This window comes from Crassostrea angulata, chromosome 3 (assembly GCF_025612915.1).
Source record: "Crassostrea angulata isolate pt1a10 chromosome 3, ASM2561291v2, whole genome shotgun sequence".
NCBI lineage: Eukaryota > Metazoa > Mollusca > Bivalvia > Ostreida > Ostreidae > Magallana > Magallana angulata.
The window spans coordinates 42,649,475-42,762,634 of record NC_069113.1 but is presented as its reverse complement, the minus strand read 5'-3'; the positions used below and the strand labels follow the sequence as shown (position 1 = coordinate 42,762,634).

The window sequence follows — 113,160 nt, the reverse complement described above, 5'->3', positions numbered from 1 at the left end:
TATACTGGTGTACATTGCCCGGCTGTTACAGGCACGTAGCATCAGGGGGGGGGGCAGGCTCCCCCCCCCCCCCCCCCACTTTTTCTCGCAGCAACGGATTTTTTTAAAATTTACATATAAAAAATTGAATTATCATGGAGTTGGCCCCCCCCCCCCACTTTTTTCGAGGATGTAAAAAATTGATATGAAAATAAAGAAAATAGGATTGAAATTGAAGTTATATACTACGCCAGCCCGCCCCCCCCCCCCCCCCCCGGATTAGGATTTTGAAGATTTTGGAAAAGTTCTAATTTCCCTTTTTTTTTTTTTTTTTTCAAGATTTTTTGGATGAGTCTGGCCCCCCCCCCCCCCCACTTTCAAAAACGATGCTACGTGCCTGTGTTACAAGTTCATGTATGTGTATGGACCTTTTTATATGTAGAATCTCTTTTAGGCATTTCTATCTAATATCTGTAACCTTGTATGCCCTCTGGGCCCAATATTAGAAATAAACTATTATTATTATTAAGGTCTTCCGTTTTCCAACGGAAGACCTTATTGTTTTCGTTCGGTTTCTTTTTCCCTATTATTATTTTTTTTTTTCTTACAAAATTTGTGCAGGCGATTTCTCGAAAATGGCTCAGCCGATTTTCATGAAACTTTCAGATCTAATAGATATTATTACGAACTTAATATACATTTTTTTATTTTGATGACGTCATTTCCATTCTTGAGAAAATGACGTTTTAGCGATTTTCAGATGGTCGGCTTGTCCAGGGATCTCCTCCTAAACGGTAAAAGATATTGAGTTCAAACTTTCAGGGATTGTAGACAAGAGATTGTAGATGTGCTATTTGGCGTTCATATTTGTCATGCTCAAAAGGCGTTTAAGCTCGCCTGGTCCCGAAAATTGAGACTAAAAAAACGTCGTGATTTTTAATGGTTTTCTTAGTTTATCTCTTTTCTGAAAAATATTTTGTTAACACTGGTAATGCAAAAAAGATTTATATTTACAAGACCTTTCATTTGATATCAAGAAAAAGGGGCTGGCCCCTCAAATTAAAAGACCAAAGGGCTCTAAAGTCTTTCATCTGTAGCTCTTTACTGAGTGATATTTTGTGAACAGTTATAGAGACAAATGTGTTTATCTTACAGTTATGTATCCAATAAATGTAATGATTTTATCATGTGTTACGTAATTAGGGGTTTTTAGGGGCCAAAAGTCCAGAATTTTGATCACCCATATCTCAGTAAGGAAAAATATTTTGAAATAATGTATAGAAGTAAAGATGCTCAAAATGATGTACTAAATAATATGCAATTTTCAAAATTTCGTTAAATGGCCCCTATAAGGAGTTATGGGATCGGCCCCTAAAACGTTCTTTCCCATATATCTCAAGAACGGTAACGAATTTCTAAACACTTGTTGAACAAAATGTGCTGAGATTTAAATGACCTTTAATTTGATATCAAGAAAAAGGGGCTGGCCCCTCAAATTAAGGGACCAAAGGGCTCTAAATTCTTTCATATGTAGCCTTTTACTGAGGGATATTTTGTGAAAGGCTATAGAAGCAAATATGTTTATCTTACAGTTATGTATACAAGCAATGTAATGATTGTATCGTGTGTTACGTAATTAGGGGTTTTTAGGGGCCAAAAGTCCAAAATTTTGATCACCCATATCTCAGAAAGAAAATATATTTTGAAATGCAGTAAAGAAGTAAAGATAGTCAAAATGATGTACTAAATATGCAATTTTCAAAATTTCGTTAATGGCCCCTATAAGGAGTTAAGGGATCGGCCCCTAAAACGTTCTTTCCCATATATCTCAAGAACGGTAACAAATCTCTGAACACTTGTTTCACAAAATGTGTTGAAATTTAAATGACCTTTTATTTGATATCAAGAAAAAGGGGCTGGCCCCTCAAATTAGGAGACCAAAGGGCTCTAAAGTCTTTCATCTGTACCTCTTTACTGAGGGATATTTTGTGAAAGGCTATATAAGCAAATATGTTTATCTTACAATTATGTATCCAAGCAATGTAATGTAATGTGTTATGTAATGAAGGTTTTTAGGGGTCGAGAGACCAAAACTATGACAACCTATATCTCAAAAAGAAAAAATATTTTGAAATGCAGTTTAGAAGAAAAAATGCTAAAAATGATGTACTTAACAACATGCAATCTTCAAAATTTGGTTCAGCAGCTCCAATAAGGAGATAAGGGACCGGCCCTTAAAACTTTTTCTTCTAAGATATCTAAAGAACAGTGACGTTTAAACACTTGTTGAACAAAGCATTTACACCTGTAACAAAATAGTATCTGGTCCCCTAGAATGTAGACGCTGTTTTTTATTCTATATCATGTTTAGCTGTTAAATAGCAAAATCAAGATAGAACATATATCTCAAATTCTAAAATCAGACGGAAGACCTCCTCGTTGCTCGCAACGAGATCGTGTCTAGTTATATTATTATTATTGAATACACCGTTAGTTATCAAGGTATGGATATTCTGTTTACATCAATCTCCGTAAAATTTTAACTACGCCCAACATTGAGAAGTAACGCGTTATTCGCAGAAGTTTCGTGTTAAACCGTTACGTGTATATCGGAAAAGTTTTGCTTTTAATTGCGACAAATTAGAGTTCAGCAAAAATGCCTGTGCTTTTGCAATTGCACATCAGTTTTTTTTATATTATTTAATTTACATCATGCCATGACCCACAAGATTAATTATTCATATATAGAAACTATAAGGAGCTACTCACAATTTTTTTTTCGGGGGGGGGGGGGGTAATTTTCACATTGTAAAAAAAACTGTCAGAGAATCTCTTTGGGAAAATGAACCGTATATTTAGTTATGTAGATTAACACTGGGTTTCTTATGCCAAAAAAAAAAAAAATAAAATAAAATGTACGTACGTTATATTCATTTGATTATATATCCTCTTTCTTTTTCTTTTATTTCATCTGTCTGTTCTCATTTGAAAAATGGAATATTTCAGTGTATCTTTTTAAAATCAGGATAAGATTTTGGTATTCTGGACTTGGTCATCCTTTGGTATTATATGGCAATATGATTCAACCCTAACCTCTCAGTTTCTTTAAAGTCAAACGTTAACCCAAAATTAATCCACCAGAGATTCGGTACATATATATGTAGATGCCACAGTGAAGATGGCGGGTGAAAAGGGAGGCATGCAATATTAAACACGTAGAATGTGATATGGATAAAAAATAGAACGACCAGATGCTAGCGCTGTAACTTAAAATTTTATTTTTAACCAGTAGGATATATGGAGTATTTTTTGGGCTACCTTTTAGTCAATGGTACATGCGACTAATACATTTCATTTCTTCAACAACAACAAAATAAGTAATTTAACTAATTTGAGGATCTGTTAATTTGGCATTCCTATGATGTGACGATATTAAAATTACTCCCATTGAAACGGATCCGTGTATGTTGCTTCAAATACTTTAAAACAAGAACGCCCAGCCTTGGCCTAGCTTAATTATAATTATATAGATGCATGTGGCATTCTTCCTTTTCGTTATAAAAATGAACCTTTCAGTGAAAGGACGTGTGTTTTCGGTTCAAGCAAATTTTGTCGAAGATAAAAATCATGTCTTATATATTAGCCTGAAAATTTATGATAACGTAAGAAAAAATATTTCAATAAAAAATATAATGATCACCCCAAAAATAACGATATGGATTATTTGTTCAAATTTTTAAATCAAGATTACCAGATAAAATTAGCCAAATTTGTACATACATACAACCTTTAACAATAGAAAAAAATCTTCTGCATGTTTAAAGAAGATTGGTGGATAAGGCATGTAAAATGCCCAGACACGGTCGGACAAAGTTAAAATATCAATAAATCTGATATTTAAAATAAAAAATCATTTAAAACAATATATATTTATCATATCGTTGATTTTTAACCTATAAAGATGTTCAATGCTTGGAATATGTTGACCCAAACAGGCGTATACGTATCAATCCTGCAAATAGTGTCATTTTTAGAACTTAGTATTTTCTTCCATAGAGTGGGTCTGTGCTCCATATTTTTCTCATAGTTTAAATAAGGTCTTATGGAAAACAAAACAACTCGATTTCAATCAACAAAAACGTGAAGAGACGACCCACTGAACATTAAAAATATCATTTTATATCCCAACAATTGAACGTTTTGAAAAAATAATACGTCCGTAAATTCGTGGCCAAAGTCACACATCGTAATTTATCAACTTTATTTTACTTTGTTGTGACTGAAATGACTCGGTGGTTACAGCACCTGACGTTAACTAACCTTTACATATATATCTCGGGTTTTATGTTATGGGTTCGATACCACCAAAATTTAAGGCAATCTATTTTTCTTATCGTGAAAGTGACTGTTAGGTTAAATGGGTCGGGTGCAGTTTCGGTTAATGTTTATTTTGTTTACAGTATAATTTACAATGCTCATAATACACAATACCACTTATACTTACAGCAACTATTGTACGTTCTATTGGAGACGGTATAAAATGATCGTCAGACTTAGCAAAGTGGCAACGCTTTGTGAAAGAAATTACAGACTTGAAAATAAATGTTCAATCAGGACCATTTCAACGATCTTTGAATTTCTTCAAAGCGAGTTAAATTTGGGACCAATTTAACGAACTTTGAACAATTTTAAGAGTGCGTTTTATGAGTGTTTAATAACATTAATAACATTTACTTTGAAAATTAGGCATATCACAATTTCTGAGCTTCGTCAGTTTAATTAGTTGACAGTATGATTATTTTTAAATACTTATGAATATGATCTGCCGTAACTGGAAACGGGGAGGGTATGTAATATTTTATTTTCAACACCCCCTCCCCACCCCCAAAAAACATCGCTGAAGGGGATACTGCATGCTATCTAATCAACTAGTTTTTTCTTCTGGATAATATTTCCTGAATAGAAAATAACACGATTTTTAAAAAAAGGCTATTAATTTCTTAATAAAACTTAAAATAAGTCACATCTTATGGTATTTTATTGCTTTGAAGTGTGTATTATATTAGATAGGGTAGTAACAAAACCAGTAGTTATACATAACATTTATTTATAGATATATATATCAGTAAACAATCTACAGGTAAAAGTGATTATAACATAGCATTTGAGAAAATCATTTAAAATTCTGTATCAAATCTATATGGAAATAAATGAATTTTTATGGGACAGCTTTGAGATCTGTATAAATCTCACTCCAGTTGAACCACATGCTGGAAACATTACAACATTTATTCCACAAACAGCACAAATTCTCTGTATATAATAAATATGATAAGAAAAAAAGTCATCTGCTTTGCACTTTCATAGATTACAAAATTGAATTAATGGATGAAAAAAAAAATGAAATAGAATTTTCAAGATGGCACCATATTTCAACAAAACATACAACATACAATGTATATAAAACCTTAATAGATCATAGCAATGATTATCACAGGAGGTTCTCATTAAAGGAAAGATTGTGCTTTATATATTATGCTTTAATTCATCGAAATGTACATTGTCTGAGAAATCACGAATTAATCAATAAATGACACACAAAGGAAACACAAACATACATGAAGATAATTGATATATTTTCTATTTTATAGCATTTCATCCCTCTGTAACCTTTAATTAAGGTTATAAAATGTACTCTATACAATGCTAAACAATGTGAATATGCCTATTAAACTAGATGTTTTTATCATATTCATAAAGAGGTATAGAACACATATATTGTATAAAACTATTATCTACAAGGTTACAGGGGAAATAAAGACATCAATCTAAGTCTGCTGAATACTTTGAAAACAATATTGCTCCATATCAGAAACACTATAAAATGAAGAAAAAAGTGTAATTTTATTTTTAAAAACCTACAGGTTACGATATTTTTTTTCTAGGAGACATCTTGCTCTTCCTCTTGTGGTTTAAATGAAACATGTTCTATGCTTATATATGATAAAATTGACATTTACACTTGCATATTAAAATGCCTCTTGAATTAACTATATTCCCAAATGAACTGAATACATTGGAATTTAGCAATATATGAAGCGCTGTTACCAAACATAATCTGTAAAACATGTTGTATGGTAATGGAATAAAACTGTTTTAGGAATGTTTGGGATCCACTTGATCTTCTCAAAAATATTTTTACATTGAAAAACAATAAATTACAAAATCACAGTTGCCTTATATATTTGGGGAAGTCAATTTATACTAAATGAAAAGTATTTTCACACACACATACACATAAAACCCACTTTCCATCTGAATGACGTTTGCTAAATGTGTAAAAAATGAAGTGTTAAACTTCTCCATTGAAGGATCTATACTCAACTAATCACCTGCTAATGTTAAATTCCCTCAATATCAAGAAGAGACAATGCATCCAAAAATAAATATAATTTCTCATTATGATATTGTATATTATCATGAGTTAGCCATAGATCTAAAGATGTCCCTATACCTGCCCCTATTTTATGAAATTTGAAATATCATATCTTTAAGATAAATAAAACATTTCCTTCATAAAATCTAGCCATCATTCATCATTACTCAATACAGGTACTTGTGTTTCTATGATGTCTTTAAACTTGACAAAACATTACTTCATAACTCCTGGTAAAACTTATTATTTGCCCTAACAGTACTTAAATAGGAATGAGATAGGTTACCCTTCATCATATCTTTCCATAAATTATCAGACTTATTCATTGAAATCTACTGATCTTAATCTACTTGGACCAATAAACCTGCCGAGGAGATGTTGTCCCCACCCCCTCCAGTTTGAACCACCTTGGTGCACACCAGCCCTGGGGCCAAACAAATCTGATAGTCTCTCTCCTCCCAACAGGACACAGGGCGGTTCACCTCCAGGGGTATCCGCTGAGCCGACTGCATGGTGCTGGTGGAGAAAGAGTCATCCATGATGAGTCGTGCTTTTTGGGTGTCGATGTACTTAGAGTCACAGACATGTCTGAAGGCGGTCAGTGAGGCTTTGGCCGTGGCATGCATAGTGTTCTTCCATTGGCTGCCTTTCTTGGTCAGAATAGCTTGGTATGCCAGAGTATGGACATGGATCCTGGTCAATTTTCTCTTGCCATCGACTTCCTCGGTATTACTGAGCAGGTCGTAAACATGTCTCATTTGGTCCAGCACTGAGGCAATTCTGGGATATGCATCTGCTACCAGAGTTACCTTCCCCTTAGTAAGAATACTCACCAAGTTTGGTAACTCTTGTTCATTCATCCCTAAGGAGTCAGAATATAAAACCACATTGTCTTTGATTTCCTTAAGTAATTCTTCATCTGTGAATGATGCCATCTCAAAATGAATACTTGTTTTCTTTGGTGTTGATGCAAGTAGGTTCTTGAGTTTTAACAGCCTTTGCATTCTTTCTCCTAAAATAAGACAAGCAATATTTAAATAAAACAAGGTATGACAATGTGCATTTCCTTCCGAAAATATGTGAAAAGTTATCCATATTAAAAGGTGAATTAACAGAAATAGAAAATAATTTCCATACATTTAACAACATCTAAAAGAAAGCAAAAATATTTTTGAATCATTTCTTGATAAAATCAGTAAAAGTACAGTATCTGGTCATATGAAGTCACAATGATGACACCGTTCCTGAGAATATAATATGTTTATGGTTGACAAATAATCATCGTTACCTTCTTCAAAAGGGAAGTTATCCAACATCTGCAGTCCTCCAACAACTAGGGCTGCTGGTTTAAACTTTTTGATCTCAGCTTCAAAGCCCTCTAAAGTCTCTATGTATGGGTTACTCTCATCACTGTGCACAATCAACCTAATATGAAAATACTAAATATTGATTTACAGTAATGATTGGCCATAGAAAAGTCTCTGTAACCAGAACCCTATTCAGCAATGCTCTGTAAAAAGTTATTGCTATAGAGAGGGGGAGAGAATTCTTGAACATGCTTTTGTAGATTTACTTTGTAATATCTGAAATCTGTTATCCATTTCAAACTTTCACTTGGGCAGTCTTTGGGTTGTTTAATTCTAACAAAGACCATCTCATACCCTTCCATGAACTGACATCAAAAGACCTCACATAATTCCTTAAAATTCCTGTGTATCATAATAAATTTATCTGTATTTGAAATGACATCAGTTTTATTAGTTCTTGGTCTCATAGAAAGGCCTGAGTCTGAGTAAATCTTGCAAAGCAGCATTTTAATGTTGCAATACATTCCCCGCAAATCAGCAATTTGAGAGGTACCGGTATATATATTGCAACATCCAAATCAAATTGTTTGAATGCAAAAGATTATCTTTCTACATGGATACATGTATTCCATAGGGTTTTAACACATAATCATGCTTGCATCGATCCTTGAATGTCATATAAAACAAGCTTTACTGTAAATGGTAACTAGTTAACCCTCAACTCTGTCTGTATATGATAAATATACATGTAAATAGTTATTGGTATTTCAGAAAAATACTTTGCTTTACAACATGATCAAGAACATATATACATTATATAACAGAACAATACCTATTAGCCCTGGGAGAGGTAAATCTGCCCCATTTGTCTCCAGATTTATATTCCATAAGCAGATGAATATCATTCACATCCAAATCATCTCCAACAACTGCAAAATCAAAACACAACGTTAGAATTCAAATAAAATAATTTCTGCACAGCAATTGTTGGATGTCCAGTCAAGTCGTACACAGACCAACTCGTATACAGGTCAACTCGTATACAAAATTTCCGCATAAAAAAACGAAAGTCAACTCGTATACAAAAAAATTCCCGTATACCTAACCGATTTTTGTATACGAGTTGACTTTCGATTTTGTAACGGGATTTTTTTGTATACAAGTTGACTTTCGGTTTATCATACCTATTTTATATGCGGAATTTTTTGTATACGAGTTGACTTTTAGTTTTTTATGCGGAAAATTTTGTATACGAGTTGACCTGTATCCGAGTTGGTCTGTGTACGACTTGACTGTAAATCCAATTGTTGTCATTTCAAGTATCAGACAGTAAAAACAATCAACCTTTCACAGCCTCAGGCAGACTTTCTCGGAGTTCCTTGGTGAACCTTGCCCCCAGCAGCACCTCTGCTCCCTCATTAGCCATTCTCCTTGCCATCACTGGAGCATTGCCTCCCAAAATGGACTTGTGATCAGACATGGCAAATGCTGTGTCTGTCAGTTCCTTAAACAGTGTGTTATTACTGACAAATCTCCTGAAAACACAACAATCACATATTTTGCTATACTATTTTAATGTCAATGGTGCTTTACTTAATATGCTATTAAATAACTACAAACTATCAGGATCATGTCATGAAAAAGTTCAGGTAAAATGTATAAAATGAATATAACAGCAGGTTTGCACTAGTTTTGGATTGAATTACTTAGATCCCCACAAATTCCATGGGGATAATTAGTAACATTAAATTTTTCATACAATATACTACTGATGTTGTCACTTTACTTCCCTCTGACAGCTAACTGACCCCAGAAAAAGAAGCTAGTTAAATTCAGAGGCTCAAGTCACAATTTTGACATGTAAACAAACTAGTCTATGTAACTTCACTGGGCTGGTGTTGATGACTTAAATGAATATCTGAGGCAAGGAAAGTGCCCTTCTGAAGAAATATGTCTGACATAGGAATTTTTTGGAATCAAACAATTTTTGCAGAATGTAATAAAAATAAGACAAATCAGTCAAAAATAGAGTAAGTTTTTGTCAAATTGTGTGCTGTAAATTGAAATGTTATAAAACATTATCATAATGTACTGTAGCAGTTCCAAGGTTGTCCTTCCAAATTTTTGCAGCTATGAAATGGAGTGCATATTTTAGTTTTTCCCTCACTTTGTTTACTTTTAAGTAAAATTATTAGTAATTCGTTCAAGATTTTAATAACTTACTCTGCAGCAGCACCATGCTGAAAAAAGTATCCAAATAACTGAGACAGTTCGTCCCTATTCGCTACAAAGTCATGATGTTTTGGCTGTTCCGGGGCTTCTAAGTTAAACTTTTCAAAGAATGACATTCCATCTACGATCAAGTCTTCGCATCCTCCAAATCCCAAAGCTACACGAGTTCGTGGGAGACTGATTTTTTCCTCGGCCCTAAGAAGTCCTGACAGAATATGATTTATTCTATCTGAACTTCTTCCACTTTTATCAAAATATATTTTCGCAAGATAGGCAGTGATTAAAGCAACAAGAGAAAACAATGCAATTGTTTTCACAGACATTTTGTAGAGTGGACTTCAGTGACAGAAAATCCAAACCTGTTACCCAGGTTATTAACCAGCTACATAAATAAATAAAACTAACGAAACGTGAAAACCCTAACAAAACTTGCCAACGTTGACTTTAGACCGGATATGTACCCTCTGCACACTAAATTTAAATATAGTGAGTAACTGTTATTATTCCGGATCACTAAAAACGAGTGAACTTAAATCAATTGAGAAACATAACGAAATAATTAGCTACAGTAATCTTAATTTTTTTGGATATAGGTAGATAGTTCGGACCTGTTAGGGAACAAGTGTTTTTAAAGTATTGTTTCCACACAACTACAAAAGTCCATTTTGATAACGTACGTTAGACCTTATTTATATTTTTGAAGGCAAAATTTTCGGGAGGTACATTAATTTATTTTACTATTTTGAAATTCGATAAAATATAGCGGAAATAGAACAGAAAATTGAACAGAACTTCCTGGATGCTTGAAATTTAGAACAATATTATTAATTTTGCAAAGTTTTTTTTTTTTAAATGAGAGTGCGGGTTCGATAATTGGTGTGGCCTAGTTGATTTAGATTTTGGGATGTAAAAATTTCTACCTCTTTTGTATGTAAATTTGTGAATTACGGAATTTTAGCTATATTATTGAGTATCAAATATGCTAGTTTCATCCACGCATTGACATAGCGCTAGCACTCGGGCACGTACAATTGTGTTTAACAGTGGGGTGGCGGAGACTTGTTAACCTGACAAGGAAATTTAAAAAAAAACCTCAAAATCCTAATAGGGGCATATGAACGAAAGAAAGCACTGTTAAATTAAACTTTGAAAATTAAATTATAACATATTTATAAACAATAAAATGCATCTTTGGCGATTCATGCAGGCTATGAAGGTGGCGACATTGCCAAACCCGCTAACGCGGGTTATGTACTTTTACTGCAATTATCGCTACCTTCATAATCCGCATTAATCATCAAAGATACAGTTTATTATTTATATTTTCTTTCAACAAATTCATAAATTGATTGCAAAAAAGTAAGTAAATATAGAATATGCATGAACTGTAGTCAGTCCGTTGTACAGCCCGATTTTACAGGTATTTTTTACGCTATTTTTTATCCAATGTATATTATGGAGTGCCAACTTCAAACGAAAAATGAGGATATTAAATTAACAAGAAAAACCTAGTATACAATACGAGGGATCTGGTTTAACAATGAAGATTAAGAAAACAATGTTTTCACAGTTTTAACAAACGTCTATTTGCCGAGGCTTATTTTTCGTTGATGAGGTTCATTATATTTAAGAATGTTCGGCCTTAGAAGAAAAGAGGAAAGAACATCTAAACACGAAATATCGTAAAAAAAAAACCCATTTGTTTTAACATATTTAAAGTTCTCTGAACTCATATCAAACCATAATTCTTACTCTAGGAGAAAATTGTGTGTATTTATTTTAAATATTTTCGATGCTGTCTGTTGGCTCCAAGTCGTTATCCTGATCTGATCCTTCGTACCAGTCTTACATAAACATGGTTTCTGTCATACCTCCATTTTTTCTATCTTTTCATGTACTATTATATGCATGTATATACACTGGACAAAATTACTAACGCACCATTTGAAATAAAATGGTCATTTCTCTATTACATTTTACGCAAATTTTAAATGAATCAGACATTTTAAGACCGCAGGCTTAAGAAATTTTAATCGAAGAAAAACACGCGGCTTTTCTTCTCGAATGCCCGAACAAAACTGAAACGGAAGTATGCTTGTGCATTATGAGTAAACACTAGATGATACCACAGGGGTGGTCTCAAAAGTTCAGGCATGGTCGTAGGCAGCTCGGGGAAAATGCAAAAAGTTGATGCAGGTAAGTATAGATATTGATGTAAACTAATATTTACATCCTAGAATTTTTAAAAGATATTTTTAATGCTTAAATAAGTCACCTAAATTATAAGTAAGACATTTAAATGTCCAAACGGATAAATGGATGCAATGTTAACCGAAGCGTGACTCTTCTTTTAAAATGCTCAAATCGTGCTCACACTTCTTTTGGAAAGATAAATCTTTACTTTCTTTTTTGTGATCTTATTATTGATGCATGCATTACTAAAACCTCACAAAAAACCCGACGGGGTATGGCGCGTTTGATCGCAGAAGAGCGTGGCAGGACAGTTGGTATGGTCTCTGCAGAATGCTCCTTTAGTGAGGTTAGAAAAAATGTTAATAATTGTACGATTACCGGTGACATTTGCTAAAACATGACACAGCATGCTTATCAAATAAAAAAAAATGTCGTTTAAGGTAGCCAAAGTGTTTAAAAGGCACCACACGTCAATTGCAAGGTTGTACCGGAAATTTGCGCAAACCGGAAGTGTGAGGGACCGAGCAAGAATTCCAAAGCGTCGCGTAAATACTAGGCGAAAAGACAGACAGATCCCATTTATATGAGCAAAAGGAGCCCACACCTGATATTGATATGTGAATCACATAATGGGGGGTACCAATGTTTCATAAACAGTACTCAAAGCAACTGGTCAATAAGATTACAACAAATGATGTTTCATTTTCTGCATTATTATAAACTGTTAAAATAATATACTAATCAATCTTTGTTGTGTTCAGATCTAAAACAATCAAAGAAGTAGTAGGTGGTGCGTTAGCAATTTTGCCTAGTGTATATGTATGTACCTTTTATCGATGATTTGTATATTTGTTTATTCTGCTCCTCTTGTACCAAATTATTTGGTTTGAGTGAATAAACTGAATTAAAACTTGCTTGTTTTTCGGTTGTTTCACTTGATACAGTCTTTAAACAAAGTGATTAAGTCTGGTCAATTCAAATATATTTCAATAATTAAATTTAAAGTGTATAGGCAAAATAAATACATAAACTCTGGATAAACGCGCGACATTTTAAATTATAAGTGTCATATAATGACATATAATATAAAATTACGCTGTGTATTAGTATACCGAGTATTGATTTGTATATTATCTTGCATATTATATAATATACATAAGGTTTGAACAAAAGTTCCTATAACTAATGAGTTTCTTACCTATAAAATATGTAGGTATGGAACATCACGCAGTTCCATTACAACCGACCTGGTCGGTCGTCTATCCAATTTTTTTCAGATCGGGAGCTAGACTTTTCAGACCTGCAGCTAGACTTACATGCTTAATAGCAGCCGCCTTTCATTTTCATTTTGGGACCTCAAACTTTAAAACTGTTATGGATGAAAATGAAGAGAGCTGTACCTTTGAAATCTTGCCAGTTGTCTTATATGTGTATATTTTACCTTGTGTCTCCTTTCTTCAAAACAATATACCGGTACAATACACAGTCATTTGTAAATCTCATTCATGATTTAATTCTAAAATTGGGATGGCATTTATTCCACATTTACTTGTATGAGTATGTATTATATATAAAGTATATAATGCAATGTATAAAGGCTTGTTAAAAACATAATTTGAAGGAAAAATCCTACAAAAAATTCATATATATAATAGTAATGCTGCACGTACCAACGAGCTAGGATCAAATGATCTAAAAAAATAGTACAATATAACATCTCAATCTTCTACGCAATATGCGAAAAAAGTCCAGTATTGATGCATGTAAATGTGGTGTATAATTCATAAAAATATGGATCATAATTTGAAAAAACTATTAATCCTGTATGGCGTCTGGTGGTATAGTAGGCCATCCTCCAAAATTATCATCATCATCATCACTGTCATCATCTGACTGATAACCTGTCCATAATAGTAACCGAAGGTCAAGATCCTCTTTCTTATTCAGCCAATCAAATATTGGGCGGGGAAGCGACTCCCACTCACTGCCTAACCGTACACGGAATCTATATACACAGTCTCTGCTCAGTCTGAAATGGAAATTTACAAGTTGTCGTAAATAATGGCATTAATACCGAATATATACTCATATACCGGTACATGTACACATACATCAAAATAATGTTGACTTTTGGAAGAAATCATGTTGACAACTTTTGATAGAACTTGTTTTAATTGATCCAAATTTGTTTTACTTTATGATACCATTAATACACATACAGTTCATGTCCAGATTAAGCAGAATCTTTAATCTTTAATAGCAATCACTGATAAATCTAAAGTATAATAGTCCCATGCCAGAGCATGCAAAGACAAAAACAAGAACCCTTGGCCTCAGTGTACAGTGGTTCTGGTCACGAATTGAAGACATTCTCTAATCTCAATGTTGCTTTGATATGATTGATATAATGCTTCTAACTGGTGAAACATCAGAAAACAATCCATATCACATCTGATTATAGTTTTACTTTTCTAATTTAAAAATCTAACACTTACTTTTTTAATGAATATGGTTCAAACTGGAATTCTAAAATGTCACTTTTAATTTCCTACAAAACATGTAACGGACAAGAATTAAACTGTACATCTAATAAAAGAAAATCTTCTACAAGCATGCAAAAAACAATCAAAAAAATTATTTACCTATACTAATAAATGAATACTTTAATCAAGTGATTAATCGCAAGAATAGTTTCAAAATGGTACTAACACATATATTGTCATAGTCTAGTATGTTCTTTTCACACCCTCCATATATCAACACGTCCTGATCTTGGGTTACGCACGCCGTGTGCCACAGACGACTACGGTCAGCCGGGAAATGGGTCAGCTGGGTCCAATTGAGAGTGTTTGTGTCCAAAATCCAGGAATCACCTATTCAGAAGTAAATACAGTTACATGTTAAACAACTGCAATGTGGATTTATCTAATGCATTAGTCCTAACAAGAATGCCTCTTTGTCTGTAGAATGCAGAACTAACCTGCCCAGGTTTCTTTGTCAAAGAAAGATGTTGAATGATTTTGACTTAAATATCACATGCATTATATGCACAAGAAAGCCAACTGTAAGTGAACCAGCCAATACATACTTAAGGGCTGGCAACCAGTAGTGAATCCTCCATACACGAACATTCTGTTGTAGGGCAGGGCTGTGGCTGTGTGCCAGGATCTACCCTCAGGCTGCGGTCCGTGAGTACATATACTGTAAACAATGCAGTAGACTCAAAATGAGGTCAGTGAGTCATACAAAGAAATCTGATATGTATATACATGTACATACATTTGTGGAATTGGCTTATACACTATATGTACATTGAATTTGCATACTATGCAAATCCAAGGTAGATATAATGTATGCTGTCCAATCGCTTTTTTTGTTTGAGCTATAATGTAAAGTGTGTTATTATTTTTGTTTATTTTTTTATGAACGCCAAGAAAAATATTAAGCTAAATCAAACCTTCAAAGAATTATTGAAAACTTCACTGATAAATTCATAAATCCATGCAAGAATAACAATACCTGCCACTCCAGGCCAGAGAATTCAGATCCAGACAATGGACGTCATTTAACCGGATATTTGAATGCCTTCCTCCAAAGATGTACACCTTACTGCCAAACCTCACTGCTGTATGTGCAGCCCGAGCAGATGGAGTTGGACCCTACATTCAATATAGCTGATATATTTTTAAGTAATTTTGAGGTTGCAAAAAGACCATATCCCCTTTTTATTTATTATGGTATCTATCCCCCTTTTACTATGATCTATGGTCACTGTTCTGAATTCTACAAATAAAAGTGATTTTTTGCTGTTTTAACATGACAAACAAGTTTTAATGCCATATTCGTGGCAATGTGTGTTTACATGTGCCAGTACATCACTACAAAGTTATTTTTGCCCCATTGATTTTGGCATGTGACAGTTGTAAAAGATTTTGCCTCATTTTAAAATGCCATAACTCAGTTGTGGTAAGTGAAATAACTTGGACTTTCAATTTGTCTGATTTTAAATATAGCTGCAGCATCTCAGGGTGAACACAGCAAACATAAAATGGGGCAGAAATTTTCATGTACCAGTATTCTTGTTCTGTGTGTGAATTTTTAAGCAATACATGCAAATGTAAAACACAAAGAAATTTTTGCGTGGATAAATGCGTTAATATGTACTTCCAAATTCTTACCATAGTATCCGGTACACTCCACTGCATTGTGGTAAAGTCAAAAACACACAGCTGGTTGTTCCATCCTCTCTGTAAAAATATGAGCATGATGTTATCTAGTCTTTTCCAGGTCATAAATCATAACTTTATATTAAACATAAATGTATGATTACGTATTAAAGTATTACATTTTGCAAATATTTATACCAAATTAGTTCTGTCATTTTCCAAAAAAGGTAAAAGGGGGTTCTAGGAAAAATTTACACTTTTTAACAGATATTGTGTACAGTCAATCATTTTTTTTTTTCATTTATTTAGAATACATGTGTACAGGAACATTGTTATATTTAAATACTAGTTAGATAATAAGTAATTAGCATACACACATTCTCTGGAATTTCATCTTGAAAAAATGACTTGGTATCACCAATGTATCCTTTCAAATGCACTCCAAAACCTCCAAATGTATAAAATCTGAAACATAAATAATTTTTTTAAATTCATGAAATGGAATAAAATGCACTAAACTCATTTATTGACTATTTTAATTCAGGTATATGGTATGAAATCAAAATCAGAAAATGACATCAGTAATTTTTTAAATAAAAAGATTGTGTGATCAATTTATAACAACATTTACTGTTCTTGTTTGATTTAGAAATGACAAATTCGTACATGGGTAAGATTCCATACTAACTTTCTATGATGATACCATGATACTGCTTTGTCTCTCGGACTTGGCAGCTCATTTGCATTCTCACTCTGAGGTACAATTTTCTCCCATTCTAAGTTGTTCAGATCCAGTCGGTATAGGTTATTGACATTACCAAGCCGTGCATGGCCACCAAACAAGTACATGTAGCCATCCCCAACACACACCGTAGAACCAGAGGTTGCTACAGGATGAACATTATGTCTTTCAAAATACCTGTAAACAAAGTTTTTAGACCCAATGCCATATAACACTTTGGTACGGTAGAATATTGATCATTGGTTTTATACTGTTATTGACTAGGTATGAGGGCAACATTTGTTTTGTTGGATCCAGAGACAATGGGCAACATTTCTGTTTGAAAGTCCAACAAATCAACAGGAAACCAAGTATACCAACCAAACTTTAAATTCTGTGTCGTAAATCCAAATCTCATTTGCTGGAAGATACTTTTCAGTGTAAGGTGGATTAAAGTCATCCTGTAAAATAAATTCTTGACATTTCAGTTTTCACATATTTCTGACCAGATAATCAAAGAATAATTGTCAGAGGACAGAGCACATTTTATATATTATCAAGAAAACAACGTTAAAACTCGACGTGTGACTGACTGACTGTGTCGATATAAGTTATACTCACATTGTAACCTCCCCACACGATCATGTATTTATCATTACAAACTGCTACATGCCCAATACGTTCTGGAGGAATGGACATCAAGTGTTTTTTACCATCACTTTCGCTTGCGATGGCCATTGTTTGCGTTTGTAATTTTTTTCAGAATGTCGAGCCCGATAGTAAATAAATGCAAATTTTTAGAAGTCAATATTATTAACATATGATATGGTAAAATTTGATATGATTTTTGTATCATATGATTTTGTATTATATGATATAATATTGTATCATGTCGGGTGTATGGTATGAAATGATAATGTATAATATGATATTACAATATTGTTTTGATACATATTTAAAATATGATACAAAATTGTATAACATGATATTGTATCATTAAAATAAATGTTGCATTTCATATTATTAAATAATGATACAATAAAATATAATACAATGGCGCATCATATCATGATACAAAATCATATGATACAATATCATATGATAAAATACCATATCATATAATACAATATCATCTATACAAATATACACCATATAATACAATATTATATGATACAATATTGTATCACTATATTATCTTATCATGTTATACAATATCATATGATAAAATATCATATCATATGATTCAATATCATAGAAATTGGAACCGTGATATGTTTGTAGGTCAAGTGCCAAGGTCATATCAGATCATACAAACATCTTTTTTTGAAGAGCATTTATATACTCTCCACTTAGCCCTATTTGGCTAATACTTTACCTAAACAGAGCTTTTTGGTTAATGGCAAGCAGTGACCTACAAACAAGTCAATATGTGAAAGTCATAGCAGATCCCTTTACAATCAGTTGTAGGCCATAGATTATTTCTCAGTAGCCTAATTAATCTTGGTCAGATTGAACAAAAATGCCTGTACGTAAGGGGTAATGAGATATGAATTAGAAGTTCTATGCCAGCTGGAAAATTTAAAGGTCAGTGTCAACGCAAAATTCTCTGAAATTCTTTTTATCCTATTGTCCATTATCCAGGTGGGGCCCTTTGAAATGATCACCTGATCTCAATGTTGTCTAGTTTCATTAGTTGCTTATCTATAGACATCTTTGGATAGAATTTTACCTTTTCGTCTATCATAAACACATGAGAGGGAAAAAAGTCATGAGTGATTTTTGTATGATGTAGATATATTTACTTCAAGTGATTGTCCAGAGCAGAGATATTGCCGGAAAGATTGGACTAACAGACAGACTTGATTTGTTGACTTTTAATTTTTTTTTAAATTTTAGTGACATTTTTCATTTACAAATTCAAAAAATATCTTGCATGCATATACAAAAAAACCAACATTTATCAAATAATTACTTCAGAGGACTTCTCTCCATTCCATATGAACAAAATTGAAGCCTTTTTACATGTATATTAAATAATAAGTCGACAAACATATACAGAATTAGTGTGGAGGTTTATGCAACCTTAAGATGTACAAAACATTGATTTAAATTTTAATTCTGATTGGCTTTCCATATATATATTTCTAAACCCTTAACACAAAATGTAGGGGAGAAATTGTATGTTGTCCTTGAATCACCCTCAATCATGCTGGAGTCAATGTAAATCCTAGCACTTAATCTTGTTTAAAAACTAAGAGTTTAAAAATTACTTTGACCGCAACATGATTGAAATGTTGTCATGAAAATGGTATTACTAGTACAGTAAAACTCGGTTATAGTGAAGTCCTAGGGACCAATGGATTTACTTCGTTATATCCATAATTCGTTATATCCGTATAACGAATTAAAATATATCTATAACGAATTCACGATTAACATGATTTCTTTTACCAGACTATAATTTTTGCTAATTGAGGCTGAAATTAACATTACTTTGATACCTTTATTATCCTATTGTTAATCAAAAAATCTATATAAAAGTAAATTCATCCAAAATATTACGTTAAATGGTAGTGCAAACTTTTTTATTGTACAGAAATTCGTTATAAAAGTGTTAAATTCCGTTATTATTCATCTCTACGGGACTCAAAATCAGCTGCTATATCCGTAAATTTGTTACATCCAAATTCGTTATAACTGTAAAATTTTGCAAAGATTTGTTAAGAATTTGACTGGGACTCAAAAAAACTTCACTATATCAGAGAATTCGCTATTTCCGTGTTCGTATTAAAAGAGTTTTACTGTAATTGTAAACTTAAAATAGCTCACTATTTTTAGCATTCCAATTTTTCAAGAACATTTTTCAAAATATATTCAATATACAGAAGAATTGTTTTTTAATTCAATTGACAGCACCAGTTTATTAATGACTCTGGTAAATTACATAATACACACACATATAAAAATGCAGCACAAGTGAATACATTGCACTTGTACCTGCAGGCATATCATGAGAATGAGTAAAACTGTTTTCATAATTTTTAAGACAGTCATTCATTGTATAAACCATATCCATTTAAAAAAAAAACCAACAAAAATAATTCAAATTAGATTATCTTACCAAATATACAAAACACCTTACATTGAGACCTGTACTTGTAGAAATAATATACAACAGTATAAATAAAACCAACAGAAAGTCACAGGTGTGTGCTGTGTAAATTCCACAAGGTTGTACAAGGCTCTCCCCAAGCTCAATATCCTCTTTAATACCATACAATCGCACACTTCTTTCAATCTCCCACATTTACACCAGAACCACTCAGCACCACCAAGCACAGATCACGTGGCGCCTGCTGATTGGGCAGACCTAAAGTTCCTGATGCACAGTAAGCAGGCCAGGCCCGTGTGGTCGGGCTCCGTGTTGACACTCTTGATGACACTGTCCTCAATCACCAGAGCGTATCTATCAAATATCAGAACAAATCTGAGCTGTCTTAACAAAACTAACATCTCAAAGCCAAACATAATTTGGAGGAACTTCCAGTAATTATGTAACACCCTATAGGATCTATTGTCATGATACATAGAAAATGATTTTAAATCCAATTGTACAAGCATGCTCTTTAGTTAAATATTTACATGTTCCAGTGTCTTAATCTGTGATTAAACTGCAAATCAATTTTGTAACACATAACCCAATACATTTCATTAATGAATATTCTAATATTTCAATAATTTTAATAATCAATTGTGCAATTGATGAAAATAATATAAATACAAGTAATAAGGAATCATTCTTTGATATTATCAGATGATCAAATAAGGTTGAGGGTGAGCAAATCTATCATAATGCCCTTTGGGCTTCATTGGATTTGATCACCCCTGACCGTATTTGATCACATCATAACACTCAATGATTCCTTAATTATCACTGATTGAGTACACTGCCCCACCTTTTCGATCTAACATTTCCCAGTAGCTTTGTGCAGTCCAGATCCATTTTCATTGCTTTGGTGAATTTTCCTTGAGGATCCGCCAGCATCTTTATCTGTAGAGAACAACAACGAGATAAAACTTTTTTACTGAATCAATCACACTTGTTGTGCTAAAACACAAACATATAAAAGGTGGTGGTATCCTTTATTTTTATGTACCGGTATAAGTGATGTACAATGTTTTACAATGAATATGATGTTATGAACTTTTACTGCTATGCTGGTTCATTTCATTATGGAATTTATATGCCAGCAGGAAAATTGCACTTTATAATGCCATGTTTTAATATTATCAAACATTGTATAATACATGTTCTTGTGTTTGCATTTCAAATCATACACTTAAAAAAAAATACTTGTATGGATGGGGTGGGGGTAATCAAATTTTTATTATAAAATCAAATTTATTAAACAGTACCGATATTTTAAAAGAAAGTGCATAGATATTCAAACATGGATAATCGTAAAATGAATGTCAGATGCAATAATGTAAATGTACATAGCACAGGTAACACATGTTCTTTATCTTTCCTTAAAAATCTTTTTACATGTATTAGACTTTCAAATGTTATGTATTATTATAATCTAAATACAGAAAATATTCTTAACAAAGAATACGGTGTAAACAACAAAAGTCAACCTACCTTCCCTTTTGTCTTGAGTTTATCAGCCCAAGCAGACATAACAAATGGATCATTGACAGCCAAACAGCATATCATGTCATAACCTTCTTCCTGTAAAAATCACTTACTGGTACAAACAGGTGCTTGTCATATTTATTGATTTTTAAATCATAAATGATAGCATTACATATCTTAATAAATCTGAAAACAAAATGGATTGATTTATCAAATAGTGTAACAGGATAGAAATAAACATGATATAACAGACCTAGGTTTAACCTGGACCCCCTGAAATTTAATCAGGTGCTCTGCCAACTGAGCTATCTGGCACCTGCAATCAGACAGTTCTGGCTGTGTCACATGTAATACATGTACCAGTGTACCAATGTAACAGTGACTGTTAGACCGGCTCTATCGCTGTTGGCTGAGCACCTGACTAGAGATTCAGGGGGACTTCCTGTTATATCATTATATAATAATTTTTAGCTTATTTTTAGCTTATTACTTAAAGATACTTCATAGATATACATACCTTAAATTTTTCGTAGTTATTTAGATATTCAGGAATGTGGGCCTGAAAAATAATAAAATGTAGTTTACTTTGTAGATGTACAATTTATACAGATAACAATATATGAAAATAATGTCAAAATTCAATGGTTCAAAGAAAAATTTCTCTAGAATTTAAAGCTGAACACCTTTCTTAATAAGTACTGTATTACAGGTATATAAACCTTTCGATTTTGTTACACCCAATTGCACAACTGAAACTCGTGACTGAAGTGTAGTATTCCTTTCGTAGTCTTAGATTGTGTGCATTATTTCATGTTTTTGTTTTACGTGCATTTTCTGTTTGTAAATTATTATAATAATGCATTAACTTATATATAGTTGATGTTAGTTTTCTCCTGGCTTGGAAAAGTGTGTAAAAAATTCATAATTTCATCGTGACCATGCATAGACTTCTTCTGCAAAATACTTTGAACTGTTTAGAGGTCTGTGACTTAATTAGGGGTTGTAGGGATAGCGGTGATGAAAGAGAAATATGGCAGACTATGTCTAATACAAGTAGTGTTCAGCTTTAAAGAAGTGGCTAATAAACAGTATTGAAGACTGAGTGACTACACTTAGAATCATTTACACTCTTCACTTGAATATATCTTTAAATCAAATAATTGATTTAAATTTCTTGATTTAAAATACATTTAAATACGATTCAATAGTTGCAAAGTATATCGGTAACTCACAGGTGCTACATATATTCACCAGACTCACTAAACCAATTGCAATTTGTTATACATCAGAGGGAAGTGATAGGAGTTAAAGAGAAGAGCTTAAATTAGTCACCTACCTGTGAACATCCAGGAGTGAAGGCACCCACCACTGCAAACAGAACACCCTTCTTTCCTTTGAACAGCTCCTGTGCGTTCAGTGGTTTAGTTGGGGTGTCCTCTGGGTACAATTCCACTGGTGGGATTTTTTCTCCGATCTGAAAATTTATTACATATGTGCCATTACATGATCTTCCATTCTACTGATCTGGGATAGGTTATTCAACTGCAGATTATACTTAATATTGTTAAGTTTAGAACATGTAATGTACATTGTGAATACAACACCCCCCCCCCCCCCCCCAAAAAAAAAAAAGAAAAAAAGAAATAAAATTGGTAAAGGGGGATGATTGTTGTTCATTGTCCAACGTGACTTTGACTTGGTAATGTCCAATATGTGATATGATATCAACATGAGACTTTCAGAAACTGTCTCTGAGATCTTTAAATGCACATCTATAACATCTCTAAGTGAGCTCACGACTTCATATCAGGTACAGTATTGCACGTTCATACACAATTTTTATTCCATGCCCTTTTATATTATCACGACTTTTTCTCTTTGAACATTTTATCTGTACGTTTGTGTTATTATGTGAGAGAATAAAATTAAAGATATGTCTACAGTACTATTAAATCTCGTCTAAATACAGTTCAGGTTAATACCTTAGGGTAATCATACCTTAGATAACACATAAGATGTACCATATGGAGATCAAACGTCTTTAGTTTATACCAAAATTCTATTGCATCATGTGGAAATCACACTTACCCTGAATGTGCGACAGCTGTTTACGGCAGGGTTACACAACGACCGAAGAAGGACGCGATTTATTCCTAGGCCAAGTGATCTTACGGAGGTTGCCATTTTTGTTTACTTTCAATATGCAAAACACGTCAAGGTTATTTTTAGGTATATAGCTACTTTCGGTTTCATCTGTTAGAGGCCTATGGGCCTTTGTGGTAACCTGGAGGTGTCGTACCATTTCAGTAATGTTTACCTTTGTAACCTTTCTGTTAAATTATTAATGTCTAACGAAAATCAACATGATACTATTTTAAATATTTTCTTTCATATTCTTCATGTCATTTAAGTTTTGGCTAAGTCCTGGGGACCGCCGGATTTACTTAATAAAATAATGACACAATTCGTTTTATCTGTTTAACAAAATCATACCCTAATAATAAGTAAAGGAAATTCACTTTGTTATCTTCCACATGCTAACATTAGGTATGAGATGATTAAAAAATACCTTCTTTGAAAACCTACAATTGGATGGTAAATTGTATGACTTATGTGAAAATAAATTCATTCTGCCAATCGGTAAGCCAAGTTTTCACTTAACATAACTAAACAACCTAAAAGCTGTCAATGTGAAAGCAAACCATGTATCTGAAATCCTTCATCAATCAAAATTCAAAGTATGATGCTTAACCCTTTCGTTCACGTCTGTACAATTGAACTACAAATAACTTCCTAACTTGAAAATAGAAGCAGTTATCTGGACAAATGATGGCCCTTTGTGCAATATTATGGAAAAATACTAAGTTCAATAGCTGGCATTTCTATGGAATACTTGGTTACCAAAACATTGTTGTAAATAATGTAAATTTTCCTATTTTTCATCCCTACGGAACTCAGTCTGCTTTATCAGTAAATTCATTTAAACCAGTTTAATTAAAATCATGAAAGTTAGCAAGAATTTTGCAGGGGACTCCATAAAATTTCGCTACATCAGAGATTTCTCTATATCTGTATTTGTACTAAACAAGTTTAACTGTACCAGTATAGCATAAAAGATTAATATGTTAATTACTTATCTGGAAGATATGAGTTTAAGACCACTGGAGCTTTTACAATTTTTCCTTTCTTAATACTTTTAAAATGTATTGTATGTTCAATAATAGCACAATTGAAAATTTTAACATTGATAATAAAACTTTCATCCAAATTAATATCTAAGGGTGTCCCATACCACTTAAAGAAATATTGATCAAAGTTCAAATCAGCATTATGATGATAAGAATATGGCATATTTAAAAGTACTAGACCAAGTAAATTGATTTATAACAAAGCAGTTTAGGCATAAATAAAGATCCTGTACTAGTTTTCAATACAAGTGAAATATTCTCATATGTATGTAAAACAACTTGTTATCAATCCATCATTTTTTGGTTAACACCATATACATGTATGTCTTATAGAATTACAAAAACCTGAATTACATGTAAAATTTATTTTATTTCCAGAGGACTCAAATCAGTGATTCATTATCCATGTACATATTAGAAATTTATTATAATGACATCATCAAACAACATTTTACAGTTAAAACATGGAAGTATACTTTAAAACCACAACTCCACCAAATAGTTTTGATTTCCTCGATGGGCTATGAAATTTTGAAGCAATCTTACTAAATGTACATATTCATGTACCGGTATGTACATTTTAGAACAAATACATTATAAGATAACACAATCTCTACCTTTTTAGGCCAAAACTTCAATGCAGAAGTCATGCATTTTCTTTAAATGCAAGATATGAAATAGAGGAACTTTTTTCTCCTAATCAAAAATCACAAAATATGAAAATAGGCGTGGAAGCAATTGATATTATGTTGTGGTACCTAAAATACCAATTAATTAACAATTATATATCTGGCTGAAATTTTTAACACAGTGTTTGTATCATAGCATTTTAGCTTTTTTAGGAGTTTACAAGATGAATTACAATTATAGTAAATGTACTGGCATATGTGTATGCCTTTTGACATAATGTACATATTTATAACACATTTAGCATATGAAAATGTTTCAATTGAAAGAACATGAAGAATACAAGCATAGGAATTGTAATGCATTGCTGCATGTTTACCCATTTTTAAAATACCAAGTCATTTGTAGCAGCAGAAGCCCATGCTCTACTTGCTATTTTCTATTTCCATCTTCCATCATATCATTAAGTCTGTAAAATTTTTATTTTCTCTCTTTTATTTCTTTCCTTTCCCCTTAGAGGGTTTGGCAAGCAATGATGGATCAATGTCCTTTGGGTCCAGTCCTTTGACAGTGAACAGCCTCTCCGCTCGTTGTTGTAGGGTTCCTCCACACTTCATCCCCCTTTCTATCAGGAGAGACTTCAACTTCTTAAGTCCCAAAACCTCCATATCTGTCGCACTGCTGTAGTCATCAAAGTCAAATGGCTTGTCCTCCTGAAAAAAAGAGTAACAAAGTATACATATTATACAGTAAAATATCATGATCATTCGTTCAAAATGAATTACAATAACTTGTCCCAAAATTTGAATACATGTACATCAATGTCTTTTATAACAATCATAGAAATAAATCCATTTTATTTATCTTTTACAATTTTTCAATAAAAAAGAATGGAAATATTGCATTTTTATTTAAATTTGAGTGCATACCAGAGATAGATTTTACGTTTATCAAAATTCTAGTTTACAAAGTATGTGAACTCCAATAAACATCACAGCTGAAGTAATTAAGCGATATTATTCTGCATATTTCATTTCATGCATTTTCAATGAGGTGTGACATTTACAACCAACTGCCTATGAGCGTAGAAGAAATAGCAAGAATACAATTACAAGTGTGTCTACATATCAGAAATACTGGTGACTATACATGTATCGATACAGTAACTAACATTTTAAAACAATTGATTACATGAAATTTGCCGGGAGGTAATGAAATAAAGCAAAATACTTTCAGAGTGACAAATCAGAGGACTTGTCAATGCATCAGTTACACCGACTCACCTGTGTCTCTGTTGACCCTTTGTCTGGTTCTACAGTGCTGCTACTGGAGGATGAACTCTGACCTCCATTGTCTGTCTGACCAACTGTACTCTCTTGCTTAGACTCCTTGCAAGAATCTGAGGATGTTTGCTGAGTTTCCTCCATGTTCACCTCGCTATCTGGGGTCACTTGTGATTTTGAGGCTGTGTTTTGGGAAGGATCAATGCTGGTGGCTTCAGTCTGTTCTTGGCAGCTACTAGAACTGACACTTTGGTCCTCTGAAGACTTTTCGCTATTTGATGAGTCACTTTCTTCTTCACTGTCCAGGTCACTTAAATTCTCAATGTCAATTCCAAGCCTAAAAAATTTAAAGGTCAGAGTACATCAAGTTGGTTTTTTTTTTATGGTCAACTAACAGAGCTTCAATTCTTAATTATGTACTGGTTAATGTATCGGTATCTATAATGATATTCTGATTAAGATACAGATCTCTCTGTGCAAAGAGATCAGGCAGTCACCCAGTCAGGGTCATGTTATGTGACGTCAGAACGAACTTTTATTTAACCTATCAGATGACAAGTTGCACATTTTTCTGTATGTGATCTTGTGACACCATTTTTAAACAATATTAAAACCTCTGAAATGGATAGATAAAATATTGATGTTTCTGGTAGACGAACACAAAATATGTACCATTCATTGTGTTTGGTGGCTTTTTTACAGGGTCCACCCTTGCTCTCCGACTTTCGTTTCAGTCCACTCCCTGAAGGTCCTGCCTCTTCCACCGATGTTATAGTGCAAGATGCTTTTTGTTTACTTTGCGCTCGTCGTAGTCCTAAAAAATATCAAAAGACATAAAGTCACATTTGAATTTTATCTAATCTTTCAATCTATGTATTTTCGGGTAATAATTTACAGTACATGTATTGAGATGATTACGGTTATAAAGTCATATTTAATATTGTTTGAAATAACTAGACAAAGGGCTTTATTTCACTGCATCAGCAAAGTTCATAAGAAATTTCTTTAAACACAAGCAACATAATTCTTGCAAGTGGAAAAGAATTCTCAAATACTGTTTTCAAAACTGTTTTTTTTCTGACACCCATTGATCCTGTCTGTGTTAAAGCTATATAATCAAATAAATACATGATGTGGCTAGAATAACGTGAATGACGTAGCCATCTCCAAGTTTTTTTTAACCTGACACATTTCCCCCCCCCCCCCCCCCCCCCCACCAAAAAAATATTTGTTCATTATTGCATCTTCACTAGCCAAGGGTTTTCGATTCACTCTGCTCCCCATAAATTTATGGAGAGCAGAGTGGATTGAAAACCATTGGCTAGCGAAGATAACATTATTGCAGCTCTAAGATAATTTTTTTCTTTAAAAATAAGTATGTTTCCATATACCATAGTCAACTCTAAATGTAATTCTGTACATGTATTACATGTATATTAAAGGTTATAAATAATTTATTTATTTCTGCAATGTTTACTATCTTCATACTTGCATGAACCACTAAAAAGAGTACTTTATTGTTTAAATGATAAATCACGGTGGAGACATACAAATCTCTCAAAGATTTTAAATTGACAATTTACCAATCTGGAGAGCATCTTCTTGATTTTCTGCCACAACTGCTCTTTGCTTATCATAAAGAGGGTCATCAAATTTATGGTTTGGTACAGCTCGCCTTCTCTCCATTCTTTCTTTTCTTTTTTCTTCTCGCTCTTTTTCTTTCTCTGCCTTTTTTGCAACCCACTCTTTAAGCCTTAAAAAAATTTAATTCAAAACATGAAATTAAAGTTACTCTATTCCTGGGTGAAATTAAATTTCATGTATTTGCACATAAAACTTTACGAAGATATGCTGTTGTTTATAAAATCAAATACTCACTGCTTTTCATTGTTAACATCTCTCATCCGCCGTCCACTGAGATCTCGACAGGCTTCTCGGTTGTTTGTTTTGTCAATCTGTGCTCCAATGGCCCTTAGCATTGAACCAAACCCTATATAAATTAACAAAAACCAACATCTTATATCAATCCTCTATGTTCTTAGAAAACTACTGGACAAGACTCAAGTCAGGAACATACTGATAACCAACTGAGCATTTGAAGCTGGCAATGGAAGTGATTTGATGGTAAATTCTGGTAATGATCCATACCCCACAATATATAAATATTAATGATCTCGCTTTTTGAAAATCAACTTCCTATCACCTTTCAACCCCTTGGAAGGATTTAAACTTGTCTGTAGACTTACCGTATATACTCGCCTATAAGTATTGTTCGCCTATAAGTCGGTTGCCATTTTTCAGGTTTATTTACAAGATTTTGCCATTGACCCTCTTATAAGTCGGGTAATTTTTCTGGATAATCAGTCTACAGATTGTCAATCAAATAAGCACATTTTATCAAGAATGACTATATTCTACATAAAAAAATATTGGTGTTTGACCCCTCTGTTATCATTTCTAGATGCAATGCATTTTTAGAGTGTTGTCTTCAGTTAAGACATCTATCCTGGATTAATAACTTTCGATTTTGGACGCCATTTTTTTTATTGATACACTAATGAAAACTTGGTGTAAGCTTGAAAAATATTTTAAATACTATTGAAAATAAAATGATAGTGATTTTGATCCCTGGTAGTTCAAGGGGTTGTTGTGGTGTTTATCATAAGGATTGGTAAAAAAACAACTTTTATTTGCAAAAACTTTAGATTGTGATTGACCAGATATATACTGGTTTGCATGACTCATTTTTGCAACAAAAATGTATAGATTATCTGGAAAATAATATATCAGAAATATTTAAATACCGGTTTGCAGCGAGAAATATTTGCATAAACGAGGTTCTCATGAACCTCTCGAATAATTTTTGCATGCAAATAAATATAGTACATGTTTACTGAATAAGAAAAATGATTTAAAATCTTACCTCCCTTGCCACCAAGTAATCTGGGAACAATCCGATAAAGATTTCCTTCCTTAATCTCTTCATGTCTCTGGACAATTTTCCCATTACATGTGATGTAAAAATCATTCTATAATATAAATTAAAAGAGTGATTACAATTTATATCAGGTCCAGCACAATCGTTTGTGTCCAATTGAGGTGTCCAAGTAGCTTAGTGGACAATTCACTCGCTTGTCATTGCTGCGACCCAAGTTCGATCCCCATGATTGACAGTGGCTGTATGTGATAGGGTATGGAGGTCGCCTGCTTGGACATGTGGGTTCCCTCGCGCTAACATCCGTGCCAACGAGAGATATTACTATAAGTTGTAGAACTTGCTTATCAATCGTTGTAAAATAAAAAAAGTTCAGTTTCAAAAGATTATGCTGGACCTGTTATATGTTATTAACATGATTCGATAGTATCTAAATCTAATTACAAATTGAATATTAGCGAGCACAGCTCACTAATTCAAGTAGAACGTTGATTAACTTTATATCTTCCATGACTCTCTTTTCACCAAATGTCAGAGAACTTTCTATACTCTGTCCAGAATTTTTGCTTCCACCACTTTTTGCTTGATATTACAATAATCATAAATACCTTTGTGCTCAAACTACGTTCATCCACTAATATGAAAAATGTCCAATTTATCTGTTTTGAAACCCCCCCCCCCCCTACCACTTCAGGTTTCAATACAAATCCAAAAATAGAAAGTCCTTGGGGATTTTGCATCAGCCATTAATAAGCCCGGATGATAACATTGAAAAATTGCGCGAGGTATCCTGAGTACTTCCGAATAGAGATAAAATGTATACATTTCCAATTATAAATCTCCGTAATAAATTTGTTTTCGTTCCTGTGAACTTTTATGAGTGAAAAATGATAATTGTTCAATGAAGATATTTTTTATATATTTCTTTTCATCAATTTGAACTGTTAGTTCTTTTACAGGTATGTGTATTTTTATTAAAAATCATCAGAAAGTGATGGAAGCAATAACTTTGGACAGACTATAGCAGATCTAAATCTAATCTTATCAGTGTTACATCATAATTCTCTATCTCTCTCTGTTCTCTCTCCTGTCTATCTCTCTCTGTCTGATCTGGCTGTCTGGCTGTCCTCTCTCTCTCTCTCTCTCAAATTAACACTAACAGGTTGGGCACAACCCCCCGTTTGGTGGTTTGAGTCCCATTTGGTGGTTAAATGCCCAAATGGTATACCTGTTTTACCTACCAATTGGGACGCATTTTTCGTTCATCGTGGATGACGTTTTTCTGAAGAAAAAGCGCATCGTGTTTACCACCGCGGCTAGTACTCTGACATGTTTTCTTCATAATACACTCGTTTAAAAAATTCTATGTGTCGATTTTTCCGCACGGGTGTTTAGAAAAAGATCGAAATGTTATGCATCCTGGAAGTCGCATATAAACAAAGTACTTTTGTTTCCAAAAAGATCGATGACACTATCATCCGGGCAAATGAAAAACAATTGCAGCCAATCAAAAGAATGATTTCTAGGTGCACACCATCACCTAATTTTAATATGGGGGCATGATCGTGCAATAAAATAATTTTCACTAAAAAGTACTTAAAAACTAAAATACCTAAATTGAGCTTTCAATGTACATCAGTAAAGATCACTGTTTTCATTGGCTCCAATTGTTTTTCACTTGCCGGATGATAGGAATTAAAAGTAAAGAGTTCGAGGAACAAGGCCATGTCGTGTTTTAAATAAAATCGATCTTTTTGCAGACAGAAACACTTTGTTTAAACGCGACTTCCGGGACCGTTTTCTAAACACCTGCAATAAACAAAAACTGAGTCCCATTTGGTAGGTAAAACAGGTATATCATTTGGGCATTTAACCACCAAATGGGACTCAAACCACCAAATGGGGGGTTATGCCCAACCTGACTAAGTTGACAATGATGCTATGCATGTATGTAATTCTTGTTGTGCTCGCCACAACGGTAGCACCGGAAAACATATTAAATCTTCCTATTTATTCTATTTTGTAAGATTGCTTGTGTGAAAGTATGAATATTCTTATTTAAGGATAACCTTTTTTTTTTCAATGTTTCCTGGCCAAAAATATGTACAAAAAACGTACAATGTAAGTTCATTAATTTTAAAGGGTCCCTCTGTATTTTTGACAATTTGAAAAATCTATTCTTATCAGTGTTACATCAAAAATACATACTTTGTTTAATTCACGTAGATCGTTGATTAACTTTATATCTTCCATGATTTCTTTTTTCACCAAGCGTCAGAGAACTTTCTGGCGGATTGTCAACGTTTAACGGACGCTTTTTAATTTTCACCTCCGCACACGAAAGAGCTTGTAACCGACCTCTCACTCCCTTTGAGGTGTAAAATCGAAACTACAAGTTTTACCCTATGGCAGAGGCAAGCCTTGAACTTGAAGAATTGGAAATAGTTTTGGAAAGGGGAAATCATGGTTTGTGCTTATCTTTTCTTGCCGACTGCATCTTATCTATAGATACCATTATTTTGGTTTGTGATCACTTTTTTTCGAATTTCCTCGACCGTTAAATTCAATTTCGAGATGCATCATGCAGAAAATTTAAAACTTGCGCAATTCATTTTTTTTTTTACTTAAATGGTATATTTGATTGAATAAAGATATATCAGTGGCTATGAATTTATTTACCTGATCCATATATTGCTTAGCTGCAATAATGTAACCATCTCTGTGATCCAATCATTTAAGCGATACATACTCATAGTGATGTGATTGAAACTCATTCTTTTCTCTCTATATATAGGCCCTATATAAAGAGAGAAAAGAATGCCAGCATTACACTAGATTTTACATTACCATTACTTGTAATGCTAAAATTGTGGCATTACACATTACTAGCATTACTTTGAAAATACATGTACAGTCGTTTTACCACTAACGAATCAGTATGCGGTTTCATTGTGCATGCGACTATTATTATGAGAATCACGTTTCTTTGTCCTTCTAAACTGTAGAATCAAACCTCCGAAAATCTAGTTTCGAATTCGTTTTCCAGTATCAAATCAAGCGCCCTCTATTACTTCTGACAGAATATTTTGAGGCGAATTAATTTCAAAAATATACTAGAGGTACATGTTAATAGACTTATAAATGAAGAAGGAAAAATAATTGTGTGAATATGTCATTTAAACAAATAATATGATCGTTATTTTTGTCATACCGTTTTCCCGTCAAATTGAAACTGGACTAACAGTTTTCATTTGTGTTACTTAATGAAATTGAAAATTGAATTTTCATGAAAACACTCTATATTTGTAATTGATGATAAGTAATTGTCATTTGCCTTTGTTTTTCTTGTACATCTATCAATATATCCAGCCAAATAATGCTTCTATCGCAATGACCCGAAACTAGGAAAACTACACATGGTTCTATTGGAAGTCGTAATTTCATTCAAAACTCCATTATTATTTGATATGATGCCTAATCTTATTAAATGGATTATAATTACTAATTATCCACAAAATAGGGGTCAATAACAAACTTATTTTCATAGTCAGGCTTAATTGTTTTCACACTTTCATTTTTTCTGCCTTGCACTTCCGGCAGCTCATATCTGGGTCACCTTTTTAATCTGTAAACAATACGGTAAACAATCGTGCAAATGTCAAACAACTTCACACACTGATAGAATATTTATTTCTGTATTATAATTACCTAGCTAGGATTTTTTGAAACCTTAACTTCGTCTTTCACCAATAATTTTTCTAAAAATTATTCGATACTGGCAAATATTCGTTACCGGTAAAACGACTGTATGTAATGCATTGCAATGCATTACTATTACATTTAGCATTACCCCAAGCCCGATATAGGGACCTGATAATATCATTCTAAGTGGTAATGGAGAAAAAAAATATAGTGTATTATGCAGATTAAAGAATTTCCACTACTCCTCTGTAAAAACATACTTTTGTTTAATTATATTAATTTTGACACTTTGACATCATCAAATGTTAATTATAATGACAAATGTAAAAACGCTTTGTATAAATAACAATGTACTGTTTTGTATTCATTAGCAAATACTGTTTAACAGTATTTGTTAATGAAAGAAAATTATTGTCTAAATTGGTTCACAGTGTTTATGCATGTGATAAACATCTACCAGTAGATGTTGACATGAAATCAATATAAATATCAATGTTTGTACTGACTGTGGACTATATTAACAATGTCTGTAATATGAAACATATGTGCAATGTTGGCCCGCATTTCCAAAGTGTCAACAACATGTGCTAGTGGTTGACAAATTAAGTGTTAACAAAATTATGAAACAACTATTTTAAATCTAGCTGCAGAACTCTGCAGCTCTACTGTAAATTTAGGTTGATGAACCGTGGATCTACAGAATTGACATGAAAGAAGCATACATTTTGTTTTGAATGCCTGCATGTACTGAAGCTAATAATTTAAACATTTTAAATACACATGCAATAACTTTATATTTATTAAAAAATTGTTTAATGGGTCTTTATCTTAAATATTATTATAATGCTATGGGAACTAGTTTGTCACACAAAATAAATAATCTTATACATGTACATGTACTGATAAAAAATAGAAATGCACAAATTTATTATTTGTACAGTATATTCATGTTTATGAAGTGATATATAGCTCTGATGCATCTGTTGTTTATTTCTTTCATTATTATATAATACACATGTTGTTTATGATTATATGAAACACATCACTATAATGATTAATATATTTACTTACTTATTTACTTACTAACAGATGATCAGTACATGAATATTTTTTTTCATAGAAAGATGCATTGTTGGTCATTGCCTCTCATCACTATAATATAATAAATCATTTACTTACTCAGATGATTAGTACATGTATTACTTCTTCTAAGAAAATTGTATTATTTGTTATTGCCTTTCATTTTGCTACTTCTTTGAATATTTTAATATTACAAGAGAGGACCTTGTTTTACAGGCCTAGGTTTCAACATAAGAGGAGGTGTAGACATTCCATATGTACAGGGGGACTCTGGAATCTTTGTAACTAAAATAAGAGAGGATGGTGCCGCATTTTTAGATGGTCGTTTAAGAGAAGGAGATAAAATTTTAGAGGTAAATATTTGTAATTGTTATATTCAGTAGTATATTCTTACTATATAACTCTACAAGATGAATAGTCAATAATTGTAATATTAGCTCGTCCGAAAAATATTGACCGGTCAATATTTTTTTGATATTGACCGGCTAGGAATAATATCCAGAGAACATTCCCTCTATTTTAAATAATCGCATCTGATTAGTTGATTCGTAAAATAAATTCGTAAACGATGACGTAAATAACTCTTCGCGACTCCAAAACAAGGTGACGTCATAATAGACAGTCAGTCAAGGCAAGTAAACAACGGACGCGCAATGCGACACGGATATAAGGATTTGCGAATTACTGTGGAGTAAAATCAGGTAGAACATCTGTATATTAATTCTTTCGGTCGGCGGAATATCACCAGTGATCGTTTGATGCTGAGGATATTTTGGAAATGAACTTTGCACAGAATTGAATTCGTGAATTCTTTGTTGAGCCGAGAAAATTACGGCGATCTGTTTTCAATTACTTTCTTAATTTTGGTTTGTTTCTTCATATAACAAAACAAATGTTGACTGTGTTTTCGGGCAACATTGATTATATTAGCCCCCTTGGGACGAAAATATTGCCCTCCGCTTCGCGTCGGGCAATATTTCATCCCTCGGGGGCTAATATAATCAATGTTGCCCTCAACCCCAGTCAATATTTGTATAATATTCAACTTTTCTTATAAGGATTGCTTGAACATTTCATAAGAATTTTATGACATGTGGTGCAATGTATCTTCATAATTAATGATGAAAATTGAGATATATCAATTAGTGCTCACCAGAAATGAATATTCATTTTTACCCAATATGATTCCAAAACTAAAATTCAGAGAAAATTCAGCATCCATTATATCACTTTATGAATAATTCATTTAACTGGTGGTGTTTAGTACTGCACTTACATTTATTAAGCAGTTTTATTAATCCCAGATACATATTAATATTCTAGTCTAAATTACCTGGTAAAAAAAAATGTTATGATGCCAATTAATACTTAATTGCTTCATTAACACTTAATTGATATTAGGAACACCTCAACATTTAATTGCTTTTACATGTATGTGAAGCTTACTATAGACATATTAGGTATACGAAATGTAAACTTAAATGTGCAAGTCAATTTTCAGATTTCTAATAACGGGAAAATACATGACTACTTTTGTTTCAGATAAATGGTTTTAGTTTAGACAGAGTTACCCATAATGAAGCTGTACAACATTTTGTGAATGCAGGGGAAACTGTCACACTTAGAGTTCTACAAGGCGCGGAGGAAGCAATACTAGTAAGTAAAGAACTTGAATGAGAATGTCAAGATACGCCATATTAAAAGGGATGAGTGACATACAGTTACTGGAATTGATTTTTTGTTATAGGTTATAAATAAGAGGACTTTCGGGAATGGTTTTCACTGAAGCTGTCTGTTAAAAAATGTTTTCTTTTAGACCCTTATACATAATACACACCCCAAGAAAATTATAAAATTGTGTAGCAGCATACATATTTTTTGTGTTTATTCATGCTGTACTTTTTCCCATTTCAGCAGCAAAGGAGAGAGAATGAAGAAAGTGAGAATGGCCCTAACCAAAGTTCTGGTTCCTCTTCAAATATCAATCCCTCAGACAGCTCCTCTGGACTCGGTTTAGCAACCATTGTGGGTGGTTCTCTAGCCCTTATTGCTGCCCTGGCAGCAGGGGCCTACTTTATACACAGAAACATGAGAAAGTGAACAACTACTATAAACAACTGTGTGCATTATAAACTATGTGCTGGATCATTCATCAATATTTCTGAAACTTTTAGTATCAATATCTGTTAATTAGAGTAAATGGGAACTTCTTCTAATGGGATAAGAGTCTGTCAGATTTATTTTGCAATATGTGTATGAGTTTGTTTTTATCTTTTTCATTTGAAATGCAAGTTTTGTTTTTAAATAAACTGTTTTGCTCGTATTTTTATTCTTTTTTCTGTAAGTAAATTGTAGAGAAAAATGAATGGTTTAGTTTCAGTCTCAAGTCAAATACTAAAATATAATTTGTCAGACAGGGATTTTTAGAGTTATCTTTCTTTTTAGGGGATAACTCATTTTCATTATGGTAACATTAAATTAGGATAGACTTTTTCGTATGACAGTAAATCAATTATAATTTACCCTTCAGATCATTATAGATAACATCCACCAAATTTTGAAGTCACAAATGTCAACAAATCATGCACAGATCAAAGGGGGGAGGGGTTCTACATTTTATAAACTTATAATAACTACATCTAGCGAATTTTACTTAATTTTTATAATCAATTATTCATTTTTTAAAAGAAAGATGTATATACACCGGTAAACAATAAAATGCTTTCTTTGATGACTCATGCAGGTTATGAAGGTAGCAAACTAGCGATCATTGCAGAAAAAATGTGGGTTATGTATTTTTTCTGCAATGTCGCCTCCTTCATTTCCCGCATGAATCGCCAAAAAAAGCATTTTATTGTTCGAATAAAAGTCATTTGACATGCACTCAAGAAACAATTCCCGTGATAACCTGCTAGTTTGTAGTTTATACAAGAAGCTACAGCTTGTCTTTTTGCCCCCTTCTCCTTTTTACTTTAAGTATCACATTGAAATTATTATCCTAAAAAAGGATGCCATTTGGTAATTTCCTCAGCTGGTGATTTACTACTTGAATTGTTTTACTTTCTTATCCTATTTCTATAGTTTCATATTTACCTTAATATAATCTTTTTATTGTTTTCTCAAATTTTCTTTCATTTTTGGGAGTTGATTTTAATCAACTCTCCTATGCAGTTACTCAGACAAACCGAAAGTGAAACAGTGTTTGGACCTCAGCACAAATCATTGCTGCTGACAAGACTTAGTTCTTGAAAATAATTGATAAATTCGATGTTATGTATGCTAAAGCATTGTTTTTCAAGGAAACTTATTTATAAATACCTTGAAAATAGTCAGATTTTAAATGGTACTAACAATTTAAATATTTTTTGTAGTGGTATGTATTCCTACGCCAGAGTTCAATATAGTCTCATTCAACTCGACGCTGGGCTGTCTCCGTGAATCCTTGGCGGAGATTTACGGTGTCAGCCAAGCGTTTGGTTGAACGAGACTAGAGTTTAATATTCCTTGGATCCATACAATTTTCAAGAAATATTTCTATTACTGATACATAGTTTGATTTAATTAATTTTATTTTTAAATATTATTTAACATGATCCATATGGGGGTTTCTCGACATTCTTGTCGAAAAAGTCCAAAAATTCATATAATAAAAATGTGCGTAATTCAAATTAGAAACTACATGTACATGTCATCTTATCAAAAATCTTGTCAAGCAAAAAGAAAACAGTAAAAAGAACCCCCGGTTCTGACCCGTATAAGCATTCGGCCAAATATCACACAAACACCAATGATAAAATGTGGTGCTTGAATGCCTAAAAAAAAACAAAATTTAACACAGATATTTTTCTTTTTAGTAGCCACTTTTTGAACTGTTCATAAAATGTTTAACTATTTCATGAATTTTCTTTAGCAAACATTTTTACACTAACATATCAGCATAAAATGCTAGGTAAAATATTGCATGCAGGCTTTGAATATTAAAGAAAATACAGTACAAACCATACTGGGTCAGTATTTCATATGAACAATGAGTATTCTGTTTTTCATTCATAAATTATGGTTCTAGAAAACAGTATGTTGATTGGGATTTATTTTTGGCTTGCACACATCTACAATAAGTAAATACACAAGACACTTTAAAAACTCTTTGTAAACTGGTATTTATTATCATCCTACTGAGTATACATGTATTAAAACAATTATGACTACATTGAAACAAATATTGATTCCAAATGAAATGGAGCATATCTTGCTATTTATATACCAACCAAAATTTGTACACTCCAAACCCTCTCAAATAAACCCCTAGAATTCATATAACCTACAAGAAATTCATTCCTTCTCCTCTTCAAAAAAATCACTACATCCAAATTAAACTACTCATACAAGAATTGATTTTTTTTTAATGACAAATCAATTTACCCTAGTATTTAAAAATACTGTCTTTAAAGACCCAAAAAAATGTAAAAAAATAAATAAATAAAAATTAGACAAATATGCACATACATGTATACTACCTAGTACTGTATAGGTTTTCCATATGCAGTGGTAATTCATCAGTAGAAACCAATTTGATTGAAAAAATTTGATGTATACAATTTTTTTGTATCATTGAATTGCAACAGGACAAAAAAATGAAATATAAATCGTCAGAGTTATTGTATTTCCCCTTACCTTTTTGAACATGTGTCATTCAATTTTACTGTTGCAATTTTTAATGAAGATTATACCAGGGTGTAATTAATTCAAAAGGGAGCAATGTTGTAAAATGTATCACTCAGTCTTGTGAGTGATTGATTTTTTACAGACTAAATTAACACATAGTTTAAATATATACCGGTAGTTTAGATGAATGCTAGTCTGCCATGTTGAAAACTGAACTTTATAGGCTAAAAATTCAATGTCAGCCAAACAGTGTTGTCTTCAATATTGTTTTCAAACATATTTCCATCATATTGCACTAAGAGTTTATCATCCAGTCACGAATTTTAACCAACAATGTACAGTTAAAACAACACCTGTAACATTATACAAACATGTATCTGGGAAAAAGAAAATTTTAAATAAAATTTCAGTTTATCAAGATTGTCAGATCACAGCTATGAAATCAAATTGTTACAAAAAAATATCTATAACAAGAAAACCTGCAGAGCTTTGTACACAGTTTGTCAGAACTGTACACACCTGTATGTCATTTAACTAGTAGAGGTTACCTTCATCTAGTAAAGATTGTCTCCTCTCTGCTTGTGAAAGCAATAGATTTCATAACAAGTACATTGTGCTATTCCCTCTAAACTATTAATGCCCAAATCTACATGTAGCACTGACAGTTTGTCCATTTGGAAGCATTCATGATACTGTTGAACTTTAGCGACAGCCTGCACTCTCTCATACATCACATTACAGAGTCACTCTGTTTAACCTTGCGTCATCTCCTTGGAGCCACTGAGTTACACAGCTTTCCCCAGCCTGCTGAAGACACCATTGCTAGAGCTGACCTCTGATTTCTGCCCTTTGCCTTTCTTTGCAATGCCTTCAAAATAAAGCAAAAATGAATCTTAAAAATTCTTTGAAACATTTTTATAAAAGTTACAGCATTCAATTTTAAATCAACAAATAGCATTTGCAACTTAAAATGCAAAAGACAAAGGACTAGATAATTAGCTACCATAAAAATTTTGGACAATGCAAAAAACCTCTAAAGCATTTTACTTTTTTAAAAACTGCATATAAAAGCAATAAACTCAAGGTAGTAATTGCAATAGGTAGTAGCATAAAATTACTTCAGAACAAAACATTTAGCTTTTAAGTACAACTAGTAATCCATATACGGTAATTGTCAATAGCTATGTATATTCTATATTTTGTGAATAATGCAGACATCATTTACCTGTCCTGACTGCGGGGCTTTCCCCGTCATCGGTGGTGCTGGACACCACTGGAAGGCTGACCTTCTTTCCCAGCCTCTGTCTGATGCTGGTACCACTACTTGCCATATCCATTGCCGCTGACGATGACATTGGACTTGGTTTGACCACAACTTTTTCAAAAATTAAAAAAAAGGATACTACATGATTATTTGTATGACAAAAAAATAGTTTATGTACTACAGCAAATTGGGGTTTGTAAACCTACATGTAGTACCATGAACTTGTTGCATCCAAAATGAAGAATAAATTAAAATAAAAATGGCATGTCAATTAAGTAAATGTGAGTTAATTTTTAGACCTTTGCAATATATTTTGAGCTTGATATCTCTGTTATGAATATTCAATGTGTAAAAAATGCAATTTTTCCTCTATCTTAAATTTGCAAACATATCAAGGGCAATCTCTCTTCTTCTAATCTTGAATCTTAAAGATATACATGCACTTGGTAATTCTCGTTTTCTTCAAACACTCATTTTTGATGCTATTGTTGCAGTGAACAAACCATTGCATTTGACCCACCTGGCTTTTTGGCCACCAGTAGTTTTTTGGTTGTGACTGTCTTCTCCATGATCTTGCCAGTGGCACTTGTCACAGTTTTGTTGGATATGGTGATCTTTCCTAGAGAGGCGTACTTTTTGTTATTGGTGATGGTGACTTTAGTCTTTTTGACTGGTGTTGGAGAGGATTTGAGGACACCAGCATACTCGAGCGGAGGCTCACCAGGATCTGGGTCTGTCTCGACTGATGTTGACGTGGCTGGACGTTTGACTGCTGATTTACCTCCAAGGCGGTTGAAAACAGAGGGCTGAGGATAGAATAGAAACAGTCACATTTACAATGTAAGAACCAGTAGTTTAAAATTAACTTTATATTTCTAATAAGCTTTAACGAGAAAACTTTAATGTGTAGAACAATGCACAACTTCTATAGCCAAGGGTTTTCAGTCCATAAACCAAAAATCCTTGGCTAGAAAAGATGAACAACACAATGGAACTTTCTGAATCAAAGAGTAATGGTATAGTAATTACAACATACTGAGATAGGCGAAGTTTTAGCACTAGTTGGATTGGGAGATTCTTCACCCAGTCTCTCAAACACATTAGATTTTCTCCTTCCTGCAAAATCAAGAATTTGCTTTGAGATTTGTTAAAACTAAAAGTAATTTTGATGTGATGCAAAAAAGCATGAAATCACCAGTCAGATTCAAAAGTAAATAGCTCTATTTCATTGGGAGATGCCAAAAGTATAAAACATATACAGGTACATTGTTAATCTTCAAGTATGCAAAACTACAACTGCACTCCTTTAGCTACCTTTATTCCTTATGTATTTTTTCTGAATGACTTTTAAAGATTGTTCTACCTTTGAATTCCAATGAAGCACATTTAAAAAAAATTCATTATTCATCCCCATTATCTACCACAGAAATTTTTACTCCAAAGAAGCTAAAACTTTTAAGTTTTTGTACTTAATGCAAAAACCTTTCATAAAAAGAAAAAGTACATGTACCAGTATAGCAAACCTTACAATATTCCATTTTCTAATGTACAGTGCAAACATATTGTCCAATTTTTTGTGTATATACCTGCTGGCAGACCCTGTTCTAATATTTTCTGAGTTTTGGCGGTAGTACCCGAGGGCATTTTTATTTTGTACCTGCCCTCATGCTCAGGTAAAACCCTTCGAGATTTGGGGACTGGAACCTCTTCTTGTAACCGTGTACTAACAGGTATTTTAACAACATTACTCATATCTTTAGGAGATTCTGCAAAAAGATAAATAAAAATTTATTATTTATGTGTATAATATTTTAAGATAAGTGGAAGAAAATAGACTCTTCAGTTAGCATGAATTTATTTATATAGGGGTATTTGCTGTAACAATTCGTACTGATCTTAACAACTTGAATTGTTAATGTTTTAAAGGTATGAAAAATTTAACATTTTGCAATTATATAAGAGACTTCCTATGATTGATTGATGCATGTACATGCCTATAAAAAAATTTGTAATCATAAGCAATATGTACGTATATAATTAATTGTTTATAATTAGAATAGCCATAATTCAGGGCAACCTACCTGATCGAGGGGATTCACCTAGTCTGGCGGACAGCTCCCTGGACAGCTTTGGAACAATGGGCAGGTTCATGGGGGCAGCATCCGGGTCTTTACCAATGTAGTGATTAACTGTCCGGCTCGCAGCTATATTTACACAAAGAAATATGTGTACAGTTACCATATGAGTTTTAAGATCTAAGTTGGTCAGAGCAAATTGGATCAAGAGAAATATTCTCTTTGACCATGGGAGTCATATGCATGTGTGTAAGTAACTAACTTTACCTCAAAATATAATAATAATATTTAAACATACAAACTACAATACTACATGTATATCTCAAAATAATTTCTTGTTACTTATATGTATATACTGATTATTACAAATAGATTAAAATATGCAAATTATGATGGGCTGCAATCTGGTGATAATAGAACATGTCTTAAAAATCATTGAAACTGAACTCTCAGAACCTCTAAAATCAATAAGTGGAGATGACATATCACAGTTTTATAAGATCTGTAATTTTTCCTCTCTCAGGTATGTTGTCTTACCTGTTGACCTTTTAGGAACCAGTGGGACTGGCCTGTCTGCCACAGAACCTTTCAGAACCTTGTCACGGGCATTCTTAAAAATTTGTTTGAAAAAAAATGACATTGAATCTGTTTTGTTCTGACATAAAATCAAATGAAACAAATGTATTGGTATGCTTAAATAATCTAAATCTATAGGAATTTAGATAATGACAGATTTGTCGATGAAATAAAAACCTTGGTTACTCATATAATAAAAACACAAGAATGTTTGTCTTTGTTTTATTTTCACATTATATGAAGTGATGTACATTTACCAGTTTTTGTTTTATAAGGAATATAACTTCTATACATGAATTAAACTGATTCATTCATAGTACTCTACTATGGAATATACCTGAGAATGGACTTCTTTTGCATGCTTAAGAATCCCAATAACATCACCCAGCACTGTTATCCCCATGTCTTTGAGGTATTCTTTGGTCAGATCTATCAACATGTCCTTCTGAATGCGATTATCTGTGAAAATGATGGCATAGTTTGTTGCCTCCCCTGCTGGTATCCCACATTCTGTGAAAAACTTTATCCAAAAGGATGTGTCTGCAAAATGGATGCATTTCAGTTTACAATTAGAAGATACTTTCAAAGCAAATATCAGCTGGAAAAAAATGATATCATTTAAGGTATTCAATGTATAACGACCACATTTTGTACCTTATAAATGAATGGTCCAATATTCTTAATCATGGTATCATTTTGATTCTGACAGAAGGTGTTATCAAATAAGAATACTCCACCAAAGGAATTTTCAAAATTTAACTCTTTACCCCTTAATGCCACCTTTTGACGCATAGGCCATATCCTTAACACTCTACCCTGGGCTACCCTTAGACTGTTTTCAGATGAATTGAAAACAGCTAGTGTGTGTTTTTGAATAGGCTTATTACAGGTCTTAGCAAATCAAACACATAGAAAATTATATATCAATGGATTTGTAATGAATTAAACTTTCAATATTCATTAAAAAAAAATTATTTACGTTACTAATAAAACAATACAGGTGCTAACAGGTATATGAAAATAAAACTGAGTGTTCTACATTAAAGCTTTCTTAAGAATAATTTCACAACAGATACTTGATAAACATATTTAAAACTGTATGTATTACAAACAATTATTTAATAATTTTTATAGAAAGATTCCATTATCATCATGGAATTCGTTTTTGATAGTAAATAATTAAATGTACCTGTGGCTGACATTTCAATTCATGTCTATCGTTTTTAGACTTATATTTACGATTTTTTTCAATAAATGGTGTAAGAGGATTTGATCAATCCAACATGTTAACAAAATAAGTGTGTTAACTTTTTGAAAAAATACAAATTTACCGGTATATTCGTGTATTTAGGTGTTGCAGGTAATGCACACCTTGTGTTTCGTTATCTGTCACTACACAGATTTTTCCACAAAATTTTGCATGAATTTGACATCTGGCTTTCATCATTCAATCTCACTACCAATAAATCTAGAAAATTCTGCCTCTAAACTTGATTATAAACAAAAAGTGAAAACATGTGCGATGTCCGCATCGTAGTCCGCCATCTTTGTTTATTGTAGTAATGCATCACACCACCATACACAATTAAATCACGTGATATCTTTATTTAGAATGAGTGAACAACCATCCGTATACATGGCCAGGTGTATACCAGTCAATGTTTATAATAAACAACAGGTGTTTAGAGGTCTAATTAAGAGCTGTATATTGGGTGCGTCAAAAGTCGTCATTAAGGATATGGCCAGGGTCGTCAAAACGCGTCATTAAGGGTTAAAGGATAGAAACCTCTAAGGGGAAAAGAGTTAAACAAGGGTCTGTTACCCCACGTAACCCATGTAACCCTGTTTCAAAACATAGCTAAGTATAGAAACAAGGGTCTGCCTTTGGTGTGTTACCTTCGTTACCCCTGTTATCCTGTTTTACAGTAGACATGAGTTTTATACAGAATTTGAAACATGGTTGAAGTTTAAATCAGGAAGGGTAATTATTATATTAGTCTGGTTTCATTTGTAACTAGGTTACAAACTTGCCGCACTGGGAAACTGTATTGTATTCTTGCCATATACATGCACGTGTCTACTTCACCAAATATTACATTGACTTTTAAGTGAATCTAAAAAAACGTAGAAAACCATCACATCTTGAATTAATTTGCGGATTCAGAATCACACTGACAGTATCCCTGATTTTCAGTGTCACCCGCACCCCCCTCCCCCATCATATAATCCTGTTTTCTGAGCTATTTAATTAAGTTTCGAGAAATATATGTATAAACATAATCAATAAATGTCGTCTACTATCGCTATAAATCTAAGAACAATCCTTATTCATGTCTGTTTAAACTATGACCATAAAAGTCCTGAATGCCTAATTTTCAATAGAAAAAAAATTACCAGACGCCATCTTTTTTGGAGTGTTCAGTGTAAGCCAATTTGTACTGGTAATATTTCGTAGTCTGGATTCAATACATGTTGCTTTGTTCAGTGCATCGTTTTCCTTTTTCATTTAATCAGAGGTAATCCACTACTCTTTAAATGCAAGGCTATAGTATTCTTTAACGTCTTATTTAATCATGGCTTTGATTATGAAGATTATTATGATATATTTTTTTTAAATAAATATTGCATGCCTAACATGCACCAACATATGCGAAGTTTGTAGGAATTTTTAAGAAATATATCTAATATGCAATCATGCTCTGATCTCAAGATCTTAAACATGTGTCGTAAAATATTTCATTTGTTTCAGGTTTCGTCTTGTCCGAACATGAAAGTGGATTGAGTTATTTCCCTTAGAGGGTTTACGGTGTCGCTGCTTTGAGTTTCCAAGCAGTTGACCAATGAGATGCCTGGACATGAAATAAGAGAGGGAATGAAAATAAAGAAAATGGCATTGACAGTATTTTGTGAGGATATAAAGAGAATGGAATCGGGCTTATTATGAAGTAGATTTATTTAGCTAAAATGACATTGACGGCTTTGGAAAGAAAGTTTGAAATGGAATTGAAGAAAGTGTTGAGAAAATTTGTGGAGAACCACAAAAGTGAGTGTAAGGTCTGAAAAGGGGCCTGAAAATGTAAACAAAGCCTTTGAGTCAGAGTGGTGCATTTCCTATTTATGTTATTTTATTTCGTGTATGTTGCATCTTTTCTCGCATAAATAGGTGACTTGTACAGAGATACACAAATTGCTGGATACACCAGAGGGACTCTTCACAACCTTTTTGTCTTCTAATTACTATATAGCCACCCCTTTACTATACTGTATATTTATTCTGGTAATGTGTATATTGTACAGTATAGGGGTGGTCACATATTGAGAAGACAAAAAAAGTTCCTGCCGAGTACGTGTCTATACTCAAAATGTAATGTGTTATTTAAGTTACATGGAACATTAGCTGCAGGACTGTAGCTCCCGGTCTGAAAAAATTCGGATGGACGACCTGGGAGCTACAGTGCCTCCCATAGTAAAAAACTGCAATTTACGGCGCACAAAACATTGCGCTAGTTTTGGACTTATTAACCTTATTTTCACACAAATTCTGTAAAAAAAATTAGTACCATTAAATTCTTCAGCAAATTTACTATTGACATCGTCACTTAACTTGTCTCAGATTTTCTCTTAACATGATAACCGACCTCGGAAAATGAAGTATGTTAATTTACGTCGAGATCGAGAGTCGCCATTTTTAAATGTAAACAAATTTGCACCACTTCAATTCACAGGGCTGGTGATGGTGTTTAAAAGACTATCAGAAGTAGGTGAAGTGACGATATCTGTAGTAAAATGTTCGAGGAATTTTTTGGGATCAAATATTTGTACAGAATGTGTTCGTAAATGAGATTAATCAGTCCAAAACTAGCGCATTTTTTTGTGCGCCGTAAATTGCAGTTTTTTACTATGGGAGGCACTGTAGCTCCCAGGTCGTCCATCCGAATTTTTTCAGACCGGGAGCTACAGTCCTGCAGCTACATGGAACATGCACATTTTTTAGTAAAGCCTTTTCAATTGCAAGAATGGTCTGATTAGTATCCTTGATCACAGCTGATTCGAAAGCATACATATTGGACTTGTGGCTAAGAAATATGTACAGATTTGTATGTTTTGTTACAAGCAAGCTAAAATATCTCGGCAAAACAGTTTCATATAAAGTTTGTAAGATACAGCGTTTCTGAGATTTTTTGGCATGAAAAGAGTAATGTATTGTGTATGCATGGTTTTTTTTTTGTTATGATAACTATGCAAAATCCAGTGTATCTAAGATTTAAACATGATGCGTGTGTTTTTTAAATGCATTTTTGAGTCCTGTGTTGGTCTGCCACTCTGAAAGCATGGCAAATGAATATGTCATTGAAGCAATTACTAAGTTTATAGTGCAGATATACTTCTCCATTAAATTTCTCAAAAGAACAAAAGTTGTCAATCTTTTCTGCTTCCTATAGACTGGATTGAAAAAAAATTACAGCAAATGTAAGCAAGTGTGCTATCAATTCTAGAAGCCAAGTAATTTCTAATGTATGTTGCAATTAACATGTCATTTTAAATTGCAGAAAAGAAAGGGTCTGATCTTAGCATAGCAAAGGCTGAAGAATCTGCTTTATTTACAAAATATTACTCAGAATGGAAAGGAATTGACAATACGTACAAGAATGAACCAGCCTTGTATGTCAAAGTGAGTACCACTATGTTGTTCAGTTAATCATATTAAGGCTTATGATGAGGTTGTTAATATCATGCATAGCATCAACATAATGCACACAACTCACCGTCGCTCTTATGATCGGCCTAAAATACATTAACTTTGATTCTCATTGCAATTCTTTTACGTGACATTAAAACAGGGGAAGGGGAATTAGAGCAACAAATCTCAAGTTTTTAAAATTCAGTAGGTCTACTAACATCTGAGACCAGTAGTTAGGTTCTTTCAATCCTTTGCAATTTCTCCTCTGTAATAAGAATCATGTTCTTTTTTCTAGCTTCCTTCAGAGGATGAACCATTGATGCTGAAATTAAGAGAAGAATCCAGGTAATATGAGTTCAGTTGCAGTACATCTCTATGAGTTTATGTTGATTTTATTAGCAATTCTGAATTAAAGGAAAATACTTTCCAACTGGCTTATTTTTGCTGTTTTTTTAGAGCTGTGTTTCTGCAAAGAAGAAGTCGAGAGCTACTCGATAATGATGAATTACAGGTAAAATGGATGTTTTCTACAAGATCTAGATAAATGCAAATTGTGCTTTATATATTGTGTTCTAAATCAATGAATGCCTTGTGTCAATGGTTTACTGTTGTCTTCCACAGAGACTGTGGTTTCTGCTGGACCAGCACCACACTCCCCCCATTGTGGGGGAGGACCAGATGATTAATTATGAAGACTTTCTCAAAGTTGGGGAGGAAGCTGGACCTAAATGCAGGTATGAACACCACTGGGTTTTTTTGGAGACTGTTTTTTATTTTAGATAGCATGTTCATTTAAGGCAAGTTTCTTTAATTAAAAGGAAATCCCACTTTTATTATTGTTAAACATATATATGCCATAATTTATTATTATGCATCATTTTTGTATTGTACTATTTTATACATAAGAAAATAGAAATTATTACTACTGTAGTAGAATTATTATACCCATCAAAAACATTTTGTGAGGTATCCTTTATAATTACTTCAAGTACAGTTACAAAGATTTTGCACAAAATCACTTTTGAATTCGATAAATAGTAATGATTTGCTTAAAAGAAATCAAACAACGGAAGATTACAATCATTACCGCACCTACAGTAAAACATGCTCAAGATATATCAAAGCACCAGGGAAGAATTATTAGGATACATACTATTGGGAGAATAGAACTCACTTTGCTGTAAGCACAAATTCATTATCAGTATGTTAGCTGTAACTGTGTTTCCCAGGACCTTTGGGGAGATTTACATACATGTATGTAAACATTTAACCATTTTACTGCTTTTTCAGGCAGTTCTTTACAGCCTCTGTGTTCACCAAACTCCTTCAGATGGACCCCTATGGCAGGATCTCCATCATGCAGTTCTTTAACTATGTCATGAGGAAGGTCTGGCTCCATCAAACAAGGATTGGTCTGTCTCTCTATGATGTCGCTGGTCAGGGATATCTCAAAGAATCGGTAAAACCACCTGATAATATTCAAACTATTGCATATACAGTGTATTTTAGTATAGCAAAAGGTTATTTTTTTCATATATATATATTTTTTTATTTAGGATCTAGAAAATTACATTTTAGAGCTGATTCCAACACTGCCTCAGGTATGAATTGTATTGTTTCATTCACTACTGAAGGCAAATGTTAAAAGGTTTAAAATACCATAGAACCAGTATACTTCTGACACTGTTTTCAATTTTACAGCTGAATGGGTTAGAGAAATCTTTCTACTCATTCTATGTGTGTACTGCTGTCAGAAAATTCTTCTTTTTTTTGGATCCCATGAGGACTGGTCGAATCAAAATCCAAGACATCCTTGCTTGCAGTTTTCTAGATGATTTATTAGAGGTTTGTAGATTTATTCATTTTTACAGTGACTAAAATTTGTAAAATGTTTAAATACCAACACTGAGTAGATCTAGTCTATTAAATAATTTTATGGAAGATTTTTAAATTTGATTGATATTTCAATGCCATTCATTTATTATTCACTTTGCAAAAGGAATTAAAGAGAATATTCTTCAGTGGACTGATGCAACAAATAAATTGATATGTTACAAACAAACAGTTGTTTAGAATGTATGTTTCTTAAAGTGTGTATTTGTAGAGGACTTAATGAAACATGTTCAAGTTTGATTTAATTATGTCAACTTGGTTCTAATTCAGCTTCGGGATGAGGATTTATCGACAGAGATGCAGCAATCTAACTGGTTCTCTGCCCCCTCGGCCCTGCGTGTATATGGACAGTATCTCAACCTGGACAAAGATCACAATGGCATGCTCAGTAAAGAGGAGTTGGCCAGGTAAGGGACAAGAACCAGCCAAACATTTTTAAAAAACTGAAGGCAATATGGGTCTAAAAGTTCTTGTGTTTCTCTGAGAATATTCAATGCTTATTAAACGAAGTGTGTCAAAATGTTTTTTGTGATTGCTACAGAAAAGGTACATGTATTACATTGTAGAAATTGTGAAAAGTTTTTTACCTACAAATGTTTTGTTCCAGGTATGGAACAGGTACCCTCACTCAGGTGTTTCTAGATCGAGTTTTTCAAGAGTGCCTTACATATGAAGGAGAAATGGTAATTTTGTAGTTTTAGATGTACCAGTAAATGTTACCGGTATATCAAATTAATCTATCAACCGAAATGAACAATATTTTTAATGGGATGCCATTATTTATTTGGTATTACAGTATCTCATATACATAGCCATTAGGTCATTTTGAGATAAGAATTAAGGCTTTTATCGCAATTGAAAATAAGAATTATTTTTCTAAGGATCCTCCAAACCTTTGGGAAAAGTTTGGCATACAGGCTTAAACGTCTTTTTTCCTAAGAGTTATAGAATTTAAGCATTGGTTAGATTTGGAAATGTCAGAAAAAAGGATCAATTTGGAGAATTAATAAACTTATGAAAGTTTATCTCTATTCATAAAAAATTCATTAAAAAAAGTCCTTGCTGCATTTAAACTCGGGACCTGCAGGTCTCTATACCCACTGCGCTTCAAAAATAGCCACTAAAATTTAATGATGTACCGTAATCCGGTGAATATAATACGCAGTAGTGTACAATACGCACCCCCCACTTTGGGCCTGAAAATGGTGAAAAAAAGCTTGTTGGGATGTATAATACGCATCAAAAAAAATGACCAAACGGTAATCCTGAGTATCAACAAAGCAGTTACACTTTGTATGCACGCTCAACTTCATCGCGGGAATACGCTACCGGAAATAAGAAAAACAACATTTTCTTAGATACGGATTTATTGTAACTAATACATCGCGGTAATATCTTTAATTCATAATCAATGTTTTAAAAAGACCTAGTATTAAATATTCTACCGTAAATAAAATCAACTACTTTTAAAATGCGTTATATAGCTGTTTAGTCATTACAATCCATGTGAAGTGAAAAACGGACGATGTACAGGTATGGAGATAACGGACCTAATAAAATTCTTAAATGATTCCGATGATGATCAAAGTGATCAATTATAGGTCTGGAACATAATAAAATATATGCACAAATAGTTATGTTGTGTATAGTACACATAGCCTAAGGGGGGTGGTCTGAGATACCCAAGGTGTCAAGCGTTAGCGGTGGGGGAGCACAACTGTTTCAATGGCTTCAATTAACGGAATAGGTTATAGAATTATTTATTTTCATAATTATTTGCAATTAATCAGTTAGCATTACATGGAAATGGTTAAAAATGAGCTAAATGATGTGTAAGCTGTTTTCAAAGATCGGTTACAAATAGCACGTGGCCATCCAAGTCCGCATTCTATTAATAACAATTAATGGCGGCGTACACGGAGATAAAGAATAGGCAGTTCAAATTAATTTTTAAAGGCCATTTTGAAACAGTTTATTTATTAACAGACTTCAAGTATACATTTTCTTTAATTACATGCTATAACAATAATTTCCTAAGGGTTAAATAATAATATATATGTGACAATGAAGGAATGTTACGATGTTTAGCGGGGTATCGGTCCTGTCTGTGAACAGCATAGGTAATACGGCAGTATGATACCCCGTGCTTCAGCTAGGAAAAAAATAAGTCCAAATCCTATAGGGATGTATAATACGCACCCCTTTCTCAGGGTAAAAAATGCTGGGAAAAAAGTGCGTATTATATTCACCGGATTACGGTAAACAGTTTCGCAATGGGTAGAGAGAGATCCTGGTGTTGTGACATATTGTCATATACATGTATATAGTAAAAGTCACTAGGTGTTGATGATCCTATAAAGTTAATATTTGGAAAAATGTAGATTCTAACTGAACCCTGAATTACCTTTTACATTTGTATCTGTATTTAAGCATTGCACACCTGTCCTTGTATTGTAGGACTACAAGACTTACCTGGACTTTGTGCTTGCTTTGGAGAATCGAAGGGAGCCACAGTCCCTTCGTTACTTGTTCAGAATCCTGGATGTCAAACACGTGGGATATCTCAATGTCTTCTCACTGAATTTCTTCTTCAGAGTAAGTGAGAAGATATGTTCTCTGTTCTTTCTGTTTGTTCGTTGGTTGTTACAAAGCAAGACATCTACATGCAAATTGAAAGTGAAAATTCCTCTAGTTTGTCTGATCATCAGACCTACCCTCACATATTTTCTAACATTAAAATCAAATTTTATGATAGGAACAAATAATTGTAAAGACTTATGAAGCCTTGCTATAGAGCAGACAGTGTTAAATGTTTTGAAATGATTTAACTTAACAGTTCTGGTGTTTATATGAAGTATCTTTTTTCTTGTTTTATACATGCCAATAGATGCTAAAATGTTTGTATATTTTTTTTCAGGCTATACAAGAGCAAATGAAAATTCATGGTCAGGAACCAGTTTCTTTTCACGATGTGAAAGATGAAATCTTTGACATGGTCAAACCTAAGGATCCTATACATATAACACTCAGAGATCTCATCAACTGGTAACCTCTTTTAATTTATAGCACTCTTCTAGTTTTAGTTATTTAGAAATTGTGGTCTTGTATCAATTAATATAATTTAAACAATTAGAAATAACCTGATTGCATTGATTTCAAAAAAGGTCTACATTTTAAATGCTGATAATTTCAGGAATATTGAAAGTTGTTATTTTAAATCCACTGTATGAAAACATAATTTAAATATATTGATTTCACTGTTGATGGCATTACATGTAATATGTTTGACTCGCTGACAACAATTTCCAAATATTTACATTGTATTTGTACAACTGCACCAGTACACCCCCACCCCCACCCCAGAATACACTGTACTTGATGGCTGTGAATTGATGTTTCAGTGGTAAGGGAGACACAGTGGTGAGCATACTCATTGATCTGAATGACTTCTGGACCTATGAGAACAGAGAGTACCTTGTACCAGAGTCGAGTGAGGAATCCGATATATAACCCGGACTCCCTCGGATACTGATCTGTGTCCTGAAACACTGTCCCGCCATTGTGGATCCAAAGATTTGGCACTCGGAAAGGAAAGTTAAGTTCCTTCAGAGGCCCACTCACAGAATTCCAGACTTAAACTGATGCCATGTTGTTAATGCTGTCTCATTTTTGTCAGTCACATTTTGCCAAGTAAAAGCATTTTTACACGATTCTTTATTTGATCATCGTCTTATACAGTAGGTGTGCATGCATTCAAGAAATGTTCATATTTTGTCTATTTATTCAATACTGTAATCATGGTGTTTTTTTACTTTTAAGACAGAAAAATAATCTCCGTCCATGAGCCATCTACTAGATCTGCCATTTTTAATTGCGTGTATTTATTTATGATGAGTACACAATATTGTAAGATTTGTACTCACAATTAATTTGATTGCATCCCATGTGAATATTTTGTCAGAAATGTAAGTTCTTTATACATGTACAATGTACAATAGTCGTCAACATCATTGTGGCATTCTCAGTTTTATGTAATCTATTTAATTTTTTTTTTTTGTATACATGTACGTGTACATTTGGGCATTTGCAGAAGAACTTCTATTTACTGTAAATTAAAATCATAATTTTGTATAGAAAGGAGGGTGGGTTTGATGGTCAACAGATTCCATTGCTAGCTTTGATTATTAGTAACTTAGCAGTATTACCAGAATTTAGGATCTTAATTCTCACCATTCATTTACCCGTATATCATTTTGCCAAATAGTTTATGCCAATAAATCAAAAATAATGATAATAAATTGCTGAAAGAAAGGTTAAAAATGTATACATTACCATGGTTTATTCATATTGTGTGTTACATGTATTTTGTAATATACTCTAGAGCATGGTGTGGTTGTAAATCAATATTATTATGTTGTTTATCATAAATAGTCAACAGGCAGTGGGAATGATGCTTACATACATTATATTGAAACCAAAAGATTTCCCGTTTCCTTAGATAAAGTATTTGTCATTGATATTTTGGTTTGGAAATTTGCTTGTTCTGTAAATGGCCATATTCATTTTGAGGAAAAAGGTCTCAAAATGATTGCCTATATGTTTTGTATTCATTACACATTATCGGTTATATAGTAGTGCTGTCAATGTTTGTGAGCCACTAGTATACAGAACAATGTTATAGTTTTACAGAGTTCTTTTGAAACTACAGATGTACTAGTACTAGATTTATATTAAGTATACATTTAGTGAAAGGTTTTCTACCAGTACTTTATGTATTCAAGTGGAAATTACCAGTTGTAGCTGCCAACGTTTGTGCATGTAATGCATTTGCTTTTGTTTTTATGCAAGCTTAGTTAAATACGATAAAGTCTGCTTTAATTATAGCCAGGTCATCTGAAATCCATCCACTTCATGTTTTCACCAATATATATATATATATAAAATGAACTTATGTTTGGTGTATATAACACTTTGATCATCCTATCATGACAAGTAACTGATTGTTGAGGGTTTAAATAGACATCTACATAAAGGGGTAAATCTTTGCCTTGGGTCACAATTTTTTTTTGTTTAAAAAAAAAGTAACAGTTCATAATTTTTATGTGTAAGATAAATTGTAGAACCATTTCATATTTTGGCAGTCTGTTTTTCCTTTGCATAATGATAAGCATTATTGACTTCATTTGTTATTTGATGTGCAATGAAATCAGCCTGTATCACGTGTAATGTGCAATTGACATTATAAGAAGTCAGGTGACTGGTCCCGTTTTAGCACTGCCCTCACTCTGGTGTATCTATTGATGTAGTCCTTGTGAATAAATTCATGGTGTATCATTACCTGTCTGTTTTCTTTTTTTTTCAAAGATCTGCACTAGAAATATATGTAATTGGAATAATTTAACTGTGTCTTGTGGCAAGCCCTCACCAGGGTATAAAAAAATCATTTCATTTAGGATTTAGACCCGCTCTTGATTTCATTTACATACTGGTATTCCCTGGAGGGGACTGACCTATCCAAAATGTCTGAGGAGAGGAAAACAAAAGTTTGATTTTTGATGTCTCAAAAAAGGAGAGAAGTGGAAGGGTCCAACCCCCCCCCCCCCCCACCACCATCTACACCACCACCACCGATAGTATATGTACGTGCCTGCTTTTGATATTATATAGATTACATTATAAACATATTTAAGTCCTAGCGTAAATTTGGTGATAATTGTAAAATTAATCAGAATTTTCTGATTAGTAACTATACCTGGCCCGTAATTATCAATTCCATGCGCCAAGTAGGATTACATATTGATATTGCTCAGAGGATGTGATTCCTTTTGTGTTCTCCCTGTCATCGTCTTCAGAATCAATTTCTGCTCAAAATGATAACTTAATAACGAGAATCGCCGGATGGGAGGGGGTGTCGAAATTCGCCGTTGTGTAAGTGTTTTAAACATGTTACGTTACAAAATAATTAATTCAGGTTTCAAAGTTTGTTCCAAACAAATCTGTAATGCGAAAACCTGAACACCCCCTCCACACGAACGAATATTTCCTTCAGCGACAGAAAATGATAAGCCTTATCGGAAAAAAAAATCATTCAGAAAGGTACGAGGATTAATGAGACTAAACCTGGAAATTGGAGTAAATAATTATAAATTGTTGCACTAAATCCACGGAGAATCGGTACCGCTGACTGTCTGCCGCAGAATCCAAACTATCAATATTTCAGGCTAAAGCAAATACAATTAGCTAATTCTAGCCCCAAGAAATGACTTGGCTTTTTGGGGAAAATGCTGATTGTATATCTCTATCATGATTGATGAAAAATCAGCGAGAATAACCCTGGTCCTGTTTTTGCATCAACTGTACAAAATTTACTTGTTCTTCAAGGATCTTTTATCAAGACAAAGTTTGTTAGGACGGGGTGATAGCTAGCGCACTTTGCATCACTGCATCTACTTCTGACTTTTTTTCCCCCTGTTCATTCGATATTATTGCAAATGAGATGTTTATATCTTTTTAGGAAAAGGGGACAAGATCTAGAAGATTGACTTTGACTTTCAGTAGCTAGGGCTAGACTTCTAGTAGTGAAATTAGTTGTCAGGGACTAGCGCCTTTCTTGTTGGTTCCTGGTTTGGTAAATAAGGACTACAACAACTCCATTTCATTATGTTTTGAACTTTTAATGTTTACATGAATTCCAGCAACAAGAAAACGTAAATGAATAGAGGGGAGTTGTCGTTGTACATCATATTCTCCCTTCTCTGTGGCAGGAGCTTTATAGAAGAATACTCATGGATACAGTTCACCTTTACACATTTACAATTTCTTGTTTAACTTAAAAATAATAATGAATAGGAGATAATGTAATGTTTTCAATAAGGACAATTAAGGACTATTATTTAACCTTAAACTCCTCTATAAGTTTCTTGATTTCACTCTGAATATTCGTCATGATGTAATGTCTGCTGTAGCGCCGGTGCGGTTTGCCGTCAGGTGTGATAAGAAACTTCTCGAAGTTCCACGCTATATCGTTCCTGCTCACGGGGGCCCAGAGAATTTTACTGGCGCTGGTCATGAATGAGGTGGAGTCGTCACTCGGGAGGGGCAGACGCTCCCTCAGGAATTTGAAGATGGGGTGGGCGTTTTCTCCGTTCACTTCTAGCTTTTCGAAGACCGGAAACTTGGGTTCGAATCCATTGCCAGGGCGCACGTACTTCAGAGTATTCAGAATCTCTACTCCATTTCCATTTTCCTTTTAAAATTAAATTAGATAAAACGTTTTAATTTAAGGAACTCACAGAATTCAAGGTTTTAAATTAGAGAAAAAGTCGTGTTACTTTGCAGACAAATTATAAATATATAATAATTATCTTATAATCATTATTTTTTCCTACATACATGTAATTTTGTTTTGTTTTTTGTTTGGGGAGGGGGGGGGGGGGATACATGTACTTTTACATATAGAAATGTTTATTCAACAAACAAAGGTCCTTGAGGGGTATATACAATAAAAACAATAATGAATGATTATAACAAATAATGGATAAAATACGTGGAAAGAATACCCAGACCAAAATTATAAGCTTAGTCTACTGCATGCAAAATGATTTCTAGACTTGTATAACGTTATGTCACAAGGAGCAAGGTTATTAACTGCGGCTATACAATAACAAGGATAATCAACGAGCATTGCATATTTTAATATTGTACTGGTTAAATAAGTATGGTCGGTTACAAGTACCTATTTTCTGAGAAGTTATAGTTTGATGTTATAAATTACACGCACATCCCGGATCCGATCAAATAGCTTTAAATGTCACAATGCAGTGTTCTGTTCATTCTGATAAATAATGGCTTCACTGTTTACTAAAACTTATTGCACACGTACCAAATCCATTGTAAATTTGATTCACTAAAGTACATTTATTACAAGAGTGCATACAATACAAATACAGATTCGCAGCTTGTCGAAAGACAGACAATGGGCGGCCTCTCTCTCTCTCTCTCTCTCTCTCTCTCTCTCTCTCTCTTTCTCTCTCTCTCGTTTAAGTCCTTTAGAATGTGATTAATTAACATGAAAAATCTTATCTAGATACTAAATAAAAAAAATTATAATCAATACAGTCATGTAGAATTATAAAAAAAAATGTACATATGTATATCATGTATAATTTCTCTTTACGGAAAACAACGCTGTTTAATTAAGATTCTTATTACGTAGTATATATTACACTCTCCCATCAAGAAATATAATTATAAATTTAATAATTTCCTACCTGGTGACCAAATTGGTTGGAGGGAAACCCGAGAACCACAAGCTTGCCGGCGAATTTGTCGACCAGCTCGTTCATCATCGGGTAGTCCCTCTTGGTGGTGTCTCAGAGGGAAGCCACATTCACCACCAAAATCACCTTCCCCTCATACTGCTTGAAGTCAATTTTTTCTCCTTTCAAAGTTTTCGCCGAAAACTGCAAAAAATTGTCAATTCTGACCGGGCTCTTGACGCTTGCCATGTTTAAACCGGTACAGTGTTTTGGAAAATAAATCCCGAGCAGTTAAAGATATCTGATTAGAGGGGTCTTTTTTGCTCGATTGTTCCTGTGTGTATGCTTACCGTGTATGCGTTAAAATGACATTCAGCTGAGAATCGATCAATATATGATTATACAGGTATACGCTTCTTTTGTACCAAGGGGCACATTTCAAAATCTTAGGTTTAATAATCATATATACATGTACCAACATATACAAAAGATAGTTTTTAGTATTATTTCATAAAAAAATATATTTACTTCATCTTTCTAATGGAACATTAAATAAAAATTAAATAAAATTTAATGTATTTTTTTTCACTTCAATTTGCTCCAAAACGCGGTGGGAGAGGGCAACTCCATCGATCATAAATCAATTTTTAAATGCAAATTTAAGAAAACTTGTGGGGGTGGGGGGTGCAGACATGTTTGCAGCCCTGGGGTATTTAATTATACATTCATATAGGTTCACTCAACGAAGGAAGGTAGAACCAAGATCCTTTTTTTATCCTGCTCAATGTCCCCTTTCTAAATTTTCCCAACCCCTCTCAGTTTAAAGATGTTACTAATGCTATATTTATTAATCAATATTCACCAATGTTCGAAAGCAACTTATAGTTTAATGTATAATCATACAATGTGTATTCATTTCTTTTAAATTTACTTTAAGTTATTTATTTTGTTCACTTATTAATTCGTTTCATTTTTGTTTATAAGTTTATATTTATTTATTTCGGTTTGTTGGGGTAGTGCCCCCCCCCCCCCCCCACAACAACAACACACGTGTTCTATAAATGAAATAAAATATGTTTTGAAATATCAATCGAAATACATAGATACATGGCATAGCTGCAAAGACCTGTATATGTAGCTAGCAATTCGGGTCGACAGGTGCGCGAAGGTGGCCGCATACGGAAAAGTCCGAGTGTTTACGGGCCGCTACGAGGCGCTTAACGAGTCTTCCTTGGAAACTAACAAACAGTAATGGCGGGTTGAGCTCGTCAAAATGAATAAATAATGAAAGAAAGGACGTCGACACGCACAGCCCGATAACAAGATTTCGTGACAACCCATCGTAAGACAACAGGTAGCGAACTTCATGTTTTATAAATGGATCGTAATGATTGAGCTGTCGAAGCAATGTATTCATTGATATTGATGTAATTTTGCGAAAATCGGAATGTGCAGCATGTGTCTTAGTAATTGCAAACCACAGCACATTAAATGTTAGCTTGTTATCTCTTTGTCAGTATTTTAAATTAGATAACAAACTATTACGATTTCGTTGTAGTATTGAAATTTTCATTACCTTAATTGATTTTTAATGTCACTTTCAGATACAATCCTGCATGCAGTTAAAAATTAGGAACATCAACTATTTATGATGGCCTGACAAGTAGGAGCAAGCTATAAGCACCCTCATTATTGATGAACATAAAAAACTTCTAGTCATAATAGTCATAGAATCAAGAGCGAAAAATTCAGATAGACCAAGATGCCTGTTGCAGGAGATAGATTACAGACACTGCAGGTCTGCAAGCTTTTGCAATGTGTCAGAGAAAAAGACATGAATCAAATCACAAAACTCATAAACCATGGGATACCGTACCTGATTAATTATAACGATGCCAATGATGGTTTGACGGCCCTGGGAGTGGCTGCTGCAGCTAATGATGATGAGATGGTCAAATTTTTAATTGGTTCCGGAGCTCACCCCGATGCTGTGGACTTGAAGGGTAGGACCGCTTCAATGAGAGCAGCGGAGTTTGGGCATGTTCAGTGTTTGGAACAACTAATGGAGGTTAAAGCTAAAATGGACATAAAAGATTTGGAAGGAAAAGGTATGGATCAGTCATTACATATAAATTCATTTCAATATCATTTTACATTTCATATTGAAACAGTAATTCTTTTTACATGAAAAATTAAATCATGCCATATTAACAGGAAATTCATGTGAGTGCTTTTCTCACATGAAATTAGCAAGAAAGTTTCAGATGAAAATCTTGTTACTAGAGATATGAATTGCCTTCTTACATGTACATACAAATGAAAGCAATGTATGCTTAAATTCTAATTTTGCAATTAAGAAGAAAGGAATTACTTAAAAGCTAATCACATTACCTATAATCCTGGAGTTAATAAAAAGGAATCTTGAAATGTTCCCTCTTATTCACATATTACCTTCTTGACAATTAACACTTTATATGAATTACAAAATCAATTCACATCATTAGCACTAGAAAGAACATACCCAATGTAGTAAATTGATCTTTATTATTTCACAGGTATTTTATTCTACTGTATTTCTCCCACTGAGCGCCATGCCAAATGTTTAGAGATAGCAGTGGAGCATGGAGCAGACCCAAACAACATATCAATGGAGGGGATTCCAGTTCTTCTCTATGCCTGTGAAACGGCCATTGATAATGAGGAGGCCTGTATCCAACTCCTTCAGAAGGGAGCTAACCCAAATGGAAAACAGGAGGTAATTGTTTAATGAGAACATTCTATCTGTGTTTTGAATTTTTTCTCCCACTCATGAAAGTAAGCATAAATAAATGTGAATTAATTTTTCAGAAAACAGGAAAGACTTGTTTAATGGCTGCTGCAGCAAGTGGAAGTGTCAAGGTTGTTCGAGCCATCCTAGAGCGTGGAGCAGACGTAAATGCTCTGGATATAAAGCATAACCATGCTGCTCACTATGCTGCAATTGGAGGCAGTTTAGCCGTTTTGGCCTGCATGTCTGGGCATGGAGCATTGTTTGACCAGACTAACTCCGAGGGCAATACTCCCATACACAATGCTGCAATGAATGGCCACGGAATGTGCTGTAAATTTCTGGCACAAAGAGGTAAAGGAAAATCAGAATGAAACTAAATGTATAGCTTTAGTTGGTACATGTATATGTTATGAATGTTAAGATGGCTTTAAATGAATTAAGATTGCAATTAAAGTGTATCTTATGAACATGCTGCAATCTTTTCTCTTATTCAGGTTGTAATCCTAAACCAAAGAACAATGAAGGAGAGACAGGGAGAAGTCTGGCAAAGGACAGAGACCACAAAGAGGCCACGAAAGAGTGTAGGAAGGCCGAGAAAAGTTTCGGCAAAGTGGGCAAAAACAACGAGCCTTGGGCCATTGCTCTATACGATTGGGTATACGAGAGATCCGAAAAAATACTTAACATGATGATTAAATACGATCCTGATGAAAAAGGAACTGTGACGAAAGACAATTTTGCGGACAGTCTGACGGGAATGGGGGCACCAGTGGAGGAAGAGGAAATGAAGAAAGTCGTAGCGGCTCACGATAAAAACAAAGATGGCAATGTTGACTTTAATGACTTTCTAACTGGCAAAAAATATGTGAATAAAAACTATTTAATGAGTGCCTTTGAAGGCAAAAAGAAAAAGAAAGGGAAAAAAGGAAAGGGAGGTAAAAAGAAGGGGAAGTTTAAGCTTGTTATGCCAATCTGTACTAAAGACGAGGGACCAAGAACCTATGGAGGAGCACCACCAGAGATGTTCATTGAGCGACATATTCACTTCACGGATACAAATCGTTTTGACAGGGACAAGCCCCCAGCTCACCCACTGCAGGATGATTCCGCATGGTATTTGAACCATCCGGACAGAATGTACATGAACATTGCTGATGCTGCAAAAAATGGCGACTACGAGTCACTGAAGAATGCTTTCCAGAGGGGTTCAACGGCAGACACCCGGGATAAGTACTACAAGACTCCACTGATGGTGGCTTGTGCTACTGGAAGGATTGACATGGTCAAGTTTCTTGTTGACAATGGGTAAGTTGTTTAACAATTCATAAGTTTTAAGAAAAACAAAGACAGTATACCAGTAAAAGATATCTTGATCATACCATGGCAAAAAACTTTACTTCAACTTTGCTCATTCTCTTGTCTGGTGTATTTGATTTTCAGGGCAATGATCAATGCCAGGGACAACTTCAAATGGACACCACTTCACCATGCTTGCCACGCAGGACAACTGGATGTGGTGGAGTATCTGATTGACCACAGTGCCGAGATAGACGCTACCACAATGAATGGTGGTACACCACTCACACGAGCCATTGAGAGTTCTCGAGATAGTGTGGTAGAGTATCTCATCGGTAAAGGCTGTAAAGTGCAGACCGAAAATTCTAAAGGTAGGATCCAGTAAGATTGACAAATTTTGATGTACATGTTTTTTTAAATTAATGTGTACTGGTGTGTACATCAAGATAAAACTTATTCAACAAATGATTTTAGGTCATACTCCAATGGACGTTGCCATAGCATGGGCTGATCCAAGAGTTGTAGATGTCGTGCAGTTAAAATGGGAGAGCCTGCCAGCCATGGGGGACAAGAAAGGAGGGAAAGGAAAGAAAGGCAAAGGGGGAGGGGGTAAAACCACTCGCCCTTCCTCAGGACCAGCCCCTGAGGCGAAGGAGAATGTCGCTGTAAGTATAAACCCTGTGTGTTTGGGTGATTTTTCTTGTGAGATATATGTCTGCTCTCTTAATTACTGCAAAAACATGTAAAATCAGGGGAGATAATTAATTTGTAGAGTTAAAAAAGTGGATAAAGTGGATAGTATTCAGAGGTACTGGTAATCTTAAGCTTTTGGCAATGTAAACAAAGTTAACGTTACTAAAATTGATAGAATTTTCTAACAACTGTAATGATTAAAAAGATGGCTTAGTGTTAATGAGTATTCATAACTTGATGGCATTGTTTTTGCTCTGTATAACACAGGTACCCTCAAGGCAGAGTTCTAATTTGGTTTAGTGTTGCTCACTGTGTAAGCATTTTCTTAACTCTTTGAACAAATGGTGTGGAAATCTAAGATTAAACCTTAGATTCTTGTGTATCCTTCTTGTGTGACAATTTTCTTAATGCAAATTTTGAAGAGAAAAAGAGACATAATCTGCAAAAATACATTTTTTTTTAAACAGTTTCAACTTTTTGCCTTTTATATGCAGATTTATCATTGATAAAAGACACATTCCAATTTAAAAAGCATTAAGAAAGTTTTCATGTTATGTGCTATCAAAGTAAAAGCAAACTAAAATTGTTGCAGCTATTACATGTATGGGCCAAATTGTTATATCTTTTCTTCCCTTTTTTGTGAAAAAAAAGACATATTTGACAAAAAAATTTACATGGTGCTTATCTAAGAGAATTCAATTGAAATTTCTTTTTTTTATTTTTATATTGTTGGTAAACAATTTTGCCCATTCCTAGTTTGTACATGTACAATGATGCATCTAGGCCAACACTCTCATGGGTACCTGTGGCAATAGACACCTGATTTTGCTGTTAGCATTTAGCCACAATAATCTCCTGCGATCCTCCTAATTGCTTACTATTATACCTTTTATGTTTTAACTGCTTCACTCAATCACTTATACATTTAATTCTCTAGATATTTTGTTGTTTTTTTAAATTTTTTGAATACCAGTAATTACCTCTGAATAAATTTGTTTCAAATATATTTAAATGTCCACAAAATTCAAAAAAGTCTTATAAAAAAGCAAACAATTAAGTTAACAAGAGGATAAAATTTAGTGTAAATTTTCATCAAAACTTGTATAGAGAATTAATGAAAATTACTTGGATTATTGAAAAATAGTTTTTAACGAGGCATTTTTTTGTGGTTTTTAGCACCATTCCCATTCAGGTCCATTGGGATTTGGGGAGTTTGATGAGCCCCCAAGACAGAGGAAAGGCTCCATTCTCCGGGCGGCCTCCGCTCTAGCTGGGGGGATGGACGAACAGGAAGACATTACATATACTCCTCTAGTTCCTTGGACCAAACAGCCAAGCAGTAAAGAACTCATCGAACAGCGACAAATTAATCGGGAGCGATATGGGTGGGAAGTGGACTTTGATGACTTTGAGATGCCCTTTAATAAAAATGTTACTAAACGATGTGAAGAAATGGGGGATGATGATTAATGATGACCTTTTTTAAAACATCATTTTTATATTTTGTATATGAATTTCAGGAAGAGAGCATAACTTTGATTTTGATCTAGATTATGAAACTGCTGAATTGTTAATTTCATGAGTACCTGTGCATCAATCATATATGCAATTTACTGTGGACACATATTTTTTTGCCTTATTTTCTTTCACATGCAAACATGTTTCATTGTGTGTTGATGAAATCATCAGTATTGTTAAATGCATGTTCTTGGCAGTAGCCAGTTCGGTTATAAAGCAAATTCTGTGATAAAACTGTTCCTAATTTTTATTTGGTTGAGAAGCCTTTGTACATGTATCAGAGTAAATTCATGACTTAATCACATAACTACTTTGAAAATTTAAATTGTGTAAATACACATTTCAAAATGTACAAAACTATCACTATCTGCTGTACGTGTTACCTTAAGTTGGATGTCAGTAGGTATAGAAATATAAGTTTGCATGCATGAGCCATTTCATGACTGAAATGAAGGGTTTTTTTTCCCCATAAAGTAAAATGATACTTCATACTATAAAGTTAATTGAGTTGGAACAGATATCGGTAGATGGATTTTTTATAAACCCCTTGTCAGAGGAATTGATATAATATCTGGAAATCATGTGTTTGACTATAGTAATGAGTGAGGTAAGGCTTTGTCCCTTTACATTATGAGATAGATTTATAAGTATGCGTTGTTACTGTACATAGATGGAATTACATGTGCTGGTACATGTATATGTATGCATTGTTTTGGAGAAGTTGTATGAATTTAAAGTTTGTATCTTTGTTAACTCTTTTAATTGTAACTTGATTATTGGTGAATAAATATATTGCCAAGACCTGCATGTGGATTTTGCTACACAAATTAAATTCTATGGTACAAAATTAGAGCATCATTGTATCAACCCAAGATGAGTTCAAACTTGAAAATGAACGGGAAAAGGTTTTTTACTCCATATTTCTTTTCCCTCGCTGCTAACCCTACAACTCCTATAAAATTAAGTCAGATTTCTTAACAATTCTAAGTATTTTGCTGTACAGGCCTCAACTGTGTTGATTGAGGGTACAATTTTATTGCTGTGTTACTCAGTTATAAGAAATTATCAAGTTTTACAGTTTTGGTAGTTTTCAAGAAGTTAACTACATTACAATTTAGGTCAATTGTTACGAGTTAATGTAAAGTTGTTAATGGACAACACCAGATGAAAGATGAAAACCAAAGGCAATAGGTAACCCGAACGACTCAGGTAGCCTAACAACAAATTTCTAAATTCAAAAGGATTGAAATTTCCAGCAAAATAATGAAATTAAAATTTCCTAATAATATGCACAACGGGTCCCAAATACATTCATTATATGTCCTATGTTCAATGTATGGCCAAAAGTTTCTTAAGTTTCAAGAGCGCTGAAGCTCCCAGAAAGAATAAGAAATGCAGTTTAAGAGGAGATGCACTGAGAATTACACAATTGACTGACAGACAGTTCAAAAACATTATACCCATGAATCTTGTTGCACAGGGAATAATAATATTTGATGTCATCTATTTAACCAAAGAAAACTGAATTCGAGAATTTCTTCTACACCAGCAATAATGTTTCATGTAGGAGAGAACATATAAAGGCATTGTGCCTGCTGTTCAATCCGATTCATACGTTCTTATATATTTGAATAAAATACCTATTAAAATAAAAATGTTTCACGTAAACTAAGATTGGATGATCAAGATCACTCAATGGTCATTACTTGTCTCCTCAGGTCTCCTCCACTAGGGATTGACAACAGATACAGGTTTGATCATATATAAGAGAATTTATTGATTTTTAAATACATCAGTAAGATTCAGACTAATATTCATATCTACATCACTTATTACAAATGCTACAAAATACATTTATCACAATGGCTTTGAAAGACATACTACAAAATAAATGAGCAAAATAAATAACAAATACTCATAAAATCAAAAAATAATTTTTTTTTGGACGGAATCAAATGAATACTAGAGGATAAAGCCATAAAATCAAACACTAGGTTTACACTGTAACAAATTATCAGAGAATAAACTGTGATCACCATCTCTTTCTATTCACCTTAAAGTTGTCAATGACATGAAAAAGGAATGTCAACAGCTGTGGGGTTAAATATAGGTTCTTGGGACAATACAGTTTCATCAATTTATTCACACTAGAAGAACATTAAATATTGTAACTATGATAACGTTCTAACTGAAGTAAAAGTTTCATGAATTAAAGAAAATAAACTTGAAGAGTTTTGCAAAAAATTGGCCAGTAACTTGAGAAAAATATTACCTCAGATATATGCATCTTACAATAATACTGGTATTATATGGTGGTCTCAGGAAAGAAAAAAAACCTGACATTTATACATACTTCAAAATAAACTCATAACCTACCTCAAAAACAAATTGGTACCTATACCTCAAAAATAGCTCATAACCTACCTCAAAGTTATCTACCTGTAACAACATGAATTGGTTATGCTACACTAGTAAATAATGTCCATATTTTACACAGCACTATGATTTAAAAAACAAATGGCTTCTGATCAAACCAATCAGATGGAATGTTATAATTGGAGTCAAAGGATTCTTTAGCACTTACTTTATATTCCTGTCAGTACATGTAATACAAAGTTTAATATAGACCACACATTTTTTAGGAGCAAGCATACATGTGATCAATGATGTCATTTTTTCAATTTTCAGTACAGGCTTTGTACAAGTGGTCAATTTTTAACCAATTTAGTATCTATAATAAGAGATGACAAACCTTTTATAAATACATTTGAATGACAACATATACATAAAAATAAACTTCTTTGCTTTGTCTTATATTGTTTGGCACAATAATAACAGCAATTTTATTCTTGACCATATAAAACAATATTTAATACCCCAGTGACTCAAAATATATACCGGTACACCAGTTAACAGGTATGGACTTTTTAATGTCATCATGTAGCTAAAGCATTTTTTTTTTAAAATAAGACAAATAAAAATTTCTTTTACCCTGTGAATAAAGAAAATGAACATGTATAACCATTGGTACAAAAGATGGTAAGAGAAATTAATTAAAAAAGAAGTTGACACTGAATGGAAATATTTTCATTGGCACAGACAGAAAATGTTTTGCCTCCCTTTTGATTGAATAAAACTATTTAGTTAACAAACTGTTCTGTGGCATTAAATAAAAAAATGCACACACCAGTACACAGAGTTCCAACCCTATTTGTTAAAATTCTGGAAATCAGTAAAATATAATCATTAAATCATTAAACAATATAAGTCCCAAATTTCCTCAAATCCATTTCTCTCTACAAAACAATTATGAAACAAAATTCACATTGCAGTAATCTTTTATAGATTTGTTCATGAATTAAAAATGAACACTCCATATAGTCTTTGATTCCTGTTATGAGGTCATCAGATTTTCAAGAAGCTTGTGATGCTGGTCTTAAAATCCTGCACCCCTTCTGTCCAGTGATGGAAGCTGGTAACTGCCATATATGTGCTTGTTAGCTTTGTTTGCATGCTGAAACAAAGCAATAAAATGCTAAGTACTGTACATTTATTAATGTATTAAGAAAGCTATATGTAATTGCTGTTTTTTATGTATGAATTATGCCCCTTTTGAAAAGACGCGGGGGTCTTAAGGAAGCATATGGAATCTGAGTTACATGTAATTCCGTGAAATCACAAATCTTAATTATTATTTACATATTCAAATATCTAAGCAACGAAACGTAGATCAAAAACAAATAAAAAATATTGAAGACAATTTTTTTCCAGAAATTAGTTTGTATTACGTAGATTTACACATCGATGACGTCATGACTAAAAGTTGAATGTCGTGTGAATTTGATCGGAAAGCATTGTAAACATATTCAAAATATAACTAATCTAAGAACTCTGATAAAGTATTGTGGTGTGATTTATTGAGAATTGAACATAAGAATACTGGAGGAGATGTTAGTTTTATCAATTATTCTCTAAAAGGTATGTAAATTTGCTTTTCTTTCTCGGCCAGGCTTTCCTCTGTCGTTGTTTACGATATAAAAATCCGACTAGAACAACACTACCCCGTATACATTGATCTTGAAATTTTATACGTATGGTTAGTTTGATCAATGCTTAAATTGAAAAGTGCTGCTAGAATCCCATGTTGTGTGCTGTTTTGATGCAATTTTCCGTTTTCCGTGCAAACTATATAAAAGTTGGGAAGGTTTTACAAGAACCGGATGAATAACTTTTTAATAAGGAAAAACATAGGATTCTAGCAGCGGTTTTGATTAAACTGAGATGATTTGCTTTCGCTTGGTATGTTTATTTTTTTTTGGAAACTACGGGGTAGTGTTGTTCTATCTCATTTTATGTTAAGGAATATACGTAAGCTATTTATAGTTGTCACGTGATAATGCACTAATGTGGCAGAAATGTACTACCCGATTTTATTGCACTGACATCTATTTTAAAAGACAATACTAAGTTTTTGATCTTATTCAAAATAATTATTTTATTCCACGATTTTGAATATAACAGTCAAAATAAGACGCTTAATAGCCCATATGCTTCCTTAACACTCCCGCGAGAGTTTATAGCAGCAATAATTTCCTGACCAAACCAACTTCCATTTCATTTTTTTTTTATCATTTTAATATTGCATCTATTTGTATTATTCAGCACTTAAACTATCTTTAAGCTTATAACATCAACATGCACTTGCATAAACCCTTATCTTTAAGTAATAATTAACTAGAACGGTGCTGTGTGCAGGTACTTGAGCTGTGCTATGTGGTACCTTTGGGGCCTTGTATGTGCTGCTGAGACTGGGGAGGAGAGAGACCGTGGAGGCCGAGGGGTTGTGAGCATTATAATGATTCCCAAAAGAACTGGTATGAAAGGACGGGTTCATGGACACTTTTGGTAAACTAAGGCCTGTGTGATTATACTGGTGCTGGCTCTCCGCTAACACCCTGCGATGCCGACGCTGAAATGGGAGAATAGGAAGACAGTCAACAATGGAGGTATCGTAATACAGCACCAGCACAATGTGAAATGTTTAATAACATTAATGTTCACATGGAAAATCCATGGCTATAAACTATATCAATTTTACAGAAAAATCAATACAACCTGATAATTGAACTCATATAAACTAGGATTAAATAAAATATTTACCGTAATAAATATTTTTTTTTAATATCCTGTTGAAAATTCCTTAGAATTCTTACAACTTTACCATTTTCAACACCGAAACCACAAGTTAACAATCAATGTACAAAATTAAGTTACCACTCTATCCACTTTTTTCCTGTCTTTAAAAATGTGTGGGTGAGATTGCAGTGAGGGGGCCTTGGGTAGGCTGGGAATGGACACCTCTGTCTCGGATCTCTTCTTCTCAGTCCGCGACGTGTCCACCTCGAGCGTCGTAATAGTGGCAGTCTCGTCCTTGTCTCGGGGGCGCACTTGCTCTTTCTTCTCCAGGTCATCCTTCTCCTTGGCTTTTGCTGCCAATGCTGCTCTCTTGTCAGCATCCCTACACATATCATCATCATCATTAACAACAACATCAAATTTCATCATCATCAATAACATTATCATATCACACTTCATCATCATCATCATCATCAATGTCAAGAGCTCTGCAAAATTCCCCCCCCCCCCCAAAAAAAAAAAAGTGTCACTGAGTTGTTTACAGAAATAAATTTATAATAATCAAAATATTGAAAAACCCTGGAAAATATACATTGTATCTAGAATCGCACAACATAAAATGATATAGAAAAAGTATCTTCAAATTTCTATATTGCATTATTGTCTACCACAGTGTAGATCAGAAAACAATTAATAAAGGAAAAAAATTAGAGCAAAGTGTTTACCATGTACCAGATAATATCATCTGAATCACTCTTAACACAATAGGAGACCCGACACCTTACACATTCATTTTTATCATATGATATTTCAACACAAAAAAGAACTGGGTGACAGGTTGGAAAACCATGAAATCCTCTCTAGGTTATCACCCACAAACTTATCTGTAAACTCTCCCTCTCACTGCTTCATTCATTGCACAGTGGTGGAATGAACATTTTCTAGCTTCTCTAGTCTTGGGGAGGGTAGAACAAACCACCCATATGCTCTGGGTAGACACCCCAATGAGAGACAAGAAGATCAGCATAAACATGTTAAAAACAAAATTCCACACCACAATCATTCATGCAGACCAAAAGCAATAATTTGGAGGGAAAATTTAAAAACCAAATTTTGAATTATTGATAAGCTATCATATCAACTGTCATAGGCTTCATTCATTTGTCCATATATTAGTAAGCTTTCATATTATAGACACAGTTACATGGGGGTAAAGCATCAACAAAAGAGAATCAAGTTTCTATGATCTATGCTAACATGCTTGTCTTTCTGTTACAGGTTGTGAAAAGTCAAGTCTCAACCAGGACTCAAACCCAAGGCCTCTGGTGTACTGTGCCAGCGTCCTAACCACAGAGTTCTTGAGAGTCCTGATATATTGACCGACAGTCACACACCTGTTAACCTGGTGACATTTCTATAATGTTAATGCACTGAACTTGACTTTCCAAGTTCAAAATTCTCTCTGCAAATTGTTTCTGCTGCATCAAATGACTTCATTGTTACCAGTATTTAATCAAATATGAATTTTACTGCTGAAAAAGGGATTATATACATATTGATAAACACTTACAAAAAGAAAAGCAATTTTGTCAGAGTTACAACCACCCAGCAAAATATCTAACACCAATCTAACTTAGATATGCTTTCTCAGTTTTAAATCTGTAAATTTCACAGTTTTTTGTGGGGGGTTTTGGGGTATTTTTGTTCATTTGCAAGGATTGATACTAACTTCATTCATCACCCTTTGAAAAATAAAACTGCAATCATGTTTATCTGACATTTCATAAATTTGTCTAATTTCATTTCTTACTTCTAATTAGGGTTGTGATCTAGCCCTTATTCACTCTTTAAACACCTGAGGGGCATATGCATTACCTTTTCCTATTGCATTATGATGTATTTATATAGATACTGGAACAACTTTATTATCTGCATGAGATGAGATGAACATGTACCAGCTGCTGCTGGTACAATGTCCAGATATGTGAAAAGCAGAAAAGAATCGCTCACTAAGAAACATGATTGGGATACAACACACAGATTTTGTATGTCTTTTCTGGTTGGTGGAAATTAACTAATCAATCAAATTGACCAAGATAAATATTTGAGTTCTTTTATAATAAATGGTTCAGAAAAAGGAATCTAATATCAATTAGTCTGAAGAAAGGGAAAGTAGCTGTATTAATTATGTACGGTATAAGACTGTCATTACTTCTGATGTTTTTCAAAGGTAGCACTAATCTCAGTCATTTACCACACATTGAAGTCTACAAGAGGTACAGGGGTTTCCACAACAGGTCCATTATTATTCTATAGATTTGCTATAAATACTTGTAAGTAACCTTGTCACAAAATTTATTATAATGATAAATCCTGAATTCCCTGTAAATATAAACAGTTTTAATAACTCCATGTTTATAATCCAGAAAAGAAGATTAAATGATTATGTTACATAACCATTTCTTTAATTCTTTCAATTAAGCGCATTCCTCTAACTGGATGAGTCACACAGGCTTCAAATTCAGGTAGAAATAGTAATTAGACTACAGGCACAGTTGAATAGTTTACATTTATGAAATTAATAGGCATGCTGGCTTGGAGTCAATTTGAGTATATCCCAAAATTAACCCTTCCCACTGAATGAATAGAATATCTACGTCAGTCAACTTTGCAGGTTTCTAAATCTACCAAGGTTAATGTCAATCCTTGCTCTGACATCATCAAGACGTCAAATATGCAAATTCAAGATGGAATCCGCCTTTTCTATGTCTGGATTACACATATCTAAGTTTCTAATTCATATATCCATATTATATTATCACAAGAAAAAAAAAACAACAAGGAAAATTGATAGTGCAATCTGTCATACTACCTTTGCTTTGATTGTTTTGTTGCCCTGATTAAACATATTAATTAAAGTTGCATTTCATAGAATAACAGAACATGTATTTTTAAATTCAATGCCTATGAAATATAGTGATGCTAATCAAAGCATTATGTTGATATTAATTTGATTCTTTATATACATATTGTTAAAAATTTTAAAGAAAAATTGTTGACTATAAAAAATATATTCATTCATTGTTTTAACACAATCTTGTCATTTCAACAGTAAGGATTGGTTTTTCTGTGTAAAATTGTTAAAGATGATAAAAAATTTAAAAAACTGCATAAACATTGTTTCTTTGACATAACTTCCCTTTTTCAGAACATATGTCAAATGCCATGATATGCAAATAAATTACTTAGTTTTCAGAACGTGAGAGAATAATAAAGCAAATTAATGTACTTTTTCCTCTTTTATTTGAGTGAAAATTACCCCAACTGAACATTTTCCTGTTTTCTAAAAAAGCTTTTAAAAAAAAGGAAGAAAGAAAACATTTGCATGAAGCTGAATCTACTTTTTACAGTTTTTAACACTGACCTGAGATCTTTGAAGTACGGGTGTCGTATGGCTTGCTTTGCCGTGATTCTCTCATCAGGGTCGTAAGTGCACATTTGATAAATAAGTTCGATGGCCTCCTGCGTACAGTGAGGGAGGAGACGTTCAATACCCGTACCCTTCTTCTGGGGGAAATTGAAATTCATTCCCCTTGACCTGCATGACAAATAACATAACAACTTACAATTGGACATCCTTAAAAAATGTTCGTGTGGAATTGCCATCTGGAGGTTTTTACACCCAGGAGGGAGGGAGGGGACTTTTTTTTTTTCAAACTTGTAGTTTGACTAACTGAAAATTGTAAAAAATAAAAATCTATCTAAAAAAAAAAGTTTTTTATTTTTTGCTAATAAATTATATCAGCGGGGGTATTTCAATAAGGCGAGAGGCAATTCCAATAAATAATTTTATCTTGGCTAAACGTGTAGTTTACACTTTACTTTTTACATGGAAGCAGGGCAAAACTCAAACAATTTAGATCTATCATTCATTGTAAAGATTTCTAAGACCAATCATTCTGACATTTAAGACATAATCTTTTATATGTACACAATTCTCTCCCTCTAACATATAAAAAAGAAAAATGTACCTTATTGCAAAAAATTTATATTTTCCCATAACATTTTATGTGGGTAAATTGGATAAAAAAGAAATAGGAAGAAACTTAACTATTGTACACCAATAATCAGAGGTAACATGCCAGTAATGAGGATTGAAATATTGAGTAAAAGAATAAATGAATTTAACAGCTACAAAAGAACTCACTTTTTGAGTTTATCTAGAACACTGGAGTCGGGAGTACCCATTATGTCATGTATCTTAGCAATCTGATCAACTTCATTTGAACCAGGGAAAAGAGGGTGAAGACTGAAAGATACAAAGTACATGTATGAAACAATTTAATATACACAGTACCCAGTACCTACCAGAATAACTTTTACAGTAAGATTGGAAGTCATTCAATTAACATCCAAAGCAAAATAATGATACCAAAAAAATATTTTACAGTATCATCTTCTGATTTGATTTTAAACATGCAAATATTTTGCATTCAATTGATATAATTGTTGAAATACTTCACACGTTTTTGTGCAAAGTAGTCTTTACGTAAGGAAGAAAATGCATTCACATAACATTGCATTTGCAGATTTGATGCTGCAGGATTTGTTGTTGCAGGGCTAGAACATTTTGTTGAAATGAATATTTTACAAATATTAATCTGCATAAAGCATTATGTCTAGAACAATTTTAAAGAAAAAAAAAGATCTTCAATCTCCTCCTCTGGATATATTCTGTAGACATATCAAAAACTAGGACATTGAGAGAGATCTGATTTTAGTTAGATTGATATTTGTAACTTACCTAAGAATTTCAAAGAAGACACAGCCCACACTCCATATGTCCATCTTGTAGGTATAATACCCATCAGTGAGTAGACACTCCGGAGCCCGATACCTACAGCATAACATAAGTTAAAAAATTTAAACCTTTGGCTACAACACATCACAACAATATATGGTCAGACATACAACTAAAAGGTCACACTCTTACAGCTCTTATAGCTATACCTACAATACAACACTAGCTGATCATACTCTTAAAGCAATACCTACAAAAGAACTTTTGAGGGTCAGTCTCTTATATCTTTCACAACAACACAACACTAGGGAGTTAAACACTTACACCTATAATAAACACTAGAGGGTCAACCTTTTATAACAATACCTTCAAAACAACACTAAAAGATCAGATTCTTTCAACAAAACTCATATAACAATACCTACAAAACAAAAGAATTCTATACACAAACTCTCTCTCTCTCTCTCTCTCTCAATTTTATTACAGCACCAATGTTGACTTGTACCTCATGTAAGTATAGAAAATTGTTATCAAAACAATCTGTTAAAACAATTCCTGATGAAAACACAGCTGTTCATATAAGAAAATTATTTGAATACTGATAATATTTCAACAGTATGTATTTTATGTGAATACTTTGTGGCTTTCTAAATAACATCTCCCATACCTAGAATTCTTATATAATTTATATATACTATCTGCATGGAAGTGAAAGGTAATTGTCAGGGGCCATATCTGAATGTTTATCTTAATATGTATTTGTTTGGTTCATGTAAGTAAAATTTGAAAGAAAAAATATGTAAATATTCTCTGTTTGCATTTTAACCTAAAATAGGCATTATCAATATGCATTGGATTTTCCCTAAAACTAACATCTGCAGGCAAGTCAAATAAAGCTACTGCCACTTTGTAACAGGTCGATAAGAACTTAACAGCCCTATTTCATGAATTCCACATTAAACCAATATGAAAGTTTTGAAACAGACAGATTTACGACATATTTGCACTTGTCATTGACTGGTTGCTGCACTGAATGTGCAAGCTGATTTATTGCAAAACACCTGTTATGGAGGTTCCAAAAAGGTCAATGTCAAATCAATTAGGTCAAATAGAATGTACAGAGCTCATATTAGGGAAAGGGCTAAAAGAGGCTGACTGTCTGCTGCCTAATCTCATTCAATAAAATACTGTTTAAACTAAACATAGGTCATATCCTGTTCAAAGTGTTTTTTTAAGAACAAGAGAATTAAAGTGCATATTCCAGAATACTGACCATCGAGTTGAGATATACTCAGTATAAGGCTGTTTTGAGTAGACACTTCGACAAGAACCAAAATCTGCAAGTTTCAGAACATCTTCCTGAAAAAAAGAAATCAAAATAAAATTATAACTATTGGTATATTGTTTGGTATAGAACTGATTTCTATAAATAACCTAGTTTTTAACTGTGATTATATATATATGCAACATATGAATTCAAAATGTACAGACTTTAATCCCTAAGGATATGATCATTGTCATGTGACTAAGTCTAAACCTAGTAACAATTTTTGTAAGAGAGGAGAAACCTACCAATAACATTTTTTTCGAGAGATGAGAAACCTACCCTTATTAAGATATTTTCTGGCTTCACATCCCTGTGAAATATTCCATTCCTACATAGAAGAAGATCAATCATGCAGTAAGTATTTCAAAAACAAAAAATGCATTTAATTCTTAAATATACATTTTGATTTCTGAATATAAGTTCAAATCTATGTAATTCTAGATTTTTTATTGTATAAAATATTAGTGGTGGTAACGTTTTATCAAATTATTTGCTAAAATGTTGAGAATTTCCATTTTTGCATGCAGTTAAGTAAGTTTCAAAAAAGGAGAAAAACAAAATGAAAACTATATAGGAAAGTCCTATGTACTAGGCAAGCATTAATAATATACATGTTATATTAAATGCACAGAAATTTTAATCTTATTTTGTCTAATGATCAAAATAATTTACTTGCTCTAAAATAATCATTGTCACATTTAATTATCACACACACTTATAATTTAATAATAACAAACAGGTCGACTGGTTGCACAAATAAACAAATTTTTTAAAAATATTTCAAACTCTCAAAACATGCTTGACAGGATTTAATCCTTTTTTTCATTCAATCAATTTGGTCATTATTTATACCATCAAAACAATGATAAAGCAGTCACTTTTGATGCAGCCATTTCTACCTGTACATACCTATGGCAATGGTCAACTGATTTACAAAGTTGTAACATGTATTTTTTAACCGTTTTCTCAGGAAGATAGTGACGTTTGTCTGCAAGAAATGTCAGGTACAGGGTGAAACAAAAGAAAACACACACATATGCTCTACTAGTAGCTGATCTAGTGTGAACATTTCTACTAATATCAGTGTCATACAATGTACTAAAGAGCAATGATGTCGAGTAGTGTCAATCATCAGTCTTAAAGCAATTATAAAAATTATGTTATTAAATTGTATTTATATTTTTTTTTAATATGTACATGTACCGGTACATGGACTTTACAAAAATTTATGACAAAAACTGTGTACCAATTTTCATAGCTGACTGAGAGCTGCTACAGCCCTGATTATTGATTTAAGTTTTTGATCAACTTTTAATTTAAAATTCATCTTATGTTGATTTGTACATAAACCAAATATATAAGACTTTCATCACTGGTCACACCATAATATGACTGTTGTTTCCACTTTGATTAAATTGCTTGTGCACAATAAGGCTTAAAAACATTGCTCTTTCATTCACTGTATTGTAGGAAAGAGTGAAGATTCAAGAAAAAATAGAAGTCAACATCTAAAAGAAACACATTTTGAAAACTATCTACGAGTAATTTTATGGGTTTGATCTTTATACCCCCAATATTTTTTCTACTGTTTATACATATATCAATCTTTTGATTACAAGAAGCATATCACCAAGGTACAGTATATATCGTGGCCAGGTAATGAAATATAAGGTAAAACAGACGAGTTTTCTGAATTGATCTTGACAGAGGGCATCGGCACGGATCATCTTGTTAACAACCCAAAACAAAAGAGGAACCCTCCGTAATCTTATCTACCCTGCAATCAAATGACTGCTATCACATCTGCATGAGTTGTTCTTTTCAGAGATTTATTATTTCACTTTTCATGACATGGTACACCATTCTACATTATGAGGCAATATCAGAACTGTGAAATACAATGTACTTTTCCTTGCAACTAGCTGGGATTTAAAACACTGGGGTAACAAAGACTTTAAAAGTTTGGCCACTGTTTGCCGAGGGAAGCAATGGTTCATACACATTGATGATATACTACTTTTTAAAAATGATGCCATTGAATTTGAATAGGAAAAACCAAACAAAATCAAAATCCATACTTTAAATTGAAATAACCTGAATTATTTTTCAACAGAATCTGATGAAGTTAGACAGGGATATTATTTATATGACAGGCTTCATGATATCCAAGAGTGAAAACAACTTGACTACAAAGTGACTATAGACTAAATGACTACTGTGCCAGAATATATGTGTTAGACAAAACTACAGAGAAAGGAACTGATCTAAACTACTTAAAATCTAACCAGTAGCTATTTTTTATATGAGAAATAGGTAGCCTATAAAGCTACAAAGTGCGAACATAGACTAGCTACAGGGTGATGCAAGAGTTGCTATAGGTGCAGGGGTGAGGAGAACAAAGACTTCTTGGAACAGGTGCTTGCGTCAGGTGCTCCGCCTTACCTATGCATATGCTCAACCGATTTAAGAAGTTGATACATATAATGTTTGACTTTTCTTTCTGGTAAATAATGTCTTTTTCCTGAAATCATGCATGGACACATTCAAAACATTAACATGTAGCTATTGCAGCTGAAAACTGTCTGAAAAATAAAAGCGAGATCTTCAATCCGCAAGGACTGCTTCTTGCTATTTTACAGATATAAATTTCTTGCTTTTAACAAAGGAATTTTCAGTAAATAGTTTTTGATAATTAATTTGACTTTTATGAATGCATGAGCTTCTATATCCATATTTTGGTGAAATGAAATACAATGACACAAATGAGGGAATTTAATCTGTTCCCACAGAAGTCAGAAGCCTCCAAAGTCCAACTGCATTAGAGAAATTTCTGTACTTTGCCCTTTAAGGCCCTAAGTTACATGACACTTTAATAAAACGAACATGACTGAGATAGGCAAAAAGAAGGAGGCCAGCGTTCCCCTTTAAATTGTTGACAAAACTTGTTCTATTTAGTATTTATCAAATTCAACCACTTGTGCACACTTCAAGCATGTTTTAGCGCACTTCATACAAGAAGGCTAGTACTTAGTTTTTTTTTTCTGTGAAATGCATTTTGAATTTGTCTTCTCGGTACTTGCATTTACATGTTATGGTCTTATTAATACGACTGGAGAGAGAGAGATAGACCCTGGGACCAGAAAATGTGAGGAGGAAATGATTTCAGCGCTGTATAAAAGACCTTGTCAGTGCTTATGAAGATATTGCTTTTTAACAATGCAGAGAACAGCATTATCACAATCTGATTCACTTTGATCTATTGAAAAAAGGATCTCCATGTTTTCTAAAGAAGGTAAACAACGCCCTGTCTACCAAAAGCATGTACCTGTATTGAACTTGTTACTTATGGTATCTGACATTTTACTATATATTCTGTGAAGCCTAATATTAGGATATGAATATCTTGCCAAATGAAAATTCATTATTTCACAGTTTATTCAATTTAGATTAAATTCGGGAGTTTCTAGGTACATCCTATCACAGTTTTTCACAAGGTTATTATCAAACTCAATTTAGTTCCCTTCTAATAATGCATGGGAATGAGTAATCAGGGTATATGACAATATCAATGGCCATTAAAGGACTTCACAGACAGCCTGAACACGGCAGAAGGTTGGCGAGACACTTTCTGACAGTTTAAGTGCTGATTTCTCTGTTCTAGTTATAAACTATGGCCTCAATTGGTGCTGACTTTTTTTCATTTATTTCCAAATGGAGACCTCCCCAAACAGAAAAAGACATAGCTCAAGCATATAACAAGAGGAAGAAAAAAACACACAGAGATTTCTGCCTGGTCTTATTTTCTTTTCTCTTAACAGTCTTTTTATTTAAATCAATATTTGAATGTGTGATTTGGCATACAGATTGAATCACAACTAGTATGCATGCTAACTTTATCTTGTCTTTTCTTGGGTACTGTAATACCCTTTGCTCCTCCATAAAATTGCAGCGATATGGCAAAATCTATATTCTGGGGTTGGTGAACTAAAGGATATTAAATCCAGAGAGCCTTAAAACCAGCACTAATTGGAGATCTACTAAGCCTTATGTTGTAACATTAAATACTAGTTGCTGTGGAATTCAAAAACTTCAACACATGAGCATACATTCCTTTTAAGTATTTTTACTCATCATTACAAACTACCGGTAATGTATTGTCATAAAGTGATGGTATTTACATACATTATAATCATCAGCCTCCAGATCCCAATAGATTTTATTCAAGTTATATACTCAGTGTACATCTTTTAATATATCTTAATTTCATGTAAAGTCTAATTGTCTGAGAAAGATGCTTTAATGTTAAATGTAATATATTTCCCTTAATTTACTGTAAAACCTTTTGGAGTAGCATTTAATTCTAATGTTGCTATGAACCTAGCTATGGCAATGAGTATACTGGAACATTTTAATGTTTAAAAATTTAAAAGTAATACAATTTGCATCTCATATGTATAGATTTGCCGTTCGCCATACAATTTCAATATTATGTTTCTGGAACTTTTTAATCTGTGAATATGGGTACATCTATGGCATTGCTCTATATAGAAATTGATTATAATTATGGAGCAATGGGGGTTAAATTATCAGAATAACAGCTAGTTTATTCATACAGAATTCTTAAATTTTGAAAAATCTACCATAATAAAATGTCTTCATACTGCATGCTTTTAAATAAAATATTCATTCCTTTGAAACACCCTTAGTTTCAATGACTTTTTCTTCATTGCCAAAGGTAATTTCCTGATACCCCCATGTTAAATGCCTTTTTAATATCTTTAATGTCAATTTCTAAAACAGCAACCCTTCTGAATTTCATCAAAACAATTTTTTCCCCATGAACTCTGGAATATTTGAATTCTTTTAAACAGAAAAAAAACAATTTCTTTATGATGTCGTCTCTTGGAAGCAAAATGACTAGAGTGTTTGTTTATGGTCACCAAGTTATAAATGCTGTATTTTATGTGGGGTTATCAACAAAGTAATACAACCAATAGTAAACATATTAGATATGACATAAAATTCTGTATCACTAAAAAATTACAGCCATGAAGATTTATTGTCTTCAAATTAATAAGACTCATAACGAGGGATATTTGTTGATAGCTTACAAAATAGGAAGTAAAGGCTTCAGGTTTTAACAGCGAATGAATCGAATCAATATACTCGAGCCCCTGTACTTTGGTCCTTAGATAAAAGCAGAGAGAAAATGGTTGGTACCTGCAATCTAGATGTAATAAATACGATTTCTGGGAGTAACTCGCCAACCTTTCAACATATACCACTGTTTATTTCTATTATGATCAAGGTATGTTTAAATGTATTTTAGAGACAGACCCATGCTGAATTATTCATGCAACATCCTTGGTGGCCCTTTCTACAATGGGAGTTTCTCATGTTCTTTCCCATTAAATCCCCCCGACATTGATGGATATGACCAGGAGAACTAGAGAGTATACTCTACAGACAGACAGTACCCACAGGAATCAAATGACCTTCATTTTCTGGTCAATATAACCACTTCTTAATTTTCCCCAAGATTTATAAACTAAATTGCAGTCATAAGATAATTCCCTTCTCAAAATTATATTTTCATGATAATTCTAACAGGAAATATAATTATATATAAGTCTATTTAAATATCCATTTGAAACAGATGTACATTATCATGGCAAAATTTGGGGAAAAATTGCAATAAAATCATGTAATAGCTTTATACACTTATGCAGTATGGAAATCTTAGAATTAGTACAGAACATGTATATGAAATACGTACCTCGTATTAACTCATAGATATTCATATCCATTAATTCACATATAAGGACTAGAGTTCCGGACTTCTTGTCACTGTAATTCAGAGAAAAGTGGTTCTTAGATTTATTATATTAAGTATATGGCTGTTTATATATATATAAACACTATATATGTTTTAATATAAAATAAAACAATTAAATATATAGAGGATATCTATATTGTGTGATTTTATATTTGCTTTATCCAACGAGTTGAAATGGTGTATATATTCGCGAGGCTTGCCGAGCGAATATAACCATTTCAACGAGTTGGATAAAGCAAATATAAAATCACACAATCATAGATGTTCTATTTATCTCATACAATTTGATTTATATTATGAAGCTTTTGAGACAGTCCCTTATGTGACCCGAATTGTTTTTTTTTTCTTCAAAGATTAAAAACGATGATGCAACGTTGTGTTATGCGGCTATTGTGACCTTGCGCAATACAATTTAGTACGTCATTCCTGAGATAAATCTAACCGTTTAAATGTAAAGTTTCACTGAAATAAACCTTAAAATAATTTTTTAGCTCTAAATAATTTTTCTTAGAGCTTATTCACTTGATTAAATGGAAATTCCGAAGAGAAGACTTGAATAATCAAGTTTGTTGACATAACGTTGCACGAAGTTGCGAATGCTCGTTAGTTTGAATTGACTCGAACGAGGAACAGTTGTTGATGTTCTATAAAACAGACACTAGCCTTATGATTCGAAATTAAAGTGAATAAAGATGCTTACTGGTGATGGAATAAACTTCTTATGAAACATTATTTCGGTAAGTTCTTGTATATAAACACAACCAGAGCGCTCTGTTTTCGTCGCGTCGTCAGGATGAACTCCTTGATAGTTAACGTAGTTTGAAGTTTTATAAAAATCACAAAGCAAATTGAAAGTTGGAAGGGGGCTAAACTCATCAAAAATCTGTGGTTACGGTTGTGTATAACTTTCAAAATTGTGGTTACGGTTAATATGTATAAGCCCCCCCCCGCCTTAATTCACAATACCCCCCCCCCCCCCCCCCCCCCCCCGCATTTCCGACGCCTATGCGATGCAGTTATGTGTTTTCCTTCATATTTGTAATTTAAATCTTTGACAAAATCCCTTTTATATCAATTTTTGTAGTAAATAAAGTTATGTTGAAAGTACTAGAGCTTTGTAAAAACATATAGGTCACTGAAGCGTTGAAGCGAGGGGCTGTGTCAAAAATAGTTCGGACCGGAAGTATTTGATATAGCATCACCCGTTTGATATAGCAAAGGTTTATCACACGGGTAATATACACCACACGTATGAGATAAATCACATTATTTTGAACTCCAATTTCTTAAATGATTAAAGCATAAAATATATCAAATACAATAACATGTAAAATATTGGTCAGATAGAATTCAACATAACCGGCCAAGGAACTCAAAAACCCCTACAGAGGATTTCCTCATTTTATTTTAAATTGTGTGTATCTTTCATAAAAATAAGACATTTCTTTCCAACATGAAAGGTTTCATCTGCATGGATTTGTTTAAAACACTCAATATACCCAGTATGTAGACATGCATACTCCTGTATTTAAATAAACCAACAATTGGTCACTTTTGCTAACACAATAACAATGAAATCTTGTAATGGCCAATTATAATTATTATACTTTCATGTTAAATACTGAAATCTGATTGGTTTATAAGACGCAGTTGGTAATCCGTTCTATTACCCTCAGCGTTAGCAACACACTTGGCAAAGCGTAACACAACGAATTATTACATGCGCGTAAATTATGCGCGTACAGTTTGCCGTAGAATTCACTTCATTTCTATATAAAAGCAGTAAAATTTTCTTTAAAATTAAGACATTCAGTATGATAAAATAAATAGTGCCCGTTGTCTTGGGGTGTCAATTTCAACAGTTACCCTCCCAAACAGGCACTATTTATATAATGTGTACATATAATTTATGTTAATCAATAAAAACTATAATCGGCATTTATAAATATTTGGTCAGTCTTGGCTACCCAGTACACACAGGGTTCATAGCACACACAAGATAAACAGAAATGCACATAGTTATTTAGATCAGTCCCTTGAACTCAATCTTATAAGAACCAAAAAGCTTACATATAAAACATTCCTACCACAGTTCATGAATCATTGATACCACCGTGTCAATACATCAATATATCATGCAATTTTAATGCCGCAAACATGATTGTGTATTTTGTTAATTATTGAAAATACCAGTATAGTCAATATTCTGTCTAGAGAATGCCCTACTTTGTTGAGGAGATCTAAGTGTTATTTGTGTCATTATCTTGATGAATGGTACATGTATAACATTTCAAAGAACACAAAGGGAATTTTTTTCCTCAGAAAATACCTATCCATGAATAAATTACTCTTCTGTTGAACATCACTGGCAAAACCAACATGATGCCAGGATTTCTTCTAAAACTTTGTAAAATATTAAACCTTACTGACTAATGGCACAAACTTTAAATATAGGAGACAATGTACATGTAGTCTATAGAGACTCAGAATTATACCCTTAGTTTTTTATGAAAGACATTTTATCAAAAAAAAAAAATGACATATTTGCTATTATTATACTTTCATGTTAAATACTGAAATCTGATTGGTTTAGATGCAGTTGATAATCCGTTCTATTACCCTCAGCGTTAGCAACACACTTAGCAACGGGTAACACAACGAATTGTTACATGCACGTAAATTATGCGTGTACGGTTCGCCGTGGAATTCACGTCATTTCTATAAAAACGCAGTAAAAACATCTATAAAATTAAGACATTCAGTATAATAAAATAAATAGTGCCTGTTTGGAAGGATAACAGTTGAAATTGACACCCCTCGAAAACCATTGTCAACCTCCGCTTCGCGTCGGTTGACAATGGTTTTCTCGGGGTGTCAATTTAAACTGTTACCCTCCCAAACAGGCACTATTTATATACTGTGTTAAACATCTTTGCAAGCCAAGGGTTTTTGGTTGCTCCACTTTCCGCTCTTCTAAAGGGTAGCAGAGAAAACCAAAAACCCTCAGCTTGCGAAGATGGGTGGCTAAGGATAAGAACTTACTTTTTCTTCCTAATGATTTTATGAATCTGATATATTTCAAACAAGTGTATCCAAATGACTTACAATATGACTTCCTGGAGTTCCAGGATATTGGCGTGGGGGCTGAGTCTTCTCATGGCTTGAATTTCCCTTAGATTATTCACTTGTTCTAAACTGGAAATAAAAAAAGAAGAAAACTGTACCAAATGTATCAAAAATATCATATTCATTATCAATAGCTGATCAAATTAAAACACTCCTGCTGCTATGTTTGTACTGTAATCAAATATTTAAGAACAAAATGCTAAGTAAATGTCATATGATGGGATGCGCGCATTAATTTAAAAAAAAATTAGGGGTGGGGGGGTCATCAAAATTTAATTTGGCTATCATTTGCAAATGATAAAATCATTTATTGAAGAAAATAGTAAACTATATATTATGCATGAAACAGAAAACAGAATTGATATACATACGAAAAACTTTAAATAAGTCAGACTGAATAGAAAGTGCATGTTGCTGGGTTGTTGTTTTTTTTTTTCAAAGGTATAATCAAATTAATCTTTTAAGATTTTAAATTTGTCATTTTGTAATCACTGGGATGAGTTTTACATCATTTATTAAATTGAGACAATTTTTTCAAAATTCTGTTGTGGGTGATTAATTCAGTATGATAAAATGTGTCAACTAAGTTCAAAACCAGATACAATTGTTTACTTATTTTATGTTTCCTGTTTGAATAGCGGGCTTCTAGGCCCTACATAGCGACTTTTGTCTGAGAATATTAGGGGAGCAGATACTCTAAACACTGTGTATAGAAACCATTTAAAGAGACTGCTACTTCAGAGGTGGAAGGATCGATCACGGAGAAAAGATTGGAGCAAGTTGACGTTTACGCCGACCAGACAGCAAATAGCTGGTTAAGACCATGACTCAGCAAAACAGACCAATTCCACCCTACTTCCGTACATGAAGAAATTTGGGGTTATGTGGAATGTCTTAATTAGATCTTATCTTGTAGATTTAATCTTGTTATTGATTAAGTTTGAATATGTTAAGCTAAAAAGGCATGCATGAGGATAAAACCTGAACTCTAGGCTACAGTAGTATTTCCTTGTTCATGATTTTTATAGGTTTTGGAACTTACTGAGAATCTCCTTAATTACTTTATACGGTATTAATGTACATGCACAAGAGAACACAAACTTTGAGTGACATAGAGATCAGTCATAAATGTCCAATGCATTCTGAAATATCTATCAGAATTTAGACTTCGAGTGTGTATAGACTAACCCCCCAACCCCCCCAACAAACATGTACACTTTAATTTAGAACTATTTTAACAAGAGCTTGGACTTTGGGTAGTAGTGTCAAACAGCAATGTGACGTAAGCCTGTCTATTTCATTGCTTGCCACTCAGCCATGGTTCTTTGAAATCAACAAGAATTGTCTGGCTTTTGAGCTAAGACTAAGCAATCGGTGCATATTTCGCTTGAAACCGTGTCATTTTCAACTTGTTTTGACGCAAGAAATAGATAGCTACGTCCATCCGAAAGTCCAAGGTCTTGTTAAATTGGTTCTAACAAGACTCAATCACTAACAAAATTTCAATTAGACACCTAACAAAATAATTTATAAAACTGAAATTCTTTAATCAAAGGAAACTAAAAATTTTACCAACAAACCTTAATAAACCACTATCTCTAAACCTATGATAACAAATTGTTTTTCTATCCACAAACAACTAAAAACCAAATACAATGTATTAAGCTCTGAAATCTTAGCAAAAATATACAAAATATACTTCAAGAGCAGACAGAAGCAAATGTAGTGAGGGTTGTGGAAATAAAAGACTAAAGGTCAGCAAGTACCCATGTACATGTATGTGGATGAACCAATTTAATCATAATTAATGTTAATCATATATACTTAACCACAAAATCCACAGCATTGCATGACAAGACCATTTTTTTAGTGTTAATGAATTGGATCATTTAAATTTCAGCATTGAAAATTCATAAACGGCTCAATTGGTGTGATCAAAGAATTGACTATCAACAGGTATTTACTACTAATGTTACATTTAAATATCAACACAGAATCTGAGGTTTACCAAAGGAGACTTTAACTACTTCTGAATTGAGAATTGAATTTACATGTAGAAATACCATCAGGACCCCATTAATCTTTTGTACAAAAGGAAAGAGCTCTAGCGAGGACTCAAAATTTCCATTAGGACTGGTATTGAATATTCTTTATACGCTAATGACAAAAACACAATATTTCGACTATCTGTTCAATCTACCAGTTTATAATTATATATTTCCATAATGATTTAAGAAAAATATGTGAACTGATATATGTAAATAAGTGCATTAAGGGTATTAACAAATTCCCATTATATATATTGATGAACTCATTGCACTGGCAGATTCCATATTTATAATAGAGAAGCCCAAGGCACATATAAATACCACAAATCAACCAGATCATAAGATTTTCCGTTATTTTTTACAGCCAATAAAATAAGGTCCAATATTGGCTCTTTCCTAGCTCTAACAATTCTTTTTCTGATTTTGTACAGAGTACATATATCTTAGGTCTCTGAGAAATGGATCAAAGTACATGTAATAATTTTTTTCTTTTACATAATCATCCATACATGTAGATAGCTAGCCCCTAGAATAGTGTATGCTTAAAAAAGAGCAGATCTTTTGCAAACATTAGTTAATGCTTGATTAACGTGTGTTACAGTATAGATCTTTACAAATAAACAATTAATAATCTCTATACAATCAAGCTCAACATTTTTCTGATAAATTTTTGCTTACAATAGCAATGAATTAAATGTGCACACAATAAATGAATTTGTATTCATTTGCTGCATTATGGCTGCGTACAATTGCAATAAATGCACCTTTGTCTTCAAGAGTATCTTCAAAGAGATATGAAGTTTATGCTGTAAGTTCTCAAAACTTGTCAAAACGGAACTTGATCCCAGACCTCCTGGCTGAGATAAATTTACAAACTAAAGGGTCGTGCTTGCTGAAGATTTGGTCCCACAAACCCACGACTAGGACCGCTGGGTGTTAAAAGACGCATGCTGATTTTGTCAAAACTTCTATACTTGATACTCTCCCATGATTAATCTCACGAGATAGCAAAAAATTCAGCAAGGTCTTCAAACTCAAGACAATAGCAACATTTTCTGATTGGATCTTTGCCACTATTTCATGCTGTATGACGGTAGATCGACACAGATTCTATTTCCCAGTATTTCCCAATCAAGTACATGCAGCACCTCTAATTGTAATTTTGAAACAGCCAATATGTTTCAGCGGCAACCATGCATGATTGGACATTGCATGATATGATCTAATCAAAGTGTTTCGTTAAGAAAAATTGCAATAAACACATGGGTATTCTTATATTCCTAAATTTATCTTTATCGAAAAGACATCAGGAATTGGAAATAGATTTTTCTATGGTCATAATATTTATTCAATGTATCTTATTAATAAGTGAAATGTATAATGTGAAATTTCCCATTTATTACACCATTAAATTAATTTAAAAGTACAAATCTAAAAATTCTATAGATTGACACAATAGTCAGTGAGGAGGCAGAAGAAGTAGATAATTATTTTGAATAACCGTTCCGTGATTATTGATATGACATTATTCACTGTTCAGAACTAATCAGACATTTATAGAATCATAAATTTCCTTCTTTTTTGAATACAACACTATTACACAGCATGAAATCATATTGATAGCAAAACTATTATTATCATTACTCCAATTCAAAAGCAAATCTGAATCGTAAACCACCACTCTTTATAAATTAAACATCGGGTGTCCTTCTCAAGTCTCTAATAGAGCTTAGCAGGCATTCTATTAATTCTGGGGTTTTTTCTTCAATCAATATCCAATGAAAAAAGCTGTACGTTTCATTCTCCCTTATAGATGGCAAACAGGAAAAGAGGGCCTAATTCTGTTGGTCACTTGCAAATTTTTGGATAATCAATGGCCAAACATTTACACAGATAACTGACATTCTTGACAAGGACTTAGTAACTGTTGTTTGACTTTCGCAGAGGAGCTGATAACAAAAAATTGGGGGGAAAGGAACCCTAGACCCTAACCTGTCTTTGGATGATCCAAGTCAATTACTGGTCCCAATATCTGTCAACAAGATGATAATACAAATGATCGTGAGATAGAAATCTCTCTGACACCCTAACTACCTGGTACAGGTGTTCAGGATATACCTGACTTAGAGTTAAGGTGTAACGGAACATGTTGGAGTACCACTGGCATACAACTGCTTGTTGATTATTTGATAACAATCCAGGTCATCCTACTTATTTTGTTAGCTAGATTGGAAAGTTTCTTGTAGAGTATGATATATCTCAGTAACAAACAAAAATTGGGAGTTCAAATCACAAATGAAACACGTACAATATGCTTGTCCAATGTGTCACCCTTTGGATGCTGAATAATACATTTTTTCCAAACATTCTGTATGGGTGTTCTTTACTAAGCAAAACACTTGCAGTATCCCTCTAAGTCTTAAATCTCATTGACAAATAGGATTCTGTCCTATATACTCGAATCTATGAATAAAGTTTTTGGAATTCTATTATAACATTAAAAAGATTTATGTAACCTGGTAACTGCTTCGTTATTTATTTTCAAAGTTTTCAAAGAAAGCTACAATTTGCCAAAGTCAGTGATAAGATACTGCATGTAAATATGAAGGAAATTAAAGCATACTTTGTCTCACCTTTGCTAAATAAATGTCAGAGTCGCTTACTGTCAAATCAGACATTTGTCTAGCAAAGATGACTTTTGAATGCATTTAGATTTTTTCAATGTGCTACGTAAGATTACAGCACTGATTTGAAAGAAAACATCCCAAGAACACAGTAGAAAATTTTGCTGAACTTACCTGTCATAAGTTTGTTTCATCTTTTTGCAGGCCCAATATGAGCCTTCTTTTAAATGTTGGCATTTTAGAACCTCGGAAAAGGTCCCCTCACCCTTTTTCCCTAAGATTCGGTACTCTGGAAAAAGAAAATTTTTCATAATATGAACACCATTGCTCTATTGCAAGTTAAAGTTTAAAGCCAAACTCTTGAAACTTGAATTAAACACACCTTAACACTCTAAGCCCAATCAAAATATTTAAAATCAGAAACTATTACTGTACATGTATAAAGAAACATTTAGCATATCCAGGCCAAGGACTTAATTCTCAATTTGTTGCATACATACAATGGCAGCAATGTATTGTTGACATACTTCTGGGGTACTAAAAAGTAATAATCAATAATCTTTATATTCTCTAGTGTTTGATTAAAAAGATCATTTAATTCATGTGATCGGAAATCGTGAGTACTGGTATATGTCAATGTTCATATAAAAATCATGAAATTGATATTATATAGCCTCGCTGTTTGCTAGTTGAACTCGTACCCAATGAACCATTTTACATTCAAGTTACCATTCAACCACCACAGATTCCTAATAATATATCATATATCATGAATCTTCTTAATGAATTTACATATTATCTAACAGCTTTGCCTTCCCTAGAATAAGTCTAAGCATTGTCAAACACAGAAAAATTGATTTCTGTTCAGAAAATTCCATTATCGTCTCCATGTACATGTACCTGTAATCCATCTTTCTACAAGATATGCAAAGAACAGGTGTCTACAAGGCAGCTATCTTCAGGAGGGGGTAAATAGGTACATGTTAATGCACCTCAGGAAAAAATACACGTACAATATTTTAAAGCTTATGATTGGCTGTCAAGCAGTACGTTATTCACTGTTTAGAACTACTAAGTCTAATATGTTATAATGTAAAAATCATCACAGTTTGTTGCCTTCAATTAATTTAAACACATAAATCATGATAAAGAGTTAACTTATTTGAAAGGAACATTATCTTTTTATTAATTCAGGTTTAATTTAGAATTTGAAATTCACATTCATTCAATATGAAAACAATCTAGATAAACACCACACCTTACTATACTATTATATGATGCAATACTATAGAGTTAATTAATATTGTAGTTTTATCAATTTTTAGCACAAATTTTTGAAATTTTTTTTTGCAGAGTTGATCCACAAAATTAAGTGGTTTTTTAAATCAAAATTAAAAACACAACCATAATTTGTATAACGGTAGGCAGAGCCATTGTCCAAGAATTCACAAACCCTCTCAACTGTCATTGTCTCAAGCCATGGTTTGGAGTCAGCATAGTTCTCACTTACCAGTAGCTGAATATTGACAAAGGCAAATCAAAGGCAATATTGGACCAGAAAGCCAATATATAAGTACTGATCTGTGTATATATAATTATGGCTGATTCTTGACTACTATAACAGAAAAGGGAGAGCAATTCTTCATCACTGGGGACTGATCCGCAGTCGTACAGTTCAGCCTCAGGAACATTGTCACAAGGCAAAAAGCTCCAGACCAAACAGAATAGTCTGTGTAATTGTTCATACTTCTACTTTTTACCCCATTGCACAATACTTTTACACCCTGAGAGAAGTGTTTCAATTATCACCATTACAAACAAGATATTTTTTGTTTTATATTACACAAATGTCATACGGCAAACTCAAAGTTAATATTGTATTAATAACCAGTTTAGAATAACTACTGGTAGATATTAACAAAACAGTAAATAATAAAAAAAATGGGACATCATCAAATATAATATGTCCCAAACAACCTTAACACCCACCCACTATGTGTTGCAAAGGAAAAGAAAATATACTGGCCTAAGACCAATTCTTGCAAAGTTCCATTTCTTCCAAGTGCATTTGTTATGTCTCTTTTTTTATATAATTTTATGTATTGATAAAATGATTAAATAGTGCACGTACTGGCAAAAAATTGTACTCATAGTGTCACTGGGTTGACAGGTGTGTGACTGTCAGTTAGAGCACTGGTACGGTATGCCAGTAGCCCTGGGTTCAAATCCCAGTTGAGACTTGACTTTTCATTACCTATTACATTTGGTGCCCAAGGTATAAAACCCACAGGCCAGGAATATGCTTAATATAGCATTTCTGTACTCTCAGAATTTGGGTACAAATTTCAAAAAGAGGGGGAGAATGTCACAGGGTTAACAGGTGTGACTGTCAGTCAATATATCAGGTCTCAATAGCTCAGTGGATAGAGTGCTGGCACGGTACACCAGAGGCCCTGGGTTCGAGTCCCGGTTGTGACTTCACTTTTCACCAACTGTTACAATAATATTTGGTAAAAATTGGTCCAAGGCCAGTATATAGTAACTGATCAAAAACATGAAGAGGGCTCTGCAATTATTTCCTCAAGCTTTTTTTTCATGAATATCACTTAGGCCTTCATCTCAAAACACTCAAACTAACCATGCATGTATTCCTATATTTCATATATGTATTCCAGGAACATGAGGAATTTTACAGTTCTAGTTTGTTCCAGATGTAAAAAAATCAAAATTTATGTTCAAAAGTCAAACTATCAATGCAAGAAAACAATTAAACTATTAAGAACTATCAACAGTCATAACTAATGTACCCACAGAATGCTGCCAGGATTTCCTCTATTCTCTTAAGAAACGAAAACGCCCATTCCGTTTAAAAGTTAAATGAAAACACGAATAACACTAATAAATTCAGTGAAAGTAAGAACTATCTTTGTCAAAAACAGTGGATAAATCCCCTACAAATACTAAAAACGATAATGTTTCTGATTATTCATGTACTGTTGTTTGACTTGACTACCTGATTTACTCTACTTACTTTGCAATACAAGGTTCATCCAGACACAAATTGGATGTCATCCACAATTAAACCAGGCGAACACAAGAAAATCTATCCAACGTATTCGTAACAACACTTCCGATGAAACCATTCCGTCCCATTCATACTTTATTCAACAGTTTCGAACAACACTTGACATGTCAAACAGCAGCGAAGGCCAAGCTCTTTTTTTACAAACGTTTTAGTGACCTGGATACACAAGAAATATTTTGCCAAGAAGAACGTAGAATGTTCATTCCACCCGTAAATCGACTCGAAGTTTAAAATAGTGTATTGAATTTTCAAAAATATCACACTAGCTGCACTTGTTTCTTTTCCTCAATCCTATCAATTTGATTTTTATTCTAACTGCAATATATATATACCCCTTGGAAGGCCTCAACAGGTACCCCATTTTGGTAATGATCAGGGGGAATTTTCCCCATCAATGTTCATTTTGTTCTAATCGTCACGTACATGTGAATATTTTACAAATTTCAAAATAATGTTATTCTTTGATTTCTATTACATGTAAGTGTTTATAATTTAGCCTTTTTATACGGAATAACATAACACTTTTCTATTTTATCAGCGCCATGAACTTAGTTTACATAATTGCTATGGTGACTTTGCTTATCTACTGTTACTCATCAAACATAAACATGATGATAAACACATTTTTCACAGTACACAGTGAGCTCTGTTATTATGAAGTTATGAGATTTAATTAATTATAAATGTAAAAAGTTTTAAAATACGTCATTTTTTATGTGTGTAAAAAATATTTATAGGCCTTTAATTAATACTGTACACACATATAGAACTTTACGATATAACGTTAGTATTTATCTTTTTATCTTTATTTTGATTAGACATAAATTAAGGTTTAAGTTTGTTCAGACTGATTTAAAGTTTAAGTAATAAGTTCATCAATATACAGAGATGTAAATAGGGAAGGAGAATTGGCTGAAATAATAATCATTATAGTTTTTATTTTTGACAGGTCAAACATTTGAATAAGACCGTCGGAGTTATCCAACTTTGATCAGAGAGAGAGAGAGAGAGAGAGAGAGAGAGAGAGAGAGAGAGAGAGAGAGAGAGAGAGAGAGAGAGAGAGATCTATAACAGTTATTTTTCGCAATGGGTGCCTAAATTCAAATTTAAAATTCATATTATGACGTACATTACAGTACTCCTTCATGAATAAGAATATTGAAAAAGAACAAGTATATGCTTGAGGACTATAGAGTTATAAGACCTGGCTTGGTCTTGCAAGCTACATGTATCCCAAGAGGCTTGATATCCCTGTTTTATTACATCAAGCCACGGCCCGGAGTCAGCACAATTCTCCCCTACCCCGATCAGAGTGGATAGGGTCGAGCTTATTGGCCATGGTTTGCGGCGATGGTTTTATAATTGCTCATTTCAAGTCCGAATTTCTAAGATTTCTTTGAAAGAGACGTACGTCCATAAAAGTGTGGTGCGCTTTGACATTCAGTTATTTGAAATATTTCTTATAAACTTAAGTGTCAGAATATCAATATTATAAGCATCTAACACAGGTACTTGGCGATAATTATCAATTTAAAAATTTCTTCTTATATTTAATGATTTACTTTACTTATTATAATTATTGTTGAAGTACTGGAAATTATAGACATGTAAAAAGATTTGTCTAGAACGTCAAGTGTATGGAGTACCACTGAGTGTATAACCACAATTTTCCGAAGAACCTAGATAACTAGATTAGATATCTCAGATAACTTGGGTAGATATCTCAGATTAATTGGTCAGATTTCCACCTCAGCACTTTCTAACCAATCATCCTTTTGTCTTCTACGCTATGCTTTGCGATAATACATCTTATACGGAAGGGATTGTGTTAAAGGTGGATAAGCTTAAAAAATACAACACTTTTATTTCTTCACATACGTCTAAAAATCGTTCATGAATTTAGAATATAACATTCATTGCTAGCCATGTTCTAAATTTTAAATTTCACCATTTTAACCCACGGTATATAAACTCAAATTCATAACATTTAGTTCTACAAAACAAACGTGTACATTAAATGGGCATCATACCTCCAATAGTGACGAACTTGCTTGGATCCTTCAGGGTTTTGATGGACAGTTTGCTCTTCTCTTTGTCCTTCTTGGGTTTTGGCGGTGGTTCCTCATTTTCTATTTTTTCGGATCTCTCTGTCGTTTTCTCCGTTTTCGTGTCATCATCCTCTGAATCCGATACTCCACCCAAATCCAAATTGAACTTAAAATTGAGTTTATCAACCTTCGTCATGGAGACGTTTTACCTTTCGGAGGAACTACATATTCGGCCATGTTATTACACTCGTTTCTAACTCGTCAACCATTTTTATTAAACTTTCTAAATTTCATAATCTATGCCATACAGAGCCCCCAATCTTATTCAGCCGTAATCCTCACTAAGCGCATTTAGTTCCATGGATTTCTTTTGCCTCTGTGTTTGCCACATTCATAATAAAGAACGGATTAATGCGTTCATATTTTATTTAATAAACTATAAGATATATATATTTCAAAGCAATGCGTGGCACAATTAAAAGAAACCTCATTAAAGGTCATTATTCTATATAAAACTGGATGAATACTTTAATTAAGTAAAAAAAAAAAGGATGATGTTTTCCCTGGAATCTTTGTGCTGTGTTGTTTGTTTGTTTGTTTTTGTTTTTGTTTTTTGGTGATCAAACACCTGTAAATGAGGTTTGCTAAATGAACAATGTAAAAGCACCTTGCATCTTTGAATCGACCCTAAAAAAAAACCGATGTATACAAATATGATTTTACAGCTCAATACCGGATAGAATCTACTCATTATCAATCATATCAATGTGAATTTTCACTTCAAAATATCCAATTAAGTTTGATAGATTTTTATACCGGAAATCCCGATTTTCTTTTTTTTTTTTTAAATGTGTGTTAAGTAAAGTCATTTGAATTTTCTGAAATTGCAACCCCATATTTCTATTTGTTATTTTGTTGTTAAAGAATAAGATAATTGATTAAATTGGATTTGTTTTTTATGTAAAAAAAAAAAAAACCCTTAAGGTCAACTGATATGGAATTTCAGGCTGTTTTAAAGAATAATCTTTAGTATACATTGTCGCATACCACGACCAATTATCATCTGGCCCGGTAGTACCGCGAGCTATCATGTACCGTATATATCCGGACTAAGTCTAAAATCGGTGGTTTCGCGATCGGGGGATTATTATTACTATTTATTACCTAATCAAAGGGATTTTGTTGTTTTATTACATATTAAATATTTGCGTCTATTTTGAACTGCCGGTCAATAGACTGCGATCTATTAGACCGCCGGTCAATAGTCTTCGATCTATTGGACCGCCGGTCAATAGACTGCGATCTATTGACCGCCGGTCAATAGACTGCGATCTGTTGGACCGGCAACGTATTTCAGAACGCTGGTATGTTAATGTTACATCCTTTCAATAGTGGTAAATTAGCGGACGAATACCATTTTATTCTTGAATGTAGATTTTTTTTAACTTTACGTAAGCAATTTCTATGTACCAAGTATTTTCAAAAACCAAGTACATTAAAATTTAGGGAACTGCTGATGACAACGAACATCAAAACATTGAAAAAATTAAGCTCTTTTATATTGAATATCCAAGAGCAATTCTGCTGTCCAGCCTAAACTATATTAGCATTTATTATTATTATTACTCTCCGCGTATTGAACACCAATGAAACATTGTATTAAATTTTTATATGATGATCTATTTTTTTTTTCTACCACTTTTTGTATTATTACTATTTTTTCTTCTCTTACTTACTTATGCTTACTAACATATGTAATACTATGTTGTATTATAATTTATATATAATTTATTAGACCCTTGACATCACAATTTAATGTAAATATGTTATTGTACCTCATGTACCATTGTATGATAATGGTTTGAGAGAATAAATTGAATTGAATCAATAGTTCTCATGGAATGTATATTCCTTTACATAGACGCTGTTTTTAGTACTTGGTGAAACCAAATTCAATGTTATCAAAATGGAGTATCAAATAATCAATAGTTTTAAAGCCTAATATAAGGTAAAAGACTACATGTATTTAAAATCTAATAGGTTGAAGATTCCCCCTTCTTTGTGTAAACTATTAAATTGAGATGTTGTAATGCATGCAACAGGTTTTGTGCATGTAAAAGATGAAAAAAAAAAATCTTAGTATATTGCATAATGGCTCGAAAATCATCTGCAATATGCAAATTGTAAACCCCGAAAACTAAAAAAGGAATTAGGTAATAAAATAATTATTTATCGCTTGAACAGTCAATAGACCAGAATTTTTTCCCTTGGTGCAAGGAACAGCTCAGTATGATCTATTGCCCTCGGCCGTTGGCCTCGGGCAATAGATCATACTGAGCTGTTCCCTGCACCTCGGGAAAATATTCTGGTCTATTGACTGCTAAAGCATTAAATAATTGTATATTATTACCTAATCAAAGGGATTTTGTTGTTTTATTACATATTAAATATTTGCGTCTATTTTGAACTGCCGGTCAATAGACTGCGATCTATTAGACCGCCGGTCAATAGTCTTCGATCTATTGGACCGCCGGTCAATAGACTGCGATCTATTGACCGCCGGTCAATAGACTGCGATCTGTTGGACCGGCAACGTATTTCAGAACGCTGGTATGTTAATGTTACATCCTTTCAATAGTGGTAAATTAGCGGACGAATACCATTTTATTCTTGAATGTAAATTTTTTTTAACTTTACGTAAGCAATTTCTATGTACCAAGTATTTTCAAAAACCAAGTACATTAAAATTTAGGGAACTGCTGATGACAACGAACATCAAAACATTGAAAAAATTAAGCTCTTTTATATTGAATATCCAAGAGCAATTCTGCTGTCCAGCCTAAACTATATTAGCATTTATTATTATTATTACTCTCCGCGTATTGAACACCAATGAAACATTGTATTAAATTTTTATATGATGATCTATTTTTTTTTTCTACCACTTTTTGTATTATTACTATTTTTTCTTCTCTTACTTACTTATGCTTACTAACATATGTAATACTATGTTGTATTATAATTTATATATAATTTATTAGACCCTTGACATCACAATTTAATGTAAATATGTTATTGTACCTCATGTACCATTGTATGATAATGGTTTGAGAGAATAAATTGAATTGAATCAATAGTTCTCATGGAATGTATATTCCTTTACATAGACGCTGTTTTTAGTACTTGGTGAAACCAAATTCAATGTTATCAAAATGGAGTATCAAATAATCAATAGTTTTAAAGCCTAATATAAGGTAAAAGACTACATGTATTTAAAATCTAATAGGTTGAAGATTCCCCCTTCTTTGTGTAAACTATTAAATTGAGATGTTGTAATGCATGCAACAGGTTTTGTGCATGTAAAAGATGAAAAAAAAAATCTTAGTATATTGCATAATGGCTCGAAAATCATCTGCAATATGCAAATTGTAAACCCCGAAAACTAAAAAAGGAATTAGGTAATAAAACAATTATTTATCGCTTGAACAGTCAATAGACCAGAATTTTTTCCCTTGGTGCAAGGAACAGCTCAGTATGATCTATTGCCCTCGGCCGTTGGCCTCGGGCAATAGATCATACTGAGCTGTTCCCTGCACCTCGGGAAAATATTCTGGTCTATTGACTGCTAAAGCATTAAATAATTGTATATTATTACCTAATCAAAGGGATTTTGTTGTTTTATTACATATTGAATATTTGCGTCTATTTTGAACTGCCGGTCAATAGAATGCGATCTATTAGACCGCCGGTCAATAGTCTTCGATCTATTGGACCGCCGGTCAATAGACTGCGATCTATTGACCGCCGGTCAATAGACTGCGATCTGTTGGACCGGCAACGTATTTCAGAACGCTGGTATGTTAATGTTACATCCTTTCAATAGTGGTAAATTAGCGGACGAATACCATTTTATTCTTGAATGTAAATTTTTTTTAACTTTACGTAAGCAATTTCTATGTACCAAGTATTTTCAAAAACCAAGTACATTAAAATTTAGGGAACTGCTGATGACAACGAACATCAAAACATTGAAAAAATTAAGCTCTTTTATATTGAATATCCAAGAGCAATTCTGCTGTCCAGCCTAAACTATATTAGCATTTATTATTATTATTACTCTCCGCGTATTGAACACCAATGAAACATTGTATTAAATTTTTATATGATGATCTATTTTTTTTTTTCTACCACTTTTTGTATTATTACTATTTTTTCTTCTCTTACTTACTTATGCTTACTAACATATGTAATACTATGTTGTATTATAATTTATATATAATTTATTAGACCCTTGACATCACAATTTAATGTAAATATGTTATTGTACCTCATGTACCATTGTATGATAATGGTTTGAGAGAATAAATTGAATTGAATCAATAGTTCTCATGGAATGTATATTCCTTTACATAGACGCTGTTTTTAGTACTTGGTGAAACCAAATTCAATGTTATCAAAATGGAGTATCAAATAATCAATAGTTTTAAAGCCTAATATAAGGTAAAAGACTACATGTATTTAAAATCTAATAGGTTGAAGATTCCCCCTTCTTTGTGTAAACTATTAAATTGAGATGTTGTAATGCATGCAACAGGTTTTGTGCATGTAAAAGATGAAAAAAAAAATCTTAGTATATTGCATAATGGCTCGAAAATCATCTGCAATATGCAAATTGTAAACCCCGAAAACTAAAAAAGGAATTAGGTAATAAAACAATTATTTAACGCTTGAACAGTCAATAGACCAGAATTTTTTCCCTTGGTGCAAGGAACAGCTCAGTATGATCTATTGCCCTCGGCCGTTGGCCTCGGGCAATAGATCATACTGAGCTGTTCCCTGCACCTCGGGAAAATATTCTGGTCTATTGACTGCTAAAGCATTAAATAATTGTATAATATATATTGTTTTAGAACTCAAAATCTTGCACAATATGATCTGAGATGTTATTTTTCTGTATTGTTCTGTTCATAATAAACTTTCATAATCTGATTAATACTCTGTTGCTTTCGGGAATGACTTTTCAGAAACTGGCTTTGCTAGGCAAATGTTGTAGAAGTAAAGTACATGTATATATTTTATTCATCTACTAAATATTATTTCCTCTATTTCCTACGGAAACTTATAGTTAATTCATAGCTCTATAGAAACAACCAAACTGAAATCAACACGCCCCGTTTATCGATTGGTCGAAATCTACAACGGCTGATACTGACAAGAAACTGACAGGACTGAAATTGACACGCCCTGTTTATCGATTGGTCGAAGCCTACAGCGAACTAAGGAAAATCACGGACTGCACGAAATTTTCATGATGATGTCAGACTCAAAGTCTCACGGGAGACGATTTGGCTGTTTCTTATAGCAAACGTACTTATTAACAGTAATTTAGAGAATTTTACTTAATAAAGATGAAAATATAAACAATAAAATGCTTTCTTTGATGATTCATGCAGGTTATGAAGGTAGCGATCATTGCAGAAATAAATTACGTAACCCACGTTAGCGGGTTATGTATTTTTTCTGCAATGTCGCTACCTTCATATCCCGAATGAATCACCAAAGAAAGCATCTTTTTGTTTAAATGAAGCGACCCGAGCTGCTGAATTGAAAGGTACTTAATAGCAAGGTCGATACTACAGGTACCCCAGTTAAATTTTAAACACACGAGTTGTTGTTTTGTGCATATTATAACTTTGATATGATATTTAAGTGCATGTTCATGGAAGTTTGGGGGGTTTTTTGAGAATTTGGAAATGGTTGATTTTTCTCCTCTGCTTTTGCTTGATGCACTCTTTCACGTGTTGAATTATTCATCTGATCGTTCTTTATTGTCTATATTGTCTATATTGTCCAGTTGTTTCATCTGATCGGTCTATATTGTCCAGTTGTTTCATCTGATCGGTCTTTATTGTCCAGTTGTTTCATATGATCGGTCTTTATTGTCCAGTTGTTTCATCTGATCGGTCTATATTGTCCAGTTGTTTCATCTGATCGGTCTATATTGTCTATATTGTCTATATTGTCCAGTTGTTTCATCTGATCGGTCTATATTGTCTATATTGTCTATATTGTCCAGTTGTTTCATCTGATCGGTCTATATTGTCCAGTTGTTTCATCTGATCGGTCTATATTGTCTATATTGTCTATATTGTCCAGTTGTTTCATCTGATCGGTCTATATTGTCTATATTGTCTATATTGTCCAGTTGTTTCGATCTGGATTACCCAACAACAATGAATATATAGAGTTAAATAAATAAATATTTTACAAAAGAAAAACATGAAAACAAATATATAAATAATCGAAATTTAGAGCACATGCATTCAATCTTACGACACAAGGTCGACAACTTTGTACTTGACGGAATAAAACCGTCAAAACAAAAGCAAAAATGTTGTATTGGAAATGTTGCACATTGTTTAAAGAATAGTTGATAAAATATTTCATTTTACTATTATATATTTTTTTCGTAAGACAGTTATCTTATTGTCCTAAATCCGCGACACATTGAGAGATGCAGTCTATTCTCCATTTCCTATTGCATAAGACAGTACAATTGGGGTTTGAAGGACCAATTATATTTATGAGATCCGGAATTTTTATATAATTTAATTCCTTTGCCTCTTATTTTCAGTCTTGCAGCTAAGTGATTTGGTAGGGACTGGCTTATTTTTTAGTAAAGTTACAAGTTACACCCATGTAATCCCGATAAAGATTAATTCACGAAAGATGGGGATAGGAAACTGTTTTTTTCCTGCTGCATATATACATGTATTTATTTTACTGAACTCTAAGTAAGATTGGTTGACAAGAAACTTGTAAAACGAATGAATTATTGAAACTATTTCTTGATCCAAATTATTTATTACAACATCATGGTATATATCAAATAATTTTCAATACAGACTAATTCACAAATAGATTTTTATAGATAATTGGGGTTTTTTTTTCATTGATTTCGATGACGAATGCTAACGTCTTGTTACAAATACAGTATATTTATTATTTATACATGTCTCAATTTAAACAAGGTGGAATTTTACACATCATTTCTAACCTTTTTAAACATTTATGAATTTCCTAACGAACTTTTGTCTTGTAAATACATTTTGTGCATAGTTTTATTTATAGAAATGTTGCTAAAATAATCATGAAAATTATCGCATTCCGTATCAAAAATGTACGACATAAAACCTGTTTACAACGTTCATTCATTAATTATGCAAGACAGAATCGGATCAAGCAGCTATAAATCATACTGCAAAAGATGATTTGGAACTAGTATGATATTGGTCAAAAGCAAATAAACAAGCCTGTTAATTAATGATGATGATAATAATATTTGTATTCTCTCTGAATTTTCATTTTTTTTAAAAAGCTCATATTTACAAATACTGTACTGCATTACTGCTAGGCAGCAGTAATCTAAGTGCAAATAATAAAATGTTGGAAGAGTTCTTATATACTAGTACGTAGGATTGTGTAGAAAAAAGTAAATATTTCAGACCTACTGGTTTATGGACGAAAAATTCAAAAACCTCCAATGCACTTACCTACATAATAAATAGAGTGCAGTACAGTTCAGATTATTTCGCTGAAAACCATATGATGGTACATGAGGTATATATACATGAACCAAAATAGCACATTTACATGCATACAATATCATTGTAAAGGTAAAAAATAAGTAAATGAGGTGAACAAACAATTTGACTAAAACATACACAGTTTTTTTTATTGTTGCATAGCTATTTTAAGTTGTAACTGGATGGAAGAAATGAGTAAGTAAGTAAATCATTTATTATAGTGACATGTGTTTCAATTGAACATATACATATTGAAATATAACAAATATTGTCACACCCAGCACATCGGACCTATATGACGGACCAGATCGGGATTCGAACCCGTATCCCCTGAATCTCCAGTCAGGTGCGCATGCATGCTTATCAGGCGCTGGTATTCGACTCGGTCTGACGGTCACCCCCCCACGGCACCAAATATAATGGGATGGGAGAAATAATGACGAATCAGACCGCGATCTGGTCCGTCATTATTTCTCCCATCCCGTTACAAAGTTATTATTTTACATAGGCATCGGAACCGGGGGGGGGGGGGGTGGCTTACCCCCCCCCCTTTATTATAGACATAACCATAACCAATTTTTTCTTTCTTTATTTTTGAGTTTCTGATAAGTCTAGCCCCCTCCCCACTTTCAATTTGCTTCTGACGCCATTGTTTTACAAAACTTTTTAGCATTAGGAGAACAGTAATATCTAGGTAAAAACTGAGTTAAACTGACTACGAAAGTTACATAATGCATGGCATTCAAAAAATGAAATAATATTCGCCGCCAATTTTGTTTCAATTACATAAGTTACAATTACGTTCATACATTGCGTCATTTTAATGTTTGATTGTAATGATTACAGGACAAAACCATACAAATGAAAAGTAAGCTCAATCACAACTTATCAATACTTTGCAACAGACAGACGGACAGACAGACTGGGGCAACACATGAGTTTGTAAATGGTATGTTATATTTATATACATGTACTTATGACTGTAGATTTCCTAATATGTTTTGCCCTCTTGGTCAACATTCCTTACAATTTTAAAACTATAAACTGAGTTCATTACTCAACAAACTCAACAATAACTGCCCTTAAAACCCTAAAATAGGTATGACAAATATATAATAATGCAAACACATTTCCCAGTGATCATGGCGTTGCATGTTATATAGCTGAATAAGTAAATATTCCGTAAAATTTTGGTTGGCACGGAACAGTTTTTCTTACCAATGCGAAGGTCAGTAAAAAATATGACGACTTTTGCCATTTTACTTAACGTCATATTATTACTAAATTTGGTAGGCATATATAATTAAGCAGTAATTTCAATCAATTTGAAACCCAAAAAGTTAATATATTCCTTTATTCCTGAGAATTATTTAGAATATAACCCTGCAAAAATGAGGTCATGGCGCCTGGTCAAAATTTGTCAACAATAAACCATATAAAATGTACTATATAATCCATAACAAATTGAGGCGCCAGCGGGGTTTGCTTATTCATATTTAAATATTTAATCGTACGATGGCTTAGATTATATAAATATAAGTAATAAGGAATCATTCTTTGAATATTATGAGGTGATAATTTCGGCCGGGGCGTGATCAAATCTATCATAAAGCCCTTCGGGCTTTATTGGATTTGATCACGCCCCGACCAAAATTATCACCTCTTAATACTCAAAGAATGATTCCTTATTCCTTAAATAATATTGAAACCTCAAATTAAGTAATGTCGTGATATTCTGTGTACCAAATAATGACGGGATATATTGTTTTGTTAAACAGAAATCAGTAATCAATCACAGATAGTCATCTTTAAAATTTAGTAAGAACGATGACGTCACCGGACATCGCGACGCATCGGGAAGTACAAACAATATATGGATTCAACTCGGGAAAAAGCCGAAACAAACTGTGAAAATGTTCAATAGAGCAAATAATGAGCCAAAAATTATTTGCACATTTGCTCATGTACATGTAATATTTTGTGGGTTGGTAATAAGTGTATTTTGGACATCAAACAGTTAAGTCCGAAAATGAGTAGAATATCTGTAAATATTTGGTCAAAAGAATAAGTAACGTCATCTGACGTTCAGAGTTTTCCTTATTGTAAACTTGGATACACACGGTAAAGAAATGAAAACTTTGACGAACTATCTTATGATTCTCGAGCAAATGTGAACAAATAAGACGTCAAGTGGTACAGGGTCATTTTAAATTGTAAGATGAAGGGCGTAATATAAAGAGGAGGTATTTATATAAACCGTGCGTGCGTCATCTTGACGTCATGTATTGAACGTTTCCGTGCTCCATGGTGACAACACATGTTGTTTTTAAATAGAGAATAATACATATCCTTTTTTCATATCACAGCTTGTATCAGCCCGAGACTCCAATATCAGCCCGAGGGCCGAAGGCCCGATGGTTGATATTGGTCGAGGGCTGATACAAGCTGTGATATGGAAAAGGGTATGTATTATTATATTTATAACATACTTAGTAATAAATTTAAAAAGAAAACCCATCAACTTGAACAAATTGATTATTCATATCATTTGAAAAAAGGATGGACATGTACATGTATATCATAAAAATATGAGTTCTTTTTGTTTTAACAAACATGAATCTACAGGACGGAATTTCATCAGGTTTTAAAAGTTGACTGCTTTAAAACATTTGCTAGCATTTGAAGTTTTCAACTGCACTTAAAAATGTCGACTGTAACTGAAATGTTTTATTTTTCGTCTGTAAACATGCAAAAATGCCGAAGCGAAAAAAGGCAGAGGAGTTCCGCAAGGAGTGTGATACGGATCCGTATCAGCCCTGAAGGGCTGATAACATGTATCAGCCCCGGAAGCCGATACGGATTTTGTGATGTCATCTGTATCACACGTGCAAAAAACCTGTATTTATTACTAAGTATGTAATAAAAGGGGATAACAAACATTACGTTTCATTAAATTGACTAAGACTTCACATATCAATCAAATAAATGTTGGTGCATAGATTAATTTGTTGGGTATGGCGTCCGGATATCTGAAGCCCCGCTGTACACGTATTTGGATATGCATGCATAAAAGTAATATTTGTTACATGTAAAATCTAAAAATGTGTCTCATTCATTAATTGTATATGTTGAGTCAAAATCATGACAAAAATATCTATTTTCTCAATTTTTCTTGTGTAGTCTACCAAGAGTGACAAAAACATCAAGCGAGAATCTATGTTTAACCACTGGCTAGCTCTGCAGAATGGTTAACTTTAGCCAAAGGTTAACCAGTGGTTAACTTATGAGCAACATAATTTAACCACTGGTCAAATGTAACCACTGGATAAAAAATTAAGCCATGGTTAAAGTTAATCAGTGTTTTGAGCAACCCATGTAGTCCCATTGATCGTTAAGGGAAACTTTTTTCTTCACAAGTTATTTTTTTTAACACATCAACATTAAGATGTCCTCTACAACAATTAATATTTTTGCAGCCACTTTCTTGCCTTGCAAGGGGGATATTTTGATATAAATTACCTAACAATATGATTTAATAATTTCAATTTTCTGTTATAATTAATTTGATTAAATTTTTGTTTCGCAAATTTTACTGAATCATAATTTTTCGAAAAAATGATAAAATCAACATTTCGAATTTTGAAGTTTTTTATTCTAAATTTGAACAGAATTCGATAGCACATTAAAAAACTCTCAATTAATATTTTCTTAAAAGATTCATTCATCAACCTTAGGATGTCCTCTATAACATAATAAAATTTCATGGCCACTTTCTAGGCACTCAACGGAGAAACTGTCGGTCTTAAAAAAAAAACCACTGAAAAATTGGACTTTTTGGCACAAGTCAAAATGGAGAAGTCTTCTTCACATATCTATATATTATATGAACTATTCATTACCTATTACATTCTATGATAACTGTCATGTGATCAACCAAAGTCATGTGATAAACGTCCCGTCTCCTCTTCAACAAAAAAAAATCGCCTTCTTTAGTGAATCATGCGGATATGAAGGTAGCGGGCGTTGCAGATAAACAAACATCATATCCTACGTTAGTGGGTTATATGATTTTTTTTCTGCAATGATCAGCATCGTCATATCCACATGATTTATCAAAGGTGACGTTTTGTTGTTTATATGTAAATATTTCTTTTAATGAATTATTGTATAAACCATAAAAAGTAGGTATAAGTAACTAAATTATTGTTAATGCACGACAGCACACATTAGATAGAAGAAATGGCCAATTCCTCTTATATGGGAATTTGAGTCAGGCATCACCATGTTCATTTCGTGCAGTCCGTGATTTGTTTTTCCAGGTTGTTAAAAGTTTCAAATCAATCGATAAACTGGTTAAAACTGGATCGTGTAGATTTCAGCCCTGCAAGTTTCTTTAGCGCTATGAATCACAATCGGTTTGCATAAAAGTATATGAAAAATATTCAGTGGATGTAAATATAAAGTTAAAAACATTTTAAACCACAGTTATACACAAGTTATACAGTGTAAATAATTACACGCTGACAAGGGGATTATACAATGTTCATCGTCTTCAATCTGAGTTACCGTAACCCATGGAAATTCTTTATGCCTAATAAACATGAAGTTACATAAAACCACTCAAATAAAAATACATATCATTAGTACCAGGAATACTTCCACCTTTTTACATAATTTTTCACAATTAGTTTATTTTTTGCCAAATATACATTTATTTCATTTTATGATATAATCCTTAAACCAACAATTTCCATGCTATAAGAAAATAGAAAAAAAAATGTCCATCTTTTCCAATACGTGTTTTGTTATTTACGGCTAAATAAAAGATGGTTTCAATCTTCTATCGTTTGACAAAATTTATATTCAGCTGACCCATATACATACTCACGCCTATATATATAGTTGATTAGTTACAGTTTAGCCATTTGTTTTGAATTCATTAACTTTCTTGCCATATATATACATGTACTTTACTTTTTGATATAGACGTTTGTCCATATATTTCTTTCCGATATACAAAACAAGTTGTTCCATCTGTTTCATATGGAGATCACTGAAATTTAATATCGTTAAAAAGAGAATAGGTAAAATTACTCTTCAAAAACTCTATACTTCTTCAAATGCCATCTTTTAAAGAGACTTAGACACGATTTGAGATCAAATTTTAAAAAAAAAATTTATGCATAAAATGGTTTACTGATGCATTTTAAATGAATGACCAAAATATTGAATGCTAAAGTCAAGTTACACGCGAGTTACAGAGGTAAGAATTGGTTGTTATGTAAACAAAGCTCGAGTCTTATGGTTGTTAACAAAATATGTAATGTAGAGAATTCTTTGACAAAATGAGCTGTAAAAACAATTTAAACTACATGTAATTGATATCTTCATAAATACTATTATAAACAAAAGAAAATTATATTTTATTGAAACTTACACCAATACGACACATATGTAATCAATGACAATATTCGAGCTTTGTTTTAAAAACAAAGAATTATGAACCCTGTACCTTGCTTATAACTTAATATTTGAATTTCATATTATGACATAGTAGATGTGTATTATAAACCTCTATATCTATTATAAACATTGAAAATAGAAAAATAAAATTTGAAGATTTTATGTCGAATCGTGTGCAAGTCCCTTTAGGACGAACTTAGCATTATTTTATGCATCAATGTTTATGTATTTTGTATAGCAGGCACTTAGCATCGTTTTTGAAAGTGTGGGGGAGGGGGGGGGGGGGGGGCAGACTCATCCAAAAAATCTTGACAAGCAAAAAAAAAAGAAAAAAAAGAAAAAAAAGGGGGAAATTTAAGGTTAAAAAATCTTCAAAATCCTAATCCGGGGGGGGGGGGGGGGGCTGGCTGGCGTAGTATATCAATTTCACTCCTCATTTCCTTATTCTCTTATCATTTTTTTACATACTTCCAAAAAAGGGGGGGGGGGGGCAACTCCATCATTATTGAAATTTTTATATGTAAATTAAAAAAAAATGCTTGCTGCAAGAAAAAGGGGGGGGGGGGCAGGCCCCCCTACGCCCCCAACCCCCCCCCCCCCCCCCTTCCCCCGATGCTACGTGCCTGTATAGGAAATATCAATTTTATCTATATACTTCTTTAAAAATGCACTAAGCATAATATGTTTTTAAAGTGGCACGGTGACTAAAAATAGATGTTTTTCTTCTTAATTATGACAACGGAAATAATCAAATTACTGAAGTACTGTTGGGAGTTGATTTTTTTTATTATTATCAATTTTAAAATCAACGTTATGTTATTTTGCCTGGCAGGTAGTTTCTAATCTGTATTTGAATTACGCACATTTTTATAATATGAATTCTCGAACTTTTCCGAAAGAATTTCGAGAAAACCCCGTATGAATTATGTTGTGTAATATTTAAAGATAGAGTTAATTCCATCAAACTGTGTATCAGTAATCGAAATGTTACTAAAAATTGTAGAAGTCTGGATCCAAGCAATATTGAACTCTAGTCTCGTTTAACGATGCAGACGCTCGGCTGTCTCCGTTAATCTCCGACTACCAAGAGAGACTCTCTGCTTTTCGGAGATTTACGGAGACAGTCGAGCGTCTGGTTGAACGAGACTTTATTGAACTCTGGCGTAGGAATACATTCAACTACTAAAACAATTAAATTGTTCGTACTATATAAAATTTGACTATTTTCAAGGTACTTATCAATACGTTTCTTTTGAAAAACAATGGTACAGCATACAGTACACCGAATTTATCTTTTATTTTCAAGATCTACGTCTTGTCAGTGGTGATGATTTGTGCTTAGGTCCAAACACTGTTTCACTTTCGGTTTGCCAGAGTAGCTGCATAGGAGAGTTGATTAAAATCAACTCCCCAAAAGAGATACACGAAATTTCATCATACGGAAGGTTTAACGCATCATAAGTCATCACCTATTAATTTACAGGTCATTAAAACTCATCCGGAAATTGCACATGTAAACAAACCGAGTTGTTTTGGACATTGGTTTAGTGTAACGTGATTGCGATTTCTGTCTAAAAATAGTAACAATGGGATTGACACACTGATAAAAGAATTTAAATTTGAAGCTATTCGATGTCTGTGGTAAGAAATATGCATTCATAGAGAATGCATCTTACTAAGTACACAGTCCTTGAAGAAGACATCGTGTTCCAATGAGAGGTTTCTGGCTCACAATGTATGCCACGCTGCAGTATTTACATTTTCCTGCGCTTGCGTGGCTATAAAGCGGAAGAAAAACTCAATATTTTTGTGTTGGCCCAACGACTAATTCTATTTTTCTCTTTCTAATTTGATTTATTTACTTTAGAGCTCCATAATTTTTCAAAAGTTCATCTTTGCATATGATATATAAAATATGTTGAAATCATGTAAAAATTCGTTATTTGCTGAATCATTGCATTTGTGCGTCACCATACCCCTTTAAACTAATATTACGTTTTTCTTTTTCATGATGTTAGAAAAATAATATATAAAATGCAAATTTCCCTCTTTATAAAACAAAACTTTCACATATAAAATACCACTTTTTATCCAATTTTCAAAGGACGGTAATTTTGATTTGCATTGAAAAAGATTATTATTCCAGATAAATTCTGTGTGAATATTTATCTTTTTTTATGTGTTTGATTTGTCTCAATTTTTTTACTTTGTAAAAATCAGTAAAAACTTCAACATAAACGTGTGGAAATTTTGACGTTTTTAACAATTCAGGGTTTCAAGATTACAATCATGTTTATTTAAACAGATCATATATTAAGTAACATTATATAAATAGTGCCTGTTTGGGAGGGTAACAGTTGAAATTGACACCCCGAGAAAACCTTTGTCAACCGACGGGAAGCAGAGGTTGACAATGGTTTTCGAGGGGTGTCAATTTCAACTGTTATCCTCCCAAACAGGCACTATTTATTTTGTTATACTGAATGTCTTAATTTTTAAGAAAATTTTACTGCTTTTATATAGGAATAACGTGAATTCTACAGCGAACCGTACGCGCATAATTTTCGCGCATGTAACATTATATAAATAGTGCCTGTTTGGGAGGGTAACAGTTGAAATTGACACCCCGAGAAAACCATTGTCAACCGACGCGAAGCGGAGGTTGACAATGGTTTTCGAGGGGTGTCAATTTCAACTGTTATCCTCCCAAACAGGCACTATTTATTTTGTTATACTGAATGTCTTAATTTTTAAGAAAATTTTACTGCTTTTATATAGGAATAACGTGAATTCTACAGCGAACCGTACGCGCATAATTTTCGCGCATGTAACAATTTGTATTGTTATACTTTCATGTTGAATACTGAAATCTGATTGGTTCAGACGCAGTTCATAATCCGTTCTATTACCCTCAGCGTTAGCAACACACTTAGCAATGGGTAATATTATATAAATAGTGCCTGTTTGGGAGGGTAACAGTTGAAATTGACACCCCGAGAAAACCATTGTCAACCGACGCGAAGCGGAGGTTGACAATGGTTTTCGAGGGGTGTCAATTTCAACTGTTATCCTCCCAAACAGGCAATATTTATTTTGTTATACTGAATGTCTTTTTTTAGATTTTTAAGAAAATTTTACTGCTTTTATATAGGAATAACGTGAATTCTACAGCGAACCGTACGCGCATAATTTTCGCGCATGTAACATTATATAAATAGTGCCTGTTTGGGAGGGTAACAGTTGAAATTGACACCCCGAGAAAACCATTGTCAACCGACGCGAAGCGGAGGTTGACAATGGTTTTCGAGGGGTGTCAATTTCAACTGTTATCCTCCCAAACAGGCACTATTTATTTTGTTATACTGAATGTCTTTTTTAAAATTTTTAAGAAAATTTTACTGCTTTTATATAGGAATAACGTGAATTCTACAGCGAACCGTACGCGCATAATTTTCGCGCATGTAACATTTTTTAATGTTACCCGTTGCCAAGTGCGTTGCTAACGCTGAGGGTAATAGTAAATATTATTAACTGCGTCTTAACCAATCAGATTTCAGTATTTAACATGAAAGTATAACAATTTTTAATGTTACCCGTTGCCAAGTGCGTTGCTAACGCTGAGGGTAATAGTAAATATTATTAACTGCGTCTTAACCAATCAGATTTCAGTATTTAACATGAAAGTATAACAATACAAATTGTTACATGCTCAAAAATTATGCTCGTACGGTTCACTGTAGAATTCACGTTATTCCTATATAAAAGCAGCTAAAAATTTTTCAACAATTAAGACATTCAGTATAACAAAATAAACAGTGCCTGTTTGGGAGGATAACAGTTGAAATTGACACCCCTCGAAAACCATTGTCAACCTCCGCTTCGCGTCGGTTGACAAAGGTTTTCTCGGGGTGTCAATTTCAACTGTTACCCTCCCAAACAGGCACTATTTATATAATGTTACCCGTTGCTAAGTGCGTTGCTAACGCTGAGGGTAATAGAACGGATTATGAACTGCGTCTGAACCAATCAGATTTCAGTATTTAACATGAAAGTATAACAATAATTATTATCATGGCACTTTTTTTTATTCAATCTGAATATACTCATCTTCGCCAAGGGTGGCGATCCGCTCAGGGACTCTACTCTTTTCAAAAGAGCGGATCGTCATTCTTGGCTGGCGAATATGGAATATAGTTTACTTCATTTGATGACTAATTGCGTTGCAACGATTGGATATATATATTCCCGACTCTTTAAACTTTAATTGATCACGTTAATCTATTTTGGGATTATCAACAATAATTGAGGCGACAGATTGAGGTAATCATGACGAGAAAACATAAGAAATGTATTGAATCAATTCAAAAATATCATTAAAGACATACACATATATTAGATTTAAAAAAAACGAAGAATTTATAAAAGTAGAAATATGTAGCTAAAGTGTGGCAGTGGGCGTTTAACAAGTCCATACTTAGAGAAACGTTTTAATTTTGACATGTACATAACATGTGTCTGCACACATTTTAGCCCAGATACGCCATGTGCCCCCCCGTCCCCCCTTTTTTTTTTTTAAATTTTCGAATTTCAATTTAGAACATACTGCTATAGACCCCATGGCAAGCTGTGAATACCGTGATCCCTCCCATTGAACGTATTCGTTTACTATTTTTGGTTCAGTATTGAGAAAGTAAAACGAACTAGAGAATGCATCACTGAGTATTACTGAGTATTCACGAGAACGAGAAAAAATCAGCGAGTTGGCCCAAGGTACCAACACCAACGTATTAAAGACTCACGGTGGGTTTCCAACGATTAATTCAATTTTAAATGGAAATTCGAATTTCCAATATCATACAGTTAAGCGGATATAGGCATAGCAGAATGAAAAATGTGAAAAACCATTTATATACTGCATGTCTCATTTGTCTGAATGTTCGCTCAATCAAATCAAATAAATGGTCAATTTGTTACAACCACAAAAGTCACATTAAACAATGAAATTGTATATATATGATAAAACAAATCACAAAAATTCTAGTACATTCGATGACAGTGTTTAATTCGAATGTAGATTAGAGCTATTGTGTGTGCTCATGGTATCACGTATACCGGAAATTTTACTTCTTTACGATTTTTAGTTTATTTCTTTGAAATTTCCGGTGATCAAAAATATCCCAAAATGCACTTAACAGATCATCTGCTTTCCGAGTAAAACCAATTTCTGTTGATTTTGTTCACAGTTGGAAGTGATACTTACCTACTTCATAGCCTTGATGTAATAGCTTATATTAGTCAGTTATATTTTACGTAAATCCTATCCTTTTAAATGGTCAAATTGATGATGATGATGATGATGATGATGATGATGATAATGATGATGATAGTGATGATAATAAAGTTAAAAAACACATTAATACACCTGTTTCATTCCCTATAAATAAACATCATCAAGCCAAATGAAAAAACGCATATCAAGTAATCTGTAAACAGTGAAATCACTAAGAAAGGTGTCTTGTGACAGAATAAATGTTCTAATTGTTGAACAAAATTGACACTTTAATGAAGAAAAGTAAAAAATTCGATTCAGTGCGGAAATTGTTGACCTTATAATGGATAGTATACCCTCGACAAGAAGACTAACAAAGGGGCTGACACAATTCTCCATGGTCATTTTCTGATAATTTGATTTTAACTCCTGTAGTAACCACATATAAAATGTTCTAATCTATGATTTGCAGTATGAGCGTGAAAATGATGTATATGAATAGGCTATTGGTATTTGGTCAACAAATGTCCTTTTATTTCATATTTTGATACAATTTGATAGATCTATACAAGTGTACAAGGAACTTGGGCACGATTTGAGCTCAATTTTTTCCAAAATTATTTTTTCAATTTTTATG

The 113,160-nt window shown here is 33.1% G+C and overlaps 9 protein-coding genes across 16 annotated transcripts; 3 read left to right on the top strand and 6 right to left on the bottom strand.

Moving 5' to 3' along the window:
* Positions 1 to 5,069: 5,069 nt before the first annotated feature.
* Positions 5,070 to 20,341, bottom strand: LOC128175430 (ADP-dependent glucokinase-like). The gene is made up of 13 exons (XM_052841046.1): positions 20,229 to 20,341; positions 17,002 to 17,232; positions 16,691 to 16,778; positions 16,326 to 16,394; positions 15,667 to 15,806; positions 15,236 to 15,348; positions 14,857 to 15,020; positions 12,636 to 12,751; positions 9,946 to 10,149; positions 9,067 to 9,257; positions 8,555 to 8,651; positions 7,704 to 7,840; positions 5,070 to 7,427 (listed from the first exon to the last, which is right to left on the bottom strand). Exons 1-13 carry the CDS (start codon positions 20,339 to 20,341, stop codon positions 6,757 to 6,759), a joined length of 2,334 nt encoding a protein of 777 aa, XP_052697006.1. The 3' UTR covers positions 5,070 to 6,756.
* Positions 18,893 to 23,908, bottom strand: LOC128175428 (peroxiredoxin-5, mitochondrial-like). The gene is made up of 6 exons (XM_052841043.1): positions 23,759 to 23,908; positions 23,007 to 23,144; positions 22,188 to 22,229; positions 21,677 to 21,766; positions 20,991 to 21,085; positions 18,893 to 20,500 (listed from the first exon to the last, which is right to left on the bottom strand). The coding sequence occupies exons 1-6, from the start codon at positions 23,852 to 23,854 to the stop codon at positions 20,377 to 20,379; spliced, it is 585 nt and encodes a 194-aa protein (XP_052697003.1). The 5' UTR covers positions 23,855 to 23,908; the 3' UTR covers positions 18,893 to 20,376.
* A 1,300-nt stretch (positions 23,909 to 25,208) lies between these two features.
* LOC128175427 (replication stress response regulator SDE2-like) lies at positions 25,209 to 32,049 on the bottom strand. The gene is made up of 7 exons (XM_052841042.1): positions 31,912 to 32,049; positions 29,692 to 29,797; positions 28,647 to 28,758; positions 28,352 to 28,521; positions 27,441 to 27,582; positions 26,769 to 27,105; positions 25,209 to 26,198 (listed from the first exon to the last, which is right to left on the bottom strand). Exons 1-7 carry the CDS (start codon positions 31,954 to 31,956, stop codon positions 25,980 to 25,982), a joined length of 1,131 nt encoding a protein of 376 aa, XP_052697002.1. The 5' UTR covers positions 31,957 to 32,049; the 3' UTR covers positions 25,209 to 25,979.
* Positions 32,006 to 36,808, top strand: LOC128175429 (synaptojanin-2-binding protein-like). Of its 2 annotated transcripts, none has more exons than XM_052841045.1 (4): positions 32,006 to 32,169; positions 34,702 to 34,838; positions 36,028 to 36,141; positions 36,403 to 36,808. In XM_052841045.1, exons 1-4 carry the CDS (start codon positions 32,109 to 32,111, stop codon positions 36,583 to 36,585), a joined length of 495 nt encoding a protein of 164 aa, XP_052697005.1. In that variant the 5' UTR covers positions 32,006 to 32,108; the 3' UTR covers positions 36,586 to 36,808. The 2 variants fall into 2 exon arrangements, with proteins under 2 accessions (XP_052697005.1, XP_052697004.1); XM_052841044.1 differs by having other exon boundaries at positions 32,007 to 32,169; positions 36,400 to 36,808.
* A 1,818-nt stretch (positions 36,809 to 38,626) lies between these two features.
* LOC128176405 (uncharacterized protein C19orf47-like) lies at positions 38,627 to 45,571 on the bottom strand. Of its 2 annotated transcripts, none has more exons than XM_052842706.1 (9): positions 45,460 to 45,571; positions 43,403 to 43,605; positions 43,027 to 43,099; positions 42,496 to 42,618; positions 42,001 to 42,180; positions 41,451 to 41,530; positions 40,935 to 41,220; positions 40,376 to 40,525; positions 38,627 to 40,018 (listed from the first exon to the last, which is right to left on the bottom strand). In XM_052842706.1, exons 1-9 carry the CDS (start codon positions 45,569 to 45,571, stop codon positions 39,936 to 39,938), a joined length of 1,290 nt encoding a protein of 429 aa, XP_052698666.1. In that variant the 3' UTR covers positions 38,627 to 39,935. The 2 variants fall into 2 exon arrangements, with proteins under 2 accessions (XP_052698666.1, XP_052698668.1); XM_052842708.1 differs by lacking the exon at positions 45,460 to 45,571 and adding an exon at positions 43,720 to 43,808.
* A 261-nt stretch (positions 45,572 to 45,832) lies between these two features.
* LOC128176404 (serine/threonine-protein phosphatase 2A regulatory subunit B'' subunit gamma-like) lies at positions 45,833 to 54,976 on the top strand. Its single transcript, XM_052842705.1, has 13 exons — positions 45,833 to 46,108; positions 47,616 to 47,737; positions 48,042 to 48,091; positions 48,203 to 48,257; positions 48,368 to 48,480; positions 49,037 to 49,205; positions 49,303 to 49,347; positions 49,448 to 49,591; positions 49,910 to 50,046; positions 50,247 to 50,322; positions 52,097 to 52,234; positions 52,557 to 52,684; positions 53,041 to 54,976. The coding sequence occupies exons 1-13, from the start codon at positions 46,030 to 46,032 to the stop codon at positions 53,147 to 53,149; spliced, it is 1,365 nt and encodes a 454-aa protein (XP_052698665.1). The 5' UTR covers positions 45,833 to 46,029; the 3' UTR covers positions 53,150 to 54,976.
* Positions 54,977 to 56,292: 1,316 nt separating this feature from the next.
* LOC128176702 (glutathione peroxidase 2-like) lies at positions 56,293 to 58,260 on the bottom strand. Its single transcript, XM_052843213.1, has 2 exons — positions 57,910 to 58,260; positions 56,293 to 56,885 (listed from the first exon to the last, which is right to left on the bottom strand). Exons 1-2 carry the CDS (start codon positions 58,144 to 58,146, stop codon positions 56,529 to 56,531), a joined length of 594 nt encoding a protein of 197 aa, XP_052699173.1. The 5' UTR covers positions 58,147 to 58,260; the 3' UTR covers positions 56,293 to 56,528.
* An 844-nt stretch (positions 58,261 to 59,104) lies between these two features.
* On the top strand, positions 59,105 to 64,979 carry LOC128176700 (ankyrin repeat and EF-hand domain-containing protein 1-like). Of its 3 annotated transcripts, none has more exons than XM_052843211.1 (9): positions 59,105 to 59,251; positions 59,502 to 60,005; positions 60,453 to 60,652; positions 60,745 to 61,018; positions 61,162 to 61,972; positions 62,108 to 62,334; positions 62,438 to 62,628; positions 62,924 to 62,969; positions 63,833 to 63,973. In XM_052843211.1, the coding sequence occupies exons 2-8, from the start codon at positions 59,660 to 59,662 to the stop codon at positions 62,954 to 62,956; spliced, it is 2,082 nt and encodes a 693-aa protein (XP_052699171.1). In that variant the 5' UTR covers positions 59,105 to 59,251; positions 59,502 to 59,659; the 3' UTR covers positions 62,957 to 62,969; positions 63,833 to 63,973. The 3 variants fall into 3 exon arrangements, with proteins under 3 accessions (XP_052699171.1, XP_052699172.1, XP_052699170.1); XM_052843212.1 differs by lacking the exon at positions 62,924 to 62,969 and adding an exon at positions 62,736 to 62,771 and having other exon boundaries at positions 63,833 to 63,971; XM_052843210.1 differs by lacking the exon at positions 62,924 to 62,969 and having other exon boundaries at positions 59,106 to 59,251; positions 63,833 to 64,979.
* Positions 64,980 to 65,931: 952 nt separating this feature from the next.
* On the bottom strand, positions 65,932 to 94,478 carry LOC128176075 (MAPK/MAK/MRK overlapping kinase-like). 4 transcript variants are annotated; one of them, XM_052842132.1, is made up of 14 exons: positions 94,188 to 94,478; positions 89,247 to 89,361; positions 84,380 to 84,469; positions 81,215 to 81,285; positions 77,881 to 77,959; positions 75,718 to 75,766; positions 75,385 to 75,470; positions 74,115 to 74,207; positions 73,518 to 73,619; positions 72,735 to 72,908; positions 72,183 to 72,206; positions 69,449 to 69,692; positions 68,955 to 69,143; positions 65,932 to 67,688 (listed from the first exon to the last, which is right to left on the bottom strand). In XM_052842132.1, the coding sequence occupies exons 1-14, from the start codon at positions 94,399 to 94,401 to the stop codon at positions 67,611 to 67,613; spliced, it is 1,608 nt and encodes a 535-aa protein (XP_052698092.1). In that variant the 5' UTR covers positions 94,402 to 94,478; the 3' UTR covers positions 65,932 to 67,610. The 4 variants fall into 4 exon arrangements, with proteins under 4 accessions (XP_052698092.1, XP_052698093.1, XP_052698095.1 ...); XM_052842133.1 differs by lacking the exon at positions 77,881 to 77,959 and adding an exon at positions 76,348 to 76,426; XM_052842135.1 differs by lacking the exon at positions 94,188 to 94,478 and adding an exon at positions 92,104 to 92,474.
* Positions 94,479 to 113,160: the final 18,682 nt, after the last annotated feature.

What these genes read in the sequence shown, in the direction of transcription:
- LOC128176075 (XM_052842132.1), bottom strand. Translation starts at nt 94,401, where the DNA reads ATGACGAAGGTTGATAAACTCAATTTTAAGTTCAATTTGGATTTGGGT. An exon ending in GAACTCCAGGAAGTCATATT is followed by an intron (nt 81,286 to 84,379) that starts GTAAGTCATTTG and finishes TCTGAATTACAG; the next exon opens with TGACAAGAAGTCCGGAACTC. An exon ending in TATCTATGAGTTAATACGAG is followed by an intron (nt 77,960 to 81,214) that starts GTACGTATTTCA and finishes GCATGATTTCAG; the next exon opens with GAAAAAGACATTATTTACCA.
- LOC128175428 (XM_052841043.1), bottom strand. Translation starts at nt 23,854, where the DNA reads ATGGCAACCTCCGTAAGATCACTTGGCCTAGGAATAAATCGCGTCCTT. An exon ending in TCACTCCTGGATGTTCACAG is followed by an intron (nt 22,230 to 23,006) that starts GTAGGTGACTAA and finishes ATTATTTTTCAG; the next exon opens with GCCCACATTCCTGAATATCT. An exon ending in GGAAATGTTAGATCGAAAAG is followed by an intron (nt 20,501 to 20,990) that starts GTGGGGCAGTGT and finishes GATATTTGATAG; the next exon opens with ATACGCTCTGGTGATTGAGG.
- LOC128175430 (XM_052841046.1), bottom strand. Translation starts at nt 20,341, where the DNA reads ATGTGGGAGATTGAAAGAAGTGTGCGATTGTATGGTATTAAAGAGGAT. An exon ending in CCGGTTTGCGCAAATTTCCG is followed by an intron (nt 10,150 to 12,635) that starts GTACAACCTTGC and finishes AGGACTTCTTAG; the next exon opens with GGCCGAGGAAAAAATCAGTC. An exon ending in CAGCATGGTGCTGCTGCAGA is followed by an intron (nt 9,258 to 9,945) that starts GTAAGTTATTAA and finishes TTGTGTTTTCAG; the next exon opens with GAGATTTGTCAGTAATAACA.
- LOC128176404 (XM_052842705.1), top strand. Translation starts at nt 46,030, where the DNA reads ATGACATTGACGGCTTTGGAAAGAAAGTTTGAAATGGAATTGAAGAAA. An exon ending in ATTTGTGGAGAACCACAAAA is followed by an intron (nt 46,109 to 47,615) that starts GTGAGTGTAAGG and finishes TTTAAATTGCAG; the next exon opens with AAAAGAAAGGGTCTGATCTT. An exon ending in TGATTCCAACACTGCCTCAG is followed by an intron (nt 49,348 to 49,447) that starts GTATGAATTGTA and finishes TCAATTTTACAG; the next exon opens with CTGAATGGGTTAGAGAAATC.
- LOC128176405 (XM_052842706.1), bottom strand. Translation starts at nt 45,571, where the DNA reads ATGAAAAAGGAAAACGATGCACTGAACAAAGCAACATGTATTGAATCC. An exon ending in CAAAAGAAGTCCATTCTCAG is followed by an intron (nt 43,100 to 43,402) that starts GTATATTCCATA and finishes CAAATTTTTAAG; the next exon opens with AATGCCCGTGACAAGGTTCT. An exon ending in GGTTCCTAAAAGGTCAACAG is followed by an intron (nt 42,619 to 43,026) that starts GTAAGACAACAT and finishes GTGTAAATATAG; the next exon opens with CTGCGAGCCGGACAGTTAAT.
- LOC128175427 (XM_052841042.1), bottom strand. Translation starts at nt 31,956, where the DNA reads ATGGAAGATATAAAGTTAATCAACGATCTACGTGAATTAAACAAA. An exon ending in ATTACTTGGTGGCAAGGGAG is followed by an intron (nt 28,759 to 29,691) that starts GTAAGATTTTAA and finishes TAATTTATATAG; the next exon opens with GGTTTGGTTCAATGCTAAGG. An exon ending in AAGGGTCAACAGAGACACAG is followed by an intron (nt 26,199 to 26,768) that starts GTGAGTCGGTGT and finishes TCTTTTTTTCAG; the next exon opens with GAGGACAAGCCATTTGACTT.
- LOC128175429 (XM_052841044.1), top strand. Translation starts at nt 32,109, where the DNA reads ATGGCAGAGGCAAGCCTTGAACTTGAAGAATTGGAAATAGTTTTGGAA. An exon ending in AAGGAGATAAAATTTTAGAG is followed by an intron (nt 34,839 to 36,027) that starts GTAAATATTTGT and finishes CTTTTGTTTCAG; the next exon opens with ATAAATGGTTTTAGTTTAGA. An exon ending in GCGCGGAGGAAGCAATACTA is followed by an intron (nt 36,142 to 36,399) that starts GTAAGTAAAGAA and finishes TTCCCATTTCAG; the next exon opens with CAGCAAAGGAGAGAGAATGA.
- LOC128176700 (XM_052843210.1), top strand. Translation starts at nt 59,660, where the DNA reads ATGCCTGTTGCAGGAGATAGATTACAGACACTGCAGGTCTGCAAGCTT. An exon ending in GCAGACCGAAAATTCTAAAG is followed by an intron (nt 62,335 to 62,437) that starts GTAGGATCCAGT and finishes AAATGATTTTAG; the next exon opens with GTCATACTCCAATGGACGTT. An exon ending in AGGCGAAGGAGAATGTCGCT is followed by an intron (nt 62,629 to 63,832) that starts GTAAGTATAAAC and finishes TGTGGTTTTTAG; the next exon opens with CACCATTCCCATTCAGGTCC.